Source organism: Spermophilus citellus, assembly GCF_964194105.1.
Source record: "Spermophilus citellus genome assembly, chromosome: 4".
Lineage (NCBI taxonomy): Eukaryota > Metazoa > Chordata > Mammalia > Rodentia > Sciuridae > Spermophilus > Spermophilus citellus.
The window spans coordinates 155,514,316-155,620,390 of record NC_138185.1 but is presented as its reverse complement, the minus strand read 5'-3'; the positions used below and the strand labels follow the sequence as shown (position 1 = coordinate 155,620,390).

The 106,075-nt window shown below is 32.7% G+C and overlaps 1 protein-coding gene across 1 annotated transcript; it reads right to left on the bottom strand.

The window, feature by feature from the left end:
* Nucleotides 1-17,404: 17,404 nt before the first annotated feature.
* LRRC9 (leucine rich repeat containing 9) lies at nucleotides 17,405-101,184 on the bottom strand (the record flags this gene model as incomplete). Its single annotated transcript, XM_081292973.1, is given in 34 exon segments — nucleotides 17,405-17,464; nucleotides 18,589-18,757; nucleotides 20,246-20,390; nucleotides 21,895-21,959; nucleotides 21,962-21,965; nucleotides 24,105-24,245; nucleotides 27,645-27,713; nucleotides 31,485-31,702; nucleotides 33,518-33,654; nucleotides 38,796-38,935; nucleotides 39,602-39,710; nucleotides 42,201-42,331; nucleotides 46,297-46,419; nucleotides 47,702-47,922; nucleotides 49,430-49,607; nucleotides 51,011-51,145; nucleotides 53,186-53,311; nucleotides 54,538-54,729; nucleotides 56,310-56,429; nucleotides 64,511-64,723; nucleotides 67,588-67,703; nucleotides 68,734-68,856; nucleotides 70,925-71,057; nucleotides 75,536-75,653; nucleotides 75,990-76,166; nucleotides 78,931-79,062; nucleotides 80,287-80,483; nucleotides 83,066-83,221; nucleotides 88,608-88,790; nucleotides 98,698-98,768; nucleotides 99,053-99,116; nucleotides 99,675-99,815; nucleotides 100,644-100,862; nucleotides 101,137-101,184. Coding segments are annotated over 34 exon segments (4,554 nt in total). The 3' UTR covers nucleotides 17,405-17,424.
* Nucleotides 101,185-106,075: the final 4,891 nt, after the last annotated feature.

Below are 106,075 nucleotides of genomic sequence, written 5' to 3'. Positions count from 1 at the left end.
ATAACAGATTTTCAATGTAGAAGTGGAGCCTGAAGATATGACTAAGTTACAGTAATCATCCTATGATAAAACTGATGAGTTACCTCTTACAAATGAGGAAAGAAAGTGGCTTCTTAAGATAGAATCTACTCCTGATAAAGATGCTATGAATATTGTTAAAATGATAACAAAGGATTAAGAATATTACATAAACTTAGTTCAGAACGTAGCAGCAAGGTTTAAGAGGATTGACTAATTTTGAAATTCTGCTGCAGGCAAAACAGCATTGCATGCTACAGGGAAATCTTTTGTGAGTCAGTCAATGCAGGAAAGTTAATTGTCTTAAATTTTAAGAAATTAACACAGTAGTCCCAGCCTTCAGTAACCAGAACCCTGATCAATCAGCAGCTATCAACATAAAGGCAAGACCCTCCACCAGCAAAAAGATTATGATTCACTGAAGGCTCAGATGATCATTAGTATTTTTCAACAATTTCTTATTAAAGGTATGTACATTGTTTTTTAGACTAAATAGACTCAGTATAATGTAAACAAAATTTATATGCATTGGGAAACCGAAAAAATTGTGTCTTACTTTATTTTGATTGTGGTTTTATTGAGGTGGTCTGGAACCAAATCTGCAGTATCTCCAAGGTTTACTTTGTATATACTTACTATGGCTCATTTATTGCATTTTTTCCCCCAGGTGTGAATTGGTGGCTGCCTTCTTAATTACAAGAAACCAAAATGCACATTGTTGCAACATGTTACTAGGATTTGTAGCTGCATAGGGCCCATTTTTATTTCACTTCGCAGTGTATTAATAAAGCTAGGCAAAGTTCTTGTGCCCCCCCCCCCTTTAAACCCATACCTGATTTATTAGTGTGAGTTTCATTTTAGATCCAGGAATCTTTATGGAATGGCCATAAAGACCCTTATTCTTGTTACAAACTTAAACATATTTCCAGTGCCCACTGCCATATTCTCCGTGAAATTTGGTTTCCTCCCAAGTTCTGGAAACATTTCACATTGCCAGTTAGGAGTCTTCAAGGTGGCTCCTGAGAGCCGCAATAATAATTGGTCTCTGCTGAGATCAGTGAGCCCCATGTAAAGGAACATTTAAGTCAATTTGATTTTGTCATGGTACCCATGTTTTCCTGTTATTGATCGACCGTTTCTGCACACATGAGACTCTAAATGGCTTAAGAATTGTCTCATTTGGGTCTTATCTCAAAACTATAAATGTGAACTATAAATGTGGTCTTGTTTTCCTAGCTATATGGAAGTGATGGCTTTGTTCTTAAACATTTAGGGTTTTAGGCCTTGTGGTGGTGGTGGGGAACAATATTAAAAGAGAATCAAAACATTTTTGAAAGGATATAATTCTTTCTAAAGGTAAAGTACTTTATGGAAAGTATATGGATGGAAACCTTATGTAATATCAAGGACGTGCAGATATTTGGACATAGTTTGTAGAAAGAACCTGTCATAATTCATTGTCTTCACAATTTGATAGATTATGAGAAAGTGTGCTCTTGGGCCATCCATAATGTTGCTACTTCTTTTGTAGGGGAGACAAGCTTATTTATCATTAGTCACAGTACCACATTAATTAAACCTTGAAGCATTAGCTAATTGCTAAGAAGTCCAAGTGTAGCAGCATTAAAAGTAGAGGCTCTAGAGTCAGGAATCATGGATTGAAACCCTGACACTACTGCTCATTATTTATGTGATCTTGGGGTTCACCTGATTTCTCTGGTCCTCAGTTTCCATGTATTATAAAATAAAGCTAAATGAGAGAATTTAACTCACAGTTATGTAGGTTGTATTAAATTACTGCAGATCACTTATCATAGTAACTAGCAGTTTAAGTGCTTATTAAGGATGAGCTGATTGTTTATAATACCTTCTTTCTTATGGACTTTATATATTACTGAACCAGAATCAACATTTTATTGTTGAAATATCTGCTGCTTATATTTGTTTTTTCAAATATGTTTCAATACTTTAAACCACTTTTAAAGATGGTGTATGGTATGAAGCCCTTTTAGTTATAATTTGCATATAAAGTATTTATTCAATATTTACTGAAATTATAGTTCCTCCTTACCAGGAACTATATTAATTGCTTCAGATAACAAAGTCAAATAAAAAATTTCCTCAAGGTTTGCCAAAATATAACTTGGGAAATGAATAAGGATATCAGTAGCAGAATGTGAGATAAACCAAGAAACACTGGAAGTTGCAGGAAAATATGACACAAAACTTTCTGGTGAAATTAAGGATGGCTGTAATCTAGTTTTAAAGGGCAAACAGAAGATGAAGATGTGAGAGAGCAGGTATTACAAATGGAGGGACATTTATTTATTAACTCATTTGACATATATTTAGAGCATACATAGAATTGGGTTCTTTTGTGCCTCATTTAATCTTAACCTTATGAGATAGTTGATTGTTATTCTTATTGCAAATATAAGGAATCTTAGCTTCAGAAAAGTGAAACGATGAAAGTGGGAGTTGAGCCCATATCTATATGTCTTTACAATTCTCCATCTATTTTCTGTTATCTTGCTGGCTCATATGAAATGAAAAGATGATAAAAAAGGTGCTACTTCAACCAAAAAAATATGTATAGCAAAGCATAATCATGACACATGTTTTTGTGTAATGGTATAATGTCAATTTAGTTTTAAGCTCATATTGAAGTTGGTCCTCTTGCTAAAAAGTAAACACAAATTACCATGAAGCTCTTACTTTGCCTCATTGCCCAGAGATTATGGGCCAGAGGGCTACAAAAATTTATGCATCCTGCAGCACCAGGAATAATGGATAAAGAAGGGTGAAATTTAAAATAAAGTTAAGAAGCAAGAACAATAACAACAACAACAAAAATGGGCAAAATTACCTCAGGGCATTAAAAAGATGAGTTTCTAAGACAAGGAAGCAGAATTGCTAGAATTTGGTAAATAGTTGGGTGGGTGGGGGGGAGAAGGTACAGAGGAGTGTGAGGAGACCCAAGAAGAAAAGATGAAGATGAGTCCAACCTTGAAGTCCAGTGACCACAAAGTTTGTGGCACCCTAAATTAAATAAGCAAAGGAGGAAGAATAGTTTTGAAACGAGATAATGAAGCCATTCTGAGAGATGTGTTTGAGGGGGTGGTGGATTATCCAGGTATATATATTCAGTTAGAAATATAGACATTGGACCTTGGAAGAAAGCTAAAGATATAGAGAGTACTTAGGGGAAAGAAAAAAAAAGGATAGTGAAGTTATCAGATTTTAATGTCAGGGTTTAGGTCTTATGGGATGATAATCAAAGAAGAAAACCACTATGAGAAAAAGAAAGGAACTATAAGATGATCAATTTATTAATTGCTAGAATTCATCTCATTGTTTTATATCACAGATAATGATGTGATTGTGTGTGTGTGTGTGTGTGTGTGTGTGTGTGTGTGTGTGTGTGTAGGGTAGGGCTGAGAGTTAAACCCAGAGCCTTGCATATGCAGGGCAAGCTCTCTTCCACTGAGCCACATCCCCAGCCCCATAATATGGATATTTTAAAAAGATTGTGTGAATGAGCATGTGGTGGGTAGAAATTTCAGAGTGTATGAGCATATTCACAGGCATGTAGGTTGGGTGACACTCAGTTTTGAGGATATTAAAGACAGGAGTGACCAACAGTTAATTACAAAGTTTCATATGAAACTTCCTTTAATACAGAAAATTTCATACCACAAATATAAATAGATCAAATAAAATATAATCATGCTTTGCCATTTGCTGGTGCTAAGCTTTATTATATGATACAATTATAGTTCTGAAACATTTACAGTAATTCCTAATGGGAAGTATAGGGTGAAAGGATAGTATCAGATTTGGGTTATGATCAAGAATTCTTAGGTTTCTTGGATAGCTCTTAAAGTTCACTATCATTTTACATCAATAACCTAATGTATGTTTAATTTTAGGTGTGTTAATATTATTTTAGAACATTATCACAGCAGGAAATTGGTTTCATTCAGTTGTTCAAAAAGAACACAGGCTGGGTATGGTGGCTCATGCCTGTAATCCCAGTAGCTCAGGAGACTGAGGCAAGAGGATCACAAAGAGTTCAAAAGCCAGCATCAGCAAAAGCGAGGCACTTAGCAAAACTCAGTGAGACCCTGGCATTAAATAAAATACAAAATAGGGCTGGGGATGTGGCACAGTGGTTGAGTGCCCCTGGGTTCAATCCCCAGTACTGGGGGGAAAAAAATCACAGGTATATAAAAAGAACATAGATTATTGGTAGACTGATAATCAGTAAATCAGAATATGTAAAAATATAAAATTTCATTTTAAAATTATTACATTTTGTAAAACTTTGTAAATGTAATGTCAGTAGAAGATCAAAATTCTGTAAATATCCAGAGGTATAATTTGATTCTACAAAATTAATTTATACCCACATCTGCATTAAATAGATTTCCCTTCATTTTGGTACACATAATTGAGGGATAATAAAGCAGATTTCAAAGTCGTCATCCTAGCATCTTATACTAAGATTGGAACCATCAATTAGTTGCTCCTACTGACAGTGTTATAAGAAATATGATTCCTTGTTATTAATATTGATATCTAAAGCTAGAATTATAATAATGTAAAATAGATGCCCTTTTCCTAGTATCTGCTTTCTAAATTCTCTATAAATGTTTTATTTAGAATCCTGTGAACATTCTCTTTTCATTTGTCTGGAGAAAGAATCTATAAGGAAGTGCAATAAACAAGTTAATAGGAAAGTTATAATTACATAAGAATGGGGGGAAGTTAGGTGCAATTTGCCTAACGGTGGAGGAAAGCCTTTACATATCCTTATATAATATTTCCAGACTCATTATTGTTGAATGGAAAGTAGAGGTTACATTAAATATTTTTTAGAAGAAAAAATGAACCATATTTAGCATATAACATTTATATAAAAAGTATAAATAACAAAAATCAATATTGATGGGATGGTAGATTAGAGGAATTGAGCAAAGCTTAAAATGCAATTTCTTTTGACATTGAAATTTTATCTATTTTTATAGGTATATTTCTAAGTGTGTTAAGTGAGCCAAGATTTGTACAAAGATGTAATTAGACTATTTGTAAGCAAAAAACAACATTCTTTTAGTAGGGAACAAATTAATTAAATTAGGCCCCAAAAGAATATATCTTTTATGCAAAGATGCCCAACTTATACTGTTAAAAAATGAAAAATAAGTTTATACTCTATTATTTTATCTGTATGAAAAATCACTGGAAATACGAATATGCTTTCTATGTGCTTATTAAGAAGGTTACAGAAGAAAATATGACAGCCCTTAACCTCAGGAGAGTAACTGGAATTTGATGGGAAGAGCAACTTTTACTTTTTGCTTATACTCTTTTGTGCTGCTAATAAATTTTTAAACAATATTTATTATTATTTTTAAATTTTATTTTTTAATTTTTTTGCAGTATTGGGGATTGAACTCATATGTGCTATCTCCATCCCTTTTTATTTTGCCAAGGCTGGCCTTATACTTGTGATCTTTCTGCCTCTCACCCTGTTGATTTGCTGTGGTTACAGTCAGGTGCCATCTTTCATGGTAATTTATTAGTTTTATAATCTTTAAGTTATAAAAACTTCAAAAAATTAAGTTAATAAAAAATATTCCTTTTTCGAAAAACCCCACCAAACTATTAAATCATTAAGCCATTGTGTAGTCAATAAAAAGACAGTGGCCAGTGCTGTGGCACACACCTGTAATTCCAGCGACTCTGGGGGCTGAGGCAGAAGGATTATAACTTCAAAGCCAGACTCAGCAACTTGTGAGTGTTCCTAAACAACTTAGAACCTCTAAAAAAGTTAAAAGGGTTGGGGATGTAGCTCAGTGGTAAAGTGCCCTGGTTCAATCCCTAGTACACCCACCTCCACACCCCCCCAAAAATTGACATCGTGCATTTTTGTTTTCATATTACTTTTACACAGAAAGTAATTGGAAGATATTAATTTTCCTGAATAAAGAAATATTTATGGTATATAGGAAGAGATATACTATAATTAGTGTTATAGTTTAAAATTACTGCAAGTTATTTGACATACTGGTAAATTTGGGCCTCTGATAAGCAGAGACTGCCTAGATTCTATACTACTGCAGTATTAGATCAATAGGTCATTCTTTGAACTCTATAAAAATAGTTCATTTTATAGTGCATGAGAACATGTACTGAATTTATGTATGCATTCTCAAGATTATTAGATCTTTTTCCAATGTTGTATACAAAGTTCAGATTTTTGGAATTCATGTAAAATATACATTAGTGTATATATCCAGATATGCATATATGTAAAATATTTGTACATATGTAAAATGTGTATTATATATAACATGCAAAACAAAATACATGGGAATTCTATTTTGTTGTGCTAGCAATGACTTATGGGAGTAAATTTTCATATGTGGTTTGTCTTTAGCAATGTAATTTTAAATATAGTAATTTTAATGAAATTTATGCCAATATTTTTTAAAATTTTATTTTACTAGAGATGCTTTTTAAGGCAATTAGTTTAAAGGAAAACAAATGTATAGAAATGAACATTAGAATAATTATTAATCTCACTGAACTTTAAAAAAATGTCTGTTATTTATGAATTTCAAGACAGATATTGGATTCATGTTTTTACTTAGAAATTTTTCTTCCTTGAGACTTTGTCATTGGTAAAAAAAAAAGTATATACCAGTAAATAATAACATGTATAAGAAAAATGCATTTACTTGTAGAGATAATCATATATTAAGAAGCAATGATCATTTTTATTGTGGCTTTTATGTAAAACTAGCCTATGGATTTTTCCCCTATGAACTTTTTTTCCTGGGATCATAATGATGAAAATAAAATCTTAGAGGTGAGGTTTCTTCTCAATGTATAGATGCCTTGCCTAATACATGTAATAGAACCAAACAAATATTCATCTCTGTACTATAGGATATCAATTTTTTTATTGTGAATGTTTCAAAAAGTGTCGAAGTATACACTCTTAATTCCACAATTCAGTATCTTTGGATGCTTGATCTGTATCAGTGGTATGCCCAAATGCGCTCCAAAGTAGAATAATCAGCTATGAAAACCTAAGTTACATTTATTCTTAGGAAATGTCTTCCTTTGTTTATTCTATACCTCCTTTTCTCAGTATAGACATTCTTTAAAATATGTCTTAAAAACACTAACCTGAATATTATGTGGATTCTTTCAGAGAGAATTTTTATTCCTTTGTCCCCTGATGTACAGAATGAATAGTATTAGCCTTATGAGTCAGTGAACGATCTTCAATAATGAGGAGGGCCTTAAGCTGATTTTCCCTTCCTTTTGGTATTATTACCTATACCCTATCCATTACTGCCTCCTCCTAAAGAGAATGGTTCTTTCATTCAGGTACAAAAACATCCTTACTTGAGAGTACTCTGAAATACTTTGTCATCTTTGCATGTTCTCTATTCACTAGATCAGTATTTTCCTTATATCAAAGTATGAATTCAATAACTGATTTCTTCCATGGAGAAAGGAACATTAGAACCTTATTCCAGATTATAATAATGGTAATTTAAAAAAATGGTACTTTCACTGTGAAAGATTATGATTTTTATAGAGTATAGAAAACATTTAATTAGTATTAATGACATATAAATTATAATTCAGTATCTGCAAGGAACTTGATAATTTGACATTGGGCAAGTCACTTAAGACTTTTCAGATCCCACTGTCTTCCTCAGTAATATTAAGAAACTGGGCTACATCTTTAAATTTCCATATAATTCTATATTTCTGCTATTGTATTTTTGTATAAAATTTATCATTCTATGGGTAGATATAAAGGCTCTAAAACTTATTTTTTTGAGAGTAAAAATTTGCTTGAATTTTCTAAATAACATATTAAACATTTAAGAGTGGACTTTATTTATCACTAAGCAGACCTTATCATTAGAAAGACAAGTTTATCATTAGAAAACTGAACTCTGATAACTTCGGCATTGACCGCTTTTCTTGGGACAGTGATTCTGCCAATATTAACATCAGATAATGTGTCAATTTAATCGGTTTTCATTATGTACCAACAATTTACCTTCTGAAAGCTCTTTCCTTAAGGTCAATTAAATAAAAATGTTAAAGCAAGTATTGTAAATGTTTCTACCTTGTAATAATCAAATTATTTTATTTTTAGCCCCTTTTTGATTAAAAGTAGTGGTCAAAAGATGTTGAAGCCCTGGAAGGTGATTTTTGAAGATGATGAAGTGCTGGAGCCACCCAGGCAGCAATCAGAAACAATTAAGAAAAATTTACCAAATGCCTCACTGTTTGGAGGCTGCATGGCAAATTACATCTAATATTTCAGGCTTGTTGCATTTTAAAATAAGGCTTCCAACTAAGCAATTTTCAAGACAACCCCAATCAAAAGATATTGCTTAAAATTTTCTTCTTGTAGAAATGAAAAGAGTGATTGTCTATGTTGATTAGCCTTGAAGATTGCTTTGAGAAGAATTTGACAGTTCTAGTAACATTCCCATTATAATTTACAATCTGAAAAATTGAGTATTACACATTGACTATCAGGATAGTTTAAGGCTTCCTTTTTACATACTAATTTTATTCTACTTTAACATAAAGGGGGATACTTATATGTATTTTTAATGCATATATAATTTACTTTTATCATGATTGTTTAAAATTATTCTCATTAGGTCAAACGAAAAACATAGTTTAATAAATTTAACCTGAAATATTTATTGATGTCTACTAAATACAAAATTTTTGCTTATCAGTTTGGCAGTTACAGAAATGAAAAAAAATCATTTAACATAAAGAGCCTGTGGTTTGATACACATAAAATCACAAAATAAATATAAAATTTCAGTTATGATAAATTGAGCATGGCAGATACTATTTTGTTTATATATGAAAGTGCTAAATAAAGATTATATTTTTTTCTTTGTACCAGGATGTGAACCTAGGGGCACTTAACCACTGAGCCACATCCTCCAACCCTTTTTTATATTTTATTTAGATACAGGGTCTCACTAAGTTGCTTAGGGTCTTGTTAAGTTGCTTAGGGCCTTGTTAAGTTGCTGAGGCTATCCTTGAACTTGTGATCCTCCTGCCTCAACCTCCAGAGCTGCTGTCATGCCTGGTTCATTTCAATTAATGGTCATTTATGTTTTGCTTACTAGGTGATAGAAAATTAGAGGAGTAGTGATACATAGAGGAATAACAGTAGCTCCTATAGTGGGCTCCTCTGGTGGGAGTGCTGGGGTAACACAAATCTATAAGATCGCTTCAGAAATAAATTGAATGATATTTATTAGAAAGTGTCTAAAACTTTGCATGCCCTTTAACTGATTAATACTTGGAAAGTACTCAAAGGAAGAAAAAGGACTAATGTACATATGTGTTTATTACATATATCTCATGCTAGGAAATTTGAAGGAACTTGAATGTTTCATGATTTAATGATTAAGAAAATTATACTGTTTACCTTTGATTAACTATAACACAAAAATGAAAATGATAATTATGTTAGCTTTGCAATACCATGGAAAATGTTTAGATATGTAATGTGAAAAAAATGTATAATGTATTTTAATTCTATGAAAATATACAAATGAGAAATTAAAAGTTTAAAAAGTGATAGCTATATTAGCATGGTGGTGTTTTAGATGATAATGTTTATATCCATTTTCCAAATATATTTTTAAAAAATAATAAAATGTTTTAATGCATAACAGTTCTGAATTGCAAGCTTCGTGCATTGCTGGTGGGAATATAAAATGGTGAAGTTGTTATAGAAAATAATATGATGGCTCCTTAAAAAATTAATGAGAATTAACATATGATTCATCACTTCCATTTCTAAGTGTCTCCCCAAAGAACTGAAGGATTCAAACAAATATTTGTATACCATGTTCATAGCAACATTATTCACAATAGCCAAAAGGTAGAAGTAAAATAAGTATTCATTAACAGAGGAATGAATAAACCAAATGTGGTATTTATACATATGATGGAATATTATTATACTTTAAGAGGAAGGAAATTGTGACACATAGTACAACATGGATTAACTTTGAAAACCTTATGCTAGATATAATAAACCATTCACAAAATTACTATACAAGTATTGTATGATTATAGTTATATGAGGTACCTAGAGTAGTGAAATAAAGACTATATATATATAGTGATAGTTACCAGGGATTTGAGGATGGAGTAGTAGGGAGTTATTTTTTAATAGGTACAGAATTTTGCAAGATGATAAAGAGTTATGGAGATGGCATTGTGAATATACTTAATGCCATCAAACTGTACAATTAAAAATAGTTTAAGATGATAAATCTTATATTATGTGCATTTGACCATAATTAACAAAAATTCAAAGGTTAAAATGGTAAAATTTTATGTTCTGTATATTTTACTGCAATAACATTTTTTTAAATGGTCAAGATGCAGTAGTTATATTTCAGAAGCTGAAAGGGGGCTAGATTAGAGGGCTGTATTAGTATAGTGCAGTGAAGAAATGGAATTCATAAAGCAATTTGAAAGAATTCTAAAGATAAATGTCACCAAATTATAGTCTGGTTAAACTGAAATTTGTGATTAAAATCTGTTCTGTTTATCATGCTTTTTTCTAAGCCCATGTTGGTAGGAGAAGTAAAAAAATGTAATTGTCAGACTAAAATGAACTTTGAATATTTTAATTTTAGAGATGAGATATTTGCTTTATAATTTAAAAAAACAACAACAACTGGAGGGTCAGAGAAGTTATACAGATAGTATTTTAGTCAGCTCTTTTGCTTCTGGGACTAAAAGACCCATTGAGAACAATTTTAGAAAAGTTTATTTGGGGCTCATAATCTCAGAGGTTCCAGTTGATAGACTGCTGGTTCCATTCCATAGGGCTCTAGATGAGGCAGAATATGATGGCAGAAGAGTGTGGCAGAGGGAATCAGTTTACATGATCAGGAGACAAAAAGAGAGACTCTACTTGCCAGATAAAAATTATATACCTCCAAATCACTAACCCAATGATTCACTTCCTCCAGCCACACTCTACCCACTTTCAGTTACCACTGAGGTTCATCTTGTCAGATGATTAATTAACTGCTTGGGTTAAGCCTTTCATGACACAGTCATGTCTCCTCTAAACCTTGCATTGTCTCACACATGAGGTTTTGGGGAACACCTCACATCCAAACCTTAACAGATAACAGATCTGAATAGAACTGACACCTTGACTTATTACAGTATTATTTAGATTTTATAGTACCACAAGAAGGCCAGATTCTAGTCTTAAATTTTAAAAAATCATATTATGAAACATTTGGTTATTTCTTCTCTACTGGGTAATCTTATGTCAAAACATGAAGTTCCTGTGCAATATTTGTCTTACACTCCTACTTTTGCTTTTTAAAAAATATTCTCAAGGAATTGTTAACTTCACAACTTTCCCTCTTTGATCCTGAGAGGTTGCATTTCTTTTAAGAATAATCTAGTTTGCAAACTATAGCCTAAATATCTTTACTATTCCATTCTCATCAGTAATTGTGAGACTCAAAATAGAAGTGATACTGAGTTTAATCTCCTAAAGTTTATGCACTGCATGAAGTCAGAACACTTGGTTCAACTAACAAAAATTCACTCTCAAAGGGTTCATTGGCTCATGTAATTGGGAAGTCCAAGGGTACACTTTAAAGAAAGACAGCATCTGGATGCTCAAATACTGCTGTAAAACTTAAGTTTCTCATTGCATTGCCTTATTCTTCAAGTAGACTCTTCTAGAGGCAGACAAATATATGGCTGCCAGAGACTTCAAACTCTCATCCTCTCAGTTAACAATTGCAATGAAGTAAATAAACCAAAGAACTCTCTCCAGATGTCCATGTCTTAGTATCAGGCTCTGTGTACCCACCCACTCCTATGACTGGTAGTCCCATCTTTAACACATAAAATTGGGGCAGGGTGTTCCAAAGGAATTTACAGAAAGGGGATAGGGAAATTAACTAGGCAGGAAAAAAGGAACAATTCTCATTGTCCACTAAAGTAATGTTTTCCTACTTTATAATGAAGCAACTCCTTTTTTAATTCCAGATACAGTAAACAGTTTGATTTATTATATTTTAAATCATATTCAAATTTAAAATATCTCCTTTTGGCTTAACATTTGAATCCCTTTCCTTTATGGAATTTTCCATAACCAAAACCCCTAACTGATATATTCTGCTAATTTTTAGCAATTATTTTGACGTACAATTACTTTCTCTAAAATGCTAATGATTGATGGGTAGAAGTATGATTTTTTTCATCTTCCTAAATACTTAGCAGCTTCAAATTCTAGAGTTTATGTTTAATGGCCCCCTTTAAAAAGATATGGAATTAATTTTATTTATTAAATCAGGAAAATATATCAATACATTTAAGAAAAAAATTTCCAAAATTTTCTGAATGACATTAATTAAAAATTAAACCATTTAATAATTCTCTATGCTATGAGCAACATGTTATCTAATTTAGTTTTCTATTTCAAATTTTTATAATTGTACACTTGTGCCTTTGTGTCTTTTTTTGTAGTGTAAGAAGTTTGACATAGTGTAATTTTTGTTGAGGCTATAAAACTAACTTGTTACAATTACATGCGACCTATATGCTATAATTTTATTTGCATGTGTCAATGAACATGTATGTGCATGTATATAATGTTGTTTAAAAACTCCAGTAGTGGTAGTTTTAGGATATTTTGTTGCAAATAGTGGCTTAATGCCTAAAATAGAACACAGTCCTTCCCGCAGAAAATTAACCAGGGAAATATGCCAATTTGGACTTCATTTCCATCCTATTGAATGACTGCATTCATTCTTTTTAGATTTAAAGCTTTTCATTTACTGTTCCTCAACACTTTTTATATAGAATTCCAGCTTGCTTTTCACCTATCTTTTAACAGTTTAACATAGATGGCTAGATCAAGTCCATTGTTCCAATTGTATGCAGCTTAAAAAGCTCTGCAGTATTTTACTCTTTCCATTGTATCTGGCTTCCCTGAGTGCTCTGCTCACTGCATTTTACTGTACTCCTGGTTTCTAAACCCATTTATGCCTATTCTTTCTGAAGACACTTGTTCATCTGGGAGCTTAAATTGACTTCTCCTCATTCTATTTCCTTAACTAAAACTGTACCATTAAGGTTGATTGAAGTCTTTTAAAACACTTCATAAAAAATGAAAGGCTATAGAAAAGTAGGCTACCAGTGTTTGTAAATATGTGTTTTAAGCCAAATTGATAGGAAGGAATAAGAAATAATTGGAAACTTAAAAATGTTATTGATATATATTTTCAAATAGATTAGTTTGTTTTTGGTTCTTTTTTGGGAGACATACTTGTAAAACATTCTAGGAAGTGGGGGAGAGGGAGCATTAGGTTATAATTAAAGACGAAACAAATAGTAGAGCCAAACCACTAAAATTATCAAAAACATTCTCTAGAAAAGAAAAATCTAATTTTACAATAAGATATAAAACACACAAGTCATGAGTAATATAACTTTTTTTCTAATTAGAATATAATTGTTATTTTATGGTTTGCAAAGTAGTAAGGACATCATTAATATTTTTTCTGCCTATAATATTTAATTCTGCTGGAATGAAATAGTTTAAACATTTAGAAATTAGAATTATAAAATTAAATGCCAGAAAAAAACTTAGAATACTATGTCAAAGACAATTTATGTCTATTTCTGTTAAGCGTGATAAATGTAATTCATTTAAAAAGCTCACTAAAATATATTATCCTGATGGATTCTTATTCATAAATGATACAATACAAAGAAGAATCTAAAGTTAGTATTTCAGAATCATTGCTATCTTCTGTGGAACATGGCAATGTTGATGAATTGATTTTTTGATTTACCTAAAATATCATATAGTTAAGACCTAATAAAATATAAAAGATAAATAATTTATCTTAAGGTTATTAATATTTAAAAAGTACTTCTAAGTTTCTTTGAATATGCTATTCTCTTTTTAGTTCACATTTTTTCTATTAAATTGTTAATGTTATCTGAATTATAAGGAAAAATCATCACCAAAACACAATTTTAAGATAAAAATGCATAGACTGAGAAATATCTTTGAGTAGTTTTCAAAACACTTTTATTCACAAAAGAATAATGGTATAATTGTATAATTAATATTTTGTAAGATAAAAACAAAGTATTTTTTATTAAACTTTAATAACATTTTATTGTATTCCTTATTAAACTAGTACTAAAAGGCAGCTATGAATTTAAATTCTAATTTAGTATAGGGTTTTCTTTTAAAATATTTCAGTAATGTAGGGAAGTGTAGAAAAATGAATAAAAAGTTATGGCATCAGAAAAAACAACCAATTTCTAGTCCATAAACAAATTGATTTGGTTAGATTTATTTAATAACTAATGGAACTTGGCCATAAATACTTGCTTCTACTCATAAAGAACTATAAATAATTTACTTTATAAGTAACATTTAATTGAAACCAAGAGCCTAGAAAGTGACTAAGCTCTAATTTTTAAAAAATATTAAACATTCTCATAAAATGATAAAAAGACATGGCAGGATTATTTTAAAACTAGTCATTAATGACTATAAATACATACATGCAGTGTAAATTCATAGATGACAGTGTATAATCTAAATTCTAGAACAAACATGTTCACAACCATAGTTAATTTTGTGCCAATAGAAAAATCCAGGGCTATAAAAATAGGAGTAAGCAATAAAGATCTTATTGAACAATTAATTATAATAAATCTTCATGTATAGAAATCAGAAGATCAGTATGACATTATCTATGTTCATTTCAGCTTGGTAGGCTTCTAATCTATAAAGTGTCCTAATTTCTAGCTTGCCAGGTTGTTTGTGGAATTGGAAATTGAAAACAAGTCATAAAATCCTGCATATGATTACAAGCAAAATAAATCTATCAAGACATTTGCTGGAAGCAAAAAAATAATACTTTTGCTGTATTGCAGGTACAGAAATTATACATTTTATCTAAATGCCGGAAGAAAATGAATAGTTGACAGTCTTTACATACATTAGGCGTCTACAATAAATGATTAAACAGCACATTATTAATAATTAATTGTCAATAAACTTGTAATGGAAAAAAAGAATGAATTTGGAATTGAAAAACAATGTAGAACTAGGTATGATATGTATCTATAGTCACAGTTTCTATGTAAGTGAAGATAGTACATGTCATACTTATTTCATAGTATTATTATAAGTCACTTAAAATGTGGGTTAGTGGTTTGTAAATTTATAACACTTTTGCAATCAGTTGTTTGGTATAATTTGTAACTATAACTTAAATTTAAGTTTGTGAATTATTTACTTAAAATCACTTAGAGCAGATCTAAAAATCACTCCTATAAAAATCACTTACATTCAATAACATTTTCATTTGTTTTGTTGAATAGGGATGGAATAGAGGTATAGCTTTGCCTTATGAATTGTGTATACTAATAGCTTAGCCTATCTAGGTATATACAGGGGAGTTGTATACCATGGTTAATAACATCTGCTGTTGTAACAGAAAAAATTCAAAACTGCTATGCCAAATCATGTAAACAATCACCCATTCAGTACTTTTATATGAAAATACTTAATTGTGTATTTATATTAAAAGGTTCTTAAAGGTTGGGTCTATAGTTATATTTGGTGTAATACCTACCAATGCCTAAATATGTGTTTATTATTAGTGTTGCTATCAAATTATGTATTAAAATTATTTTCAAGAAGCAATTCAGATGTAATTAAAAATTTATAAGAACTACAAAATATCTCAAAATTTAGCGATGTGAACTAACTTTCAATTCAAATGAAAAATCTCAAATATAATTTAAAAATCCATAGGAAAAATGGTTAAAAATGTGCAAAAGTGTTAAATGTATGTGGTATATTTTTTTCTGCTTCCTACTTTTCTATAACACTTTTCTCCAGTGAAAACTTATTATATTTACTTTTCCACTTACATATTTAAAGATACTATTAAAATGGCATATATTCAGCATTTCATTATATATAATCATAAAAGAAAAAGCAAATGATACCAGCTTAGTAATAGTGTAGACATTGTCACAGTATTGTAATAAAAGCAGTTGCAAAACTAAAGGGCAACAAAGACATCTTCTGGACATCTTAAGAATTGCATAGTTATTTTTTAAACAAAGGACCTTATTTCCATTGTGTAATAGTTATTTAAAAACCACACATTAAGAAGTGCAAAATCAATCTATAATTAGATTTGAAATTTTAAATATTACATGATTAAATTACAAACATACAACAGTTGGGGAAGAAAAATACAAAATCATTGCATATACATTGGAACTCTGTCTTTGAAAAATTTCTTTGAAATTATTGCCAGATAGATTTATTAAAGTATAAACATTTTGGAAAAAACAATTTATTTTTATTAAAAGAAATATCATGAAAACTATATGAAATATATATATTGAACCAATACTTTAAAAATAGGATACTTTCTGAATCATGGAGCCCTTTTATATCAAAATATAATTTAGTCACCAACTTAAAGAACTGTACTTAACAAATTCAAAACCATATTTAATTGATTTATGATATTTTAGGTATGTAATAGGTTAGGAAAAAATTCTTTCCAGTGAAATATAATTATTAAAGATCAAAACTGTTCACTCAGTTTGAACATATGTTTTCAGACAAACTACTTGAAAATCGTTGCCCTGTAGACACAATTCAATTTCTACAAAAAAAAAAAAAAAAAAAAAGACTCTTTCATTCTGAGGAACCAGTATTGATGTTTACTATTTGCATCTCTAAAGAAGTTTGAGGGAAGATCTAGTTTTAGAGATTTTGTTGTTTTTTGTTTTTTCTCCCAGGTATAATCCTAAAAATCTGTAACAAACAACTAGCTTTAGCAATGGTTGTGTTTGGTAAGCAATGTATGCTTTAGTTTAGTAATTTCAAATGAATATGCTATGAATGAAAGTGTGCTTATTTCCTAAAATTACCTTTTCCTAATAATTTCAGATGACAGACTATAATTGAATATCAAAACTAGGCATTTGATTCTCTGGATTTTGTTTTATGTGACTTTCATTTTTTCAAATTATTGAATGCTATTAACAGTTCATGATTTTTATAATATAGAAATCCCAATAATTAAGATAACCATAAAGAAAGTTTAAGAGAGATGATATTAAATCAAATTCATCAGGAGTGATAGATCATCTTCAGTTGGCACTGAAGTGCTTCAGTAACATGAGTAACATGATTCTCTTATTCTTTTTCTTTTTTTCATTGACTACTGTCTGCTAGCTTTTGCATAACTCCCAAAATAAATAGGTTTCCTGGCATATGCTCATTTGTGTAGGCAGTTACATTCGATTTGATCTTGAAAAGTTGCTCCCAGGAATTCTGTAAGAAGTAGGATATTTATAAGTCAAATAATGGTAACTTATTATCTTAATGAGGTAGTTAAGGTAATTGTACAGTAAATAATTTCTACATTAAAAAAATATTATTTATTTATTTATTTATTTTTAGGTGGGCACAATATCTTTATTTTATTTCTATGTGGTGCTGTGGATTGAACTCAGTGCCTCATGGATGCTAGGCGAGTACTTTACCATTGAGCCACAACCCCAACCCCATAATTTCTACATTTTATATGCATGCAATTTCATAAAAATAATATAAAGGAGAAAATGATTCTATTTTTGAAAAATAGCTTATCCTGAGAACTCACTGAAACACAACTGATTCTAGCAGGAGAGTCAGTGCAGAAAGAACCATGCCTATACTAGATCTGCTATTGGAGAGTGAAGGTATAACTACAAAATATCTGGGGGCAGGCAACTGAGAAATACAGGCAGGGAAGTTTGGACTCTGAATGAGAATTAATAATATTCTTAGGATTGAGCTGGCTATATGGCTGGGTCCAGCCTAGAAACGGTGATAAGTGGGAACTTGAAAAAAAAGCTTTGAAGAATTTCGAAAATTCTTTACCATCACAGTTGCATAATTGAATTTATCTGCTATTCAAAATTTAAGTAAACTACTTTCCAAATTCAGTGAGTAGAGTGGAGAAAGAATACAATTAAAAATAGTTCCCAGGTAATTATTTCAGTGTTACCTCCCTGGTGAGCACTTGGAATTTCCTGAGGACTATTCAACCTTGATTGTCATTTTGAATCTTTTGAATTATGATGTGAATACTCTGAACTTTGGGAAAGGTTTGGTGAATGGGTGAAAAGAAGCCCTATGCTGATAACTTTTCTCAGCTATCAGGGTACATATATAATAATATATAACATATTTACTACACTTCTATACATGACTGGCAAATATGGAGAATTTTTTTAAAATGGTGAAAAATGATGGTATTAAAACAGAATAGCTTGGGGCTGGGGTTGTTGCTCAGTTGTAGAGCAGTTACCTAGCATGTGTGAGGCACTGGGTTTGAGTCTTAGCACTACATATAAATAAATAAAATAAAGGTCCATCAACTACTAATAAAAATGTTAAAAATAATAGCTTACCTTCCCTCATTTTGGTTGCTCTGGTACATTTGTGCAGTTGGAGATACAATATTAGGATGTGACAGAAGATTAGGAGAGAGATTTATCCCTCTAAGTTGCCGAAAAGCTATTTCTGCATGGATGCTCCGAGGATTACTTGTCAGGATCCCTGTATTCTTCTCTTTTTTGTCTGAATTTGTAGGAATTCAGACAGTTAAAATTATGAAACAATGAAAAACATTAAGTAATAAGGTTTGGTTGTGGGTAAGACGAAAATATGTTGTACATGTTTTATAGTATGAATTAAACATTTAAAAAATATAAAATTGGCATATAGCACTTAATGTGGCTTAAATTTTTGTGAGTTAGTGGATCAATTTGATCCTTTCTGGGTAATTTTTTAAAAATACAAATATCCAGATCTGCATGCTGTAATAAATGTACAGATGAAGTAACTATACTTTTCAAAATACAACTTAGGACACCAAAATGAAAGGATTGAACTAATAGGGAAAAGACATTCCTGAAAATGATAGTACACTGTTAGGGAAGCTAAAAACAATTTAGACTGCCCAATTTTGTGTATATTTCTACCTACTGGACAAAAACAGTTCTCATTTTTACTAAAACTGAAAAGTCATAAAATATGTAGAAGTATGAAAAATAAGATAAATCTAACAGAATAAATTAGCTAGGTGTCTTTTAATTGTGTTTACTTTAAAACTGTAACCACATTGAGTAATTGCCTACTTTTATATAGTAGGCTTTTAAGATAATTTTGTAATTGTTGTGATGTTGAGTTTTATTGTCTAACAGTGGTGTAAGGACAAGGGAAAGTTAAAAGGAATGGAAGTGGTGAGCCCTGAAGAAAGACTAGCTATCCCCGATTTTGCTGAAATAATAGATAGCCAGTTTAAGATCTGGAATTCTGGAACAGGTTTGTTCTAAATCTGAATTAAAATGTGTATAATAAAATCATTTCCTTGTCCTATTCTTTTAGTATATTCCCTACTTTAAAGCTCTACCTCTTGAAACTCTTCCCTAATTGCTTCGTAAATTTACCAGTGGTTTTAGTGAAAAAATATGACCTCTTTCTAAGATATCCTCTATTCCCCAAGATTCTGTTTTTGTTATTATTTATTTATTATGGTACTAGGAATTAAATTCAGGGACACTCTACCACTGAACCACATCCCCATCCCTTTTTTTATGCTTTGGGACAAAGTCTCACTAAGTTACTCAAGATGGCTTCCAAACTTGTGATTCTCTTGCCTTACCTAGCCTACCTCATTGCTGGGATTACAGGGATGTTACTGTGCCCAGCTCTGTTGTTATATTAAAAATTTTCTGATTTCTACATTTAGCAGGATTTACTAATGAACTATGATCCTAAGATAGCTACAATATAAAGAAAATTAAAGTTTTGGAAAAAGTCAGGAAATAATAGGGCAAGTATCACAAAGTTTACATTGTGAGAGAGCAAATGTTTAGGTAGTTTAGTAGTTGAGTAGAACAAAAACTACCATTGTCTCTGAAATCAGAATGGCCACAGAAAACTTGAACATACAATTTTAAGAAATATAAATTAAAAACACCCAATTTTAAGGAATATTAAAAGTAAAGTGAGATTTTCATTTCAAATGAAGTGTTACACTCTCTGAAACTCTTGTCAAAATACCTTCAACTTCAGGAGTTAAAGTGAAGTCGGGTCCCAAGTAATGGCTAAATCCACCAGGCAGAATTACATTTGTTATTTTAATGGGAGATGCTTTCATTGGGCAGAATGATCCACCATCCATAGGAGAGTTGGTAACAGGAATAAACTACATAATAAAACAGAACAATTAAGAACATCTTACCTCCAAATCTTAGATCAACAGGTTTAGTCTTCACCACAAACCTCACATGACAATCAAATTTTTCTTAGTCAGCAGTTAACATGGTTGCCTAAACACAGAACTGGTACTAACTAAAACCTGTAGAATCCACAGAGCTCTCTTGGTGATTATCCTTATGTTCTGTTTCTTCAGACTGCTTTTGCACTCAGCACTAGAAGCTGGTGCTTCATGGCACTTCCTCTTTTCAAAGTGTATTAATAAGGTAAGGGTAATGTTTCTTCTTTTTCACATTACCTCGTCAGGTGCCTTGCAGTTACTTAGTTTTTCAAAACCAAGTTAATAAAATAGGGACTAAGAAAAGCAAATTACAATAATTTTAATGAAAGTGGTAAAGCTTTAAATAGTATTTACAATGTAAACCATCAAGGATTAAGAGACTTTTAAAGAATTTCAGGAATCGGCAAATGGAGAAGAAAAATATTTTGAGAGGGAGACTCTTGCTGTCCCTAAAAATTTATGACTCCTCTGATGTCATTAATACTATGAATTTGTTTATACTTTTTAAAGATATGAATTCTGAACATATTATTGAACCTATTTAGAGACATAGGCCTTTGCCATTTGTGTAAAATTACTGATTTACTTCATACTTTCTTGTTACCAAGAAGACAGCTTTGAAATGAATGGTTTTTACTAAAGCTGGCCAGTCTCAAATTCCCTTATTCCTTTGTGGGAGTTACTTCCTATCACTAATCTAGAATGCTAAAATTTAACAGCATTCTATTAGGAATTAGAAAACTAATTTCAAAATGTTTTGGTTTAAAAGACAGCTTTTAGAGTTCATTTCTCCTTTTTCTGGTGTTTAAAAGCAAGAATAGCAGTCACAAAGATTAGTATATTAGACTGAATTGATAATGGCTCAATTTTGTTTTAGCCATGAAAATGAGAGTGATTGTTGAGTCAAAACATATATCTCCAGAATAAAGACTTCAAATACACCTTTTGTTTTACTAACAATGTATTGATGAACCAAAAACAAAATTTAAAATAAAATGTTTACATATAGGAAAACTAAGTGGAAAGATAGTTAAATTCTTTTATGGAGCACTGATTCAAATGGCAAGAATGTAGACTAAGATTACATCATAGAAGAGCATTGGGAAAAATCTGGGTTCACTATGTAAGATATAGAAAAAATGGACAATAAATAAACTTTTCAATGAAATATTCATCATTGACTGAAATTTAAGTTAATGTACTTTATTCTGCTATATGAAAACAATTTTTAAAAATTACCTAGGGAAATTGGGATCTTTAAATTAATGTTTTAAATGATTTTTTAACATTACTTTAAAATAGAATCTATAAATTTTAATATGATAATTTTTATAGGTTTCTCAATGGAGCCCTTACATGAGGTATGATAGAATAATCTCTCTTTCCCAGAGATGTTCAATATCCTAATCTCCAAAACGTGTGAATATTTTACTTTACATAGCAGAGGAATTTGCAGGTGTGATATGGTTAAGGATTTTGACATGGGGAGATTACTGTGACTATCTAGATGAAGGGAGACAGAAAGATCTGACAGAGAAGAGATGTGATGATGGAAACATGTGGTCTAAGTGATACATTGCTGGAAGAAGGCCAGTAGCCAAGGGATGTAGATAGTCTCTGGAAACTGGTAATAGCAAAGAACAAGTTCTCTCCTGGAACTTCCAGAAGGAATGCTGCCTAGCCAATGCTTTTTTTCAGATGTCTGATCTCCAGAACTGTAATATAATAAATTTTTATTGTTTTAAGGCACAAAATTTGTGATAATTTATTGCATTTGGAATAAAAAACTAATTCCTGAGGCATACAGTTTTCAAGAAGTGACTTGCTCCGGGAATACAAAATCAAGAAAGGGAAAGAAACCTTCAATTACTGAACTATATTTTATTTCACCTTTTTTTTCTCTTTTGAAAGACTGGCCTGTGACAAGAATTTGAGTACATGAGACATGTAGTGCTTTTCTTTATCTACATCATACAGATTGATGGCTAAGATAAAGACATATATTTTAGAAAAAATGTAGATATCCACAAATCATTTTTATTAATATTAATAACTTTTATTAACATTAAACAACTTTATGTTTCACAAGTCTCTGTGGATACTTTGACCTATAGTAGAAACTCCTTTGTTAATTAAAGTCAATATTAATCAGAAATGTTAGGATTAATAAAAAAGTCAGGAAGTCATAAAAATATATAGCAAATATCTTTTTAAAAATTTATAACATAAAATTACATGCATTCACCAATCTTCTGACAAAGGGGCAAGTTCTTTTCTGTAAGCAAGGGTCTTTTGATTGGTATTTTATCTGATTTTTCTTGGATAAAAAATATCCTTAAGGTTTTTCCTACAATTTCCAGTTTGGGTTTCTTTAAAATAACAAGAATTTAAAGATATGTGAGGAAAATTTGAATATAAGAATTTGTCTAGATTTTAAAAAATAATTTCCCCATATATTTTCTCTAAATTTTAATAATTTTCTCCTTTATTTTATAATTTTCTTCCATACCTAATTTGACATTATATACTAATAGTGTGTGTGTGCTTGCTTTTTATCCAAACTTTCCAAAAATATCCAATTTTGTATTCATAGAAACAAATAATAATTTAAAATTTGTTCTTAAAGTTCATATGTTGAAAATAAGAATCAGTATAGCAGGTTTTGAAAAAAAACAACACAGTCAACTCTTGATGAGTAAGTATGTCAACCTACTGCTGAAGTGCGAAGTAGACTAGAGAGGAGCCCACAAGTATCAACAATTCTGTGTGTTCTGAGAATTCATTTGATTCACAGAGGGAATGGAAAGTATCAATTAATCTAGTGAGTTAAGTGAAAGCCAATTAGGAGGGCTTCTACAGTAAATATCTCTTTCCTCTGCAAGATGCCTTTTTAAAAATAACCTTTGTTCCTTAACTTTTTAATGTCCTTGGTCTCTGGTTTTCACTTACATAGAGGCTCACTTATATTCTTCATTCACATCCATCCAGGTCTTTGCAATCTCTCTCTTGGATTATTCTTAAAAATCTCAACTGGTTTCCCTATCTCCTCCAGTCTCTTCTTCCTCACATTTTACAAAGGCTCACCTCTAATAATGTTTGGTCTTGTTCAAAAGCCATTGATTTTCTGTGTTAAATTTAGTTATTAGGGCAAAGTCATTAAGAGAAGGGGTGGTCAGTGATAGAATTTCCTAATGATATGTTTTTGTGGTTTCTTCTGTCTCTCTTTCCTACCATAGCCAATACATTTTAGGGCCCACAGGTAAAAGGCCCAGTAATTCTGCCAGCATACAAGAAAAGAGACACATATCTCCATTGTTACATGAACTGTATGATACAGAGTTGAGGTGAGAACTCATTCCTTCTCTTCCTCTCTGCCTAAGTGGAAACAATTTTATTGTTAGTTTCTTTTCATAAAAATGATGTTATAATTTCTTACCTTCAAGCATAATCTGATATATTAAGCACATAGACACTAAATAATTTGTCAAGGTACATTAATAGAAAAAGGTAGTTATCACAAAATAGATACTATAATAATCTATAAAAACATAGATTTAAACATTTTAAGTCACAATGTATAAGATATAATGTTCCTTTACTAATAATATGTTTCAAAAGGAAAAGTATCAATAATATAATTACCGTATTTTTCTTTGCTTGTAGTTCAGAGAAGTGAAATTCAGCTTTTACTCTATCTTCTGAATTTACAGGAATTCCATCTAACATCTGTAAGTTAGGTAGTCGAAATATGAGCACATGACGATGTAGCATTTTTCTACAAATCTAAAGAAAGTTAAACATAACAATTTATTACTAAAATCACTTTTACTTCAAATATTAACCTTTAAAAGAAGGCAGTTTAACAAAGACAGCAAAGATGATGGGTAACAATTAATTTATAATATTAGATACTACAGATACGAGCCCCTTTTAATTTCTTATCATGCTAAATGCAGGTAAGATTTTTTTTTTAGACAAAAATAAGGATATTACTAAGGCTATACTGTAAAGTACTGTTATTAACTACAGGCAATCTTAATTTTTGGACAGGATTACATTATGAAAGTTTGTTGAAAGTTCTGGAGCTTACATGATATTTTCCAAAAGGAACTATCCTATTTAATTTAGTACATATCTATATATGCACCAACTCTTCCTAGTGTCAAACTACTCCCCTCACAAAAAAAATTATAAACATGCCTAAGAAGGTATGTAGAAAATGTTAAATTTAATAGGCCTGAACTTTAGAATGGTGTGCTTGTACAGATAGATGGCTCTTGCCTGGTTTTTGGTACTTGGAGTGTTCCCACCATTCCTTAACTCATAAGGTAAGTTCACTGTGCAATATGATTTGTACTCAACCAGCTTCCCTTCTGAGAATCTGGAATTTTGGCACATGATTAGGAGAGGGTCCCCTATGTGAATTATGTAATCAGTTTCCAACAAAATTCTGTTCCATGTAATCTTCTCACAGGCATGAGCATGAGGAAGTCTGCATGTAGATTCCTCCAGACTTTCCCTTTTCATTTGCATGTGTATCCTACTCTTAACATGTCACTGTAATTAACTACTTTTAAAAAGGATGGTAGATACATATATACTAATGGAGAAATATCTCTAACATATGTGATTGATTTAAAACACACACACACACACACACACACACACACACACACACACCAAACAACTGAACACATTCAAGGCCACAAAACCAAGTATCATAAGTACCAAAATATAGAATATTTCCTTTGATTGAAGTAAAATAACATCAGAAATAAATGACAAAGAGATAACTAAAACCACACTATTTATTTGAAATGAATACAAAGACATGCACAACAAATTAAAGAAGCAATCTTTTGGAAAACAGATGATTTTAAGAATAAAAAATAGTTAAAAAACTAGGGCTGGAATTGTGGCTCAGCAGTAGAGCGCTCGCCTAGCATATGCGAAGCCCTGGGTTCAATCCTCAGCACCACATAAAAATAAATAAGTAAAATAAAGATATTGTGTCCAACTACAACGAAAAAATAAATATTAAAAATCTACAAATCAAAACTTTTAGAATGCTGCTGTACTTTGTAACCTAAAATTTATTAATTGATTCAGAAGAAGTATTGAAAATTATTGAGCTAGGTATCCTATTTAAGAATTTTTTTGAAAAGAAAATTTCAAGAAACTAAAAGAAAAAAAAGGTAGAAATAGTGAAACAGCAAAGAAATAATAGCCTTAAAACCCAAAATCTCATTCTTTGAAGTAACTAACTCAATAGACAAACCATTACCAAGATTTATCAATAATAACAAAAACCCAAAATTGACAATTTTAAATATAAAAAGGGTGACAAAAATACACAGGGGAGACTTTAAAAATTCATGAGTACTATGATAACAATACATAAAAGTTTAGGTAAATTTTTACAAAGAATTTTTACAAACCCTTAGAACTAGAAAAATGGTTCACCAAGTTTCCTAGACAAAGAGAAATATACAAAACCCAGAATTTCTTTACTTCTACAACCCCAAAAATAGAAAAATACAAAAAGGTACCATTTAAAATAGAAATTAAAACAACAGAATAAATCTAGCCAAAAATGATTAAAATCTTTAAGGAGATAATTATGAATCTTAATTGAAAGACAAAAAAACAAAAACAAAAGGAAGATACATGTGTTTTATGAGAAAGCTGAATGCTGTGTTAGTGGAGACTGCTTATTGCCTGTTTTTCTTTTTTGTTTTTTTAAATATTTATTCATTTTTTTAGTTGTAGTTGGACTCAATAACTTTATTTTATTTATTTATATGTGGTGCCGAGGATTGAATCTAGGGCCTTGAACGCTGGGCCACAACCCTAGCCCCTTGAATGTTTTCTTCTTGGTAGAAGTACTATAGCTCCTTGATGTAGTTCTTCTAGCTTTTTCAACCTCTTCATTCCCTCTCCACTAGTAAAAGCAGAGTGACTTAACTGGTAGATCTGGGAAGAGTGAACTGAGCATTCTTGGATCCTCCTTTCTTCTTGGGAAAGAGGTTATTGCTGGGAGAATGTGTCCCCCCACGTAGAGAAGTCTCAGTCTAGTATTTTCTGCTTCTGCGTGATCAGGATTGCCTATTTCTGGGATTAGATAGCATGCCTATTTGGCTTTCTCACTGAAGGGATCCTGCTTTACTGAATGCAACCATCTTGAGACTTCTATGAGTATCCCTATGTAACCCTGTTATGTTTTCCCTAAATAATTTCCCAGCATACTCTAAATGAACAATAAACTTTAGAGGGTTATGTGGGGCTTTATAGTGCCAGGAATGTGCCTGATGTTTTTGATATTAGCTTGAGATAGATCAGAACATTCTAGCTCAGATGAAAGTCACTTTTGTGCTATTATGTAAACCCTTCCCTCTGACCCAAATCACAGAGATCCAGTGGTCTTGTTGTGTCCTTTACCATACTTGCCAGAAAGTCCCAAATAAATTGCACTCCATGTAATACGAGATCTGTTTGCCTTTCTTCAGTCTCACAGAATCTTGCCATCAGTTCTTTTATACCAGATCCAGAATACTAAGCTAAGAAGATATTTTAATTTCTTCACTGTCATTTTTTCCAGTTTGTTCAGATATTAGGTAAACAAAGGTGGTACTTATTGGATCCTTTTGAAGACTCCAACAAGAAAGGTGGCAAATTTCCCTCAAAATTAATTTAGAAATGAATTCAATTCCAATTAAAATACTAACAAAATTTTCATATAATTTGAGAAATCTGTCCAAAAATCATAGGCAATTTTAATGGGCCAAGAATCACTAAGGCAGTAAAGAAAAAGAAACACATAAGGAGAAAGAGAAGGAGATAGAATAGAACAATATTTGGAATCTCTTACTCTAACAGACATTAAGACAATATAAAATGTTAGTAATTAAGACAACATAAAAATACTAGCACAACACTAGACAAACAGGCAAATGAATACAATGTAGAACCCTGAAATAGACCTTCTTATATAAGATGTAGCAGTTTTCCCTGTAATCAGGTAGAAGACACTATTCAATAAATTGTGCTGGACCAATAGTTTTTTTTTTACATTAATCAATAAATTAACTGGCTATGCAGATAAAATTAATATTATAAAGTCTTTCTCAAAAAATAAATTACATAAATAAGTAAATTAATAAATTAGAAAGGTAACATACTCACTGGATTGCCATAAACTGTAAGCTCCCTGAGAGTAGAGATAACATCAAGTTTTTCCAGTTCTGTGATATCCTGTTAAAAAAAAATCAATCAAATTATTTGATTAGACCCAAAATTTTAAAATATGGACTTACTTTATGTAAATGCTGGATTGCAGGCAGCTCATAATTAAATCCTATGAAGTAAGCCTGAGTGACAATTTTTTGCATGTTGAATAAAGGCAGATCCATGTACTGTAGATTCAAAATATATGATTGAAAGAGATAATATTAGTTTAACATGGAAAATGTAAGCAGTGCTTACAAGAAAAGACCAAATAGTTTTTCAGAAGAGTTATAATTTATTCTATAGCTTAGATTATATTTAGCTAATTCCTCCAGAGTATTGATCCAGAAGTGTGGGAAAAGGTAAATACAATTAAAAACCACAATATCAAAGATACACATTTAAATATAATCCTAACAACAAAGGAACAATCAAGTGGACTACATTTGTTGCTATTTCCAAAATTTAACCATCAAACTTCACCTAAGATTTTTACTAGTTCACATTAATACAATGAAGTTATTGATATACCTAAATTTATATTTGGAATTACAAGTGGATACATACAGCCAATTCATCTATATTTAGACCTATTTTAGTTCACTTGGAAGTGGAATTTGATTTTTAAATTGACTGATCTTTTAAAAATTATTTTGATTTTGGAGACATCATAAAGGGGGGCTTTGAAAACACTCAACATCTAGTGATCTATAGATATTGTGCCTTTTTACCCACAGGCAGTTCCTATCTATGGCATCCAAGTCTGATTAGAAGTCAGAAACACATGAGAAGTCTGTACATTATTTTTTCAAAGTACAGCAGTACTTATTAGTGAACTATCCTTAATTGAAATATTCATTTATCATGAAATATATTAATGCAAGAACAATATGTTAAAATTTTAGAGGATAATTGTGGCATAAACTTTTAAAGAGATAACAAGCAAACTAATATGTCCATAATTACAGAAAGAGAGCTTTCCATTTTTTATACAGGCAATTTTTTACAGTACTGTGCTGGAGTTAATTTTTACTGTCTCACAAAAGTTGATTGGTATACTTTCAGGAATTTTACAGGATGGTGTTTTAGTTTGCAATTGACCATGGTAGAGGAAATTATACCATGGAAATTGGCAAATGCTACTAATTAGGGCTTTTTCTTCTAAAAGTTATACATTAATCACCAGCACATCAGTGGTTATTAGCTTTTGAGTACATTATCAGGATAAGAACTTAAAACAGTCACAGTAAAGGTCTGGATTGGGGCTTTCATTTAGGTCAAGAAATACCAAAGATTGTTTTTCTGGTGTTATTTATGGCTTCAGGTTATTATCCAGATGTTTAAAAGTAGACAAAGTAGCTGCATGCATGATAGAGCAATCATTCAGACTCAGGAATTAAATGGGACTATAGAGTTGAACTTATCTTCATTTGTGTTTCTGTGATACTTATAAGCAAGACTACAGGCCACAATTTTCCAAATTTACATTAGTGGACATTGAGTAATTTATTCTAGGGCTAATTTATTCTAAGGCTAAGTCAAAACCTTTACACCAGAATCTATTAGATCAAATTAGGGACTGCATATAATTTCACATGAAGTATTATTGTTCTGCTAATTTTTATGAGCTTTTCCCCTCTTATTCTATGAATCATCACCAATCCAAAGGTTGTACTCTGACAGTCTAGTGGAAATTAATGTTGGTATCAGCTTGTCCAAGTCAGTATAAATCTAGAGACAAAATTCTCCCCTCAAAAAATTTGAAATGAAAGTTAAAAATTTTTGAAGAACATGGTTTTAAAACTTCAAAAGAATCTCTAACTTGCCCTTGTATTCCTCTGGGTTTGTTTTTTTTTCCTCCTAGCTAAATGTATGGTCACATTAAGGCACTATAATATTAATGGTTAGAATAAGTTTAATGGCAAAATGATCAATCTAAACCAATGAAAATCCATTTCAAGGGTGAAAATAAGGGATGATATCATTAAATAATCAATAAAACTCATCCTTTCATTCAATGATAAATGTGTCATTCCCCATGATTTATAATATAGTTTATCATTTAATTTTATTAGATTTGATAGCCTGACTAAGTATTACTCTGTTTAAGTTGCCAAGGAGAAAGTTGCCATACTAGCTGATCTGTCTATTCAGCCCCTTAAAGAGAACCAGGGGCCTGGTGAGGTAGGGGGACACTCCTGGGGAAAACCCAATTACCTGGTATAATCTTGTAAGAATGCTGGTAACTGGACATCCTGTCAAACAGAACAATGATATTTGTTGGGAAGAAGGTCTTTATAGTATTCTCTTAGCTGATCTGCCTGGCTAAGGACTGTTTACAGTAAATATATCTGGAGTCCTTAGAATTATAAGGTATCTCCCTATATAATGTCACATTAGCTCAAGTTATAAAATGGAAATGTTTCATAAATGAAACACTCCCTTGCTATATGAGATTACTTCACAGAATCTGACTTGCAGACCTCATCTTTTAGTGTAGATAATGTGTATGATGTGGGAATAAAGCACCTGCAAAGCATTGGAATGTTCCTATAGTATTCTTGAAATTATTAGTAAAGCCTGATGCCAGATAAGATCTTTTTCTTTTCCTTTTTCTTTCTCCCCTCTCTCTTCTTTGTCTCTGTCTGTCCATCTCTCTTTCATGCTGGGGACAAAACCAAGGGTCTTGCACATGCTAAATACATATTCTTCCACTGAGTTACACTCCTGGCTATAAGTCCAATTTGTCAGTCCTATGCTTAACCCAATTGTTATCACTGGAAATATTTCCAATAAAATAGCAATTTTCCAAATTTAGATTTCTTCTAAGTAAATCTTTGGAAGAATCATCACTAGTTTGGTAGGCTTTTCACAGATGAATGTTTGAATCTGGGTAAATTAGTTGTATGTTGTTTTTCTCTGTATATACATTCTCTACTTGCTATGTAGAAAGGGGCACTGCTCATGATTTCCTTCTAATCTTAGGAGAGAGCTTTTATATCACCCAGAAAAGGCTTCATGAACTATATCAAAGAAGACCATAAATATTTATCAAGCATCTACTCTGTACCATGTATATGCTATATACTGATAGAGATGTAAACAAGATAAATATTTTCCCAGACCTAGAGAAGTACTCCAGAGTTCAGTCTGTTGTTGAGGACTTAGAAGTATGGACAGAAATATAAGAGTGAAAAAAAGTAGCGGGACATTACCGAAATGCTAATAAAAAATAAGGACTGCATAAGATAATGTATTCAGCTCTCTTATTAGTACAGTATCTCAGGAGAGAGTCTAAGCAGACTCTGTGGCTTAAAAGTAAAAGTGGCCTAAATAGGTAAAACTAAAGGGAATCTATAAGGAAGACTTGAGTGGGAAGAGTTGGAATATCAAAGCCATTATAAGGAGTTGAATCAAAATACATGTAGAACAAGTATGCAAAATTTTATGAGCAAGAGGAAGTCTGAAATTGAGACTCAAAACCCAGCTGAATCAATAGTAGTCAAGGAACAAATGATAAGTCTAGGAGAAGACTGATGAGACAAGTCTGAGAACATTTAGAGCCAACAGTTATCAATGGGTGGATGCATATGGGTTTACCCAGTTTATAAGTCTAGATGTAGGATGGACATGTCTGCATCACAAAGTATATGCCTCAAAATATACATGTATATAAATGATAAATAACATTTACATACTAGCAAAAATTTCATTGGTATGTTTGGAAGCTTTATGTTTAGTGTTTAGAGGAATTAAAGCTTATAAATCTCAATACAACAACAACAACAAAAATGTTACCTGGATTTTATTATATCCTAGAAAGAGTTTCTCTAGTTTTACCAAAGGTTGCAATTTGCTCAGCTCTCGTAGTCTATTTTCCTCCAGATGAAGTGCCAAGAGAGAACTTGGTTTGGCAAAAGCACTGTCATTAAATGCTCTGATACGGTTATGGTCTACCACCAATTCCTGAAGGACTGCTAAGTTGTCTAGCCCTTCAACTTGACTGATTTCATTCCCTAAAAAAAGACAAGTCATGATATATGAAGTGAGCCAAAATTTTAAAAGTTATCTACCTTCTTCTCTATATTTTTTGAGGGGGTTACCAGGTATTGAACTTGGGGGCATGCGACCACTGAGTCACATCCCCAGCCCTATTTTGTATTTTATTTAGAGACAGGGTCTCACTGAATTGTTTAGTGCCTTGCTTTTCCTGAGGATGGCTTTGAACTCAAGATCCTCCTGCTCAGCCTCCCAAGCTGCTGGGTTATAGGTGTGCACCACCATGCCTGACTCATTTAAATGTTTTTATCAAATGACTTAAAAAGGTAATTTTCATTTTTATGTCTCAAAAGGTTTACAAACTGATTTTTCTCTAAACCCAGATAGCAACTTCCTCAAAATGACATTAGATAGCTTTAGTATGTCCTTTTGCCATTATGAAATGCAATTATGCAATTTTGCAATGAAATTATGAAAATATCTTGGATTCTTTTGATCTCCTTATATATCTAATTAGTCATTTTGACCTAATATTTCGTCTTTTTAAGTTGAAGATTAAATGAGATATGTAGACAAACATCTTGCCCAATGACTCCATAAGTGGCAGCTATCATTGTCAGAGTATGTTGTCTCACTCCTTATATAGAGCTGCCCCACTTGGATTTGCCATGCTAACCATGGCAGCTGCACAATTCCCCCTTTACATTATTAGATTAAAATAGACCTTCTATGGTTAGGTTTTCCACTTTTTGCTATGTCAATGTATCTTTTAAAAGGTCTGTCATTATTATGGTCAATTTCTTGATTTTTTTCCTTTTTTTTTGTTTTTTATTTTTCTCTTTAAGGGTAAGTCTCCATGTTCTTGATCCCAATCAAAAATACCTTTGATAGGCAAAAAAATACATTAATTTTTTAGAATATAGTCTGAAAAACCTGTCTTCCTGAAAAAAAATGACTATCCAAATTTCTTTCCATGTCTCATAATTAATTTTGTGTGATGTTAAATAATTATTGTTAGATAATGTTCCAAACTCCATGGGTTTTTTAATGCCACTTTTCTAAAAAATTTACAATTCCTATCTATTGTTGACTATATTCTGTCTAAATTTCTCTATATGGCTTTCCTTAGTTTGGTCCTGCTCAGTATTTTTAACTTCAATTCTTCACTATTCCACAAAATTTAAAAAAATACTATAAAGTAATGAGGCTTACTTAAAAAACTAAATAAAACAAATAACTCATATCAGGCTGGTCCCTTTTTAAGTGTTGGCCCACAGACATTGCAATTGTGTCCTATGACTCTTTTCTTCCTCCCTTGCAAAGCTCTCAAAAATGATCATTTATAATCAAAATTGTAGAGGAGTTAATCTTTCAGTTTCTCCTCCTCTGAATTTCTATTGCACTTACTTAGTAACACATAGTTAAAACTTAATTCATCTTTGTCTCAGTACATCTCCTCAAGTAGATCTTAAATTACTTCAGATTGAGGATCTCTATTATGTATAATTGCAATAATACAGTACTTTCATAGTACTTAGAACAATTTTGACTTGGGAAATATTTGAGTTAATGGTTACTTTATATTGTTTTTTAAATAGAATATTATATAAAAGTAAATTATGAGGTAATACTGTATGTAGCCCCAGAATATTCTATTTTCCTTCAAAAATGGTTTTGAAAACCTGCATATAACCAAAGAAAAATTCATATGTGATTATTAAAATATTTTTGTTAATAAATATTTAAATAAATGTTGATACTTGAATTTACTATCAAAACAAGATGAGATCAAGTTGATTTAAAACATTTTGATATTAAGTGTTTCTACTTACCCTGTAGAAAGAGGAATTTTAAATTTCTTAGTCTGTTAAGTTGTAGCTGGATTAAATTACAAATTCCATTGTAGCCCAAATGAAGAACCTCTAAACTGTGCATTATTGGAGGTAAATTTTCACTGCTCATTGTATCTCTGAAACACATAAGTTTCAGAACATAAACCTAATTTCAAATCAGCTATCATAAAAAAGATATAGTCTGATATTGTATTTAGTATAAATTGAAATTATAAGAGAAAAATGAATTGATTAATAAATCAGAATTGAGCTATAATATGTATAATCTTATATTTTAAGTAATATTAATTTTATTTTTAGTTTTATGTGGTAAAGAATAAAGATGTACAGAAAGTCACAATGAAAAGTGATAGCTAATGCAATCAGAAAAGAAATAAGTAAAATTGTTTTTATTGTCAGATGACATGACTCTGTATTTAGAAAATACAAAGAAATACATCAAAAGACTATTTGAACTAATAAATGAGTTCAGCAAAATCACAAGATAAAATAATATATAAAAATCAATTGCATTTCCAATATTAGCAATAAATAATCTGCAAATGAAATAAAGAAAGCAATTCTATTCACAATCGTATAAAAAGAATAAAATACTTCGGAATAGATTTAATGGAAGAAGTGTAAAATTTGTACACAGAAAACTATAAAACACCGTCTAGCTATTGTGAATTGTGCCGCTATAATCATTGATGCAGCCGTATCCCTATAGTGCGCTCTTTTAAGGTCCTCAGGGAATAGTCCGAGAAGTGCAATAGCTGGGTCAAATGGTGGTTCCATTCCCAGCTTTCCCAGGAATCTCCATACTGCTTTCCAAATTGGCCTCACCATTTTGCAGCCCCACCAGCAGTGTACAAGTGTACCTTTTTCCCCACATCCCCGCCAACACTTGTTGTTGTTTGACTTCATAATGGCTGCCAATCTTACTGGAGTGAGATGCCCTTCAATAGATGAATGGATAAAGAAAATGTGGCATCTATACACAATGGAATATTATGCAGCACTAAGAAATGACAAAATCATAGAATTTGCAGGGAAATGGATGGCATTAGAGCAGATTATGCTAAGTGAAGCTAGCCAAGCCCTAAAAAACAAATGCCAAATGTCTGCTTTGATATAAAGAGAACAACTAAGAACAGAACAGGAAGGAAGAGCATGTGGAAGAGACTACAGTAAACAAAGACGAATGGGGGGAGAGAAACGGAGAGAGAAGGGAAAGCATATGGAAATGGTAGGAGACCTTCAAGGATACATAAAATTATAAGAGGCTATGAGGGGCAAGGGGGAGGGGAAAAAAAGGGAGAGAATTGAACAACAGCAGGGGAGATAGAGAGGGAAGATGGGAGGGGAGGGGAGGGGAGGGGGGATAGTAGGGGTTAGGAAAGGTAGCAGAATACAACAGACACTAATATGGCATTATGTAAAAATGTGAATATGTAACAGATGTGATTCTGCAATCTATATTTGGGGTGAAAATGGTAGTTCAAAACACAATTTGAGTCTAATGTATGAAAGATGATATATCATGAGCTATGTAATGCTTTAAATAATCAATAAAAAAAATAAACTGTTTAAAAAAAAAAAAGAAAACTATAAAACATTGCTGAGAGAAATTAAAGATCTAAATAAATGAAGAACTATTTCATGTTTGTGCATTAGAAGATAATAATTATTTCAAATTGATTAATAGATTCAATATAATCTCTATTAAAAGCACAACAGCTCTCCATTCCCATGGAAAATAATCCTAAAATTTATAAGGAAATGCAAAAACCCCAGAATATTCCAAACCCAATTTGAAAAAGAAAAAAAGTTAGAAGGCTTAAATCCCTGATTTCAAAACTTATTGTAAAACAGCATTCCAAAAATCTATTATTTTTTTGAAAAAAATGACTCTTTTTTTTTAGTCATTATGCATTTATTTTATTTTTTCTTTTTTTATTGTTGGTCGTTCAAAACATTACATAGTTCTTGATATATCATATTTCACAGTTTGATTCTGGCATTTATTATTATTTCTATTCTTGATGACTGCCATTCTGATTGGAGTGAGATGAAATTTTGGTATAGTCTAGGAATGTATTCTTGAATGACACTTTTATTTCTTGGGTCTGTTGCTTTTGTTTGCTTCCTCAGGAATTTGTAGAATATGATGTAAAGCATTGGCTTTTCTCTGCCTATCATCAACAGCTATAATTTTTTTCATTTTTATTTTAAATATAATATTAGATTTTTAAATAAAAATAAACCTGTGTAGAAAAAAAATAAAAAATAAATAAAACAGCATTCCAAACCAATCTGGTACTGGCACAGAGATAGACACACAGACCAATAGAATGGAATTGAGTCCAGAAATCCACTTTCACATTTTGATCAACTGACTTTCAATTAAGGTGACTAGGCAATTCACGAAGGGAAAGATGTGTTCTAAACAAATGGTGTTGGGACAATTGGATCTCTATATGCAAAATGATGAATTTTAGTCCTCATACCTAATTTCACAATATGCACAAACATTAACTCAAGATAGATCATAGGTCTAAATGTAAAAACAAAAACATAAAGCTTTTTGAGGAAAATGTGAAAAAATCTGTGACTTAAAGTTAGGCAAAGAATTATTAGAAATCATCAAAATCACAATCTATAAGAGAAAAAATTAATCATTTTATCAAAATTAAAATTTCTTCAAAAGACACCACTTAATAAAAAGACAAACTACATATTGAGAAAAATATTTGTAAATAATTTATTAGAAAAAGGGCTTAGTATACAGAATATTCCAAGAACTAAATATTAAAAAAGCCACATAATCAAAATTAGCAAAGGATTTGAACACACATTTCACCAAAGAAAATATATGTCGGGTTTAAATAAATATGTGAAAAATCTGCCCAACTATATTACTCATTAGGGCATTATGAATTAAAACCTCAATGAGATGCCAATTGAAATCCAATAGAATGGATGTAATGAAAAAGACAGTCAATAACAAGTGTTAACAAGGATATGGAAAAATTAAAATACGTAATATAATGTAAATGGTACAACTATTTTGGAAAAGTGGCATTTTCTTAAGCAGTTAAACACTAAATCACTATATAACCCAACACCTCCATTTTTAATTATCTATCCAAAGTGTCTAACCAAGGGGAACATAATGAAAATATAAGTGCACAAAAACATTTGTTCACAAAAGCTTATTTTTCATAAGGCCAAAAGTGGAAACAATTCAAATGTCTATTAACTGGTGACTGGATAAACATAAGATAGCATACACATGCAACAGAATATCTGAACTCCTAATACATGCCACAGAATGGATGAGGCTCAAAATCATTATTCTGAGTGTAAGAAATGAGATGCACAAAACCACTTATTATATGATTCCACTTTTTTATTTTTTATTTTTTTTAGTTGTAGATGAACACAATATCTTTATTTGTTTATTTTTATGTGGTGCTGGGGATCGAACCCAGGGTCTCACATGTGCAAGGCAAGTGCTCTACCACTGAGCTACAGCCCCAGCCCTATATGGTTCCACTTACATGCAATGACTAGAAAACACAACTCCATAGAAAATAGATTAGAGATTGTTGAAGTGAGAGGTATGAAAGGGAATTGACTGAAAATGGACCCCAAAGATCTTTTTAGTGTAAAGGAAATGTTCTAAAACTCAATTTCAGAAATGATTGCATAATTATAAATTTAGTAAAAATCATTGAATTATACATTTAAAATGAATTAACATGGCATGTACATGCACTTCAATAAAAATGTTAGATTAAATATGAATAGTTCCAATATAAAGGATGTGTATAAATGTTCACGGTGACTTTAATCATAAAAGCCTCAAACTGGAAATATCCCAAAATGCCCATCAATGGTAAATAGATAAACAATTTTTGTATAATTTTGTGATTCAATTCATATAATAAATAAAATAAAAGGGACTACTGACACTTGCAACAATTCAGATGAATCCCAGAAGCACTGTGTTAAGTGAAAGAAGTCAAGACACAAAAGAGTAATTACTATGGACTGCCAATCCTATGAAATTCTAAAAAAAAGCAAAATAATAGTAGTGGAAAGTGGATCAGTGATTGATATGGGTGAGGATGTGGGAGGAGGAGATTGCAGAGAGATAAAAGGGAATTTTCCTGGGGTGGGAACATTTTGTGTCTTGATTGAGATAGTGATTATATGACTGAATATATTAGTTAAAATTCATTAAATGTACACTTAATGAATATTTTATTACATTCAAATTGTACTTCAATAAAAGTGATAAGCACAAGGAAGTTCTTAATTGGGAATACTGGAAATGAAAGTATTCTGACTGATACATGTATTATGTATTCTCTCTATACATATACATAATTTTCCTATTCATATATATGAACATATATATTAAATTATATACATAAAGTTGAAGTATCTATGAAGTTCATACACACATATATATACAAGGTGTGTTTATGAATACATATATGTGTGTTGTGTATATATATATATATATTTATATATATATTTATATAAATATAAATAGATGTGTCCTCATTTTCATGAAGTATCTTTTTATCTTTGCCATTGATATTGGGGCATTAAATGTACAGATAAATAATTTAGAAATAAAAATATTAAGAGAAACCTAGGCCCATACTACTTGAATAACGGATTCCTTTTTAGCATGATAAAAATGTTCTGGAATTAGATAGTGGAGATGGTAAACAAACAATCCTTGTACTGTACACAAAGAGTTAATTATATTTAGTATGTGAATTGTATCTCAATTAAAAAAAACTCAAGGTCACTGAATCTACAGTGACCTTGAGGTGTTTTTTTTTTTAATTTTTTTTCTTTATTTACAATCTAAGTATGAAATGGAGGAAGCAAGGATAAAATGTCCAAAGGAATAGTTTCTCATTTGTTTATTGATATCTGGGATTGAACCCAGGGTTGCTCTACCACTGAGCTATATCATCAACCCTTTTTATTTTTTATTTTGAGACAGGGTCTCACTAAGTTGCTGAGTGATCCTCCTGCCTTAGCCTCCCCTCCAGAGTTGCTGCAATTAGAGGTATGTGCCACCATGCCTGGCTGCAAAGAATAGTTTAAGTATTTTCTTTTTATTTGAGAAGTTCACTTTTGACATATAGCTTTTGAATAAAATAATTAATAAAATAAGTTAAATGTATGTACTGGAACATATTATTTTAAAATTCCCAATAAAAATTATTTGTAATTTAAAAAAGAATTGTACCTATTTATTTTTGAAGTTCCTTGTTGTCCATAACCACTTGAAGGTACTTTCTGGTAAAGTAGTTGTCTATTAGTTAAGTGAGTCTGAGGCTTTAGTCTAGGCATGATTGATTCAATATGATTATAGTTGAGGCATAAGACCTATGGGAAGAATATCTTATTAATCCAATATCCTACAAACTATTAAAATTATAAGGAAAAACTTGGAATATGAACATAATTTAATAAAATATTAGTGTTAAAGATAAGTTTTTATAACCCAAATTATTTAGATTTAGTTTTAGATGTGTTTTTAATTATCTTATATGTTGGAAAATTATAACACCACACATAAAACAAGAAAGACTTGAGAAAGCTACACAGCTTTCTCAATCTGCACTTCTGATTTCTTAAGGTGTGATGTCGATGGAATAACTCCTTAGGCTAGGCCTTATTTGGTGGCTGAGTTGAGGTAACAGGAAAGGAGACAATGAGGCTGCTTGAAGAACCTTAGCATTCTCAACTTCATGTCATACCTTCTCACTATGGAGGCAGCCTTTTATCCCCTCTCCTCCTGCAGAGTAAGATTTACTGCATGCAAGACAATCAATGAATGGAGGTCAAATCAAAATAACTTTGGGAGGTAATACTTTTTCTTGACTAGTAAAAAATAAATAAATAAATAATTAAATAAAAACAAAACAAAAACCTTTGGAATAATTTCTCTGCTCTAGTAAATGGAAATATATTTTAATTAAAAATAAAGAAGATTACAATTTGCATTGAAAACCTAAAACAAAAAAGAGAAAAGATTTGTAAGTGACTCACCTTCACATTCGGCAGATAGATTAGTCCACTGAAAGAGGTAAGATTATTGTTCTGTAGGTTCACATTACTCACATTTCTAAATTGGTCAACTGGGATCAAATCTACAGTTCTGAATTTAAACAAAACAAATATAGTTATTATTTTAATAGGACAGAGAAAAAAAACTTCCTATGTTTTTTGAGTTCCTCCATATATAAACTCCTAAGGGTATTTTTTAAAAGATATCTGACAAATACTATGAAAAGTAATTGCCTTAATATAAAATGTGGGAATCAAAATAAACAGCTAAATACATATTTTTGTTGGGCACATGTGTAAGAAAATGATAGAATTTGATTGTTTTAAGAATGCCTATTACCACATAAACATAACACTATTGCAAAAGAAACCTTATAAAATAAAAATCTGTAATTCATTTATAAATTCACTACACGTCCATAAAAGCATGGTGAAATTGATAAGGTAAATTTTAAGATTTTGAGGTTATAAACTTCAGAGAATATATATGTAAATCAGATTATTTCTGAAATGACAGGAAGTGGATAGGGACAGTAAAGAAAAGGAGAAAGTAGTTATGGCATTGGAAAACAGACCCCTAATATATTTAGGTATGATTACGTTTTAGGGAAAGAAAACCTATAGGAAGAGAAAGAGCTTGAGGTGAGACTTTGAGGATTTGACCCATAGGTGTTAAGCAAATTAGTAGGGCTGACAGTGCAGTAGGCACAAAGGCAGAGAAGCATGAAAACAGTATCTTATAATTAAGATTTGGAAGCTAGAATATTTCAGAGTTTCTAAAATATAAAGTGTCATGAGAAGCAAAGGTAAGAATTACAAAAGATAAAAATTATTCTACGCTACGCAGAATTTTAAATTTTATTCTATAGACAATGAAATCCACTGACAATGTTGAAAAAGGAAATGATATGATAAGACTTGCATCTTAGAAGGCAATATGGGTAACAGAATGGGTTTTCAGGGAAGGTTTATGTAAGTCAAACAAAAAGATCACCAAAGGAGTTTCTAAAACAGTTTACTGCAAATGGCAGTGACTATGGAAAGACAAAGGAATTTTGAGACGAAATTCAAACATGGATCTATTGACAAAGATGGTGATGAATTAAAAATGGAAAACAAAATTTTTCTTTCTTTTTTTGGCTTGGGTAGATGCTGTCTTTTAGATACTATCTACAGAGCAATTGTATGCTCAGGTGAGAATAAGTTTGGGCTAAATATGGTAAATTTGGGAATCATCACCAAAAATTAAATCTTGTTTGCTCAGGAAGAGTACAGAATAAGAAAAAGATGAGAGAAAAGGAGAGGGGATTATAAAAGAGAAGTAAGATAGAATAGAAGGGGGACTAAGGATGAAATTCAGAGATCATCAGAAAGAACTCATAAAGAAATCTGAGAATGTTATAGAAAAACCAAGAATGTGAAACTATGGTTTAGAAGGGAGATAAGAATGCTGGGCATGATGGTGCATGCCTATAATCCCAGTGGCTTCTGTAGTTTTCATCATATAGATCTTTCACATCTTTCGTTAAGTTGATTCAGATTAGAAGTTTGAGGCCAGCCTCAGCAATTTAGTGAGACCATAAGCAACTTAGCAAGACCCTATGTGAAATTTTAAAAGTAAATTAAAAAAAGGGTGGGGATGTGACTCAGTGGTTAAGAACTCCTGGGTTCAACCCCCAGTTTAACTCCCCCCACCCCCCAAAAAAAGGGGATATACGAAGTGAAAGAGGAATCAGCATTCTTGGCCCCTCAGAGGGGTCAAGTTTGATAAGAACTGAAAACAGTTTATCATAGGAATGGTATATGGTTGGGAACTTGCTTAGCATTGATGATTCAATCCCTAGCACCACAAGAACAAAAAATGTGCCAGTGGAAGTACTGCTGCATTGGAATAGAGGGATAAGATATGAGCTGCATAACCTGTTCCTAGCATTGGTCTGGTTGCCAATCTGACATCACTGTTTATTAGTTTGTGTATTTGGACAGGTCTTCTCCCTTGTTGGGTTGTTCCCCCCACCCGCCTCCCCATCCCCCCTCCCCCGTGTCTTTCACCATGGGTTTCACTTAATCATGGTTTCCACATTGAGCTCTATACTCTGGCAACTGCAGGCTGTAGAGTTATTAGTGAAGACCTGGGAATCCATGTTATCAGACAAGTCTGGAGCCTGAACAAAAGAATACTACTTTCATGTCTATTATATGTCTTTGATGATGCTGTTGTGATTAATAAGTTGCAATTTAAAGTGTTATAGAATTTAAAAAATTTTGATCTTCAAGATTTTCTTAACTAAAATATTTAAGTTTTTGCTAAAAAAATAAGGAGAGAGACTAATATATTTGGTTGAAAAGCAAAAACACAATATCCAAGAAAGAAATTGATATTTGAAAACATAGTCTTATATAATAAAAATTATTAATTCATTTCAAAGAATGGTAAAGTTAGCATGAATTTTGGAATAGAGTTGATGATTTATTGGTTATGGTTAGATAAGATGTATAAATGTATGAGCTTCAGAAAAATCATCATAATAATTATATATTTAATTATAATATCAAAAGATATCTAATAAAGTGATTATACCTTATGGATGATGAAGTCCAATTTAATTCCTGCATTTGGGAAAAGTTTGAATGTCCTTGTCGTTCTGTAATCATATCAGAGGTAAGTCTTCCACCAAACAAATCTTTTGCACTCTCAGTCTCTGGTGGTTCCTATATAGGATACCAGTTTCAGTTAAAAATGGAGTGGACTGTATTCTTTCCACTAAGTACAGGTTAACCCCTGCTCATTATATATTTAAAAAACATGAGAATACTAAATGATGCAGAGAAGGTAGACTAGCTAGGGACCTTAGGACCTGAAGAATGATAATCTGGATTTTCTTTTTGCCTCATTTATGTCATTCTGGTGCTGGAGAAACTATAAATGCCAAAATGTCAATAATAGAAAAAAAAAAAAAAACCCAGTCTGTCTTCTCTAGGATATTGAAAGCCTCAGAAGACAGAAAACTTTAAAATAATAATATGTCTACTCCAGGTGAACACCACAAAATATACTGTAGTCCTAACTTTATTCCCACCAGTAAAAGCAGAATGGGCTGCTCAGACTTTCCCAGTTGTAACAAAGCACTCCTCTGTCATTCCCCTGCGACTTGTCAGCTTGGACTTTTATCAGCTCCTAACAGTAATACACCCCCCCTTCCCCCCAAAAAAAGTATTACTTCAGACCAGATGGGGAGCCTGGATCCCCACTTCTACTTTGTAATAATGAGGTGTCTGTGGAGCATTAATGAGGTATTCCTACCTCTGTCAGCTAGGATGAATGAGTGGAGGCCTATGGGGAATAGTAACAAGGAGTCTCTCTCTTCCTCTCCTAGCCAGAGAGAATCAATGGAAGCCTGGTGGGAAATATAAACTCCTACTGCAGTCTAGCAGTTAATTAAGATGTTCATATCAGGTTGTTAACAGAATCCAAGTGGGGGGAACTTGGATTTCTGTCTCTTACAGAAAACAACAAAGTAGTAGCCCAACTTCTCACGGGTATAGTATCAAGTGAGGTTTGCTAAAATAGAAGATTTGAGAAAAAAATTTGGACATAATACCAGTACATCCAAAATAAAATAGAAAAAGCTCTCACCATGTGCCAAACTAATGAAATCTAAACTCAAGCATGAAAACACAATCAACAAACAACAACTTTGAAACAACACATATTTGTAATTATTTGACAAAGATTTCAAAGCAGGCATCACAAAAATATTTCAACAAGCAATTATGAATGTATTTAAAACAAATGAAAAAAATTGAATCTATCAGAAAAGAAGTAGAAAATATGAAGAAGGTTGAAATAGAAATTTTAGAACTGAAAAATACAATAGAAATATAAATGCAATGGAAATAAATGCTCAACAAAAGAATGAAAAGGAAAGAATCAGTGAAATTGAAGATGAATAATAAAAATAGAAAAACAGACAAAGCCAAACAAAAATAAAACACTCTTCTTACCATGGGATTCATATAAGGAGAGAAAAAACAGATGAGGTTGAGAAGATATTTGAAGAAATAATAGCAGGAAATCCTCCAAATCTAGCAAAAGACATAAACCTACAGATTTAAAAAGCTGAGTGAATCCAAGAACAGAAAAAATTCCCCAAATTCATGCAATGACACATAGACACAATCAAAATCAATCAAATTTCTGAACACTAATAAAGGAAAAATTATAAAAGCAGTGAGGGAGGAGTAAAATTTTACCTAGGAGGACGAAACAATTTAAATGACAAAATATTTGTCATTAGCAACCAATAAACAGAGGATGTGGCACAAATATTTTTCAAGTGGCAAAATAAAATAATTGTCAACCTAGAATCCTATATATCAAGAGAAAATGTCATTCAGAAATGAAAAGGGGAATTAAGACATTTTCAGATGAAAGAAAACTAAACAAAGTATCATCATCAGAGATACCATAAAAGACAATTAATAGAAATTCTTAACCAACAAAAGGAATTTTGGAATACCAGGAAAGAAGCAAGTACAATAGACTTTCCTTTTTGAGTTTCTAAATTATCTCTGTTTGGTTAAAGAATAAAGGGATATCTGATGTGGTTCTCAGTATATACAGAGAATATATTTAAGATAATTATTAACAGTGGAGGAGAAATAATGGAAATAAGATTTCTACTCTTAATTAAAACAGGTAAAAATTTCAACAGTAGAGCTCATTAAGTTATATATATGTAATATAGTACCTTGGAGAAATCACTAAAATGTATATATGAAAGACAAAAAAAAACATTACAGATAAATAAAAAATTTGACATATGTTCATTGACATATGTTCAGTCAGCTCATAAAAAACAGAAGAAAACAGAAAAAAAGATATAAAAAACAAACAGGAAATAAAAACAAAATTGCAAACCTGACCACTAGCATGTCAATAACTACATTAAATGTAAATGGCCTATATTCATCAATCCAAGATATAAATTGGTAGTAATAAAATAAAAAGACCCAACTATCTGCTGTAAACAGAAAATCACTTCAAATATAATGAGACACACAGGTTTAAAGCCTTCCAACAAAATAAAACCTGGGACTACATGGATTCTTAGCCAGGTTCTCCTACACCTTTAAGAAAAACTAATGCCAATCTTCCTCAAATTATTTATGAGGTATAAAGGGAAGGAACACTCTCAAATTCATTTTGTGAAGCATGATCCTGATACCAAAACCAGACAAAGACACATAAAGGAAAGAAAATTATAGGATAATATCTCTGATGAACATAGATGAAATTTCATAACATATATATATATATATATATATATATATGAGCTGAATATATTCTCTCCCTACTCATAAATCTAATGCATTTCTATTATTTCTCATTTAACGTCTAAGTTCTTCAGTCTAGTCTTCATGTAAAATTATTAATTTATAAATTTATATCATACCCCATTCTGTAAAGAACTTGTGGCAGTTTATAGGAAACACATATAATAAAATAGTAAAATGCAAATCACAAATAATGAAGACACAGACTAATAAAAATATAAGTTAAAATAGATAAAAACCAGGGTTAGGGCAGAGAGACCATAAGATCCTACTGAGTTATAAAATTTGGGCCTGAGCTTTTTAGTTGTCAAAGTGAGGAAAAAAAATAGTTGAACACTACTCATTATGGGTGAGAGAATAAAACTTTTCCTTAGAGGCAAAAAGGTTTTTTCTATACTTATCTCTAAAAGTATTTTCTCATGTGGTCCTTTGAATGAGGTCACAGAGAGATAGGAAGAAATGATTCTCAACATCTTTTACAGAAAATGCAGAATAGTTTCATAAGACTGTTTTACTAAGCAGTCCTCAATGAAAGCTAACAACTAAATAAAACCCAGTATACGAGATTCTAGAGAATATGTATTTATTGAAGTGAAACTGTTTTAGATTCTCTCAGGGGGACCCTTTAAGAATAAGGAAAGGGATTAGTAATTTTTTTTCAGAGCACCTGAGTACCAAATAATCATGAACTGCCTTCTCAATTTCCTAAAAATTTGTAAGTTTTATTGACTAATGGGAGTTAGGCAACATTGCCCAAGGAAACCTTTTATTCTTCACGCATTTGTCATGTATTTACCCTGTCCCATGGAAATCATAAGCCTCATATGAACTTGCTTTTTATAGAATCCAAGTTTCCAAATGTTGCTTTTATATTCAGCCATGAATTCTCTGTGTGTGTGTGTTTTTTTTAATTTTTACCATTTACTAGTGATATAGTCATACTACACTTGTTGGTTTTCCTTAATTACTAATAATCATATTTTTCCAAGAAATAAGAAGCTGGTTTTAGGTTTAAAGAGATAGTAAGGCTCCAGAGCATATTTTTTTCCTATCCCGTTCCACAAAATTATGCTCTTTACTTTTTAGACATTGATCTCAGTGGGTACAAATGTAAGCATCATATTCCTCCCTTTCCATCTCAATTTACACAATTAAAAATTGCCCAGATGAGAAAAATTTAAAATCCAGATCTAAAATGAGTTTTGGAGACTGAGATCTTAATAAACATAGTAAATTTTGGTATGCTAGTAATAAGTCAGTGTTCTAAATAAATGATTATGGCCTATGAGTATATGAATTTGCTGCTTGAACCAAATGCTATGAGTCATCAAATAACTTACAATTGAGATTCCATCCAAAGCTTTTAATTCTGGAAGATGAAATATTACAAATAATCGGTAGTTTTCTTGATTCCATACAATAATGTTTCCGTACACATCTAGAATGACCAAGTTGCATAAACCCTAGGTAACAGAAGATATACATCATAACCCAGAAAGTTTTTTTCCACTATGAGGTTAAACACCCTTGAATCATCTATAATTTTATAGAATTTCAGTGTTTTTAGGTATAACTTTAAATGCAAGGGTTACCTTTCCAGACCACTAAGGTATATTTTTATGCCACATTTCAGTTTGATATATGTTATCTGATCAGAAACCTTTTAAGGACACTAGACTTTCAGAGTTTTCTTTCAGTGGTAAAGGCTTAGAGGGGAACTTTGATATCTTTTAAGACAATATATTTTGTTTATGGAATAATGGCCTATCAAATGGTATGTATGTGTATACACGGATATAAAAGGAATGAAAAGACACTGCCATTTGAAAAGAGATAAAAATGAGAGGGTGACAGGACACATCTTAAGGGAAAATGTGCTTTCTACTCTATGAGACATTTAGTTGTGCTATGAAGGAAAGACCCTGAGTAGGAGAGGATAGAAGTTAAAACAATAGGAAGTAAAATTTTTCTGCATCAAAATGTAAAATGGCTTATTTGGTGGCTGATGTTAATTAGGTTGGTTGGGTGACTTTAGAAGTTATTTTGTGGGAATAGGATGGGGATAACACTGATGTAAGGAAAAACAGGAAATAGACACAAAATTTTGGTATAAGATAAAGTCCTACAACATGGTATCAGCAAAAGGATAGGCCAGTGTAAGACTCTCAGCGGTAGAAAGTGGCCACTGAACTTAACATGAAGTTGTTACATTACATTTGCAGTGAATTCCTATTCTGTGCTATAAAAATCCTCCATTTCTTCCAAACCTTTAGTAAAGCCTGTTACACAGTAGCCTTGAATTAGTGATTCTTTTAGGGGAATTAAAGAGTACAAATCTGAGTAAAAGTGAAAAGAAAGAACTGGAACTGTTGGTAAAAACAGAGAGATAATCAAGATTTGTACTGACAAAGGAGAATGTTAAGAAATCCTACTTCCCTATCAGGTCAGTCAATTCTTGGAAATACTGAAGGCAGCATATATGAAGAGAAATGGGCTTGGGTTCTTTTATTAAAGTATTAAAATAAAAAGTTATCAAATTGGGGTCATTATGGTTACACATACATATATGATTGTTCAGTATACAAATTAAATGCAAATGTATCTTAATAAACCTTATTATTCTTATTTTAATTTAGTTCTATAGATTTTTCTACATTTTTCAAATTCTTTACAGCTAACATACATTGCTTCCAATGTATAGATAAATGTTTTAAAGAAACAAAAGTTAATAAATACCCCAGTTACCTTTAAATTGTAGATCTCCTGATTGAGAGCAATATAGTTATTGCTTATGTACAATTCAATTAGACTAACAGTTTTTTGTAAACCACTCAATGAAGTGATTCTGTTGTTCTCAAGAGAAAGGGAGTGAAGATGAAGCAAGTTATCAAAAACATGCTTTTCCAACCCAGTTAGAAGATTATTATTTATGCTGAGGCGAGTTAATTTAGTTAGCTTGGAAATGCCTAGAAAAATAAATAAATTCAAGAAAACTTCAGACAGCACTGAAAAGAGAATTTTAAAAATAACTGACCATTTACTGTTTCTCTTTATTTAAGTTAAAATGGCTTTAAAATTCTGTAACCATCACTGCCTTTCAGAGGGAAACAAAAATAAATAAAATCCTTTTTCAAATATCTAATTCTAATTTTAGATTCATTTTTTTAGGTGTTAAGGAAAAGCACCACATAGCAAATACTTAATTTATCCATCAAATAACCTTAAAATGATATAATTAATCAGGATTTTCATCTTCAAGACAACACAAAGCTATACACAAAACTCAATAATCACCTATCCCTCATTTTAAAACATTAAGGTAATAAATTGGAAAGGATTACTAATTATAGAATCACCTATACTTAAGAGAATCATTTGGCCTAATTTCCCCATGGTATGTTCAGAAACGCTCTAGGACAGTTTAGAAAATGGCCCCTCTAACTAGAATCTTACCCCTGTGTAACCTTTGCAGCTATAGGTCCTCTATAATTGTGGTGGGCAAGATAGAAGATGGTGTCATAGTTGGTCTTAAATGTATCACTATTAGGTTTGGGACCATAGGTAAATTTTGAAACTTCTGAGCCTCAGTTTCTTCATTCGTAAAAGGGTCATACTAAAATCTACTTCCAAAGGGTTGTGGAATTAAGTGCAATGATCTTTGGAGAGGAAGAATAAGAGGAGTTGTTAGCAAGCCATAGAAGTTTTCTTTCAATTTCTTTCCAGATTCAAAGCACTAAAGGAGAATACAAGTAAAGCTGTGAAGGAATCAGAAAATATAACTTGGAATATTCTAGAACAAGCCCTCCAAACTCTGGATTCTTAGCTACAGATAAGCACAAACCCAAATGAAGTAAAGAATCTGGAAAATCTGAAGACAGGAATAGTCTTTCTTATTCTGTTTATTTCAGAAAAATGTTTTAATACTGAATTTTAAAAATTCAAATAAAGCACATTACATTGGTCTCTTATTTTGAGACATTACTAAAGTTGCTTAATTGTACTTGCATGTAGATCCATTAAAAGGTTATAAATAGTACATTTGATTTTCATTTTATACTAAGTGTAATTATATTTGTTGAAGTCTTAAAATTTCCAAATACAAACTTAATTCCGTATTTTGCAAAATAAACTAGCTTATCTTTTTCAAGATATACATCATTTATCCTTTTATTCTATTTAAAGATATTAATAACTCCCTAGTTTGTATGTGCTAGGGAGTAGTAATAATTGGTAAATACTGGCACAGAGGAGAAGAGGAGGTCAAAGTCCACCTGGGCTCATTATGCATAGTATACCGTTTGCAACAATCTCAATAGGTATTTAGAATATCTGCTGCAAACCTTCTTGGAACTTCTCTAGTGATCATCTTCTTCAGAGATTCTGTCCTCAGTGTCACCATTTTTTTTTTTTTTTTTTTGCTCCTGCTGTTTAGACATTCACATTTTGAGACTTCAAAGTTTTTGAGTGTCTTACCTTCTATCTTTGAGATGCAGTTTCCATCTAATGTGAGCTCTTCCAAGTTGATACAGGATTCCAAGCCTTCCATTTTAGTGAGATTATTATTGCTGAATGATGCCCATTTCAAATTTTCCAATTTTTCTAAATTTGTGATTTCAAAGAGATGTTGTCCATCTAAATTTAAGGCAGTTATCTATACAATAATTCACATTATATGTTACTTCTGAATCTTGTAAATAAATTCAATCAATGTTACAAGATAAAAAAATTGAACAATAGAATTCAAAATTCCTTCAGAAACTAAAAATATTGTGTCATTCTTAATTTTGAAAAAAATAAAATTTGAAGACTGTGAGTTCAATAGGGACTTTTATGATATTAGGGACACTGACATGCCAGTCAGATTCCTCCTACAGTAAAGAACTTGTCCCAGTTGTGGGCAGTGCTGTTGGCGGAAAGCCTACAGCTGTTAGCACCTCTAGGGACTACAGACAGCTGCCTTGACCAAGGTCACTTTCCTTCCCATCTTGGCCCATATCCAATAATGAAGAGAAATAAAGACCCGGGCATCTCAGTCTGACATGGGAAAAATTTAAAGGACACTTCTAATTCCAGGACTCCCCATGGAGTTGACCAAAGCTGTCATTGGGCCTGTACTGAAGCTCAGAATCAGTATACACTCCATAATAAAAACGATGCTACTATTAGCTTTCATTTTCAAGGACTCCCTTAGCCAAATTTATATTTCTGGCAAGTTTCAGTCTTTTCTTAGCCCAATTTTATCTGTCTTGTAGGCTCCATAAAGGACTCTGGTGAGTTCTAGTGACCTAATGTAACAAGATATTGTTAGTGCTCTATGGCCTTTCCCTTACCTGGGCTGAATTCTGACCAATTCTTCTATCCCCTTGCCAAGATTCATGATCCTTATCACCCAAATTTTGGCTTGATCCCTGTCTCTAATCCTTTAAAGTCTGCTGGCTGTTTGTGACATATTATCAGAATCTATCCTTTACTTTGCAACATACTTTTGTCCTAAATCTCTAATTCTACAGTAACAACAGTCAAAATCTATCACAACAGTGACATCTATCTACAACTTGACCTTTTTTATATTTTGGAATGTGATAAATTTATTACATTTTTTTTCTAATAATAATATTGCCTTTTTATTTTTTCCAACTTTATGAAGTATAAATATAAATTTAAAGTTGTATATGTTTAATGTGTACAACTTCATTTGATATGTATACACTGTGATTTAAACACTGCATGATCTCAATTATATGTGAAATCTAAAATATTGAAACTCATGAATGCAGAGAATAGAATGATGGTTACCAGGGGCTTGGGGCAAAGGGTTTCAGTCATGCAAGATTAAATCTAATGTACAATATTGTGACTAAAGTTAAAGCTATTGTATAATATACTTGAAATTTGCTAAGAAGGTGCATCTTAAGTATTCCTTCCCTATTTTAATTCATCTCTTTCAATTTTTCCCCTTACCTATCTGTGCCCTCTTTATGATAGACCAAGACTGACTGACAACATCAATTTAAATTAAGCTTTTATATTAAATTTCATAGAATTAGCCTATACCTTCAAGTGCCAGTTTCCATTCAGATGTAAATGTGGTCCAAATTTTGAAATCTGTGTCAGAATTTTGGCAGAAGGCCAGATACTAAGTATCCGTGGTCTCTCCTCTTTGGTACTAGAATGCCGTAAGATAGATAGCTAATAAAATAAAAAAACACGATGAATAAAAGAAATAGCATACAGAAAAAGAAATAGCAAAAGAAATAGCATCATTTATATATATTTAAAAAGTATTATTTCCTAGGTAAAATAAATGGCACAATACGTAATTTTTAAACAGGACAATTTGTTTGCCTTAACATATTTTCAATATCTAGATGTATTTTTAAGTATTCATTTTTTCATTTTAGCAAATATTGAACTATTAGAAGATAATATTTATAAAACCTTGAAGAGAATTACTATAACACAAACACCAATATAATCCAGCCATTAAAGCAGCTTGAGAGTTAGAATATTACTAATACCTTATAAGGTCCCTGTCTTGAATATATTTGAACTTTATGAAAAATGAATAATGTACTTTTTCTATGACTTGCTTTGTTTGCTTAACATCCTATTTGTGAAATTTTATCTGTGCTTCTCTATGTAGATGTAGTTCATTCATATGTCCCTGCTATACAGTATTCCTGTATTCCCATAATGAGTCTCCTGCCAATGAACACGCAGGTTGATTCAGCGTCCTTGCCTTTTTGAATACTGTCATCATAAACATTCTTGTACATGTTTCTTGAAACATACATGTAAGAGCTCTTTCGAGTATATGTCAGTAACTAATACTGCTGGACTGTAGGGGGTGGTGTGAGTGTGTTGTGTATGTAATAGCACCAAATTGTACCAATTATAACTGTTACTTTATATTCTTGCTGAAAGTTGTTATTGTCAGCTTTAATAAATAGTAGGTCATTGTAGTTTTAATGTTCATTTTCTGGAACACTAATGTGGTGAAGCATCTTTTCCTAATTGGTTGTTCTGATTTCCTCTCTAGTGAAATGTCTGTTCAAATTTTTTCCTCATTTTTCTGTTCAGTTGGTTGTCTTTTCCCTTACACATTCTGAATATATAAAGAATATCTTTTGACACTCCTGTTGCAAATTTCTTTCCCTAGTATGTAGGTTGTCTTTTTTACTTTCTTTATGGTATCTTATGCAAAAGACATATTAATGTTGATATAGGCAAAACAAATATTTTATGGTTTATGCTCTTTGTTTCTTTCCTAAAAAATTCTTCCTTAGTTCAAGGTCATAATAATTCTGATCTTTTCTTCTAAAACATGGTTGGTTTTGCTTTTTGCACTGAAGTCTTTGATGTACTTGTGCCAATGCCTTTTACCAAATAGCCTCTTATATGCAAAGGTAGCTGTTATTATCAAGTTTCCATAGATGTATGGATCTCGGTTAGATCTTTATTCTGTTCTGTTGGTCTATTTGTCTAACTGCACCAATATAACATTGTCTTAAAATTTTTCAATAAACTTTGATTTCTGGTAGAGCTAATTCCCAAGTCTTTAGGAGTGTTGATAGTGTTTTTTTTAATCACCAAAATATTTCTTCCCTTCATCTTGAAGAGATCCAAAGTTAAACTTTACATTATTTAAGGAATTAATATTCATGTACCCCACAGAAATTAAATAGCTAGATAGAGTGGTGATATTTAGGAGGTTGAAGCTATTTTGGCTAAAGTATGGCGTTTTTTTAACCATAAAATAATCACTGTTTTTATTTTTGATAAATCTGTTTTTGGTATGTCTTTTTTTTAAAGTATAGCATTTTTAATCTGGATAATATAGCTTTATTTTTCTCTCTCCTCATCCCTGGGCTCATCTGTCAAAACTAAGCAGATAATTCACTAAACACTTTCTCAAAGCCTCTAAGCTTACCTCATTCTCACAAAGTTCCTTATATAGGCTTTAGAACAGACTCTGCTAAGTTGAGGTAACTAGGGGGAAAAATGTAACCCTAAAGGTATTTATATGCAGGGCTATATCAAAAGAGTCCATATAACCAGATGGTATTTAAATGAGGTTCATATGAACAGAAAGCAACCAAGTTGTATAATTGCTACATATTATTTTTTATTAATATGGTAAGAGGGAATATAAAATCTTAACTAAAAATGAGTACAGGAAATATATATACATTCCAATAGTACAAGAAATATTAAACAGTAAAATCTAACCTGAGTAATCTTTGTTCCGGTAATAAATTTCATAGCTGCTGTTGTTTCTTCTTCAGAAATGAGATGTCCATCTAAATGTGTAAGAGTCTTTAATCTGCCAATGACACTCAGCCTCAATGTGGCTGGCTTGGGAAAAATTACAAAAAGTGAATTTTCACAAAATATTACATACGTTATAGTATAGAAAGGAGCAATTTTTTCATTTCTTTCCTTATAATTCAAAATTATCCATTTCCTTGTTCCTTACATGTATCTAAAAATAAAGGCTTCATTTAATTCTTTAAATAATAATTGAAATTAAATTATATTGAAGAGTTAATCTGTTTCATTTCCACATGGATGATTCCATTCTTATGAAGGGGAGAAGTCCTATGAACTGTTGAAAATTGGCTGTGGTGAAAAGAGTTAAAAGAACAACTGCAATGACTCCTGTTTATCTAGATGAGCAGTAAGCTAGTAAGCTCCATGTGTGATTCAATATGGACAGTTAGCCCTGGACATCCAATTTGGCAGCAGGGAGAGAGTTGTATTGTGATCATCCAGAAGGTCTGCTTTGGCAAAAGAAAAAGATTAAATTTTGCAAGTTTAAAAGAAGAAATATAATAATATAAATTCAGAAATATGGCCAACTGAATAAACTGATCACTCTTTAGTCCCCCACAAAAAGTTGAATATAATACATTTCAGAGGTGGAGAAAGAAAGATTCTTGAAATTATAAACTTGGACATTATTTAAAATAGTTGGAGATACCCTTAAATCTAATCATTGAATATTGAAATCACATATTTCATGATGATAAAAATACTGTTTAATCATATTTCATCTTACAACAGAACTTAAGACTTCATAATGCAATTTTATAAGGGGAGGTGATTTCTGGACTTAAAATAGAGAACAATGCAAAATTCTAAGTATAATTGTAAAACATGTTTCTCAACACAGATTAGAATATATTACACATCAAACTATGTTTCTTCTTTAATAGTATACTTCCCTCACTGTATCATATTATTTTTGGTTCCTGTGCCTCATTTACAGTAGGGTTCTGGCACACAGCTTTATAAATTCTCTGGAGGTGTGCAGAAGCCAGTGACATCAATCATTCTTAAAGCAATAATGCTTTCAAACTGTTAGAGGTTACAAGAAAAAAAAACTTAACATGAAAGTATAGCCTTTTCTTATGGTAACATCTGATACATTTGATTACTACGCTAAATTCAATTTATGAAGGATTTTAAGTCTAGAAAAACAAAGATAGTTGTCCCATTTCTGGCTACTATTTGCTGAAAAGTAGTGAGAAAATAGCTTCAAAGTAAGTGTTTGCTTTTTCAAAAACATGTCTGTTGCATACCTTTTGCCATGGATTATGTTGAATATTAAGAGTGAGAAGGCTTGTGGTGTGTTTACATAACACATTTATTTCATCCCCAGATTTCTTTAGTTGATTCCAGCTCAAGTCCAAGTGCTTTAGTTTCATCAGACCTCTAAATCCCTCAAGAGTTATCACATGGTTGTGGCTTGCATCCAAATATTCAAGGTTATACTGCAGCATAGACAAACAAAAGTGATGGTCAGAATCGTGGTTTGTGTTTACACAGCTCTTTTCTCTGGTTCTTTAAATGCCTTGCATGCTTTCTTATAATCCTCATAAAAAACAGACACAGTAGTTAAGCTACAATAATGAAATCAATATGTTTATTTTCTTAAAGAGCTATGGGTATTTAATTTGATGGTAATTCTCTCAATTCACACTTAACTCTTATAACATAGATCAGTCATATTTGCTTTCATGGGAGAGAAAGCAAAATGAAATAGACAAGATGATTTGTCCTCAGCAAATAAAATATACTTCTAATTAGGCAGCTTCTGGTTTATACTGTTGAACTCAACCTGGTTTTAAAAGGTTCACCCTCAGGGGTAGAAATTAAACCTATGAATTTGACTCTATAATTTTCTTTTTAAAGTGTTCACAACTTTAAATAAGAATTATTAATAGGAATAGTCAATATTTATTTATTTATTTATATGAGTATCAGGGATTGAACTCAGGGGCACTCTACCACTGAGCCACATCCCCAGCCCTATTTTGTATTTTATTTAGAGAAAGAGTCTCACTGGGTTGCTTAGTGCCTCACTTTTGCTGAGGCTAGCTTTGAACTCTTTGATACTCCTGCTCAGCTTCCCAAGCCACTGGATTACAGGTGTGTGCTACTGCACATGGCTGATAAGAATTTCTAAATTATAAAAGTTACACACATTCATGCCCATGACACAGACATTATTGTATTTGTCTATGATATACCAGAAGGCAAATGCAAATCAGATAAGATCTGTGCATATGACATTCAGGTAGAAAAGATAAAGAAAGAGAAATAGCAACCTGAATAATGAAGATTTAAAGAAATGACAGCATTAGATGTGCAGTAGTAAACTAGAAAGTGAAATAGGACTCAAAAGAAGGAGAAGAGTGAGAAAATAAGAGCAGAGGAAATGGAATGACACACAAGAACATTTTCAGAATTTATTTTAATATATTGATACATTTAATTAAAGTAGCTAGATATCAGATAAGACCATAGGTATATTTTTGGTGTGCAAATAAAATCTAAACTTAAGATCTGTTTTAGAGAAAGCACCAGAATATAGTGAATGTGTGCTTTATCCCTGATTTAGGCCATATAATCTTGCATATGGTATTATGAAGTCATAGTTACAAAGATAATTTACCCTTTAATTTTACTTAAATGTTTTCAAAAGGAAAAAAAACTTTCCTTTCAAAGGAGTGGTTATTTTAAAAATTATTTATTTCAATTTATCATTTATCTTTTTATTTTTTGCTGTACCAATGGTTTTTAAAAAATATTAAATTGACAGATTAAGTGTGACTCTATTCAAGGTGTATAGTGAAATGATTGGGTATATTATACACTGTATGATGGTTACTGTAATACAATTAATTAACATAATCATTACCACCCATGTTTGTTCATCTTTTAAATGAACGTTTCTACCTTAGACCAATATCCTATCATATCCCCCTTCCTCACAGGTCCTGATAGCCACCATTGAACCCTGTGCTTCTATGAGTTTCACTTTTTTAGATATCAAAAGGAAAGTTCTTACCAAGTGGTATACATCATCTAAACAAGTAAATTCATTAAAACTAATATTCAGTTTTCGAAGTCCTGTTAATTTGGAGAGATCTCTCAATTTACTCAAGCTGTTTCCATGTAGATTCAGACTCTGAAATACAATAAAAATTAAAAAATAAAAGAGATTACATTCTATATCATACTGTGAATATCTAAACTGTTTAGACAATTACTTGAACCAATATAACACAAAATAAGAAACTGCTTATTTTAAATTACATTAGGAGAATGTCAATAAGAAAAACTAATCTATGATGTTAAAATGTTAAAAAGTAAAAATAATTTACAATAGCATCTTTGGACCTGATTATTGAATGGTATGATTTACAACTGGGTCTAAATTTATCAATAATTGACATGACATTCTTTTTAGGAAATAGTTAAATATATGTGTTAAGATATTTATTAGGGATGATTTATTTCTCAGGCTGGAAAGTGAACAATGGGGTCCTCAAGATTTCAGGTATTAGATAGGAAATCTCACAGCAAAAAGATGGCAAGGTATACCTTCATGGAAGGAAACTATGAGAAAAAAACTGTATGGACTAATGAAGAAAGGGTAAAGGTACCAAAACAGCAGGACAAAACATCGAAGAACATGGTGGGAGAACAATCTAAAACAATGCCTGTGTCAGATTTTGTCCCAGATTTTCCCTGTATGTTTCATCCTAAACTTTATAAAAATGAATGCTTTTACAATTTTAAATTTAGGGGAGATCTTGACGCCTACATGTTTTTCTGTCTATTGTGAATGATATCAAGTTAAGACTATATTTATGTATAGCCTACAAAATAAACAATGATGCAGTTAAATGTATTAGTTCAGTTGATTATAGTGTCCACAAATGAGCATTATTATAATCAAATCAAGCGTCTACACCCAGTCATCTTCATTCATCACCATCATATTAAATCACTACATTCCTCAAAGAGAAAAACAATTAAATTTCTAATAGTACTCCAAACTAGCAAAAATTGTGAAGAAGGGCCAATTTATGCAGACTAATTATTTTATGAATATAGGCATCACCATGCAAGAATCTACAGATATCTTACACTTAGCATGACTACAACTGAATCCATCATCTTCCTTGTATCTCTACTGGGTAGCCTATGTTTTCATCCTGATTAAGAGTTTTACTGTCTGTTGATAACCCCCTTTTTCCCTTTTGCCCATATACATTTGATTGTAGAAACATTTCTCAAACCTCCATTCCTACCAGTGTCCTAGTATAGACTATTATTTCTTTTTTTTAACTACTGCAATGGGTTTCCACTGCATCTCCAAACCACCAGTCTGACTTCAGTTATGGACTCCACCAGCTGCCAAGTGAGTGTATTCCTTACAAAGAAGAAACTAAGCTTTTAAATTTGGCTTCCAATATCCACCCTAATGTGACTACAACCTCCTACTATTCCAGCCTCGGCTTCATGTATTTTCCTTGAATTCCAACCTTTATCTTGATCTACCACCATCACAATATATATCTTAATCTTCCTGAATTTCTCAGTGTTCCCTGAAAACAAAGTATCTTTCAAAACCAAGTGCTTACTTATAAAAAGAATATTTTCTCTTTCTGGAAGATGTAAACAACTACATTTCTCTTATCTTCAAAAAAATCCTTTCAAGGGCTGGGGATATAGCTCAGTTGATAGAATTTTTGCCTTGTATGCACAAGGCCCTGGGTTCAATCCCCAGCACCACACACACACACACACACACACACACGCACACATGCACACACGCACGCATACACACATGCACACACACACGCACACACACACACACACACACACACACACACACAAATATCCTCTCAGAACTCACCTCTATGAGGCTCTCCCACCAACTCCAACACCTATTTATCTCTTCTACTAAACTGATGTTATTGAGGCAAGGAAAATAATTCATTCATTTTGAATCCCTAAAACTTACCTCACTGCCTAAAACAGCAAATTCTCAGTAAATTATAGGTAAATAAATCAATGCAAAAGCCAAACTTATAATTGAGAACTCTAAGTTTTAGGGGTTTTTATTTGGTTTGGCTTGATTTTGATATTTCTTAAGGAGACAAAGTATTTCTACATGACACTATTTTACTATGTGTAAGTGGTGATAAAAGGAAGAAGTGCAAGGGCTATTGATGTCTAAATATTTTTGTAACATCTAATCTTCTTACTAGAAGACAGGAATTTGCTGACTTTTAAGCAGAATAGGCAAATTTAAGAAGAAAATCTTATCTATTCATATATCATGGGAATTGATCAAATAAATGTAGAATCAGGTAGGTCACAAGAAGGCCAATGTATTATAAAGTCTTATACTCTCCATTTTTTATTTTGGCTTGGAACAGCAACTTTCTATTGCTATGTTTAAATTTTTATTTAATTGCTTTAAACTCAGAAATACATACTGTGGAAACTCAATCAAATCAGAGAACACTATTTTTTTAATCATTTCATTACTAAAACTTTATTATAAAATCTATGAATTATATATTAAATCTTGACATAATAGTAGAAAAATAATAGTTTCTGAGTACTTCCAGTCTGAAGATTGTTCTTATAATCACTATTCTGTACATTTATGATAAAGAAGGTGATATTACTATCATGTTATAAAGTTTTTCCTCCTTTTATAATGATAACTGGCTTAGGTAAAGACTTATTCACCACTTTATACCCTAGACTTAAAGATGCAGTAGGATGGTGATGAGGTAATTTCATCAATGAAATCCCATAAACTTCTTAAAACAGATTCTTTCTGTTGAGAGCCACAGCCAAAGGCGGCCCCAGCAAACTTCCAGCTGCCAGCAACATCTAGCTGATTGGCTCCTCTGCGGTGATGTTCATTGGGCTGTTTCCCCGCCCTTCAGACTGCCAGCTGATGATTGGCTCACAGCGGCCCCAGCAACATCTAGTTGATTGGCTCCTCTGCGTTGATGTTCATTGGGCTGCTTCCCTGCCCTTTCAGACCACGGAGCTGCTCATTGGGGGACTTCTTTGGCTCCGCCCATGCGACCCAGGCAATCGGCCTCAAGAGCAGGAGGATATGGGGAGGGGGTGAGGCTTGTGTTGGGGTGAGAGGCTTGAGGGAAGCCGGTGGTGGCAGTTGGGCTCTGAGGGTTTTTTCCTGAGAAGCTGTTTTGTTTGGCGAGTGTAGTTCTAAAAATAAATTTCGTTTCTTTTGACAAGTGGCTCCTGAATTGTTCCCAGCCAGACTGCAGCATTTGGTGGCTCCCACGGGGAGCTACTGAGGGTAAGTAAACTGCTCGCCCCTGAGGGCAGGGCGACAGGATGGGTAGCCATTTTAAGATTCCTCTTTTGTTTTGCTTCACTTTTGTTTTAAGTTGCCTGTCCCTGGAGATGAATGAGACGGAAGAAAAACCGCTCACATCTGAGGAACAGATAGGGAGAAAGGCTATAATGATTTTTTGTTGTTCCATTTTTATTTCATTCTATCTCGGTTTTGTTTGGTGTTATCTTGTTGGGTTGTATTATAGTAGAAATATGGGATCAGAAATTAGTAAAAAACAAACCAAAAGAGTGTTAAGTAAATTGTTAGAGGAAGGAGGCATCCCAGTAAAATCAAGAGCAGTCAGGGCATATGTTGATACAATACAAAAATGTAGCCCATGGCTTTTTAAGGAGGAGTTGTTAAATATCTCATAATGGAACCATCATGGTAAAGATTTAAAAAGAATAGAAAAGAAAAGCCCAGGAACTCTGCCAGTTGGCACATTGACATTGTGGGTGTTGGTATCTGGTTTGCTTAGTCCAAAGCCTTCAGTTCAGACAATGGTAGAGGAAGGAGAAGACATATTGATTCAAGTAAAAGAGAAGGTCTCTCAAGTTAGTCAGAAAGAGGAAAAGATTCAAGTAAAATAGAAGGTCTCTCAAGTTAGTCAGATAGAGGAAAAGATTCAAGTAAAAGAGAAGGTCTCTCAAGTTAGACAGAGGAAAAGATTCAAGTAAAAGAGAAGGTCTCTCAAGTTAGACAGAGGAAAAGATTCAAGTAAAAGAGAAGGTCTCTCGAACTAATCAGACAGAGGAAGAAAGTGTAAAGCAGAAAAAGCCATCAGGGGAAAAGTTACAACAGGAGACTGCTACTAACGCCTTTCTATCAGAGGGCGTAAGTGTCCAACCAACAGCACCACCTCTACAGGAGACTGCTACTAACACCATTCTATCACCAGAGGGCATAAGTGTCCAATCAACAGCACCACTTCCATATGCTAGGAGGCTCCCAACCCCTGCAGTTGATAGTTGGGATCCTGAGACAGGATCTCAAGTATTAACATGCCCTGTATTTGAGGTAGGAGGGCAGCAAATTTACCATGGCTTAAATTTCAAAACAGTGAAGCAGCTAAAAGAGGCTGTAACAACCTATGGTCCTCAAGCACCCTTCACTATAAGCTTGGTCGAATCCGTTAACAACTTGAACATGACGCCAGCAGATTGGGCTAATATGTGTAAAGCTGTGCTAAATGGAGGTCAATACCTGTTATGGAAGGTTGCCAATGAGGAATTTTGCAAGAAGACGGCTAGGCGAAATGCAGCAGCTGGTTATCCTCAGAGAAATCTAGATATGTTGTTAGGAAAAGGACCTTATGAGGATCAGCAGCAACAAATTGCATATGATCCTGGCATATACTCACAAATTGCTATAGAGGCAATTAGGGCATGGAAGACTTTACAAGGACATGGAGGTTTACAAGGTCAATTATCTAAGGTAATACAAGGAGCTAATGAATCTTACGCTGAATTTGTAGATAGGCTTATTCAAACAGCTACCAGAGTTTTTGGGAATACAGAACAAGCAATGTCATTAATAAAACAACTGGCTTATGACCAAGCAAATCGTTGGTGCAGAGATATCATTAGACCATGGAAACATGAAGATTTAAACACATATATTAAATTATGTAGAGACATTAATGAACAAGAGCAAGTCATGGCAGCTGCAGTAAAACAGGCTTTAGATGCCAGAGACATTAATGAACAAGGGCAAATTGTGGCAGCTGCAGTAAAACAGGCTTTAGATTCCAGGCCAAGAACATGCTACAATTGTGAACAAACAGGACATTTTAAAAGGAATTGCCCCATAGGAGGAGGGTTTAACAAAACTAGGTATCAAAGGAGTAGAATACCGGGTATTTGCCCACGATGCCGTAGAGGCAGACATTGGGCTAATGAATGCCGTTCTCAAACCACCATAGAGGGTACTCCATTATCAAAAAACAAGGACAAGGTGTTTATCCACAATATCATGGAGAAAGGCATCAAGCTCCGTTGCCAAAAAATGGACAGGGGGCCCCAATGCTCCGGGGCCCCAAACCACAAATATACGGAGCACTGGAGGAACCCAGTAACCCCATCAGGGTAGTGCCCAGGACACATTGTCCATTAGATCCCTCATCAGACAAACCAGAGGGAGCGCAGGGTTGGACATCTGTGCCTCCGCCAGATCAGTACTAACTCCAGAGATGGGAGTTCAAATCATTCCCACAGGGGTAAAAGGACCTCTTCCCAAAGGAACAGTAGGCTTACTATTGGGACGCAGCTCTTCTACCCTAAAAGGACTTATGATAAGTCCTGGGGTAATTGATCCCGATTATGAAGGTGAAATAAAAATTATAGCCAGTTCTCCAAAGGGTATATCGGTAATTTCACCAGAAGATAGAATAGCACAGTTACTAATAATACCAAGCCTAAATGATAAATTTTCCAGTCGTGCTGTAGAAAGAGGTTCCAAGGGATTAGGCTCCACAGGTGTAGATTGGGCTATGCTTTCTTTAAATTTAGATTCTCGCCCCATGCTAAAACTAAATATTCAAGGACATGAATTTAATGGGCTACTGGATACAGGTGCAGACCTTAGCATCATCTCTCGTCAAGAATGGCCAAAACATTGGCCATTACAACAAGCCACTCAAACGCTTCGAGGCCTAGGAGTGGCGACTAATCCCCATAGAAGTGCAATGGTATTAGATTGGAAGGATCCTGAAGGATGTGAAGGAACTATACAGCCATATGTATTGGATCATCTTCCCGTAAATTTATGGGGACGAGATGTCCTAGATCAATTAGGTTTGACATTAACAAATAATATCAACCAAAATGCACCTACTATTATGACTAGACAAGGTTTTAGGAAAGGAAAAAGATTAGAAAAACAAGAACAAGGTATAGCAGCACCAATACAAATAGATCAAGGAACAGACAGACATGGGTTGGATTTTCAGAAAGGGCCACTGAGACAATAAAAATTACTTGGAAATCAGAAAGACCAGTATGGGTTCCTCAGTGGCCCCTGACTAAAGAAAAGATACAAGCAGCCCATGATCTGGTCAAACAACAATTAGCGGAAGGACATATAAAACCTTCTGTATCTCCCCATAATACTCCCATTTTTGTTATCAAAAAGAAATCTGGTAAATGGAGATTATTGCAATATTTAAGAGCCATTAATAATGAAATGGTCATTATGGAACCTGCTCAATCGGGGATTCCTCAATTGTCTGCTTTGCCAAAAACTTGGTATGTTTTAGTTATAGATATTAAAGATTGTTTTTTTTTTCCAATTCCAATTCATCCTGAGGATAGTCCACGTTTTGCATTTACTATCCCTGCACTGAATCATGAAGGTCCTGATCAGAGATATGAATGGAAAGTACTCCCTCAAGGGATGGCTAACAGCCCAACTATGTGTCAAATTTATGTTAACAAAGTAATCCAGCCACTTAGAAATCAAAATCCTGAGCTACAAATATTTCACTATATGGATGATGTATTATTAGCACACAGAGCTAAAAACACATTGCTAGAATGTTATGCCACACTTACAAACTTATTAAAAAATTATAATCTAGAGATAGCAATAGATAAAGTACAATTAAATTTTCCAATTAATTATTTAGGAGTTCTATTATCCTCAACCATGGTCCGTCCACCAAAAATTCAAATACGAGTAGATCAACTCAAATCACTTAATGACTTTCAAAAGTTATTAGGAGACATAAATTGGATAAGGCCTTATCTAGGTATACCAACAGGAGAGTTAGGACCTTTATTTGATATCCTAAAAGGTCCATCAGATCCAAATTCACCCCGAATGTTAACGCCTGAAGCAAGAAAGGCATTAAAAATCATTGAAACATATATGGAAAATATGCATTTGGATAGAATTGATATAAGTTTGCCTTTATTATTTATTGTACTACCAACAAAAAATATTCCTACAGGAGTATTTTGGCAAGAAGGTCCATTATTATGGATACATTTATCTTATTCTCCTAACACTATTCTTACTAGGTATCCTGAGGCTGTAGGACAATTAATACTCAAAGGAATAAAAGCAGCAAAGGGAGTGTTTGGAATTTCTCCCAATAAAATTATTACTCCATATACTATGAATCAAATTGATGAGTTAGCTAATGAGTTAAATACTTGGGCAATAATCATGTGCAAATTTAATGTTTGATTTGATAACCACTTACCATCTAATCCTTTATTGTCTTTTTGGTCATTGCATCCTGTAATTTTTCCAAAAATGACAAGAAAAACACCTATCATGAATGCTCCAAATATATTCACTGATGGGTCAAATAATGGTACAGCAGCAATAGTTACACCTGATCAAACTTTTACATTTTTAGTACCCAAACAATCAGCTCAAAAGGTAGAGCTTAATGCAGTATTACAAGTTTTTGGGTGCTTGAGGACCATAGTCTGCTTCTGAATATTTCAGAAGCAGACTTAAAACTATTGACTTTGTTTATTTTAGGAAAGTACTTTACATTCTCTTTCTGCTTTATACAGTCACTTGAGAAAAATTTGTCCTCTTAAACAATGGATCTGGAAATGTGAAATGATAATATTTTATATGTTTGGGTTAAATAAAATATATTATTGAAATTGATTACTTTAAAAAGTCTTTCTTAACATAGCTACTAGAAATCTTAAAATTATGTATATAGTTGTCACAATTCTATTCAAGAGTACTAATCTAGTTTACTTAGAAGTAGAAGTCTAGACACTTTTAAATTAGACAGTATGATGCCTAACTAGCACCATCAAGTAGGTAGTTTAGTTTTGTTAGAATTCATATGCTAGATTCTGATTCTAAATTCAAGATTCCTGTCTCTAAGTTTTGTTCCTCTTAATACTCACCACAATATGACTGTAAATGTTAGTCTTGGCAAGGGAAAGTATTGTTTTATCATCCAAACTAATAAGTTTTGCTTGGGGCTTAATCTTGGGTTCCATTTTCATAACATCATCATCAACTTTCAAATCTTGGGACAATATTGATCCTTCTGAAATTTTTTTGCTTTCTTCTGGAATAACATTGTTGAATGAAGAAAATAAAGAGTGAGCCTTGACCTAAAAAATTATTAAAAATGTTGAAAAATTGGTTGCTGTATTTATCATTTTGAAAAACAATCTATGTAGAAAAGATGAATTGGCTTTCTTTCCATTATCAGCAATATCTACAATGATCAGAATCACAATAGAAAATCTGTAAGAGTAGCTTAAAACTATAGGCCAAGTATGGGTGTATCCATTCTCATTCACTAAAAATTTCTTAAAACTGGCAAAATGTAACTTCAAATTATTTTCTAACAATGGAAGGAGCTCTAACAAACGTACTAGAAATTGTGACACACAAATCAGAAGACAGACAAAGAACAAATAAGGGCAGAATATGACCTCTAACCAACACATGCAAGAGAGAATCACTTTGAAATCAGATCCAGAGAAACTTGATATTCAAAGTGAAAAACTAAAAAAGCAGGAGGATACCCTAGGTAATTACAGGAAACTAAGTAATTACAGTGATAATTGTGAATGAATCAGTGAGAACTACATGAACAAACAGCTAGCTCTAGAAAAAAACAAAATAGTTTATCAGAAATTTTTTAAAAATCTGGGAGAATAAAGCATCTATAGAAAACAAGATGGTAAACATTTCAATATTAAAGTAAATACAATCATAAAAATAAAAGTATACAATTAATGCTGAGAAAAAATAGATGGGCAGCAGATCAAATAAGCAATCTGGAAGCTAATATTGAGAAAATCTTCTAGAACAAAGAATTAATAAATGAAGATATAAGAGTAAAAGTGAAGACAGGGAGGGCTTAATAGAATGGAAGAGAAGAAATAAGAAACTAAGAGAAAAAAAATTCCCAGACGCGAATAAAGAATTAAATCACCAGATGAAAAGAGCCTGTTAAATGGCAAGCAGGATGATGGAGCTAAGGCCTTTGCTAACATAACTGAACAGTCATAAGAGTCATAGGTTTTTATGCATTTTCCTAAAATAATAAATCCCATTCATGATAGAAATATGTAAACATAAATGCTCAGAACTATCTTTAATAAGAAATAGTAAAGATCTATATAAAGATAACCACAAGAAAAGATCTACTCAATTAAATTATCAGGAGAAGCCCAATATTGCAAAGTGGTCAGTCAGTTCACCCCAAATTAAGTTTTAAATTCAATGCAATTTCAATAAAATCCTAGTAGGATTTAAAAATAGAACCTGACAAGGTGCTTCTAAATTTTATTTGAAAAAGAAAATGTTCAAGAATAGCCAAGAAACTTTTTTAAAAAAATGAGTGGGGGTAGGAGGATAAAAATTGCCTTGTCACATAACAAAACATATCATTCAAGGTTGTAATAACACAAACAAGTGTAGTAAAGTTCAAGATTAGGTAAAGTGATCAATGGAAGAGAATAGATATCCATAAATAGATTCCTTATATAAGAAAATAATTTTAATGATAAAGATGACATTTCAAAATACAGTAAAAGAGAATGCTTGACTAAGTAATCATTTTTAAGAAAATAATTTTGGATCACCCCTACCTAACATAATAAAAACAATTTCTAGATGGATTAAGAAAGCTAAACATTTTTAAACAAGCTATATGAACGTTGAAAAAAATATAGGAGAAAATTTTAATATCTGACAAACAACATAAAATTTAGAATCTACATAGGAAAAGATTGAGAGAGCTGACTCTTTAAAATTAACTTGTAAATTACTAAATTAAAATAAGTTTTCGTTACAAACAAAAGACAAGTGACAAAAGTATGTGTAACATATGTATACAAGATAAAAGATTAATAGCCAAAATGCATATAAGAATTTTTCCAAACAATGTGCAAGAGAGTCTAATAGAAAATGGTCTAAGGATATAACAAGTGATTCATAATACTATACATATTTTTAGTCCTAAAGAATAAAATGTCCTATTTTTTGCTCATCAGAGTGGAAGGGGCAGGAAAGGAGGGGGAGGAGGAGGGGGAGGGGAAGAGGGAGGAGGAAGGAGGAGGAGGAAGATAGGAGGAGGAGGAGGAGGAAGATAGGAGGAGGAGGAGGAGGAAGATAGGGGGAGGAGGAGGAAATACCCTGACAATATCTTATGTTGGTAAGGATGCAAATAAATAATCACTATCACACACTGTCAAAAATTTGTAAAATGGTCAAGTCTTTGTGGAAGGAATTTCAAAATATCTAACAAAATTTAAAATGAATGTATCCTTTGACTATCCAAGTTTTTTACAAATCTATCCTGTAGAGAAATTTCCACATGTATATAAAGATGCACCCACAATGTTTGTTGAAATAGTGTTTTGAATAGTAAAACCTAGATATAACCTATATATGTTATAACAGGTAACGAATAAATCAGAGTATTACTGGATGGTACGAAGTCACCAAAAGAATGAAGTATATATCTATATGTGCTAAAGTGAACTTAAGTCTGAAACATTGATTTTTAAAAGCAAAAAAAAATCACTTAAGACTTAGAACTTCATTCTACTAAATAAAATAGTATATGTTGTTATATATAGAAAATGCATAGAAAAAGAATTGAAAGCAAAACTGTTAGCAATGGATACACTGGTAAAAGGGAATGGTGGGCATAGAATGAAGGCAGATTTTTGTATTTATTTGTCTTTAATATAGTTTGAATCTTTCCCATTGATAATACAGTCTTATGTATTGAAAATATTTAGGTATTATAATGACTTGTTTTAAAAATTAATTACTTCACAGAATAACCATTATACATGCATACACACATGCACACACCCATATATATATATATATATATATATATATATATATATATATATATATAGGATAAACTTGGCATAACATTATTAGACTTCAAATTACTATTATGTCCTCATTTAAGGAGTTCTTTTATAAAAAATGTAACAATTCATACCACTGTAATGTACTCAAATTCAACGATGTATTCTGGCAAGACAAGGTCATGATCAAAGACAAACCACTTGCACTGCCGAAAGCCACAATCACAATTTCTTTGTCCCACAATAGAATCTAGAATAAAAACAAAACCAAGTGAAAAGTCTTCAAAATAAAACAGCCTACACCTTTTCAACCTTACATAGATTAATAATAAGTTATTATCAATAGCTTCCACAGTTTTTTTTTAAAAAAACTTTCCATTCCCCCAAATAACATTTTTATTCTATAAATACTTACTATCATCCTTTCACTACATAAACTAAGGCTCAATTTTATTCATCTCTCTGCTCCTTTTTTATACTTTTACTTTAGTATTGAAAAATATGGCCATGTATTTTTCACAAATGTATTACTCTAAATCTACTGATAAAAGTTAATTTTTTTATCCTTTGAAAAATAATACATTTATATACACAAACACACATACACACATATACAATCAACCTTCCATACCCACATGTTCTGTACCCACGAATTCAAACAACTGCAGTCCAAAAATACTTTCAAAAAATTGCCTGTACTGAATGTGTATGGACTTTTTCTTGTCATTATTCCCTAAACAATACAATATAACAGCTATTTACATAACATTTGCATTGTATTAGATATTATAAGTAATATAGTGATTATTTAAAGTATAGAGGAAGGTTGCATAGTTTATTTGCAAATGTTATGCCATTTTATTTGTATTTTTGTGGGTGCTATGGATTGAACTCAGGGCCTTGCACATGTTAGGCAAATGCTCTACCACTGAAAGCAGCCCTCCATAGCATTTTATATAAGGAACTTGAGCATCCATGAGTTTTGGTATCTATCAGGTGAAGGTCCTAGAATAGGTTACTCACAGAGAGAGAGATAATCCTCTGTGTGTGTGTGTGTGTACACCTACAATATATAATTAAATTTTGCAAAAATAAACTATGCATGCAGAAAAATAAATGTCTTGAGGTATGGAATAGAAAAATTAGTAGCCAGAAATAAATGTTTTTTACAAAGTTTACAAATCTCATTAGGTGGACGTTAAATTTTAAGTATGTGCATTAAACATTAATGCTTTGCATTCAGAGTAATGAAAGCATATTTCTTTTTATGGCAGACATACTTAGTAAATATTTCCGAGGAACAAACACTGAGTTAACCATTGGATAGTTGGCTTGATTGATAACTTCTTGTTCCCGAGCCTGAACACTCTGGCCAAGAAAAACTTTCGTAATGAGGAGGATGCCTAAATATGAAAAAACATAAATCACTTTTAACAAGAAATAACCTTAATTGACTTGAAATATGTTGTAAAGGCAGAGATACTGCATAGCGTAAAGCACATAGTTGATATAAAATAGGAGCTCAATAAATATTTGTTGAATAAACAAATTGGTTATAAGAGAATCCTGTGATTATGCCAAGCAAGGCTTTATAGAAAAGAAACACTTAGCAAGACCATGTCTCAAAATAAAATATAAAAAGTGTTGGGGATGTGGCTCAGTGGTTGAACACACCCTGGGTTCAATCCCTGGTGCCTCTCAAAAAAGAAAAGAAAAAGAAAGAAACAACATAATAATTTAGCATTTTTTAATTAAGTAGTCTAAAATAAGAGGTTTTTTGGTTGTTGTTGTTAAATGAGTAAAATTCATCTCTGTGTCAAGTAACACCTGGCATGTACCTTAAATCCATAGAAGACATCAAGTATGTATCTACTGAATGGATAATCATTTCTTTTCCCTTTAGATTCTTATGATCCTTAGAATTCAATTCACTAAACATGAATCCCCGAGAATCAATGAATCTGAAAATAATTTCTAATCACTGTGCATAAAACATTCAAATGTTTTTATTACTATGTACAAGATATTAAATATAAATTGCGAGAACTTAGTTTTTTCCTTTGTGTGTGTTAATGTGTATACATGTACGTGTGTGTGTGTGTGTGTGTGTGTGTGGCACTGGAAAAGCTCTATGACTAAGTTACACCTCAGTCCTTTTTCAATTTTTATTTTGAGACAGGATCTCACTAAATTACTGAGTCTGGCTCTGAACTTGCAGTTCTCTTGCCTCAGCCTCCTGAGTAGTTGAAATTACTGGTATACATCACTGTGCCTGGCGTCATGAGATTTTTTTTTTTTAAGATGGAAACAGAGAAGAATGATAAAAAGCAGCAAATGGTTTTACAAAGTAAGAAGTTCTATCTTGATTCAGTAATCAGCTTAAATTTCTTATTAACCAAATGAAGGACTACAAAATACACATCATTTAATTCAACATGAATCACTTTAGCAGAGCTATAGTTTGGAATCTAGAATGTCATTTTTACAGAATTACATTTATGAGTATCCTATATTCAGTAGGTTTGATGATTAAGACCAAAGAATAAATGCCCCTTACTCCCTGATCTCATCTAGTCTCCCTATCATAATTTCTTTGGTACTACTCATTAATATTTCATGTTTATAGTCCTTATGAAAATTGTAATTTTACATTTATTTATGTGATTATTAATTTTTGTAACCACCATAAAGAAGAAACTGTCTGGTTTGCATAGACTGTATCCCTATGACCTACCTGTGCCTAGCACAAAGTAAGTATTCCATAAATACTTGTAGAAGTAAAGATAGAACAGTGGAAGAAAGTGAGGCAAGAGAGAATAGGATAGCTGTGAGTAAACTCAGAAATGTCTTATAAATTGATTCTTGTACTTATATAATTACATTATGTATTTAAGCTATAAATAAAGTAGGTAATTGTGAATAAATTAAAATACCAAAACTCTTAAATTCTATAAGACAACTTATAAAGTAATACGTACATTTCACAATTTATCTATAGATGGTTTTAAATTAGACCAGGTTTTTTATCATCTTATATTATAATGATTCAACACATGAATAAATCATACCTTCTAGAGTGCTCTGATTATAATATATACAGTGCAAATTCTGTTTTCTCTTTCCTGTGAGTTTGGTGTATATTTAACATATATATGTTGAGTTTATTTTTATGACACAACATAATGAACAAAAGCAGGCTGTGTAAAATATATGTGAGTTGGATTAAATATCTGAGTAACAAATGGGTCTCTTCCTACTGATGCTGACACATAATAATCACTCATTAAGTATTTGTTGACAGTGTGGCTAACCTAATGAATGAGAAAATTATGCATTACTACTTTGATAAATATCAAAATGGTTTGAAGAAAATCTCTTGGGTTGATAAAAGCAAGTATAAAAAGGTTATGAAAGTAATGCATTTGAAGACTTAGAACTTAACAGTTTAGAGACACTGTATGTTTGTATTACCGTGTCTGAAGAGCTCATGCTCAAGAGAGTTTTTCTTCTCATCTTTGTACTTTTGCTGTAGAAACTCAATTCGAGGACACTCACACAAACTTAGGCTATTAGCAAGAATAACAGCTTCTTTTCTGAGAGGCAGCTGCAAAGAAAATACAGTTGATTTTTTACAAAATTGATAATACTTTGACTTCAATACAGATGGCTTAGTATTTTATGTTTATGTTTGGGCAAAGAAACCTACAGGGTAGATTCATTGAAAAGAAATAGATAACCTCCAGGTGCAACTTCATTCTGCAAAGTCATTTAAAATTAGATTTATTAAAAAGTGATAAAGAACAAAATTTGTTCCTGGAAAAGCAGCAAGGTCAAGATTGAGAACACTTTTGGTGCAGGGGCAACAGCTTTCAATGAGTACTCTACTAGCAATCTTGTTAACTCCAAAAACAAAGTCCTGTGAGAATGAGATATTAATCAGTGAAGGCTTTATTTACATAATAATTTTTTGGTCTAATAACCTACATTGTTTTCCAGAAACAAAACATTTCTTATTGTGCTTATGCATGGAAATTCTAGTTTGCATTGTGACTAGTTTAATTTTTTAACTTGAAGGACGAGTTGTTTGCCACAGGGAAAAAGAAGGAAATAGCATTTTATTAAAAAGAAACATGACACTGAGTTGTTTAGGAGAATCGCAATGCTTCATTTGGAACATTTAATCTATCTGGTAACAGGGTTTTGTTTTGTTTTGTTTTTCAGCAGCACTGGGGATTGATCCCAGGACCTCACACAAGCTAGGCAAGTGCTCTATGATTGTGCTACACTGAAGCTAGTGTCCTCTGTACTCCAGCCAGCCCTCTACCTTACAAAGACAGCCAACCAAAGCCAAATCCCTCATTTAAACTATTTACACAGCTGTCTATTGACTCAGAGCCCATCTCAGAATGCAAAACATATGTATTTATCTTTACTCTTTGGATGAATCTCATGGCATAGAAATCTAGCATATCTGATCTTCTATATGTTTCTCAGTAATGGTTCCCCCATTTCTAGGATTTCACACTGAGAGGAGTTGACAATATTTCAAGAAAGGAATCTCTATACTGCTTTTCAGATTAGCTACACCAATTTGCAGTCCCACCAGCAATGAATGAGTGTGCCTTTTCCCCCACATCTCGCCAACACTTTTTGTTGCTTGTATCCTTGATAACTGACATTCTGACTGGAGTGAGATGAAATATTAGAGTTGTTTTGATTTGCATTTCTCTAATTACTAGAGATGTTGAAAGATTTTTTCATATATTTCTTGATTGATTGTATATCTTCTTCTGAGAACTGTCTGGTCAGCTCCTTAGCTCATTTATTGATTGGGTTATTTGGGTTTTAAGTTATTTTGGGTTATTTTTAAGTTATTCTTGGTTATCTGGGTTTTAAGGTTATTTTGGTATTAAGTTTTTTGAGTTCTTTATATATCCTGGAGATTAATATCTGATGTGTGTGTGGCAAAAATATGCTCCCAAAATGTAGGCTCTCTCTTTACCACATTGTTTTCCTTTGCTGAGAAGAAGTCTTTTAGTTTGAATCCATCCCATTTATTGATTTGTGATTTTATTTCTTGCACTTTCAAGGAGTCTTACTAAGGAAGTTGGGGCCTAATCTGACATGATGAAGATTTGGGCCTACTTTTTCTTCTATTAGGCATAGGGTCTCTGGTCTAATTCCCAGGTCCTTGATCCACTTTGAGTTGAGTTTTTTGCATAGTGAGATATTAGGGTTTATTTTAATTTTGCTGCATATGGATTTCCAGTTTTTCCAGCACCATTTGTTGAAGAGGCTATCTTTCTCCAATGTGTGTATTTTGGCGCCTTTGTCTAGTATGAGATAACCATATTTATGTGGGTTTGTCTCTGTGTCTTCTATTTTGTACATGTCTATTTTGATGCCAAAACCATCCTGTTTTTGTTATTATAGCTTTGTAGTATAGTTTAAGGTCTGGTATAGTGACGCCTCCTGCTTCACTCTTCTTGCAACCACCATTTGACTCAGCTATCCCTCTCCTTGGTCTATACCCAAAGGACTTAAAAACAGCATACTACAGGAACACAGCCACATCAATGTTTATAGCAACACAATTCACAATAGCCAAACAGTGGAACCAACCTAGATGTCCTTTTATAGATGAATGGATAAAGAAACTGTGGTATGTGGCTTAGCAGTAGAGTGCTCTCCTTGCATGTGCGAGACTCTGGTTTGATCCTGAGCACCACATAAAAATAAATAAGTGAAAGAAACGTATTGTGTCCAACTACAACTAATATATATATAGTGAAATAAGCCAATCTCAAAAAACCAAAGGCAAAATGTTTTCTCTGATAAGTGGATGCTAATCAATAATGGGGGGGCATGGGATGAGTGGAGGAACTTTGGATTGGCCAAAGGGGGGGGGGGCAAGCGGATAGGAAGGACAGTGGAATGAGACAGACATCATTGCCCTAGGTACATGTATGATTGCACAAATGTTGTGACCCTACTTTGTGGGCAACTAGAGAGCTGAAAAATTGTGCTCCATTTGTGTACAATGAATCAAAGAGTATTCTGCTGTCATGTATAACTGATTACAACAAATAAATAAAAAGTTAATAAAATTTCAAAAATTATTTCAAGAAAGAAGGGCAGATCAGTCAACTTTAAACTCATGGTAGTGTATGTCAAGAGGAAAGACATGTAACAAAAAGGAAACAATGACAGGACAACTACAAAAATAGGAGAGCAATAGTAAAATCTCATGAGTGCCAAAGGAGAGTTTGAAAGGGAGAGAGCTCATACAAGAGAATGTACGTACAATCAATAGCATCAAATGTTTCATACAATAATGATAAAATATAAAAACTGGTCCAAGAACTTTTGGGGTAATTTTAATAATACATTTTATTTAATCTAATATAACCAAAATATTATCATTTATGACCAAAATTTTAGTCCTTTTTCTTCAGTAAGTTTTTGAAAACTGGTGGGTGTTTATTTCACACTTACTAGACTCTCAATTTAGACTATCCTTATTTCTAATGCTCAAGTGGCTGTTCTAGCGAACACAGCAGCACAGAGAACTATTGGGAGAATTAAAATAGATAGTTCATCTCATTTAGGAGATGAAGGAGATGAAGCACTCAACACAGAGTCCGGTGGGTACAAAACACACAGGAAGTGTTATTTCTGTCTTTCCCCACCATCTTTAACAAGATGGTTTATAATTTTCAGAAATGAATATGAACACTTTGTCTTCTAAGATCCTGAATTCCTCACCTCTTATTTACCTTCCAGAGAGTACAAGAGCATTTTTACCACCATCATCCAGCCAGAAGTATCACATCTCTGGCCTGAGCTGCCACAATAGTACTCCCACATAGTGCCCTGCCATGTCTGCCCCTACTCCCTCCATTCTCCACTGAGCAGTCAGAATGCATTTTTTTATTGTGACAAACTATACACAAGATAAAATTCACCATTTTATTTATTTAAGCACATAATCCTGTGGCATAGGTATATACATATTACTGTGCAACCATCACACCACTATTCAACTCCAGATTTTTTCATTATTCCAAACTGAAACTCTATATCCTTCAAACACTAAACCCCCATTCTCTCATCTCCCCCAGTCCTTGGTAACATCTATTCTACCTCTATCTCTAGATTGGCCTATCCTAAGTAGTTCATATACATGGAATTATGCAATATTTTCATTCTGGCATCCAGCATATTTCATTTACCAAAATGTTTTCAAGTTTCTTCCATATTATAGCATGCATCAGTATTTTGAGTATCTTTAGCTGAATAACTTTCCATTACTTGTATATGCCACCTTTGTTTATCCATTCATCCGTGGACACACATTTGGGTTGTTTTTACTCTTGGCTATTTGAATAGTGATGCTATGAACACTGGTGTACAAGGATCCAAAAACTTTTGAATGCATTATTTCACTAAATCCTACCAACAACTCTGCAAAATAGATAGCAATATTATTCACATTTTACAGCTAGGAAGAAATAGGCACAGAGATGTGAAGTCAAAGCTGGTGAGTAGTAAGGCCATAATTCAAATGCAGCATGATATGAAAAGGATTGGAAAGCACTGTTCTATGAAGATATGCTATTGCTGCTTCATTAAGAGGGTGGAGGACGGAGAAAAGCAATGTGGGAAAAATGAAGTAAAAGAAATGGTGGCAGTAAAAGGAAAGATAAACCAGGATGATAGCTAGAAAGCACAGTAGAGTTAAGGTAATGATTATTTAAATATAGAGAAGACCCTGGAGAGTTTACAATAGATTAAAGATTCACAATGGATTTATAGACAATTAAAGGATATTTCAAAAATCATCAACAAAAGGATCACAACATAAAAATAAGATGCCTAGCAGAATCAGGCAGATAAAGTGATTAATGGATTTACTATGCTTTAATCCAAAAAGGAAAGATGCTATATTTTCTATGATGTCATTAAGCTTGTGAAACAGCAGACGTTTGCTATAAATATGGATGAAAGGATTGGGAATCATGCTTAACCAGTGGCAGATTTGCACTTATTAAGAAGAAAGCATTGTTCTAAGTGACATGCTACCTTGCTTGTCTCACTCTCTTTGAATCCTTTTTCAAGAATTTGTAGCAGATGCTTTTTCTTCACCATAACTTCAGGATCAAAAACATAAAAAAGGCACTCCAGCATCTTTCGATAGGTCCTTAAGAATAATTGAAACAGAAATTTTTTTTTAAAAAAGGTTGAGAATTGATTTCACAAATGTTTAGTCATAGATAACCCAATGGTGTATCCATGGGGATATATTCTGTTCACAATGGATATTCCAGGGTCATTATTAATACCTCTACCCTACTACTCTTACTCTCAAAAGGAGGCCCAATGTGGATAAATTATGAGGTCATCCTACCCATGGAAGATGCACTAAGAGGAAGTGTTTACTAAAAGGGTATATCATCAATATTGTTGACTTTTAAAATAAAGAATTTTTACAAACTAAAGCCAGACTTTTAAAAATTGTTCATTATGAAATTCTTACTCTGAATCATGCATGCTTTCGTGATCCAAAAACTTTTGAAATTTCTCTTCAAATTTTAGTCTCAGAATACGGTTGTTAACTTTAATGACACGTTTTACTTTTACTCCTGTAACACCGTAAGTTCTGAAGTCCCATGTACAGAAGCGTGATAGAATTAATTCATAGCAGGAATTAAACCTATGTGAGAATACAAAAAAATACATGAAGAAAATAACAGATTTTCCTTAAAATACTTAAGAACACAAAGTTACATATAATAAAAATTATGGCTTTTATTTTATGTTTTTTGCTAAAGACACAGAGTAGGGGCTGGGGTTGTGGCTCAGTGGTAGAGTGCTTGCCTGGCATCTGCGAGGCCCTGGATTCGATCCTCAGCACTGCATAAAAATAAATAAAATAAAGGTAATTGTGTCCGGCTACAACTAAAACATAAATATTTTTAAAAAAGACATAGAGTAGATCTATTTTGGTTCAAACTGGGCATACTGATTCAGTCAATAAAAGGATGCTAAATTTTCAAATACAGTTTTAAAAACCTCTTTTATTATTATTATATATTTATTTGACCTAAAAGGCATGCTAGTTGAGTAATCCTCCCTTCCTGAAACTGCTTTTAGGGTTCAGTGAAACCTGCCTGTTGCTGGATTTCCTCTTATTCACTGCCCCTTCACAGTTTTCTTTGCTGATCCTTTTTCTAAACTAACTAACTAACACTCTCTCTCTCTCTCTCTCTCTCTCTCTCTCTCTCTCTCTTTAATGCTAAGGATTGAGCCCATACCTTTAGCATGCTAGGCAAGCATACTATCATTGAGCTACTCTCCTAATACTCTGCCAGACTTTTAAATGTTGGTTTTCATCAGAGACCAATATTTGGCTTTCTTATTTCCACAAACACTCTTCCTAGATAACTTCATTTGGTTCCTTTGTTTTATATACATGATAATAATTACAACATTTTATTTCTAACCCTTTATCTCTATCTAACTTAACTGGATATGCCCAGACTTGAATATCCAGCTACCTACTTGATAGATCCACTCTCCACTCATGTAAGATGTCTTTTAAATCTAACTTATCCATCACCAGATCCTAAACATGCTCCTCCCATTTCAGGATATGGCACAACAATGTATAGCTTAGGTCAAAGCCTTACCAATATCTAGTTCTGCATATCAATTTATGTCTCCCCATAAAATATCATGCTTAATATAATCCTCTTTCCTTATCACACTGCTACCATCCAAGTCCAAGTCACCATTATGTCTCAGTTGGACTACTGCAATAATTTCTTAACTGGGGATATAGAAGTAAAAGAGGCAGTCTTTCTGCCTCTATTAGTCCCCTATTCCAAGGGGAGTAGATACAAAATGTTAGTAAATCTAAAAGTAAAATAATTTATAAACTGATAAGATCTCTAAAAAAAGAAAGGCTTGAATGTAGAGAGAGCCCTACTTAAGATCAAGTCTTTGGGATGATCTTTCAGATAAGATAGTTGGAGGAGGAGGAGGGGCCAGTTATGGGAAAATCCCAAGAACAAGTACTGGAGTGCTTGTTAGCTCTCTGCTTCCCTCACCTGGTCAATTATAAGATTATAATCCTGTTTTTTAAAGTAGGACTGAAACTAAAGATAAAATTGAAAAATTAAATTATTTTGACAAGGAAGTAAGTGATTCTGAATGGAATATATTTGCCTTCAATGACATGTCTAGGTCCTTACCTATATAATCAGGGTCAGCATGAGTTAAAGTCACAGAAGTGGGCTTTCCTGTGGGTGGTTTCTCCATGACCCTAATATCTGAATTCCTAGTCTACCTGTTTTACTAACAAATATTTACTTAGTGTACCCAGGAACTGACCATCATTCCTCTCTTAGAATTGAGAAATGATTTTCTCAAACCAAACCAATACCCAGAGGAGATCACAGTATGTTAGAAGTGATAATAAGGGTGAGGAATGCAAAGTTATACTGGGTAAAGGAAGCAGAGCAAAACCATTTACATGGTATCATGCATTCTTTAAGAATAGTTAAGCACACAGTTTATCTGAATCAAAAAGATTAAAAGGATTGACGGTAATTTAGAGACATTGAATCTTTCACTATAGGTAGAAGGACTGAATGCAATTTGGAAGGTGGCAAATACTACAAAGGTTTTTGTTTGGTTTGTTTTTAACAGAGTATTTTCTAATTGATTAACAAATTCTGATAACCTGCTACATGCAACAATGATATACTATTAAAATGTCTTCAACCTTGGCTTGTGGCAATAGTGTAAGCAGATAAACATAGAGGTAAGAAAATAAGTGTTATGATTTAGATATGAGGTATCTCCTAAAAGTTCATGTGTGAGACAATGAAAGAAACTTTAGAGGTGAATGATTGTGTTAGGAGGATCTTAAACTAATTAGTGCATTAATACCCTGATAGGGATTAACTGGGTAGTAACTGTGGGCAGATAGGACTAGAGGATGTAGGTCAATGAGGGAGTGCCTATGGGGTATTTTATGTCCTTGTTGAGCGGAGCTCTCTCTCTACTTCCTGGTAGCCATATCTTGAGCCTCTTACTTCTACCTTACTCTTCCATAAGGATGTCCTGCCTTACCTCAGGCCCTGAGGAATGGAGTCAGCCATCTATGGACTGAGACCTCTGAAACTGTGAGCCCCAAAATAAACCTTTTCTCTTCTAAAATTGTTCTTGTCAGGTTTTTTTGCTATAGCAGCAAAAAAAAAAAAAAAAAAAAAAAAAAAAGACAACCCACCACCACCACTACCACCAACAACAAAAAAACCAAACTGACTAGTTTCAATTAGTAGCTGAATATGCTGTATGAGAAATGTTTTGAAAATAGGACATTTTTAAATTATAAATTGATATTCTGGTTGGTGATCCTATGTACTTAAAGTTATGTTTTAAAATCATACTTAAATTTCAAACAGATTTACCAGTCATCAGATCGAGTGCCTTCTTCAAAATGGATGTTTCCCACAGTCTCCAACTCAATTAGCAAAAATGGGATCAATAAGCCATGACTTTTCTTTTTTTGTTTTACTTCAATGCGATAAATTGCCTCAATTCTATTAAAGAAAAATAGATATATCAACTATTGGAATAATCTAAAAATCACGACACTAAAATTCACAATAGCTTTTTAAAAAATGTTAAAATATACACTTCCCCTTTAAAAAGTATTTTTGTGGTTTTGTTTTATTTTTAGTGTGTTATAGTTATACATAATGGTGGGGTTCATTTTGGCATATTCTTATATGCAAATAACATAGTTTAATTCCATTTCAATCCCTAGTACTACTCCTTCCCTACCTTCCTCCCACCTCCTGATCCCCTTCCTCTACTGTATAGATCTTCCTTCTATTTATTTATTATTTTTAATTGATACATTAAATTTATGTATAAAATTGGGATGCATTGTGATATATTCATACATCACCTAGCATAATTTGGTCAGCTTCATTCTCCAGTTCTTCTTTCTTTCCCTCCCTCTCTTCCCCTTGGTTCCCACTTCTATTCTACTGATCTCCCTTTTGTTTTAGTGACATCCCATTTTACTCTATTCATTTTCTCTTCGGCTTCACATACGAGAGAAAACTTGTTGTTAACTCTCATATTTAACTTGTTAAATAAAGTCTAGGATATTCTATTTTTGGCAATTAAAATCACCTTGAAATTTATGAGCCTCAGAACAATAATTCCAGGGTGAAAAGACTGTCCTGGCTCTAATACTCCAGCTCTCAGATCTTAGACAAGTCATTTAGCCTTTTTTATGCCTCAGATAGCAATGTTGATAGTACCTATATATTAAAAGGCTGTTTTGAGGATTATATGTAGAACTCTCAGTAAGAGATTCTAACATGCTGCCATTAAAATTATTATAGGGCAAACTCACTTAATATACTTACTACCTTAGCAAATAAAAATTATAAAAAGTAAGAACTATGAACTAAATAAGGACTATATATGTTCTTTTGCTGGGTCTCATCTATTTGGTGAGTTTTTGCACCAGTAATGCTTTATTGCTTTTAGTTTGGAGCCCCAAGAGCAACATCACACAGTCATTCAGAGAAAGCTCGTTTTTTCTAATTAAAAGCTGCAAAACAGTGTATGCCAGCTGTGAACCAATAATGCTTATATGTACAAGGAATGGGAACTAAGAACACATTTCATATTTTACTTCATACTATAATTCTTTCCCATCCTGAATAAGGGAACTGAGCTCAATTCATAGGCCCAAACATTCTTATTCTCATGTTTCAAATCTGAACTAGACAATTCATTAAACATACTCATCTAGTTTTTTGTTCCAGAATGTTACCCTTTCAGTCAAGGCATTTAGTTTGGTCAGTATCTTCTGATGAAGAGTTGGGTCTTCTGTGACAGTTTCATGATTTTTTGGCTTTTCAACCTCAGTTAATTTATTGTTATTGAATCTATCACTGTGCCCTTTGCCAGATCCTTTGAGTTCAGCCAGTTCCCGTTCCAACTGTTGAAAAAAAAATGCCAGAGAGCAAAATAAAAATAAAACATGTCAAAGGCAAAGTCTGAATTCAGATTAATTTTCTAGTGAGATATAGCAAGCAGTCAACTTAAATTAACAACAATGAAATCTAGGTAATAAATAAGCCAAGCTTCATATACGAATGTCAAACACATGATTTCAACTTTGATGCAAGTTTGGTCAGCTAATTTCTCTTGAACAAATGTTGACCTTAGATACTTGAAATAGGACAGCTCTCAATTGAAAGAAATAGATTGTGAAATATTATTGAATTTGCTTATGCTGAAGACAAAGTAAGAATAAAAATAAATGCTGGTTTTGTTATAAATAAAAAATTAAATTTCAAATAATATAATTTTTAACATGTCTCCTTTTTAATTTTCAATATTTTTTCCAATTATGGGCTCTGGAAGAAAGGTTAACCATAAAAATTCCCCAAAGTTTGTACACAGCAGTACACCATTTTCCGTTTGCATCAGTCCCCTTATAGCTCAAAACAGCAATGGTCTTTTTTTTTTTTTCAGATTTTGATATACTATAGCTTTAGTTCATAATGAATTTTTTGCATTAACTTGGATATGTAAAAACATTGTACTAAATATTATTTATATTGATTACTTAGGCTTTGAGCACTCTCAAAATGTTGGGCCCAAGGCAAGAGCTTCATTTAACTCACTCTAATTCCAACCTCATAGGATTTCAGGATAAATTGTACTGTACATAAAATAAAAAATTTATTCATTATGTATATTTCTTTTCTAAAACAGCTATATCTACCTATTGAAAACAAATTAGGCATATTTATAGAAGTGTCAATAATCTATATAATCAATAGCTATTTTTTTTACATTTGAAGATTTTACTTAATACAAGTGAAGCACTGTTAATCTGAAAATTAATCTCAAAACACTCTAAAATCTTAAACTTTTTGGCACATTTTAGATTTTAGATTTTCAGAGTAGAGATGTTCAGTAAAGCCTGTGCAAATATTCCATCCTGAGCATTTGGATAGGGGATATTCTACATTGTATGTGTATTTACATAAGGAAATGGAAAATATGACTTTCATACATTGTTTTTCTGTGTTATTATTCAAATAATTTAAATTTTTTATTAATGGTTTACTTTAAGAATATTTTTCTGATTATAAAAATTAAAACCTGCTCATTTAGAAAAAAAAATTATAACTATTTCAAATCCTTTAATGGCTACATATTACTCTATCTTAAGAGTAACTTTTTTTCTCTTGTTAAACAGTCATGCAGATTCCAAGTTTTTGTTGTTATTAATAGCATAGTGATGAATAACCTCAGAATAGAGTGCTAGCAGTAGATTTACTAAGCCAAAGGCTGTGAGTATTCTTAGGCTGTTAATACATGTGACCTAAGTTATGTTCTCTTTGATGGTGAATTGTGTATCATGTTCACGTTCACCAGCCTGCATTCTGTCATGTACTTATGCTTTGATAGTTTTATAGATAAAAATGTTTCTTGATATCTTAATTAGCACTTGGAAATTAATGACTGAACTCTTCTTTCAAGTGTTTATAAAGTCTTTTTAAAATTTCTTCTCTTAAGTGCTATTTTATGTACTTTGCTCAGTTTTTATATTTTGATATTTACTTTCCATCTTGTTTCACTTATGAGTACTTTTTCACTAGGGATAAAATCCCTTTGTCCATCATGTTTGTCGAAAATATTTTTTTAAGATTATCATTTGCTGTTTAATTAAAATGCTTTTAAGTACAAAAATAATTTTAGTTTGTTATAACTAATCTCCGTTTTGTTTCACTGTGATTTCTAGTATTCCTTTTTGGTAGGCTGAAGTGAGCTAAATATTTTATATATTTATTCTTGAATTTTTTCATGTTTTCATTTTTTACATTTAATCACCCCTGCCTCATTTACCTTTGGTAAAATAATACTAAGAACACAGCTCCCCTACTTCCACATAGCTTGACTATTTTTCTAATGCCATTTGTTGAACAATCTGTTATTTCTTTATACTTTTAAAATGCTCAATAAATTTTTATATATACAAGGGGGTTTTGAGGGAAATAATCCTTAATTTGGGGGATCCAGCTTAAAAAAGGAAATCCAACTTATTCTAGATAAAAGCCACCCATAATTTACTATTAAAGTATGGCTTGATTTAAAGTTCCCACTGTGTTGTATGGCTTAAAAGTATTCATAAAGGAATACCTTAGCACAAAAACAATAAGAAAATGAATTTTGAGCACAGCCTGCTGGTGTCTAAGAGAAATGCAGCTGAAATAAGTCTAAGGGTTCTCTATATCTCCAAATCACATTGAATCACATAGTTTTTTAAAATTCTCACCACTATGTAAATCTATATCTTTTTTGAATTGCAGATTTCTAGAAACAGAATGCAGCTTAGTCAAGTGTCTGGAATCAAAACATTTTTAGGGCAAACTTGACTTGAAATTCAGCATTTAATATTTTATATACATATACACATATATGTATATACACATATACAATTTCACTATCTTGTCTGTCAGTTATCTTAAGATGTAGCTCCTGAAATTTTGCATTATTAAGGCTTACATTTTTTTTCACAAAGCTGAATAATTTTATTCGTTCTTCTGGCAACTTCTGCAATTTGCATTTTCTATCATTCAGTTTTTCAAGGTCTTCATTAAGATGCCTCTGAACAGTTTTTATACGCATATTGTAATACATTATTTTTTTCATTGCTGTGGTCTAAAAGCAAGAAAGAGATCAGCAAAAACAAATTATGGGTAATTGTTCTATATAACAATTTAAAAGTTTTGTTAGCTCAATTAATAACAATAGCAGCAATGACAACAGCTCACAGGGTTCTATATTTAAATTTAATATGCAGAATATAAAATTCCAAAGATTCTTTTTGTGGATAATATTTATGTATGAGGCATATTCACCTTTATTTCCAGTATGACAACACACACACACACAAAAAAAAAACTATAGATAGAATTAAATTTATAAGAGAATCATTTGAGTAATGGTACAGTACTATTAAAGAAAACATAACAACATTATTCCTATGTGAATAACTTAGGGAAAAATAAAGAAATGCAAAGGAATTAAAAGTAAATGTAATATTAATGCATTCTGTAAAATCCTAAAAAAAATTGAATTTAATTTCTTTTTTTCCAAATCTATAAAAGGCTTTACATGAACTGGTTTTAGACTAAGCAAATGACTAAAATGTCAATCTAACCCAATCATTTTTAATTCCTTAATACTAGTGGGTCATCCTGTTATTAATAAGCTAAACATGATAATTTAATTAAATCCATCATTATGAAACAGTGCTTTTGAGTTGTAGTAGCCGAAAAGAACCATCTGAGAAGAACATAAACCAACTAGGTATTCTGTAAAAATGGTTTTAACCTGGTTTAGTGTTTCTCTTTACCAAGAAATAATAGTGTTTTCTCTTTACCAAGAATAAATTTGAAGACTCACAGTTGTAGACGTGTATTTTCTCTGAGTGAAGGCTCTTTTGTGTGATATATTTTTTTTAGTACAGAGTGTATAATCTAGATCCCAACAGAATTATTTGGAATAAAACACAGAATAGAAATAATATATGGTATGCTGAGAAGGCCAAAAGAATTTCCTTTCCATGTGCATAAGAAGTCTGCAACTGAAATCACTAAATTCCTCTGCTAAAAATAAGGCATTCATAACTTAGGACAGATGAAAAATGTTTTAGTATGATAATAAACTAATTTAAAAACCCCTGATTTAAGATGAACTTAATTTCTGAGGTACAAATGAATCAGAAGAAAAAACTGTAACTTAAGAAATAGCAAATGATGTTTTTTCTTTCCATGTATGGAGAGAAGGAAAATCCAATGCAAAATTCTTTGAGTAAGTAACAGCTAAAAAGAATTTATAATTAATTCTTAAGTCTAAAACAACAAAACAAACAAATAAAAAGATGGGGTAGAAGGAGTTTATTTTCCCAGAAAAAAACCCACAAGAGGCAAAGTTAAATTTCAGATAAGCAACAATGTTTTAATATCATACTTACTAGACATACTTATTTAATTATACTAAAACATTCATTATCATTTCTATGAAATTCAAATTTAACTTGAATACCCCCAAGTTAGAGAAAAAAGATTCAAAATATTACACTTAATTTGTTTAAAGCTTTTTTTTGATTAAGCAGAATATTCACATGTATCAAAAGATATGAAGAAAACTATACTTCCCACAACTATGTCCCATTTCCAAGTTGCCTCCTCTTTCATAGGTAATCACTCATTTTAGTTTCTAATGTATTTTTCACATTTCTTCTATTTTTTCCATTATTAAGAATGTACCCATATCTTTATAAATTGTGATATTGTACTATTCCTAAACTTTTTCAAAATCACTTTTGTGTGTTACAACAAATAAAACATTTATTGTAAGGGATTGTTGTTTAAGAATATTTATTAAGATTCTGGAATAGTAAGATTCTTTAAACTATGAGTATATTCTTATGAATTATGAATATCTGACAGCAAATCAACTTTGTAGGATGATTGCATATAATTTTCTTTTTGTCCTGAACTTTTAAGAATTGATGTCAAAGTTATTTTCAAGAACTCTGGTATAATTGCTTGCCTTTAAAAAGTTTTCCTTACAAAATTAATCTAATTAATGCTAAATTCAGTTGCATGTTTGTATTAAGACTACTTTGGTCCCTTTGCTTCTTTGATGGTCAAAACCAATTAAAAATCATACAGAAGTATACTTGAGTATGGTTTCATAGCAATAGTTTAAAAATTTCTTTTTGTAGTTGTAGATGGACAGAATACCTTTATTTATTTGTTTATTTTTATGTGGTGCTGAGGATTGAACCCAGTGCCTCACACATGCTTTGCAAGCACTCTGCCTCTGAGCTACAAGCCCCAGCCCTCATAGAATCATTTTTATAGAACCTAACAATTAAGATGGACTTTTATGCATATTAACTCATTGGATCCCTACAATAATCCAGTGGTGAAGAATAGATATTTTATTTCTCATCATATTTTAATAGTTCAGAAAACTGAAGTTCGGTGAGTTGAAGGATCTTCCTTAAGAAAAGGCAGGGATTCAATTCAAGTCTTTTGATCTGAACCCACATTTTCTTCTTCTATCTCAGGCTGACTCCCTGGTAGTCCTCCTGGTAGGTTCTGTCTTTACTTGCCACTTGTCAAATGCACAAACTTTTTCATAGTCATGGGTAAAAATCTGAAGAACCAACAGCACTTACCACAGAGAACTGCTGCAACTTGACATCTTATGAATGATAATAAAGAAAGCATTTAAAAAATCTATATCAATGGAATATTACTCAGCATTAAAAGAGAATCAAATTATGGCATTTGCAGGTAAATAGATGGAGTTGGAGAATATCATGCTGAGTAAGTAAGCCAATCTCAAAAAACCAAAGGCTGTATGTTCTCTGTGATAAGTGGATGCTGATCCATAACAGGGAGGGGGAAGGCATGGGGAAAATGGAGGAAATCTGATTAGGCTAAGGGGAGGGAGGGTGGGTAGGTAAAGTGGGGAAAGATGGTGGAATGAGATGGACATCATTACCGTAGGTACATGTATGACTGCACATATGGTGTAACACTACATCATGTACAACCAGAGAAATAAAAAGTTGTGCTGCAATTGTATACAATGAATCAAAATGCATTCTGCTGTCATATATACCTAATTAAAATAAATTAATTAATAAAAAATCTATATCAAGCTGGGAGTGGTGGTATATGTCTGTAATCCTAGCGACTCAGGAGGCTGCGGTAGGAGGATCCTGAGTTCAAAGCTAGCCTCAGCAAAATACCAAATGACATACTACTCATCCACAACATTCCCTTGTAATTCATCTAGCCCACAAGTTTAAGTACCATCTTTCTTCTTGCAATTCTCATATTTATCTCTCTAATCTGGGAAACTCTCTTAAAATAGCAGACCCACACATCCCCTTTGGATGTTCAAAGCCTGTTCAAACTTTACATACCTAAAATTAAATTGTTATTCTTCCTCCTAAATATATTTCTCCCATACTCTTCCTCTGTTTTTCAAATAACAACTCACTCTTTTAATTGCTCAGGCTTATAAATTAGAATTATTCTCTACTTATTTCCTCTGTACTTCATACCCAATAAATTCATCAGCAAATCCAGATGTTTTTCACTTTATAACTACTAACAGAATCTGACTACTTCTTATATTGTCTTCCACTAACACCCTGTATTGAAACATATGCATCTCTCATCTGAGTTACTGGAATAATTTTCTAATCCTCTGTTCTTAATCAATTATCCAAAGAATTCTTTTAAGACATATCTTGTTCCTTCTTTGCTCAAATTTTTCCAGTGGCCCCTATCTCCAAAGTAAAAGCCAAAGTACTTACAGCATTCTACAGAGTCATATATAATCTGGTCCCTGCCACTCCTGTCTTCATCCCTTAGTTTTCTTTCCTTCAAATACTCAGCTCCAGCCATAAGCTTTCTTTGTTGTCCTTTAAATAGGCATGTTCCTGAACTAGGGATTTTGTACTTAGTGATCCCTGTTTAAAGCTCTTCCCCAGATATTCACATGACTTGCTCCCTCACTTGTTTCAGGTTTCTGCTCAAATATTGCATTATAAGAAAATCTTTTTCTGACAATTCTATAATAAAAGAGCCAATATGTCCTTATTAACAACCTCTTTTCATTTACCCTTGTTTTATCTTTTTTTCCATACCATTTATCAGCATTTAACATGCTAGTCATTTGCTCATTCAGTTGCTTATTATCTGCCTTCTTCACTGGACTATATGCTCCAAGAAAGCAGGGATTGATTTGCTTACTCTGCATCTCTAGTGACTTAAACTGTGGCCAGAATATAACAGGCATTAAATATTTGTTAGAGTAATTAGCCAATCAACTAATTTTTGTAGAGCATGTTCACTCTGATTACTTTTGTGGAATCTCTGATATAAAATTAGAGATAGTAGAAATTTTAAAAAATATGGTTGATACTGTGAAGTTTTGCAGGTGTTTTTTTTTAAGCATTACTAGAGAAAACATTCCTCCCTGGGCCTCCAATGACTCTGAACGTCTGCCAGTAGACAATGGCATTAGCTTTTTGCTCCGTATTACAAGATAGTTCACTTCTCAGATTAAAAATTAGAATAATCTCAATGTTAGAATAAAAGTGAAGAAAAAGGGGGAACTTGAGAATCAATCCATAGCACTAAAAGAGAAACAAGATAAATAGATAAAGACATTCTTTATCTATGTTGAGAAGATGCATAGGCCACAAGGTGGAAGGTCCCTTATATTGGGCATCCACATTCTTGGCACATTATAGATACTCAAAGTCAATTTATGATTAACTGAATGGACAAATGAATTGGTTTTATATTGAGGATAATTCAGACACAAATCCATCAAGTGAGGCAGCCTGGTTAAGTTAGTGAGGTCCTAAAACAAAGATGATGCACAGGGAGTGGAATTGGCCTAAAAGAGAGGTAGAAAAATGATATAGAAATACTAGTAATGAGCGTGGAGAATTCCCATGAACTCCAGTGTAAAATTATAGATCCCTTGGTGACTTGTGAAAACTCCCTTATAGGAAGGTTCATTGTCAGCAAGATTTCAAGAGTGTAATGACAGCATGTGGAGGGCCACTTCTACTCTGAGTGACTCTCAAACCATTTTTAATTAGACTAAAATCTACCCAATTTTTGGCATACTACCATCATCCATGGATACTTTATTATTTCTATATGTAATATTCCAGATGAGAGGTAGTTACTTATTATATTTTTACTGTTATTTATATTTTAAGTTTTTATATGCAGCACTAGTTCAGTTAGTTTAACATTAATGGATGCTTCAGATCTCCTTCTTTTAATTTTGTACAGATTATAAACAATTTTTTAAAGTATTTCACCTTCCAGTTTTATCATCAAATTCTAGTATTAATGTTGTTATTTGTATGCTTTCATGTGAAACATCTTGTTTACTGGGTAAAAGAAGAATTAGAGACAAAAAGTGATGAGATAAACACAGAAAGAAGTTAATTATCAAACTTAAGTCACAGATAATTGATTAGGAATACACTTACATCTGCCAGTTCCTTGATCTGTTTGGCTGACACATCAAATGTGTCAAGTCTTTGAAGGCAAGGCAAGTGATACAATACATGTGTGGAATAATTACACAGCAGACAAACTGGATTGGTTTTATACTGAGGATCATTCAGACACAAATCCCTTAAGTGACGCAGCCTGGTTAAGTTAGTGAGGTCCTAAAACAAAGAGTAATAATAATATTCATTTAATTAAGTGTGAATATCCATTTCTAAAGGAGGCATGTGAACACTTGAGGTCACCTATAAGTTAATGTAAAACATTTTAACTACATACTTAAACATGTTAAAGTAATTCAGAGGATTAAAATATTCTTTAGTCAAAAACATGTTAAATTCCTGAAGAAAAGATCAACAATAACATCAGACTTTGTACAACTATATTTTTTCTATATTTACCAAACCATATAAATCAATTTGAACTTTGGAGCCATCACACATGTTGCCACCTCTGCACAGCTCCTTTTGCTAACAATTACCCCCAGGGTTCCTGGAGTGCTCTGCTTCCTTCAACTCTATGTCCTACACTTACCACCAAGAAACACTGCTCTCCATCTTCCTTGCTCCCCAGATCTGACATATTTACAAAGGTTAGGGGAACCCATTCTGTTACAATCACCATGGAATTCTTGATTTCTCATTGTTTTCTGTTTGCTTGCTTTGCTTTTTCTATAAATGCCCCTTCTACCTATTATGATCAATTTTAAGCTAGTTCTTGGAGGGCCTAGTTTCCTCACAACCGATGGAGGGGGAAGGCTTGATCATGTATTTCCAGATCAATATTTCTTCTTAACATATTTTATTCTGATCTTTAAGTCATTGTTTATATTTTATTTATTTATTTTTTGTTATTTGGCCCTTGCTTAACTCTTCAGCCTTACCTCTCCCTGCTTAAATTCTGACATTTTATGTTTTGGCCATACTGAATTACTTATAGCTTCAGAATGTGCCAGAACCTATTTTATTTTTAGACCTTTACTCATATACAGTCCATTTTGAGTTGACTGAACTTCACCCAGCTTTGCACATTAATCTATTTAGGCCCAATCCAGTTTTCACCTTCTTTGGGAACCTTATTTCAGACCCCAAGGTTAGAGTAGATGAGTAGAACCTATGAGTTATTTTAGCCACTTGGCTTAATTTTGTTATAGAATTTATCAGTCTGAATTGACAATTGCTTGTGAACCCAGCAAGTCATATGCCAAGGGTCTATATGAGCTTTAGTATTCAATCTATAGTCTAAGAATTGTTTACATTTATAAAGTGTTATAAAAAATAAAAAAGAATATGCAGCAGAAGGCCATCTGTGATCCAAAAAGCCTAAAATGTTTTCTATCTGGCCTTCTGCAGGAAAAGTAGAGACAAAACTTTTCCTGTCTTCACTGAGACAAACTCAGGGATTGTACCTTAATGTTGTATTCCCAATACTCAGCATGTAGAACACAGAAGGCTTTAAATAAACATGTAAATTGAATCATTGTTTTCTACCAACCTCTTTCCAATAAATCCTTATAATGTCCTTATTTCTAGGATGTTGCCTGAGGTAGGAGGGTACTAGGGTGGGGTGAAACTTGAAAGGATGTGATGATAGGTAGTAGAATCAGAATCATTAATTAGGAGAAATTCAAAGGAAGAAACAGGAAATATTAGTTTTTTTTTTTAAATTTTGTAGTTATAGATGGACACACATATTTATTTATGTGGTGCTGGGGATTGAACCCAGTGCCTCACATGTGCTAGGCAAGTTCTCTGCCACTGAGCTACAGTCCCAGCCCCAGGAAGTATTAGTGCACCAAAACAGACTGCTAGACCAATGGTACAAAATAGAGGGCACAGAGACTAACACACAAAATTACAATTATCTTATATTAGACACAGTTGCCAAAATCATGCATTGGAGAAAAGATAGCATCTTCAACAAATGGTGCTGGCAAAACTGAAAATCCATATGCAACAAAATGAAATTAAACCCCTATCTCTCACCATGCACAAAACTCAACTCAAAGTGGATCAAGGACTTGGGAATTAAACCAGCAGAGACACTGCATCTAATCGAAGAAAAAATAGGCCCTGATCTTCATCATGTGGGATTAAGCCCCAACTTCCTTCATAGGACTCCTATACCGCAAGAATTAAAACCAAGAATCAATAAATGGGATGGAATCAAACTAAAAAGTTTATTCTCAGCAAAAGAAACAATTTGTGAGGTGAAGAGAGAGCCTACATCCTGGGAGCTCTCACACATCAGATAGAGCACTAATCTCTAGGATATATAAAGAACTTAAAAAGCTAAGCAACAAAAAAACCCAAATAACCCAATCAACAAATGGGCCAAGGACCTGAATAGACACTTCTAAGGAGAGGATATACAATCAATCAACAAATATATGAAAAAAAAATGTTCATCATCTCTAGCAATTAGAGAAATGCAAATCAAAACTTCTAAGATATCATCTCACTCCAGTCAGAATGACAGCTATTATGAAGACAAACAATAATAAGTGTTGGCAAGGATGTGGGGAAAAAGATACACTCATACATTGCTGGTAAGACTGCAAATTGGTGCAGCTAATATGGAGCAGTATGGAGATTCCTTGGAAATCTGGGAATGAAACCACCATTTGACCCAGCTCTCCCTCTCCTCGGTCTATATCCAAAAGACTTAAAAACAGTATACTATAGGGACACAACCACATCAATGTTTATAGCAACACAATCCATAATAGCTAAACTGTGGAGCCAACCTAGATGCCCTTCAGTGGATGAATGGATAAAAAAAATATGTCATATATACACAATGGAATTTTACTCAGCAATAAAAGAGAAAAAAATCATGGCATTTGCAGGTAAATGGATGGTGTTGGAGAAGATAATGCTAAGTGAAGTTAGTCAATCCCTATAAGCTATAAGGAAGCTGACTCATAGTTGGGTAGGGAGGGGGAGCATGGGAGGAATAGATGAATTCTAGATAGGGCAGAGGGGTGGGAGGGAAAGGGAGGAGGCAGGGGATTAGCAAGGATGGTGGAATGTTACAGACATCATTATACAAAGTACATGTATGAAGACAAGAATTGGTGTCAACATACTTTATATACAACCAGAGATATGAAAAGTTGTGCTGTATAACTGCAATAAGAATTGTAATACATTCCACTGTCATTTATTTTTTAAAAAATCAATAAAAAATAAAATAATTTTTAAAAAGGTAAATTACAAATGGAATGGGAAGGAGAGAATGAAGTCAGGATGCTAAAATGAAGAGTAAAACAGTGTCAGGTTACCAATATGTGCCCAAACTCTCTCTGGACAAGTAAGAATATGGTTCACTGACCTGACCTCAGGCTAGAACTGGGCCCACAAGTGGAGTGGGACTAAGTAGAATTTCTCTAAAAGGGAGATTTATGGACAGAGCTATGTACATAATCATTTGACTGAATTCTGCAGGGGCAAGGAAGATAAACCATCTGATGTCCCAAGAAATAAAGATATCTTTTGATTACTGAGTGGCTATGTTGCTTTTGACCATCAGTCTGGGTTAGGAGATAGAGGGTGTGAACTCAGAAATCCTACTGAGGAACCTCCTATCTACACTCTAAAGTCAGATGAGGTTGGAATCCATGAAGGCACAAAATGTCATTGAAAGTCAGTGTTATGGTGCCTAGTAGAAGTTATTCCATCACCACCAGGATAATATCTTTTTAGGGTGGGACAAAAGGTTAAAGATAAAAATCTAGGTAACAGTGTTGCAGAAACATTTCTAATATGAGGATGGTAAAGTTCCTGTGAATCACATTCAATGTTTTTATGGTAAGTTGCTAGCATTATCATATATAGTCTTTCTAATATTACATCTTACAATGAATTTTCACAATAGTCCTATTTTACCATCATTTAAGAAATAAGGACATAGAAATATAACAGGCTAATATAAGTATAATAGCAATACAAGCAATAAAACAACACATATTTATTATTGAGCCCTTAGTATGTAATAGTCACTATTCTAGTAGTTTTACATTATTTTTCACTGAAATTTTATGCTACAACTGTATTATGCTACCTCTGGTATGGGTCAGGACTAGAACTAACAGATCTCTCTGCTTACTCAGCCTGTGCCTGTAATCACTAGAAGGCTGCATGTCAAACTACAGTAAGATAAACTTCCACATGGCTTCTTCGCAGGGCAGTTGCATAGCCTCCCAGCATTCTGCACTTATCTCCTTCAGCCTCAATCTCATGAATCTCTCCCTTGCCTTGTTCCAGTCATATAAGACTTCTAGTTTCTTTTCTTGTTTAAATATTTTTTAAGATGTTGCTGGACCATAATTTTATTCATTTATTTATATGCAGTGCTGAGAATCAAATCCAGTGCTTCACATATGCTAGGCAAGCGCTTACCACTGAGCCACAACCCCAGTACAAGACTTCTACTTTCTTGAATTGGCCATGCTCCTTTCCACCACTTATGGCCCTCATCCATGTTCTAATTTTGCCTGGAATGCTCTACCTCAGCTACTCCTACTCAGATTTCACATATTAACTAAATATTACTAACCCCCTTCAAGGATGACTCCACAAGGCTAGGTCACCTTTTTATATGTTGCCACACACTCTAAATTTATCTTTCACAGTTCTGACTTCTTCCGAAATTTAAAAATATCTAAACCTAAAGTTTTATCCACATTTCACATTGTTTTCTTGGAATAGATTCCTAAAAGTAGACTTGATAAAGGATAGAAACCTTTTTATAGGACTTGGCATATAATGTCTAAATGCTTTCTAGAAAAGCTTTATCAATTTAAATAACTCCCAAGATCATATAATTGTCCTTTTTACCCTAGTCTTTCTAGCATATAGAGTACTATGTTTATTTAAAAATTGCCTATTTAAAATATGATCAGTTTAAAGTTACATGTTTTAATTTGCATTCTATTCATTCTCAATGAGATTGAAAATTCTTTTATGAATTTACTAGGCATTTAGAATTCATTCTGTGAATTATTCAATCATTTATTCTTTCTTCTACTGGGTATGTTAAGTTAGTTGTTTATAATGGATTTAACAGTAAGAATGTTCAATTTTAGCCTACCATAGTCTTTGTAAAAATAATTTTCCACATTTTTTTGCCTTTTAATTTTACAACATGTTTAACATACTTACGTTTAAAATTTCCATGTAGTTAGACTTGAACATTTTGTGTATTCTTAAACTAGCAGAATTAAAGGGGACAAAGACAAATACACATATATACCCCACTATCTATCTCACTGGCCATCCCAACCCTGTGACAACTGTTACCAACCTCTCAATGTTTCTAGTTTTAATAACAAACTTACTTCCCATGTGTTAAATCTGATTCCTCATCTGACGCTGCGATGCTTTCAATAGTGGAAGAGGCAATCTGCCATGTTCCCTATGTATTTCTTCTAACTCTTGCTCAGTATGTAAAGAATGCAAGGCCTGCCCTTTTTTTCCCCCCATCCATTTCCGCAGCATGTGTTTGCAATGAGTAATCTTGAGAGACGAATTAATATCCCCTGTGGGAGACCAACCTTGCACATGACTGAGTCACACTCCCTGGCTGGGTTCTGAGGTGCTCAGTCTCCTGCATGGGTGTGTCTTGCTACAGCCCCATGGGTGGAGCTATGCTCACCTGTTCCTTTGTAATATAACCCCTTGCCCTGTTTAGGATAGAATCTTCCATGGAAGTGCCTTGTATGTGCCCCCTTCTCTTACTGTGCCCTTGGGTGTGGCCCACCCAGATGCCAGTCAACCTGCCAACAGTGGACATCATGAAGATAAACTCAGCCCCCTGACCCCTTGTCTCATTTGAATAGCTTCTCCTCAATTAAAGATGTCAGTGTGTGCTCTCACTCTCTCTTCCTGCGGATCCTTAAGGTCAGAGGAGCGACCCCAAAGAAAAAGGTACTTGTGTCTCTTGTGTGGTTATTTTGCACAGCCCAGTTAACCCAGTTTACCTGGAGTGACCCCTGAGCCTTTTAGTCTCGAGAACAGAAACCTGGCAATTCCCTTCTCCAGCCTCATATTCCTCTATAGAAAGTAGGACTGATTCTAAAGCAGTAGATTCCTGTAGCTCTGTGTTCCTTAGGTGTGATATGCTGCAAACCCAGTCTTTGTTCAGTAGTCATTTGGGTGCATCAGTTACCCTGTGGAACTTGGAGAGCATGGGATAACTGAAGCAAACCAATATTTTGCCCATGCTACTTTCTAGTCCTTTGTCTCAGACCCAGGAATCATTTCTTCTGCCAACATCCATGAAACAGTGACAGGCTAGCTTGCTCACTCAGCTGACTTCATTACTCTACATTCAGTAAAGTACTTAGTCAGGCAGATGTTTAGTTAAGGAAAGAGACCACAATTTGACTCCACCTAGGGTCACAGATTTTTTAGTCTCAACCTCTGACTTGCTTGACCAGGTGCTTCTAGCCCAGCTCACTACTTAGCCAATCAGTTAAGTATCAGCAGGTCATCTAACATACTGCCAAACACATTAGACTACCAGAGGGAATCCTATGACTAAGATTTTTTCTCAAGACATGGCCTGACATGCCCTAATTTGTTTCCATGACAAATTAGGGCAGATATTATGGAAGTTTTCTTCATCCCTGATCTATCTATCTAATTTGACTGTGGACTATCCTGTTTAAAGTTCTCTTATCCTTTAACGTCTCTGATAATAATAAGTCTTCAACTTTTCTTGGAGCTCTGCTTACAGATTTTATCTTTTCCCCATTTTCTCCAAATCCCCCAAATATATGCTTTGTTCCAAGGGCACAGATTTATTACTCATAGCCATTTAGCCAACAGGAAATGTATTCTACCGATTCTTAAATTGACTATTCTAGTTATGAATTTTAGCCCCTCATTTCCAACCACTTATACAAGCTCTTCACCTGATTATTACACTAGTACACTGAATTCAACATATCCGGATCAAATACATTCTCTTTCATTCCAAACTAGCCACTAGAAAATTTTAGATAAAGATGAGTAGGAAATAATTTTGAATTGATCAGTATTAAAATAGACATTATTTTATGCAGAGAAAAATACATAAAAACTCCAAGAAGCTACAAAATAAAGCAGAATAAGAACCTTAAAAAGAAATTTAAATAGGTCTTGGGTTGTAACTCAGCGGTTGAGTGCTTGCCTTGCATGCGTGAGACACTGGGTTTGATCCTCAACACCATATAAATATATAAATAGAACAAAGATATTGTGTCCATCTACAACTATAAAGCTGTTTTTAAAAAAAGAAATTTAAATAAAATTTTATTTTATTAGTCAAATTCCAGAGTAAATACTTGTTATACATGGAGTCCCATGACAAATATTTCTTGAGCTATACATGACAAGTATTTCTTGAGCATGCTAAGTACTGGAATTACAGATCCATTTTGTACTCTCTTTCTTTTCACATTCCACTAGGTGACAAATGCTGCAAGTTCAACAAACATAAGGTCTATCTCATGTATTACTTTTTCTTATCTTTTTCTCCTCTTCTTTCTCTCTTCTCTTCCTCTTCTTCTTTCACTTTCTTCTTCGTTTTTTTTTTTTTTTTTTTTTTTGCTTTGGTTTGTCTACAATATCTCATTCAGACAAGTTTCATAGTCTCCTAACTGGCTTTTCTGCTTTCTGCTGCACCAAAACAATAAATAGTAATTTCAGATTATGAGCCCTAAGGATCATCTCTGATTATATCACTCCCTTTCTCAAAGACTCTGAAAGTGTTCTGTTGTCCATAGCATACAGACCATATCAGGACCCAGTTTGCCCTTCCAATTTTAACTTCTAGTATTTTCCATATGTACACTCTACTTTGGTCAAATAACAATGCCGATGTTACTCAAACATACTCTTTGACTTTTTACCTCCACACCTTTGTGCATATTGTTCTTTCCCTCTTAGAATACCCATCCCCTGCTGCCCAGAAGAGCCACCTACAAAGCCTATTAAAATTCTGTTGGCTTTAACAGAATTTTAGTTTCATAAAAAGTATTTCCTCTGGAATTTGACTAATATAAAAATTTTTTAAAAAAAATTCTCTTTAAGGCAGTTATTCTTCTTTATTTTGTAGCTTCTTGGAATCTTCTTTTATTTTTATCTAAGTAAAAGAATGCCTATTTTAATACTGATCAATCCAAAATTATTTCCTACTCATTTTTATCCAATATTTTCCACAGGAAGTATTTGAATATGCACCTTGAATATGCTCACTGTCAAAATTATGAATGCCACATGATTTAACCCACATTATATGTAATAAACATAACACCCCTAATTTGGTTGTTTCTTTGGCATTCAAGTTCTTGACAAATGTTTACTGTGATTTACTACATGTACAGCACTGTTCTAAGCATTGTAGATAAGCAGTGAGCAGAATAGGCAAAATTTATGAATACATGGAGCTTTTATTCTAGCAAGCGATGTGCTGAGAGGTAAAATTAAACTGAAAAGGGTGATTTGAAGTGCTGGGGAGAGTAGTGGGGCTTATTGCTATTTTACCTATATCAGCAGGAAAGACATCATCAAGAACATAATATTTGAACAAAGATCAAAATGAAAAAAGGGAATGAGGCCTACAGGTACATGGGAAAGAATACTTCAACAAGTACAAAGGCCAAAGTTAAGAGTGTACTAGGTATATTCAGAGAATGGTGAGACCAAAATGGCTGGAATAGAATAAATTAATGTGATAATTATAGGGTATTCATTTAACATTTGAGCAGCCATCTTACTCAAACTCCTCCCACCCCCATTAGTGACTTACCCCATGGAATCATAACCCTAAGCCAATTCCAAAAGGACGCGATCCCTTTCCTCTGCAAAAGCCCCATGGTGACCATCGACCTAAGCCAATATCGTGCTATTCCCCACCTGCCTAGCTCTGATGCAAGCAACCCTGAGCCTATCCCATAGCACCACAACTACAACTCCAAACCCCAACCTCACAAAAGCTGAGCACCCAAACATTTCGGGGCCTCTCTCTTCTCTATAGAGAGATGGCATTTATTTGTCAGCTTTGACAAATAAACTTTTGTGTGGATCTCTGCCTGGTCTCTGTCCTTCCTTTCTCGCTGGCCTGTATCTTGCTTTCTCATTTTCCTTTCAATAATGATAGAAACTGTGGTTAGAGAGACAGTTGTGGGTGAGAGAACAACTAGACTTTATAAAGTCCTATGGGCCATTGTAAGAATTGTCTGATATTGTGAAAGAGATGAGAAGCCAAGGGAGGATTGTGAGCAGAAGAGTGGTTTCATCTGGCATATTTTTAAAGGTTTCATCAGGATACTGTGTGGAGAAGAGATTGACAGTAGGGAAAAGAAAAATAGAGGAAGAGATGTTAAGATTTTTTTTCTCTCAATAATACAGGTTAGAGATGATGGTGTCCTTAATTATATTGACAGTGATGTACATGGTAAGAAATGGTCAGACTCTAGACATATTCTGAAGGGGGACCAATGGAATTCACTGATGAATTAGATGTGGGATATGAAGGAATAAAAGGAGTAAAAAAACTGCTATAAGGATTTTGGCTTAAGTTACTGGAAGAATGAAAATGCCATTTAGAGAAGTGGGGAAGCCTGTAGAAGGTTTATTGGAGGAGAAATCAGTTTGAGCTAGGATAATTCTAGGGAGTTATCAGGAAAAGTAGAGGTACCAATTTAGGAGTAACCAATAGATAAAAATATTTAAAGTCATGAGACATGATGAGATTTTTTAGAGAATGAGTGCAGACAAATAAGAAAAGATCCCAGGACTGATCAGGAACACTCCATTTTTTTGATGCTAGGAAGACTCCCAGAAAGACTGAGAGAAAATTAAGAGAAAATGACACTCTAAGAGTCAAGTAAATAGTTATCTTTTTGGTTTTAATACTGTCAGATCATAAAGTCAATTTAGTCAGATGACTCTGAAATTCCCTGAAGTATAAGGTAGCCTCAAAAAAATGAATCTGTTCCTTTAAAAGGGACTAGTTAGTCAATTTTCTGCAATTATATGGTTCATGATTCAGATAAAAACAAATTATTCCACTTAAACATACCTTGAAAGAACATATTTGGTTACCAGAAAGGTTAAGCTTCTCCAGTTGTTCATTGATGTCAAGACACCGACCTTTGATTTAACAAGATAAAAGAAAAATCAAATTTCTTGTTTTATCTCCTTTTCATATCTTATCATACCTCTGAGTTATATACAGCCATCATTTCCCACATATCAGCAAGATTAATGGTACCATTAACAGCTAATATTTTCAATCCTATAAACATGAGATAAGAAATACTTTGTAAAGATATTATTCAAAAAATCTAAAAGAAAGAAATCTATCCATATACATGTTTATATTGATAAATAACTGTTGTAATTTTCTCTCAAATTCCAAATGAAACAATACATACCAATGGTGCTTATCAGATTTCCTGCAAGGTTGAGGTCATTTAAATTTTTCAAAGTCTGTAAGCCCTGAAAATTTAGACAATATGTTATTTAGAAAAAAATCATTAAAATCTTCATTTCCAAGTCATCCCTGATTAATCTGGTAAGTTCTCTGGATGTTTTGTTTATTGAGTGCTGTGTACTTCACAAGCACAGAGGGAAGTGGGTATCTCAATGAAGCCATCTTTGTTTCTCCATATTGGAACCTGCAGAGAACTATTGTAAGAGGGAACAAGAAGGGAAGTGGAGACCAAAGAGGAGGAGTTGAGTGGAAAAAGAACACATTACACACATGTTCATAATCTAAGACAAGTCATATAACTCCTCTAAATATCTTTTTTAAAAATCTTCAAATAACAGCATTATCTTTCCTCTCAGGTTGTTGAGAGAAGTAATGATGATGATGAATATGAAGCCCTCCATGCATTATAAAATGCTGTGTTCATCTTAGTTATTTTAATCATAATAATTAAACTAGTGATAATTATTTTGATCCCTAATCATAATCCGATCTTAGACATTGTGGTTTAAAATCTACAGAAGTAACTGGTTTTATATATGTATGAATCATTGAAATTATCTTACCTCAATATTTTTAATCATGTTGTGGTTCAGCCAGAGGACTTGCAATTTAATTAATTTGTCTAAATTTTCTATTTTAGAAATTTTATTATAATATAAATACAATTTTTCCAAATTTCTACATTCTTGAAGGCCTCCAATTTTCTGTTTAAAAGGAAATTGAATTGTATTACATTATACTTTGCCATTAACCCTTCCAATAAAGTAAGTTTCTAAGTAAATTTTTATTAAATATAACATTTTATTGTGAAAATAATGTTCAAAAAATTAACTAAATTTTTAAAAGAGAAAGCATATAATTACTCCATCTACATACAATTTTATTTAGTCTTATATACTTTATTTAAATTTTTAATCAACTCTATTTTATAACTATAATCATAATATATTATGTAATTTGGTGAAGACTTTTTTATTGAAGACCATCTAAAATGTTTTATAATCTTTCAAATTATAATATATAATAATTTTAGAATATTTCTTAAAGTTTATAGTAATTTTTTAAAAAATTACTCTATGAATAAAATGTTTACATTCCAAATTCTTAGCTACTATTTATAATACTGCAACAAATAGCTTCTTACATACATTTGTTTTCTGCTGTTGAATTACTTCTCTAGGATAAAATTTTTAAAACAGGATTTCTGAGGTAAAAATGTGTGTACATTTCTGTGGCTTTTGGTGTTTTAAAGTATTGAATTTCAAAACTGATGTCTAATCAATAGTGTGTAAGTAAATCAATTTTACTGTTAAGCAGTGCTAGCTCTGATTTGATTAGCTTTGATAACTAAAAAGTAAAATATGTTTATGCTTTAATCACTTATTTCTAATTTTTCTTTTTTGAATATCAATTTCTATCTTTTGCCACTTATCTGTTTTGCTCTGCTTCATCATAATTTCAATGAATTATTGTTCCAAAGTCAAAATTTCAGTATAAAATATTCCATTCTAAGATTATATATTTAAGCTTACCTCGATGCAACATTCAGCAATCCAAAGTTCTTTAAGCAGAACACAAGTCTCTAACCCTGAAATTTCTTTTATATCTTGAGCAACAATTGTAAGACTTGTTAAATTAGGAAATAATGATAATCCAACTATACGGGGATACCCTGAGAAAAACATCTCCAGTTTTGAAGCATTTGATCCTTCTTTTCCAACTATCTCATAAGATAAACCATTGCACAAACACTGTTTAAAAACAAAAAGAAATTTAATTATTACTATTTTAAATAATGAAAATGATTTTTGTCATTTGAAATTACAAATTGTCAATTGTACTGGTACCATTTTTATATCTCTCACAAGAAAGTAAGTTGTACCACATATGTGATTTTTCTGTGTTTCCAAAAGGCATATTGCAGAAGAAATCACTAGATATTCCTTTCAGTTCCAGAAAAGTGCATAAAAAATGTTCCCTCTCATATTTTTGCAAATGTTCAAAAGAAATTTAGATCTGACTCACCAGTTCTTTAATTATTTCTTCTTGATGTAAATTTTCACTTTCAATCATCTTCCATTAAAAATAATGGTCATAATAATGTATCTATTAAGGAAATCAAATGAATACTCGGGTCATGTCAATATAAACTGAAAAGGACCTTAAAATTAACTTAAGTTGAACCACCCAACCTGACTTGAAATCTTCATATAGTATATTACCAGACAGCTGGACCCCAAGACAGTCTATTTGATCTCTGAAGTTTTCTGTTTGAAAGCTATTTTTTATTCTGAATTTAATTCTGTCTCTCCATAACTCCTCTCTTTTTGTTGCCATCCTATCCTTCGTTCAAATAAAATAAGTATAATTTTTCTACTGTATAATGAGCCTTCAATACTTGAAGAAAATAGTCATTTTTCATCTACACCCTTATCTTGCTCTCAGTTCAATTCTTTTAGTTCTTTTGATAGACATTCTTTGTCTCTTTTGAATAGCCTCCAGCTTATCCTTCTTATTAAACTGTGGTGCTCCAAACTGAGCACAGTTCTTTGTACTTAGAGAGCTTACCTGGCATATTATTAAAATGAATTCAACAACTTCATTGTATATAATGTGAAGAAATTAATACCTAAATTATTTTGATAAAAATTAACCCCATTTTCATAGTTTTTAACATTTTCATTATATAATTCTGGACATTCATTATCTAAAAAGTATAGAATCCTATTTCTAATATTATGATATGACAAACAAAATATAGAGAACTATTTATATTATAATCCCACTTGTTACAATAATAACTCCCCCATAGATATGTGTGTTTGTGTGTGAGATTCTGTGTCTGTGTGATTAGGTAGGAAGAAAATGTAGAAATATATATCCTAAGTTGTTAACATAAGTTATCTTGGATGCAGGTAAAAGCTGATGTGGCTAGAATAGGAATGAAAAGTTACGGTTGATTTAGGCAAAGAGGGAAAAGAAAAAAAAATGACAGTTTAAAGACTGTTTAGTATTATAAATTATTGATGTATAAACATGGTTTTATTCATTCTACTATTGATACATATTTGGACTGTTTCAGTTGGTGGCTAAATAGTGCTTCTCTGAATATTTTGTTAGGTGGGATATAACCACACATTTCTTTTGGGTTTTAACCTAGAGAATGAAATGGCAAAGAAATAATTATTGTTATATATAATGAGGATGATTCTCAAAGAACAATGTTAACCAAGAACACATACACATGTAATGAGTATATACTATATGAGTCAATTCATAAAAAATATGAAAATAAGCTATAGTATTAGAAGACAGGAAAATGATTATATTTCAGGGGTGAGTGACAAAGAGGAGGCAAAAAAAGGGCTTCTAAAATGCTGCTGCTGATATTTTTTTTTATTTGGTTGCTGGGTAAGGTGATATGCTCACTTTGAGAAAAAATTAAATGTCTATACTTTAAAAAATTTACACTTAAATATTTATTTATAAGCATAACTTATATGTAAATTTAAAAAAGATGGTGACTTGAGTCCTGTTTTACCTAACTTTCCCTCTTCAAATCCTACTGGAATGGTTGAAGAAATGAAAATAAGAAAAAATAAAAAGGACAGCTATGCTAGGAAAAGAGCATAAATTGCCAGAATACTGATAAAGGTCTTTTAAGAATGACGTGGATGACATCAGATTGAGAAAAATGCCATTAATGCAAACCAGAACAAAATTCAAAGTACCAAGAGGAAAAGTTCTAAGAATGTCTTCAACTCAGAGTAGCAGTGGTCAGTGAAAGGGTAGCTGTGGGTCACACATAAGGGTAGCTATGGGTTATGCTGCTTTATTATAGCAGCACAAAACAGATAAAGACACTGAGTAAATAGGAGGGGAGAGAGATCCCAGCTAGCAAAATAAAAAAATACACTAAAAATCATCAAAATATACTGGACACTGTCACTAATATTGAAGGTCTAATAAGTACACTGATAGGGTGGAGGAAAGAGAACACTTCTTTGATGAAGAGGAATCAGGGAAAAGAACGGATATAAATCAAGGAGTGTGAGCCATGAGAGAATCTGGGGAAAGTGCATCCAGGATGAGGAACGAACAAATGCTAAATAAAGGAGTGAACTTGGCATGTCTGCAAAATAGCAAGAAAAGTCACGTGGTTGTAGCATAATGAGAAAAATGGATGTGAGATCAGAGAGATATCATGGAGCCAGATCACATGCTATCTTGTGAGTCCTTGTGAACACTGAATTTTCTTATGAATAAAACGGAAAGCTGAATGAGGACTTTGAGGAGACAAATAACATGAATTGTATTTAATACTAAAAAGGATCCCTCTAGCTCCTTTGGTGAATAAAGACTACAGAGGTAAAAGAAAGGAGACTAGCCAAGAAGCAGTTGCAATAACCTAAGTAAGAGAGAATGTTGGTTGGAATTGAGAAGTAGTAATGGTTAGAAGACAATCTACATGGAAGGAAATGCTTCTCAATCCTCCCCTGGCAATTGCATCTTTACCTCAATCTTGGACAACCCCAAGATGTTGCAGCACAGAGTGCAGGAGTGGGGAAGCAAAGGAGCACTTTGTAAGGAACAACTGAAAGATACTCTCACAAAGGCCCAAGTACAAATGCAGGCCACAATTTTCCCTACCTAAGCTTCCTTGGATGGTACACCAAGTAAGGGAAGCTTTTATAACCCCTTTACTAATCAGAATAGAAGCCCCTGTTTTGAGCCCCTTTGTGTGAGCAGTAAAAGAAAGCCTAGCTGCCCACTACCATGCCAGCCTGACCTCAGAGTCTCCCAAGTCACCCAACAGGGATCCAAGTAATGTCGTCTATGTCCAAGGTATCTATTCCAGGAGTTAAAGTGTTTCCTTCGGTATACACTAATGATCACAGATGCTTGTCCTAATTTTGTACTTTCTAATCTGTGTTCTTCCTTAACACTCTCTACTCTTGTACTATATCAATATGTTTTAATTACTTGGATTTATATTATAAATTCTCACCTTGGATTCTTTTTAAAGAAGTTTCCCAGCTGCTCTTTCATATTTACTTTTCTAAATGAGATTTATGATTTTATTTGGTAACTAATTTTTAAAATTAGCTGGGTTTTAACTGAAATTGCATTATAAAGGTTAATAGAGAGAAAAGGTCCATGTTTACAGTATTGAGTCTTCTTCTATTCAAGGAGACAACTTTTTCTTGGTAGATAAATATGCTCATTGCCTCTCATTTCATCTTACTTTCTCTTCATTGAGTTTTAGAAAAAAAAAGTCTTGTTGTAATTCAATAGTTAATTGGCAAAAAATTGATTTAAAACCCTAAATGCTATATTTTACAAAACTATGTATAAATTGGAACCTAGACCTTGTTGGTACTTATAAGCCTCATGTGCTTTCTTCAGTCATGAATGTACTCAGTGTTTCCAGATGACGTTTCTGATTCCATCAGGAGGTAAATGTCCTGTGGGCCAGCTTGGCTACTCTCCTGCAATTTGGGAAAGTCTCTTTTTGGGGCCTGCCCATTTAAGAGGTTAAAGGTTATCCCTAGTTTCCCCAGGAAACCAGAAGTCACCAAGGTTTCTAGGGCTTTTCCCCTTCAAAACACAAATCTTGGATTGATCTAATCACAACTCTTCTCCAGTTTAGATTAAACCAGTATGAAGTTGAACTCACTACAACTGTATGGCTTCTACAACTGAATCTTCAGCAACAGTTATTTGTATTTTCCTTATCAATTTCCTCTATGGGAGTAGGACTAAAGATAAAGATCTAGGATTCATTTTACATTAACTATTCTACACCTCTTCTCAGGGTCTCTTTCAAAAGATGATCTTGCCTGCACCTTCACAGAGAATAGTGATATCATTGGATGTACATTCCTTCAATTCTCTTTCCTCCTAAATATGTACTTTCCCTCTTATAGCTCCTGTCTTAGAAGTATTCTTCATTATCTCCTAATTGAATCTCTTTTTTTCCTATGTATTGATCATATCTTTCAGAATCTTGTATTGTCAAATTTTCATCTTTCTAATTTATCCCCACCTTCCTTCTCTAAGATCCTCTCTGTGTAGACAGTAGATTTCCTATCTTTAAAAAAGTCCCTTCTATCCTATATTCCTTTATGAATAGCTGTTATAATATTTTCACAGAAAGGTTTCTAGGTAATCATGAGCAACGCTTTGCTACCTTCATTCAATACTCAACAAACTAACTGAAGATACCTCATTGTACTGCAGCAGCAGCTGTGCAGAAGATGCTGCAGTTTCTTCTTTTTCTGAAGCTGCTGCTGCTTATCCTCTACTTCCTCCTCCTCCTCCTCTTCCTTTTTATTCTTCTTCCAATTCTTTTTCTGCTTCTTTATTTTAACAATTTCAACAATAATTTTCTAATTGCCAAAGACACTGGACATATTTCAATTCTCAACTTAGCCTTGACATAACATTTGGCAATGCTGATGACTGTTGTTTGTCCCTTTGGTTTGATTTTATTCTCCTTGGTTTCTCTCCACTTATTTCAAACCTACTTTTCAAATCGATTGTTTTGTTCTAAGTGAAAAATTACTAATATTTATTGTCTTTTTTTCCTGGGCAACAAATCTGACTGCCTACATAGAAAACTCCATCTATATGTGTGTTACAAACATGTCAAAACCAGTTTGTCCAATACTGGCTGATTATATTTTCCAATTCCTATGTTTCTCCTAATGTATGCCTTCTCTGGATAAATGACACCCCTCTTATCATCTGAGTCAGAAACCTGGAACTTATCCTCAACTTTTTCTCCAGGTTTAGTCATTTTTTAAATTCTTATGCAAATATCTCATGAATGTATATACATTCCTCTGTGCCATTTCAATCGCTTCTGATTTAGTTTAGGCCCTCTTCGCTTCACCTAACTGGATGTCCTTCCTGTTGTCTCACTGCCCTTCAGTTCATATTCTAACACCATTAAAAGGTAAAT